Source organism: Macaca thibetana, chromosome 16, assembly GCF_024542745.1.
Source record: "Macaca thibetana thibetana isolate TM-01 chromosome 16, ASM2454274v1, whole genome shotgun sequence".
Taxonomy (NCBI): Eukaryota; Metazoa; Chordata; class Mammalia; order Primates; family Cercopithecidae; genus Macaca; species Macaca thibetana.
In genome coordinates, this window is record NC_065593.1 from 993,826 (window position 1) to 1,136,730 (window position 142,905).

At 48.0% G+C, this 142,905-nt stretch overlaps 1 protein-coding gene, 1 long non-coding RNA gene and 2 pseudogenes across 6 annotated transcripts; 1 reads left to right on the plus strand and 3 right to left on the minus strand.

Annotated features, from left to right (window-relative positions):
- Positions 1–29,545: 29,545 nt before the first annotated feature.
- USP22 (ubiquitin specific peptidase 22) lies at positions 29,546–73,297 on the plus strand. Of its 3 annotated transcripts, none has more exons than XM_050763908.1 (13): positions 29,546–29,941; positions 44,127–44,259; positions 50,962–51,080; positions 52,902–53,043; positions 54,426–54,595; positions 56,660–56,807; positions 59,599–59,704; positions 61,191–61,349; positions 65,021–65,147; positions 66,034–66,125; positions 68,334–68,396; positions 68,946–69,095; positions 69,925–73,297. In XM_050763908.1, the coding sequence occupies exons 1-13, from the start codon at positions 29,771–29,773 to the stop codon at positions 69,965–69,967; spliced, it is 1,623 nt and encodes a 540-aa protein (XP_050619865.1). In that variant the 5' UTR covers positions 29,546–29,770; the 3' UTR covers positions 69,968–73,297. The 3 variants fall into 3 exon arrangements, with proteins under 3 accessions (XP_050619865.1, XP_050619863.1, XP_050619864.1); XM_050763906.1 differs by having other exon boundaries at positions 50,962–51,075; positions 52,942–53,043; XM_050763907.1 differs by lacking the exon at positions 29,546–29,941 and adding an exon at positions 35,269–35,430 and having other exon boundaries at positions 50,962–51,075; positions 52,942–53,043.
- Positions 70,711–82,151, minus strand: LOC126939482 (TBC1 domain family member 3L-like; annotated as a pseudogene). The gene is made up of 8 exons (XR_007720401.1): positions 82,138–82,151; positions 81,024–81,072; positions 79,907–79,997; positions 79,085–79,187; positions 78,655–78,719; positions 78,090–78,190; positions 77,573–77,720; positions 70,711–73,806 (listed from the first exon to the last, which is right to left on the minus strand). The product of XR_007720401.1 is annotated as a TBC1 domain family member 3L-like (transcript).
- Positions 82,152–82,337: 186 nt separating this feature from the next.
- Positions 82,338–101,211, minus strand: LOC126939483 (tumor necrosis factor receptor superfamily member 13B-like; annotated as a pseudogene).
- A 3,267-nt stretch (positions 101,212–104,478) lies between these two features.
- Positions 104,479–121,043, minus strand: LOC126939071 (uncharacterized). Of its 2 annotated transcripts, none has more exons than XR_007720293.1 (6): positions 120,661–121,043; positions 119,306–119,388; positions 116,550–117,028; positions 108,488–108,647; positions 108,010–108,200; positions 104,479–106,524 (listed from the first exon to the last, which is right to left on the minus strand). It is a non-coding gene; the product is annotated as an uncharacterized LOC126939071 (long non-coding RNA). The 2 variants fall into 2 exon arrangements; XR_007720292.1 differs by having other exon boundaries at positions 116,550–116,883; positions 120,661–121,040.
- Positions 121,044–142,905: the final 21,862 nt, after the last annotated feature.

Below are 142,905 nucleotides of genomic sequence, written 5' to 3' on the forward strand. Positions count from 1 at the left end.
GGAGAACTGCTTGAACCCGGGAGGTGGAGGCTGCAGTGAGCTGAGATCACGCCACTGCACTCCACCTTGGGCAACACAGCGAGACTCTGTCTCAAAAAAAAAAAAAAAAAAAAAAAAAAAACCGCTGGGCGCGGTGGCTCACGCCTGTAATCCCAACACTTTGGGAGGCTGAGGCGAGAGGATCACTTGTGGTCGGGAGTTCGAGACCAGCTTGGCCAGCATGGTGAAACTCTGTCTCTACTAAAAATACAAAAATTAGCCGGCCATGGTCGCACATGCCTGTAATCCCAGCTACTCGGGAAGCTGAGGCAGGAGAATCGCTTGAACCTGGGAGGCAGAGGTTGTGGTGAGCGGAGATCACACCATTGCACTCCAGCCTGGGCAACAGAGTGATTCTCCGTCTCAAAAAAACCCAAAAAACAAAAAAACAAGATAACCGTAGGCCAGGCGCGGTGGCTCATACCTGTAATCCCAGTACTCTGGGAGGACGAGGTGGATAGATCACCTGAGGCTGGCAGTTCGAGACCAGTCTAACCAACATGGAGAAACCCCATCTCTACTAAAAATACAAAATTAGCCTGGCGTGGAGGCACAAGCCTGTAATCCCAGCTACTCGGGAGGCTGAGGCAGGAGAATCGCTTGAACCCGGGAGGCACAGGTTGCAGTGAGCCGAGAGCGTGCCGCACAGGTTGCAGTGAGCCGAGATCGTGCCACTGCACTCCAGCCTGGGCAACGAGAGCAAAACATCATCTCAAAAAGAAAAAAAAAATTGGTAACTGTAATTCAGCAGGAAGTATAGGCACATTGTTTGGCGCACACCGTACCTTATCTTTGGCAGAGTATGTTAGCTCTTTTTCTAGAGGGCAAGAGCTATATCTAGTTTGTTGCCATGGTGCTACATACTTTTCATACAGGCATTTATTGATTTATTGAATGCAATACAGAAATGCTGAGGATGTGTTGATGTTGTCACACCACCTCCTGCATGAAGCCTTCCCTAACCCTGCCCCCTTTCCCAGACTGAAAGTAATTTCCACATTCTCAGAATGTGGAATATTCTTATAGTTCCAAACACACGGAGCCTTGAGGCACAATTACTCACATATTTGTCTTAATTTTCTAAACCACCCTGAATCTTGCTACAAAGAACAGAAATTCTATGTATATTCAATGTGACTTTGTGGCATAGATTAAGCATTAATAACCTTTTGCTGAAGAAAGGTTATGGTTACATGGAACTTTAAAGCACATTTTAATCTGTTTATGAAGACTTAATTTCCCCTTGTAATTTAGGTACTGATCTTTGAAGTTATAGGGTTTTTTATCTTTTTTTTTTTTTTTTTTTTTTTTGAGACGGAGTCTCGCTCTGTCACCCAGGCTGGAGTGCAGTGGCCAGATTTCAGCTCACTGCAAGCTCCGCCTCCCGGGTTCACGCCATTCTCCTGCCTCAGCCTCCGGAGTAGCTGGGACTACAGGCGCCCGCCACCTCGCCCGGCTAGTTTTTTGTATTTTTTTAGTAGAGACGGGGTTTCACCGGGTTAGCCAGGATGGTCTCGATCTCCTGACCTTGTGATCCGCCCGTCTCGGCCTCCCAAAGTGCTGGGATTACAGGCTTGAGCCACCGCGCCCGGCCAGGGTTTTTTATCTATAAAGTGACGCTGGGCCTGGCGCAGTGGCTCAGGCTTGTAATCCCAGCACTTCGGGAGGCCAAGGGGGGCGGCTCACCTGAGGAGTTTGAGACCACCCTGGCCAACATGGTGAAACCCTGTCTCTACTGAAAATACAAAAAATTAGACCGGGCGCAGTGGCTTACGCCTGTAATCCTAACACTTTAGGAGGCCGAGGAGGGCGGATCACGAGTTCGAGACCAGCCTGACCAACATGGTGAAACCCCGTCTCTACTAAAAATGCAAAAATTAGCCGGGAGTGGTGGCTTGTGCCTGTGATCCCAGCTACTCGGGAGGCTGAGGCAGGAAAATCGCTTGAACTCAGGAGGTGGAGGTTGCAGTGAGCCGAGATCCCGAGATCACGCCGCTGCACTCCAGCCTGGGCAACACAGCAAGACTCTGCCTCAAAAAAAAAAAAAAAAAAAAAGTGACTCTGGAAAACAATAGTCATTTTGAGATTGGGCAGTGCTCAAAGCTATTATCAATGTCGTTGACATAGGGGTCTCAAAAAACGTCAACCAGTGTGTTACTGAAGACGGACAGGTGGTGGCAGGGCTCTTAGCCGAGGGACAGAAAAATGCTTGCTGCCTAGAATTCACTTACATTGTTTCCTCTCTCCAGGTTTCTGGCTCTGTGTGGAATAGGTACTGTCCTCCTGGTAGTTGTTAGGGAATCAGACATTGCATTTTGATCGTGATAAGTTATTTGCTTTTCTCGTTTGTTCACCTTAAATTGAAATTGGAGAGGTGCAAATTCTGCCCCATCCTGGGAGGCAGCTCCTCCTTCTTAGCCAGCTCTGCAGCAGGTTCTGGTGTCCGCGACTTTCAAATTGCCTCGGGGGTCTTTCGGGAAGCACGTCTCAGGGGACAAGCGCGTGGTTATGGTTTGGGTACAGGAAGCGTTTTCCCCGAGGACTTGCTGCCGCCCGCTTCGGGACTGCGCATAAGCTCCCGGAGCTGTCTGCCAGTCCCTCGCACGCTCCGGAAATTGAAGGATTGTTAATCAAGAGGTCTCCACCAATGGATGGCCACAGGTCGTGGCTGGGCCAATCAGGCTCTGTCTCTAGGGCTTTGGCGCGAAAAGACACAAGGTCCAAAAAGAAAAAGAGGAAAAAAAAGAAAAAGGAAACGGGAGTGTGAGATTGATAGACTCTAGCAGCCCTCCTATGAGCCTGTCTATTAATTTCTCTTCTCTAAATGTCTGCCTTTTTTCTTCGTGTACAATTCCTTTTTGCCATCGTAGCAGGAATAAATATCGATCTCTATCAACGTTGGTGTAAAAGGACCCTGCCTTTTAGCAGATCATTCCGCCCCCAATAAAAGACTACACTTCCCAGCGACCCTTGCAGACCCGAAAACCTGCGGCACTCTAAAGCGGAGCCGCGACAACTTCCGACGCTCTAGGGGGTTGGGCCAGCCGCTTGGTGCCACAGTGTCGGCTGTGCCTGAAATCTTGTTGAGTTCAGCCTCCTTCAACTCCGCGTTTTATGAAATACTGATACAGAGGGGTCATTGTGGTTAAAAAGTTACCCGCGATCTGGGGGCGTTTGGCCAGGGCTTGGTTGCCGAAGCAGCAGCTAAACTGGATAGTCGCTAAATGAAGGCGTGGCGCATCTGAGACCCAGCGATTCTTCTCCTAGGTGTATTGCGGACGGAATGTGCCAGGACGTGCGTAACACTTGTCAAAACACAGAAATGACCCAAGTCGTTTATCAACAGATGAATTGTGGTATAATTATACAATGGATTGTTAACAAAACAATGAAAAAGATCATTACAACTACATGGAATAGCATGGATGACTATCACAGACATGGTGTTGGGTGAAAGAAGCCAGATACAAGGCGTACCCCTTCATGAAGTCCAGAAACAGGTGATGGAGGTGCTAGAGGCCAAAAGAGTGGTTACCTGGGGCTAGGCGTAGTGACAGGGAGAAGGGCATGAGAAGCCTCGGGGTGTGGAAACTGGTCTATGAGTGATGATTATATGGGTGTGCACATGTGTAAAACTCCTAAGTTTGTACTCTTAAGATTGATGTTGTGTTGTTTTTTGAGATGGAGTTTCGTTCCGTCGCCCAGGCTGGAGTGCAGTGGTGCGATCTCGGCTCACTGCAACCTCTGCCTCCTGGGTTCAAGCGATTCTCCTGCCTCAGCCTCCTGAGTAGCTGGGACTACAGGCGTGAGCCACCACGCTTGGCCAGTGCACCTTACTTTTGTATATTACAATCATATGTATAGTATATCTAAAAAAAAAAAAAAAAGGATGTAACATTCCATGCTTGAGTTTATATTTCCCAAAGTATCCAAAATCAGGCCAGAAGGTTTTAGTGAAATTCTCTACTTTTGTTTAAATCAAATTTCATATTCTAGGAAATCAGTCAATTTCTCCTTCAGGCTGAAGTGTACACTCCTTTGATTAGTAATACGCAGTTAAGGGAGCAGGTTCTGGGGCCCGACTTTCTGGGCAGAAATCACATTTCTGCCTCTTACTAGCAGTGTGAGCCTGAAGAAACTATTTAACCAGTTTAACTCATTGGTAAAATGAAATAATCGCAGCCTGGCCAACATGGCAAAATCCCATCTCTAGGGAAAAAAACAAAAATTAGCTGGGAGTGGTGGTGCACGCCTGTAATCCCAGCTACTTGGGAGGCTGAGATCAGAGAATCGCTTGAACCCAGGAGAGGTTGCAGTGAGCCAAGATCATGCCACTGCACTCCAGTCTGGGCGACAGAGCAAGACTGTCTCAAAAAAAAAAAAAATCATATTACCTATGTCCCAGGGTTGTTGAGTGGTTAACGTGTGTTTATGAAAAGCGCTTAGAATACTAAGAACAAAAGAATGCATGCTATTGTTATTGGTGCTCAGTATTATGATTGGTCCACAAGGCTCTTCCTGATCTATTTCTTATCAGTCTTTCAGCATCATGTCTCACCATTCTCCCTCTGGTTTGTCCCCATCCGAGTGTACCTAACCATGCTGCTTAACTTATTTTCTTTTTCTTTTTTTTTTTTTTTTTTTTTTTTTGAGACGGAGTCTTGCTCTGTCGCCGGGCTGGAGTGCAGTGGCCGGACCTCAGCTCACTGCAAGCTCTGCCTCCCGGGTTCCCGCCATTCTCCTGCCTCAGCCTCCCGAGTAGCTGGGACCACAGGCGCCCGCCACCTCGCCCGGCTAGTTTTTTGTATTTTTAGTAGAGACGGGGTTTCACCGTATTAGCCAGGATGGTCTCGATCTCCTGACCTCGTGATCCGCCCGTCTCGGCCTCCCAAAGTGCTGGGATTACAGGCTTGAGCCACCGCGCCCGGCCTGCTTAACTTATTTTCATGTGCCGCTCCCTCTGCCCAAAACACCCTTCCCCCAGGCCGCAGCATCCACCATATAGTTTGAGCACACACTTAGGGCATCAGCAAAGCAGAGGCAAGCCCCTAAAAAAAAAGAGAGTGAGGAAAAATAATATATCTCTACAGTATTGGATGGTTGACACCCTGTCCCCTCCACCACTAGCAGAAAAAGCATGGAAGGAGTTATGGGGAAGTTGATACTTTATTGGGCTGCATTGCCCCTATTTTATGGTCTGGAGTTGTTTGTATGTGAAATACATTTGGATGGTGGGAGGAGTGTAATCTCTTCAGTACTTAGGCCCTTATAGGTCTTTGTGGCAGATGGTGTTTTCCAGAATGGCCACAATGATATTTCCCATCCCACATCCTCTTCCTGCAAGGTGACTTTGACACTCCTGGTGAGAGGTAGAACCTCTCCGCTTCAATCTGGGAGGGCTTGTGACTATGGTGAAAGTGAGGCCGTGTCACTTCCAAGTCTGGGTGAGATAGCTTCTTCCTTGTTCCCAGGAAGTGTAGCCCCAGACTTGCTGTTGGAACCCAGCTTCTGTGCTATCAGGAAGTCTGGGCTACATGAAGAGGCAACATGGATTGTTCTGGTCAACAGCCCCAGCTGAGAGCCCAGCCAACAACTAGTGTCAACCGGTAGATACCAGTGAAGCCTTTAAGATGAATCAAGTACCAGCCCCTATCTCCCTGCAACTGTATCAGGGATCCTGAGAGAACCATACCAGCCAATTTCCAAAACCATGAAAAAGTAAAGTAAAATGTCGTTGTGCTAAGCCACTACATTTTGGAGTGATTAACAGTTATAATGGGGTCCTGTCCTTCCCCACCCAACTCATCCTTTTTTTTTTTTTTTTTTTTTTGAGATGGAGTCTCGCCCTGTTGCCCAGGCAGGAGTGCAGTGGTGCGATCTGGGCTCACTGCAAACTCCGCCTCCTGGGTTCATGCCATTCTTCTGCCTCAGCCTCCCAGTGGCTGGGATTACAGGCGCTCGCCACCATGCCCGGCTAATTTTTTGTATTTTTAGTAGAGACAGGGTTTCACGGTGTTAGCCAGGATGGTCTCGATCTCCTGACCTCGTGATCCGCCCGCCTCGGCCTCCCAAAGTGCTGGGATTACAGGCGTGAGCCACCGCGCCCGGCCATCCTATTTTTCTTTTTCCTTTTTTTGAGACAGATCCTTGCTCTGTCACCCAGGCTGGAGTGCAGTGGTACAGTCATGGTTCACTACAACCTCTGCCTCCCGGGTTCAAGTGATTCTCACGCTCAGCCTCTGGAGTAGCTGGGACTACAGGCATGCGCCACCACACCCAGCTAATTTTTATATTTTTAGTAGATTCAGGGTTTAACCATGTTGGCCAGGCTGGTCTCAAACTCCTGGCCTCAAGTGATTCTCCTGCCTCAACCTCCCAAAGTGCTGGGATTATAGGCATAAGCCACCACACCCTTCCCTTCCCTCCCCTTCCCTCCCCTTCCCTTCCTTTCGTTTTTTGAGACAGTTGCCCAGGCTAGAATGCAGTGGCACAGTCATGGTTCACTGCAACCACTGCCTCCTGGGCTCAAGTCATCCTCCCGCTTCGGCCTCCCAAATAGCTGGGACCATAGCCACACGCCACCACGCCTGGCCGATTTTTGTATTTTTAATTTTATTTTTGTAGAGATAGAGTTTCGCTGTGTTGCCCACGTTGGTCTTGAACTCCTGAGCTCAAGCAGTCTGCCTGCCTCAGCCTCTGAAAGAGCTGATATTATAGGCATCAGCCACTGTGCCCAGGTCCCTACTTGATTTTCTTTCTTTTTGAGACAGAGTCTCTCTTATCCAGGCTGCCCCACTTGATGTTCAAGACTGCTCCAGTGTCCCACCTGTAGGTGGCCTTCCCTGACCTTTAGGACTGAGTGAGGCGCTTCCTCCAGGCTCTCACAGTCCTTTGCATCCCTCTGTCATGGCTCCAACATGCCGTATTATCACTGCCTGTTTGCTTGTCTGATGCCCTCATTTAAAAGTTTAAACTCCCGTGAGCAGTGACTGCACTTTTAAAATAAATCTTCTGTATTCTCAGTAGCTAGGACAGAGCTAGAAAAAAAAAAAAAAAAAAAAAAAAAAAAGTAAGGGGTCGTAAAGTATACGGAGGGAACAACTTCAGCAAAACGGGTGCTTACAAGTCAAGTACTGGCTGAGCAAGTCAGAGCAGGGCTTAGGGGAACAGGCTGCCTGGTTCCCCATCCCAGTTGCACTCCAGCCTGGGCAACACAGTGAGACTTGAACATTCTCTCTGACCTATTCTATCCCTATCCTTAGACAAGTTACTGAACTTCTCTGTGTCTCGGTTTCTGAAATAATGGGAATGAGAATGGTACTCCCAAAGAGAAAAGTCTAATGTACAAATTTCATAACAAAGGAGTCTAGCTCTCAGAACAGCCAACTAACAACTGACAGATAAAAAGAGAAGGTGGTGGCCGGGCGCGCCAGCACTTTGGGAGACTGAGGTGGGGCAGATCACAAGGTCGGGAGATCGAGACCATCCTGGCTAACATGGTGCAACCCCGTCTCTACTAAAAATATAAAAACAAAATTAGCTGGGCGTGTTAGTGGGCGCCTGTAGTCCCAGCTACTTGAGAGGCTGAGGCAGGAGAATGGCGGGAATCTGGAAGGCGGAGCTTGCAGTGCACCGAGATCACACCACTGCACTCCAGCCTGGGCAACAGAGCGAGACTCTGTCTCAAATAAATAAATAAATAAATAAGGTGGTGCTTATTGTTCAATTTATTGTATAGATGTCATCAATTCTCATTGGAGGATGCTTGTCTTCTTTTGATAAAAACCAGAAATTTCTGTCTTTGGTTAATTAAAAACAATATATGGTTTATATTTTATTTTATTTTTTTTTTTTTTTTGAGGCAGAGTCTCGCTCTGTCACCCAGGCTGGAGTGCAGTGGCCGGATCTCAGCTCACTGCAAGCTCCGCCTCCCGGGTTCAGGCCATTCTCCTGCCTCAGCCTCCCGAGTAGCTGGGACTACAGGCGCCCGCCACCTCGCCCGGCTAGTTTTTTTGTATTTTTTAGTAGAGACGGGGTTTCACTGTGTCAGCCAGGATGGTCTCGATCTCCTGACCTCGTGATCCACCCGTCTCGGCCTCCCAAAGTGCTGGGATTACAGGCTTGAGCCACCGCGCCCGGCCAAAACTAACCATTTTAAAGTGTACAATTCAGCGACATTAAGTGCATCCTTAATGTTATGCATCCAGACACTTTCATCACCCCAAAAGGAAATCTCGTTCCCGTTAAGACTGCCCCTTTGCTCCTCCCCCTGGTCCCTGACAACTACTAATCTACCTCCTATTCTGGACATGTTATATACGTGGAATTGTACAACGTGTGGCCTTCTGTCTTGCTTCTTTCACTCGGCCTCACGTTTTCGAGGTTCATCCATGTCGTAGCAGGCATCAGTACTTCATTCCTTTTTATGGTAGAATGATATTCTGTTTTATGGATATACCACATTTTGCTGATCCATTCATCTGCTGATGGATGCTTGGGTTGTTTTAAGGACTTTGTTTTGATGCTGAGTGAGGTAGGTGACATTGCAGGGTTCTGAGCAGGGAGGGGACAGGACCCGGCTAAAGTGAAGAAGAGACAGGGAAGGAAATCTGTTAGGGTTTAGAGCAGTCATCTAGGTAACAGATACAGGTGGCTTGGCCCAGCACGGCAGCAACGAGGGTGCTGGATGTATTTCAAGGTACAGTGGGATTCGCTGCTGGCAACCCAGACGCCTGCAGGGAGAGCCTCCCGCATGCACTGCGAGCCCCTCCACCCTGTGCCCGGCTCTGCTCACTGTCCTGCCAGCTCCTTAATCTGCTGGGGTGCCATCTAGGTGCAGAGGTGAGTGCAAACAAGGGAGAATGGAAAACAGAGCCCTTTATCATGCGAACAGGAATAATATGTGACCTGCAAGGCACATCTGGAGGATAGAAATGAAAGCCAAGTGCTCCATCTCCGTTCTGGAGATCAGCTGAGTCATCTGGCCTAAGACTGGTGGCCAGACCTCTCCCGCCTCTCTCTCCTGCACCGCAAAGCTGGCCCCTGAGCTGGGTAGACCCTGGAAATTCGTGACATGGTGTGCGTCTGTTCAGCTGCCATCACCCTTGGGCCTCAGGCATCCTGATGCCAGAGAGCAAGGCACCCAATGTAGGGCTTTACCTTTGTGGTTCCCTAGCAGAAGAGAGTAAGAGCTGCCTCCTCACCCTGGTGGCACATCTGAGGTCACTGGTGCCTTGGAAACACCAAGGAGTGGCGTGCTGTCTGGTTCCCGCTCCTCACTGAGCAAGACTTTCAGTGTCTGAATAGCCAAGTGTCAAGAACACACTGAGAATGCCCGGCAGGAGGGGGCTGGAAATTTCTTTTTTTTTTTTTTGAGACGGAGTCTCGCTCTGTCGCCCAGGCTGGAATGCAGTGGCGCGATCTCGGCTCACTGCAAGCTCCGCCTCCCGGGTTCACGCCATTCTCCTGCCTCAGCCTCCCGAGTAGCTGGGACTACAGGCGCCCACAACCGCGCCCGGCTAATTTTTTGTATTTTTAGTAGAGACGGGGTTTCACCGTGGTCTCGATCTCCTGACCTTGTGATCCGCCCGCCTCGGCCTCCCAAAGTGCTGGGATTACAGGCGTGAGCCACCGCGCCCGGCCCCTAAGGGGGCTGGAAATTTCTGGGGATCTGACTTCTTGACCCCTCCAAAGCTCCCAGTATGGACAACTCTGGTGCTACAGCCCCGGGAAGTGTGAAGTTGGCCAAGTTTGGCCTTGACAGATGCTGTCCCTACTCCTGGGTTAGGAGGCAGCTACTCAGCTCCCCTCCCTGTCTTGCCTAGGGCTTTTGGGGTTACCTTCCATAGGCAGTTTAAGTTTATCATGAGACAATTATGACATTAACAGGAAGTAAGAAAATCAGAGAAACAACCCATCTCTGGCCCACTGTGTGGCAGAGCAGCAGGCACACTGGGAAGAACTGGTGTTGGGGATGTGACATTGTATGAACTTGGGCAGATTGTCTGATTTGCCTGGCCCAGATCTCCTCATCTGTAAAGTGGGGTTAATGACCGCCCCCCGCCCCATGGAATGCCGGATCTCACACGCCTGACGTGATGCCTGGCACACAGTGCTCGCTCAGTCCAGGCTGTTGTGGTGGTGAGGAGGATGCTGGTGTCCATAGGATCCCTTCCAGCCTGTGTCTGTGGACTTCTGCATCGTGTGGTGCATGTAACGATTGGGTCAAATGTATTAAGGGAGGGGACCACCCCTCATACTGTCTTATGCCCAATTTCTGCCGCCAAAGAAAGAAGAAGTAAAAACTAAAAGGCAGAAGTGAAATCCACAAGCAGACAGCCCAGCTCCGTGCCCTGGGCCTGGTAGTTAAAGATTGACTCCTGACCTAATTGGTTATTTGCATTAAAAAGCACTGTGAAAATCCCTGTCCTGTTCTGCTCCTTTCTAATTACTGGTGCATGCATCCCCCAGTCACATACCCCCTGCTCAATTGATCATGCCCCTCTCACACGCACCCCCTTAGAGTTGTGAGCCCTTAAAAGGGACAAGAGTTGCTCACTCCAGGAGCTCGGCTATTGAGACAGGAGTCTTGCTGATGCTCCCAGCCAAATAAACCCCTTCCTTCTTTAACTCAGTGTCTGAGGGGTTTTGTCTGCAGCTCTTCCTGCTATAGTATGATTCATGTTACCATGTGCCAGATTGCCCTAAATTCTGTTTTTTGTTTGTTTTTTGGAGGCAGAGTCCCACTTTGTGGCCTAGGCTGGAGTGCAGTGGTGTGATTTTGGGTCACTGCAACCTCTGCCTCCAGGTTCAAGCTGTTCTCCTGCCTCAGCCTCCCAAGTAGCTGGGACTACAGGGGCATGCCACCACACCTGGCTAATTTATTAATTTTTATTTTTATAGAGATGGATTTTGCCATCTTGCTCAGGCTGGTCTCAAACTCCTGGACTCAAGTGATCCACCGGCCTCAGTCTCCCAAAGTGCTGGGATTATAGGCGTGAGCCACCACACCTGGCCTGCCCTAAATTCTTTACTGTTTGTAACTTATTTAATCTTTATAACAGCCCCATAATGTGCATATTGTCATTGCCTCATGTTACAAATTAGGAAACTGAGGCAGCAACTTGCTCAAAGTCATATGCCTGTAAGCACTGCAGACAGAATTGGAACCTAGGCCGTCTGGTCCCAGACCCAGGCTCTTTTTTTTTTTTTTTTTTTTTTTTTTTTGAGACTAAGTCTTGCTCTATCACCCAGGCTGGGATGCAGTGGTGCAATTTTGAGACTAAGTCTCACTCTGTTGCCCAGGCAGGAGTGCAGTGGTGCAGTCTTGGCTCACTGCAACCTCTGCTTCCTGGGTTTAAACTACTCTCGTGCCTCAGCCTCCTGAATAGCTGGGATTACAGATGTGCACCACCATGCTTGGCTAATTTTTGTATTTTTAGTAGAGATGGGGTTTCGCCATGTTGGCTGGGCTAGTCTCGAACTCCTGACCTTAAGTGATCCGCCCTCCTCAGCCTCCTGAAGGCATTAGCCTGTAATAATTACTACAGGGCCTGAAGCCATATCCAGCCACTTTCTGACTTTAATTGTAACACAGGGTGCTTTACTTTGCCCCCTTACAGGCATGTATTCCTAGCTATTTTAGAAATTATATCTTCCGTGCTTTCTTTTGTACGGAGGAGAATTCTAATAGTCAAACTATTTCAACACGCCCTCATGTGCTAGGGCCTTTCATGGAGTCAGTATGCAAGGTTCTCTCATTAAGTAAAGATGAATTAGGAGCAAAACAACCAAATGACGAAGATGAATGAGACTGAGACAAGGACTGTGGCCAAAGCCACATTCCACTGACTTCAGGACGTGATCTCCTGCATTCTGTGGGGACAACACCCTCGGATGCTTGTATCCACTGTGACCTTGGGGAGGTGATCTGAGTTCCCAGAGGTTCCATTTACCTGTTCATAAGAATGGGATGAAAGCACACACCTCACAGGATTATGGCAAGGGTCACATGAGATCATTTGTGGAAAAGTCCTTTAAAACCTACAAAGAGGCAGGGTGGTGGGTCACACCTGTAATCCATACACTTTGGGAGGCCGAGGCAGGCGGATCACCTGAGGTCAGGAGTTCGAGACCAGCCTGACTAAAATGGGGAAACTCTGTCTCTACTGAAAATACAAAAATTAGCGGGGTGTAGTGGCGCACGCCTGTAGTTCCAACTACTTGGAAGGCTGAGGCAGGAGAATCGCCTGAACCTGGGAGGCAGAGGTTTCAGTGAGCTGAGATCGCGTCATTGCACTCCAGCCTGGGCAACAAGAGGGAAACTCAGTCTTGGAAAAAACAACAACAACAAAAACCTACCAAGAGTCATGCGCATGGATGGTAATGCTATTTTTCTTCTCTACTCTTTTTTTCTTCTTCTTAGTGGAAAATATTACCCAACATGATATATGGCAATCTCTGCTTTGGCAATTTGGAGGAATTAATGCAAAATAAATAATCTATTAAGACATTTGTGGGCTGGGCGCAGTGGCTCACACCTGTAATCTCAGCACTTTGGGAGGCCGAGGTGGGTGGATCACGAGGTCGAGTTCAAGACCATCCTGGCCAACATGGTGAAACCCTGTCTCTACTAAAAATACAAAAATTAGCCAGGTGTGGTGGTGCACACCTGTAATCCCAGCTACTCAGGAGGCTGAGGCAGGAGAATCGCTTGAACCCAGGAGGCAGAGCTTGCAGTGAGCGGAAATTACACCACTGCACTCCAGCCTGGGTGACAGAGCGAGACTCCATTGCAAAAAAAAAAAAAAAAAAAAAATTTGTGTCATCAGCACCACTGTTAAGAAAACTTATCCAAAGTTTGAAAATAAGGTAAACTGATTTTTAATGTCCTGCTAGACATTACAGTGTTGAGGGATATGCCTCTGCCTAGCCTACCATTTACTCCTGATTAGAACCCAGACATTTACAACTCTCTTTTTTTTTTTTTTTTTTTTTTGAGACGGAGTCTAGCTGTGTCGCCCAGGCTGGAGTGCAGTCGCTGGATCTCAGCTCACTGCAAGCTCCGCCTCCCAGGTTTATGCCATTCTCCTGCCTCAGCCTCCTGAGTAGCTGGGACTACAGGTGCCCGCCACCTCGCCTGGCTAGTTTTTTGTATTTTTAGTAGTGACGGGGTTTCACCCGTGTTAGCCAGGATGGTCTCGATCTCCTGACCTCGTGATCTGCCCATCTCGGCCTCCCAAAGTGCTGGGATTACAGGCTTGAGCCACCGCGCCCGGCCCCATACAACTCTCTAAATTTAAAGATTAATGAGCAGACAACCAATAAAGTGTGGTGATTTTCCTTTGTCACCAGCAGAAGAGCCTACTCCAGACCTTTTGGTTGCATTTCCCCGGAGAGTATGATTCTCAGAGTGTGGTGCTTCGCCAGCAGCAGCGCCTGGGAATGTGGATTCTCAGGCCCCGCTCTGGACCTACAAAATCACAAACTCGGGGTGCAGCCAGGCACCCCAAGCTTCTTCTGTTGTGTGCCCTAGTTTGAGAAGGATCGCGGTAGAGCATTAACATTTTCCAGCTGATGAGCAAATATTATCTCAGTATTCCCTCTCCCACCACTGACTATAAAATTCCCTTTTCCCCATATCATCTTTTGTCTTGTCTATGTCTTCCTGCTGGTTCCACCAATGAGTTAAACACAATTTTCACGTGTGCTCACTACTCTGAGAATTATGTTTTTAACATTTTGAAAATTAGACTCTGACACCAACACTAAGGGAAATGCACTGAGTTTCTGTTTCTGGTTGTGCTTCCTGGTGGGTGCCGACGGGGCCTCTGTCACACTCCTGTGGCTTCCCCGCACCTTGTGAGCAGCCACCCTGTGTTTGGGGAACGTTCCACATGAAGGGTCTCACGTCTTCAGGATGGGAAGGCCAGAAATTCACTTTCACAGACTCCATTTCCTCAAGGGTGCATCACATGCTCAGGATCCACCACACGGGCGTGCCTGGGAGGGACTGCAGGAGACAGTGCAAACCTGCTTCCCAGGCCTGTTTTCCGGTGGAGGTAACTGGAGGGGTTCTCGCTCTCTGGCCTCTTAGAATTCTGGTGGTCTCTTTTTCTTTTCATTTATTTATTTTAGAGATGAGGTCTTGTTGTGTTGCCCAGGCTGGTCTCAAACTCCTGACCTCAAATGATCCTCCTGCCTCGGCCTCCCAAAGTGTTGTTGATGGCAGCGGGGGCCATCCGGCGTGGCCACTGCCATCATGCCAGCTGTAGCAGGGAGGTGCAGGCAGTGGTGGCAGGAGGCAGGAGTGGCTGCAGGAGCAGCAGTGGCAGTGGAGGGTCCTCTGTGCCCCATCTCAGAGGCAGCCCACAGCATCATCCCCACCCTTACATAGCCAGGCAGGACCCTCTCCCAGGCCCGGAGCCTCTGCTGTGGCTTCAACCTCACTCTCCACCACATCCCAGGAGCCCATGAGCACCGAGGTGAAGGCACAGCTGGGGCTTCCAGGGCCAGCCCACAGAGCATCAGGTTCATTTGTGCAGGGTTGGCCAGGGCCACCGTGCCACCTGCACCTCACCTGCCACCGCTGCAGGGAAAACACAGAGAGGAGGTGGGCAGTCCCTGGAGCCCCCCTCCGGCAGCCCTTCAGAGCCTGTCACCCTGGGAGCCGCCATGATAGGGCCAGGTTGAGTTGCCTGCCAGTGGGGGAGCAGTGTGGTCAAGCATGGAGGGATGGGCAGAAAGGGGCTCCTAGGCAGAGTTGGACCGGGGGCAGTGCCATGATCCATGGAGCTGGCAGGAGCCAGAAGCAGGCAGGAGCCCCACCCTCCCAAGCACGGCTGCGGCAGCCCAAGTCACAGCTGGGGACCCTGGCCTCCCTGTACTCTTGGGGGCTGGAAGCAGGCAGGAGCCCTGCCCTTCTGGGGGCAGCTGCAGCTGCCCAAGCTGTGGCTGTGGACCCAGGCATCTCTGCACTCTTGTGGGCCATGATGGCCCCCGTTCCCCCCATAGGCTTGGAGTGTCTCCTCCCACTGTCTGGCCTCTCCCTGCTCCTGGCACCCACTACAATCTTGGAGCAAGGTTGGGGCTGAGCCTGGGCACTGTCGCAGACCAGCCAGGTGTGCGCACACTCAGTCCCCTGCCGCCTCAGCCCCTTCTGGACTTGGGCACTGATGAGCATGGGAAGGAGGCTGAGAGTGGGCTGAGGGCAGGCTGAGGGCAGCTTGGTGCTGGCCAGCAGGCACCCTCTAGCATGAACATCCTAGGCTTCATGAACAGCAGCAGGAGGCATATAGGCCCCAAGGCAGAAGGTGACGTGTCCCCAGTGAAGCCCCAACTTCAAGCCAGGGACTGGGCTGCCGGTGCTGTGGACTGGAGTGGGAACTTGTGGTGCTTTTTCTGGGCCCACCCATGGCTGCCCATGGAACAATTGGCATGCACTTCCTCCCTTCTGAGGCCCATAAAAACCCTGGACTCAGCCAGAGCAGAAGAGACATTGGAACTGCCAGCTGCAAAGAGGAGCTACCCACTCTAGGGTCTCCTCTCTGCTGAGAGCAGGGAGACGACAGGACGACCTTCTCTGCAGAGGAGCTACCCTCTCTGCTGACAGCTGAATACTCACTGGGACGACCTGCCTGGCAGAGAGGAGCTACCCTCTCCATTAAGGGCTGAACACTCGTTGGGACACCCTGGCTACGGAGAGGAGCTACTCACTGTGGCTCTCCTCTGAGCTGTTCCATTGCTCAAGAAAGCTCCTCTTCGTCTTGCTCAAACCCTTCACTTGTCTGAGTACTTCATTCTTCCTGGACACGGGACAAGAACTCAGGACCTGATAAATTGCAGGGTTAAGAGAGCTGTAACACAAACAGGGCTGAAACACACCCCTTGCTTGCCACGTTATGGTGACAAGGAGAAAAAAAGAGAGAAGGAGAGAAGAGCTGTGGCCCTTTGGGGAGCCCAGACCTAGGAGCTCCCTGAGCCAGGGTTGTGACACCCCCTTTAGGGCTCTGTGGTTCCTGGTGTCTCCAAGCTTCCAGGCATCACTATGTTCCTTAGTGTCAGCTGTGGAAGTTGCTTATGGTATTCCTGGTCTAGCCACAGCCTCGCAGGGAGCTGATGCCTGTGCAGGTGCCTGGAACTGCCTGCCCAGCTGCAGCTGGTGTGCCTGGCTGTGCACAGTGGCCAGGCCCCATGCTTGCTCACACACCCCTTGCCGCTCCTCACCTGGCTCACCCTTGGCAAGCATGAGACCTAAGCCAGTAACGCCAGCTGAGCACAGCCTGCCAGGTTGAGTGGGCAGAATGAGCCCAACAGGCCAGAGCAAAACTTGGACAAAGGTGCCACTGGCCACAGAGGTTTCTGGCTGGTGAAGTGACACTCCAAGGATCCTGTACTATTGGGATTACAGGCATGAGTCACTGCACCCAGCAGTGGTGTCCTTTTCTTCCTTTTCTGCTTAAATAAAAGCATATTTCTTTTTTTTTTTTTTTGAGATGAAGTTTCACTCTTGTTACCCAGGCTACAGTACAGTGGCACAATCTGGGCTCACTGAAACCTCCATCTCCTGGGTTCAAGTGATTCTCCCGCCTCAGCCTCCTGAGTAGCTGGGATAATAGGGGCCCACCACCACGCCCAGTTAATTTTTATTTTTATTTTATTTTATTTATTTATTTATTTATTTATTTTGAGACGGAGTCTTGCTCTGTTGCCGGGCTGGAGTGCAGTGGCCGGACCTCAGCTCAGTGCAAGCTCCGCCTCCCGGGTTCACGCCATTCTCCTGCCTCAGCCTCCCGAGTAGCTGGGACCACAGGCGCCCGCCACCTCGCCCGGCTAGTTTTTTGTATTTTTAGTAGAGACGGGGTTTCACCGTATTAGCCAGGATGGTCTCGATCTCCTGACCTCGTGATCCGCCCGTCTCGGCCTCCCAAAGTGCTGGGATTACAGGCTTGAGCCACCGTGCCCGGCCAGTTAATTTTTATTTTTTAAACGGAGTCTTGTTCTGTGGTCCAGGCTGGAGTGCAGTGGCATGATCTTGGCTCACTGCAACCTCCACCTCCCTGGTTCAAGTGATTTGCCTGGCTCAGCCTCCCAAGTAGCTGGGACTACAGGTGTGCGCCACCATGCTTAGCTAATTTTTGTATTTTTAGTAGAGACAGGGTTTCATCACATTGGCCAAGATGGTCTTGATCTCTTGACCTTGTGATCTGCCCGCTTTGGCCTCTGAAAGTGCTGGGATTACAGGCGTGAGCCACTCTGCCCAGCTTAATTTTTGCATTTTTAGTAGAGATGGGGTTTCACCACGTTGGCCAGGTTGGTCTCGAACTCCCAACCTTAGGTGATCCACCCGCCTCAGCCTCCCAAAGTGCTGGGATTACAGGCATGAGCCACCATGCTGGGCCGAAGAGCATATTTCTTACTATTTATTACTGCAAACTTTGTTACAAATCAAAAAGAGTCTATTTGATATGGCATTTTCCCGCATATCATTACAAAATTCAAGATAATTTATGTGGAAAGAGACAGTCAAACAATAAGGATTATATCATGTCTAAGCAATGTGTGCTTTAGTAGAAATGAGGTCTGGGGGCCACCTCTCTGCTGTGTTTGAATGGCATGTGGCTTAGGGTTTGCCTCTCGGTACTCTGGACCACCAGGTTCTTGGCAACTGCAGGGAACATGCATCTCCTCACTTTTTTCTCCCTCCCTGGCGGCCTGGAGAGCCCCATCCTGACAGCATGACTCACAGCTCCTTCAGCTTCTGTCTGCAGCTCCCCTTGTGGGAGAAAGAGAGCCAGAGGTATACAATTTTAAAACAAGAGCTTGTTGCTGCATTGCAAGAAGGAAGAAAGAGAATGCCACAGGGTGGTCTGGGACTCTGATCCCCCAAGTTCTTTAACACATCAAAATGACAAACTGTCTTTTACATCTGAATATACCCAAGATATCTACCAGAAATCACTTTGGGATTTGCAGGGAGGAGAGGGCCCTGTGCACCCAAAGTAAAGAAATTTCAGGCCAGGCACAATGGCTCATGCCTGTAATCCCAGCACTTTGGGAAGCCAAGGCAGGACGATCACTTGAGTTCCGGCGTTTGAATAGCATGGGCAACACAGCAAGATCTCGTCTCTCGAAAAAAAAAAAAAAAAGCCAGGTGTGGTGGCTGTGGTTTGTGGTTCAAGCTACTCAAGTGGCTGAGGCAAGAGGATCACTTGAGCCCGGGAGGTCAAGGCTGCAGTGAGCCATGATTGCACCACTGCACTCCAGCTTTGTTGAAAGAGTGAGATCCTGTCTTAAAAATAAATAGATAATAAAGAAATTACACAAGGCTTATGAAATGCATTGTATATAAGGCAATGTGTATAGTGGAATGTATTGTACTAAAGTTAAGTTTCCAGTATATGATAATTGTACCATGGTTTTGCAGAAAAAACTAGTTCTTCTAGTTTGTCTGCAAGTAACTCAAACTGTGTCTGTAAGTAACTCAAACACAAAATTTAAATTAAAAATATGTGTGGAGAGATAAGGCAAAGTGGTAACAAAACTGGATTAAAAACGTATCGCTAATTAGAGAATCTAGATGAAGTGTCTTTGGGTGCTCACTGCATAATTCTTATGACTTTTCTTTAGGTTAGAAAATAGTCAAAAGTAAGGTAGAATTGGGGAGTTTGGGTCGAAGCTTATATGTGTAGGGTCTCCCAGTTTCTCCCACTTTCTTTCTGAGAAACAGAGAGCACCTTGGCCACTCTGTGATCTGGCTGGCTGCATGCTTCCCCTGTGGGCTGGAACCTGGGCTGGGGCCCTGAACATTCCCAGGCACTGATAAACTTGCTTACGTTGTTGTCCAAAACACTTCAAGGTCAAACATCTTGCTAAACATGTAGCAACTGACACCTTCCCCCCACCCCTCTGCATGGGCTCCTCTTCGGGGGGCACCCTCTCCATGGGCTCCTCTCGGGCGGGCACCTGTTTCCCTGAAGGCCACCTGAGGACTGTGGGAGCCCTATGTATGTAAACGCCCCAATGCATGCTTTGCACTGGTCATCCTGGCATTCAGGGTTTCTTCCTTTGGAATCCCATTCAGGAATGGTCTGGGGCAGTCCCTTGAGGGGACATCCTTGCCGCAACCCTAGCTGTGGGTTTGGCTGAGAGGATGCAATTTCTGACAAGACTGACATCCTTTCAGTTTTTGGTCATCCTTTCAGTTGGGTGGCTGGCGCTTATCTGAGGCTTCAGTGTAATATTCATTCTAACATTCCATAGAAAAGTTTTTTAAAGGCTGCACATCTGAAAACAGATCTAAATGCGCATTTTGATAATAAGGGAGCTCTCCTGCATCAGTTCAAAAGTTCAAAGGGGAGGGTGTTACTGAAGGTCTGTACAGGAGTCACAAGTTATTCACGGGAATAACATTAGGGAACATTTTTGAGGTGTTTTTTTGTTTGTTTGTTTTTCTGGAGACAGTGTCTCATTCTGTCACCCAGGCTGGAGTGCAGTGGCGCGATCTCGGCTCACTACAGCCTCCGCCTCCTGGGTTCAAGCAATTCTCCAGCCTCAGTCTCCCGAGTAGCTGGGATTACAAGCACATGCCTCCATGCCTGGCTAATTTTTTGTATTTTTAGTAGAGGCAGGGTTTCACCGTGTTGCCCAGGCTGGTCTCTAACTAATGAGCTTAGGCAATCCGCCTGCCTTGGTCTCCCAAAGTGCTAGAATTACAGGCGTGAGCCACCGCGCCTGGCCACATTTTTGAGTTTTAAACTTTTAGAATACATGATGTAAAGTTCTGTGATGACAGAGGGGCAGTTTTCCTCTTTGTTCTCTACTCTGTGGATGTAAAAATCCATTCCTGTATATTTGTTAGGCTATAAATGTACCGTTTCCAGGATGGTAATACAACCTAACAGGAACAAACCTGTAGCCCCAAAAAAATGGATTTCTTAGCCTCCTTGCAGCAAAAGAGATCACTTACCGGAGGAACCTGGTGTCCTCCTCAAACAAAGATAGAGGCAGGGGCAGGTTCTTACAGGATCTGGAGGAGGGTGGAGGTTAGGTCCAATATAAACAAAGCAGTGTTGTGGATAGGTGCGAAGCGAACAGGATTACGTGTGTAAAGCTGTAAAGGAGTTAACATTAGAAGCCGACCCAGGGTTCTGTTCCCTTAGAAACTACAAAGTTAAAATAAATGTAGGATGCTGTGCTTTAAAATCTCCTTTCCTTTTTTTTTTTTTTTTTTGAGACAGAGTCTCTGTTGCCCAGGATGGAGTGCAGTGGCAGTGGCGCGATCTCAGCTCACTGCAAGCTCCACCTCCCGGGTTCGCGCCATTCTCCTGCCTCAGACTCCTGAGTAGCTGGGACTACAGGCACCCGCCACCACGCCCAGCTAATTTTTTGTGTTTTTAGTAGAGACGGGGTTTCACTGTGTTAGCCAGTATGGTCTTGATCTCCTGACCTTGTGATCCGCCCACCTCAGCCTCCCAAAGTTAAAAAGCTCCTTTCTAAAAAAAGAAAAGAAAAGAGAAAAATTCTGTTTCTGAAGCTCTGCATTTGGGCTGGAAATTGAGGCTGCTTCTTTGTGTCAAAGAATGTTCCCGTCTCACTAACACGGTTTCAAACAGCAAAGTTTCTGGCAGTCCGTGACTTTACAGAACAAGGTTCTCTACAATCCATAGTCGACAGTTTCCATAGGTTGACAATCACAGAGGAGGACTGTGGCTAAGAGACACTCCTGCAGGTGGTCACGGTAAGACGGGGAAGGAGGACTCCCAGGTGGACAGGACAGGATAAAGATGATTCTGAAGCTGTAAGTGGCACTGTGCCCAGGGCATTTTAGGATCCAGTTCTAGCTGTGGTCCTAGGGTCATCCTCACACCTCCCTTCACAGTGTGGCCCTCACTCTTTCAGTCTGGATGCCACCGGGTACCCTGTTTACCCTTCAAAGCTCTCAAGCTTAAGTTGTGTCTGTGTCGGTAGACAAGCCAGGCTCTCCCGTGGCGGTGGCAGTCTTGGTGAGGTTGTGCGGGGTGTCCGTGCGTGGGTGATTCTCATAATGAGCTGCACGAACTCACATACGGTGAGGTTGCACTGCATGGTGAAGGGGGTCCAGGGAGTTTCACAGCCGGCCTATGCGGTGGAAAGCAGTCAGTGTCCTCTGGATTTCCAACTGGAAAGGATGTGTTGCTATGGGACCCAGGGTTGGCCTGGCAGGCCCTTAGTAACGTGAAAAGAAATTGGACTAGAAGAGAGATTTTTGTTTCGTTTTGAGCTAGCGTCTCGCTCTGTCGCCCAGGCTGGAGTACAGTGGTGAGATCTCGGTTCACTGCAGTCTCTGCCTCCTGAGTTCAATGGATTCTCCCACCTCAGCCTCCCTAGTAGTTGGGACTACAGGCGCCTGCCACCACACCCAGCTACTTTTTTGTAGAGACAGGGTTTCACCAGGTTGGCCAGGTTGGTCTCGAACTCTTGACCTCAAGTGATCTACCCTCCTCGGCTTCCCAAAGTGCTGGGATTACGTGCATGAGCCACCACATCCAGCCAGAAGAGAGGTTTTGAAGGAACACCCAGAACCTGCATGGAAAGCCCCACAGCCTCCCTGCAAAGGACTGCCTGGGATCCAAAGCCAAAATCGGTGACTTTGCTTTACATCTTCATCTGACAACTGGAAGGACCCAGGCTGTTTGCAGCCTGTGTGGCTGTGGTTGATCCCAACTATGAACTGAGCTCTGCCTGGGTTCTAGTTTGAGAACCAGAGGGTCTAAGCTGACCACTAGCTATGGTTATTATGTCAGTGATCCCATAACTTGAAGCGGGCAGGGGTCACATGGCCTGGGTCTCTGGATTAGTCATGCGTATGACCTATCCCTTCTGTCCACCCACAGAATTCTGTAGCTCCCACCCAAGCTGACACACTCTTAAGACATGCAAATGTTTGGGGCCAGGCACAGTGACTCTCACGCCTGTAATCCCAGCACTTTGGGAGGACAAGGCGGGCGGATCACCTGAGGTTGGGAGTTTGAGACCAGCCTGACCAACATGGAGAAACCCTGTCTCTACTAAAAATACAAAATTAGCCGGGTGTGGTGACACATGCCTATAGTCCCAGCTACTCGGGAGGCTGAGGCATGAGAATCGCTTGAACCTGGGAGGCGGAGGTTGCTGTGAACCGAGATCACGCCACTGCACTCCAACCTGGGCAACAAGAGCGAAACTCCATCTCAAAAAAAAAAAAAAAGATATGCACATCTGACATGTCCAATACACTAGTTGCTAGCCATACGTGGCTACTGAGCACTTCAAATCTGACTAGCATGACTGAGGAACTGAATGTTTAATTTTATTTAATTTTAATTAATTGAAATTGAAATTGAGAAACTGATTCTTGATTCGGTTTTGGAAAACCTGTATGTTTGGAATGCCTTGGCTACTTGGCTCTACTGACTCTCCTACGGAGACCCTAATTCCATGTAATCAGGTTGCTTGAAGTTGTCCTTCAGCTCCGTTCATTTTTGTTTGCTTTTTTATATCTACCATGTTTCTACTGAACATGTTCAATCTCTCCTCTAGCTTTTTGAACAGACGGAATGTATTTGCAGTAGCCATTTTAGTGCCCTTGCCTGCTAAATCTGGTCTCTTTCTGTGGCCTGAATTTTCTCTTCTTTATAGGTTGCGGATTTCTGCTTCTTTTTTTTTTTTTTTTTTTTTTTTTGAGACGGAGTCTCGTCGCCCGGGCTGGAGTGCAGTGGCCGGATCTCAGCTCACTGCAAGCTCCGCCTCCCGGGTTTACGCCATTCTCCTGCCTCAGCCTCCCGAATAGCTGGGACTACAGGCGCCCGCCACCTCGCCCGGCTAGTTTTTTTTTTTGTATTTTTTTTAGTAGAGACGGGGTTTCACCGTGTTAGCCAGGATGGTCTCGATCTCCTGACCTCGTGATCCGCCCGCCTCGGCCTCCAAAGTGCTGGGATTACAGGCTTGAGCCACCGCGCCCGGCGGATTTCTGCTTCTTTGCGTGCTTGGTAAGTTTTGATTGGATGCTAGACACTGACATTTTTACCTTGTTTGATGCTTCTCCTTCCCACCGCCTTCTTTCTCTTTAAAAAAATATTTCGGTTCTGTATTCCTTAATCGTTTCAGAGGCTTTGTTCTGGATCACAGGTAAGTTACTGGAAGCAGTTTGTTCCTTTTAAGCTTTTATGCTTTATAAGAAATGACCAGCCTTATTCTAGGGCTACTTTGCCCCCACTACTAAGGCAATCCCCTCCTGAGCTCCCTTCCCGATGACCTATGTATTACCAGGTGTCTCCACTCTGGCTGTTGGGAATGTGAACTGTTTCCAGCCCTGTGAGCTCCAGGAATTGTTCCATCTGCTTTTTTTCTGGCAGTTATTTCCCCTGCCTCGTGTAATTTCAGTAAAAACTTAACTTGTAGCCTCCACGACAGGTCAACCTACAACGGCCCGTAAGCAAAAAGCCTTGAGGGGATCAGTGGCAGATTTCTGAAATGCTGCCTCTGTCCAGCTCTCTTTGGTCATCTGTCCCGTGAATCCCAGCCACTGTTACCTCCCTACATTCTCAACTGATGGAACGTGTTGGTCTCTGTCTGGGAAAGTGGCCAGTCTTCCCAGTTTAACCAGGACTGAGGAGTTCCCAGGACCAGGACTCTTGGCGTCAAAGCTGGGGAATCTCAGGTGTCCTGCACTGGGCTGCCTGGCCTCATACTGTAGCCTGTAAGCTCTGTCCAGGCAGCAGCTGGAGAGCTGCAGGGCTGGAATCACCGTTCTGCACTTCCTGTTTTCCAGTGTTTGGAAACCAATGTTTCTTATAGTTTGTCTGGGTTTTCATTGTTGTTGTTTAAAGCAGGAAGTAAAATCTGTCCTGGCACTCCATTGCAGCTGGAAGTGCAAGACATTTAGTCTAGTACATCTAGTGGAATTACTGATAACGTTTGTAGTTACATCTGCTATTTCATTACTCGATTTTTGTTTGTTCTCTGTGATTTCGTTCCTCTTTTTCTTCCTTTCCTGCCTTATTTTGGGTTATTTGAATATTGTTATAATTCTATTTTCTGGTCGGGCATGGTGGCTCACGCCTGTAACCCCAGCACTTTGGGAGGCCAAAGTGGGTGGATCATCTCAGTTCAGGAGTTTGAGACCAGCCTGAGCAACATGGAGAGATCCTGTCTCCACGAAAAATACAAAAAAATTAGCTGGGGTGGTGGCACGTGGCTGTAGTCCCACCTACTCAGGAGGCTGAGGTGGGAGGATCACTTGAGCCTGGGAGACAGAGGTTATAGTGAGCCAAGATCCTGCCACTGCACTCCAGCCTAGGTAACAGAGTGAAATCCTGTCTCAAAAAAAAAAAAAAAAAAAAAAAAAAAAAAATTTTCAGTTACACCTAAACGTGGCTGTTGTAGGGATTATAACATCAACCTTTGTCTTTTCATAATCTATTTAAATTTAATATTGTAGCTCTTCACATAAAATATGAAAATCTTAGAACTTTATAAGTCCATTTACTTCCTGTCCCTTGTGTAATAGCTATCATATGCATTGTATCTATGCATATATTATAAATCCTTGGAAACAATGTTATGATTTTTGCTTTAAATAATCATACGTATTCTGATGCTCTTCATTTTATGCCTTGAATATCTAAGTCTCCATCTGGTACTTTTCCCCTTTGGCCCATAGAACTTCCTTCTCTTTTTTTTTTTTTTTCTCTGAGACGGAGTCTCGCTCTGTCATCCAGGCTGGAATGCAGTGGCGTGATCTCGGCTCATTGCAACCTCCATCTCCCAGGTTCAAGTGATTCTTCCATCTCAGCCTCTTGAGCAGTTGGGATGACAGGTACAAGACACCATGCCCAGCTAATTTTTGTATTTTTTGTTGGGTAGGGTTTTTGCTATGTTGCTTAGGCTGGTCTCAAACTCCGGAGTTCAAGTGATCTGCCCACTTCGGCCTCCCAAAATGCTGGGATTACAGGTATGAGCCACTGCACGCAGCCCTCATTTCCTGTAGTACAGATTTGCTGGAGAAAAATTCTCTTAAATTTATTTTATGTGAAATTTATTTATCTTTATCACTGATGGATATTTTCATTACATATAGAAATAGGTGTTGACAATTTTTGTCTTTCAACACTTTCAAAATACTGTTCCACTGCCATGTGGCACCTACTATTCTCTTATTTTCTTTCATTTCAATAGATTTTTGGGGAACAGGTGGTGTTTGGTTACATGAATAAGTTGAACAAGTTTCTTTTTTTTTTTTTTTTTTTTTTTTTTTTTTTTTTGAGACAGAGTCTTGCTCTGTCGCCCAGGCTGGAGTGCAGTGGCCAGATCTCAGCTCACTGCAAGCTCCGCCTCCCGGGTTTACGCCATTCTCTGCCTTAGTGGGTGCTAGTTTTTTGTATTTTTTAGTAGAGACGGGGTTTCACTGTGTTAGCCAGGATGGTCTCGATCTCCTGACCTCGTGATCCGCCCGTCTCGGCCTCCCAAAGTTTTACAGGCTTGAGCCACCGCGCCCGGCTGAACAAGTTCTTTAGTGGTGATTTCTGAGATTTTGGTGCAACTCTTCCTCTTTTTTTTTTTTTTTTTGAGATGCAGTCTCGCTCTGTCACCCAGGCTGGATGGAATGCAGTGGCGTGATCTCGGCTCACTGCAACCTCCGCCTCGTGGGTTCAAGCTATCTCCTGCCTTAGCCTCCCAAGTAGCTGGGATTACAGGCACATGCCACCATGCCTGGCTAATTTTTTTTTGTATTTTTTAGTAGAGACAGGGTTTCACCATGTTGACCAGGCTGGTCTTGAATTCCTGACCTCAGGCAATCCACCCGCCTCAGGCTCCTAAAGTGCTGGGATTGCAGGCTTGAATGACTGTGCCCAGCCCTCTTATTTTCTTGATAAGAAAAAAGCCATTGTTCCCTTTAAATAATCTCTTATTTTCCTGTGGCTTCTGTCAAAATTTGCTCTTTACTATTTGTCTTCAGCAGTTAAACTATAATGGGCTTATATGCATTTTCTTCTCATTGATCCTACTTGGAATTCAATGGCATTTTTGAATCTGTAAATTTGCATCTTTCAGCAAACTTGGGAAAATGTCTGCCAGTATCCCTTCAGATATTTTTTTCTCTCTCATTCTTCCACCTTTCCCTCCAGGACTTGAATTACACATATGCTTGGCCTTTGATATTGCCCTACAGTTTCTGAGACTGTGTTCTTTTTTTCTTACCAACTATTTTTTTTGCTTTGTTCTTATGTCATTTCCATTCTGCCTTTAAGCACATTTGGTGACTTTTTTATTGCAGATATTGATATTTCAGTTCCAGGATTTCTATTTGGTTCTTTCGTATAGTTTTCAGTTTTCATTTCACTGCTATATTCTTTTTTTTTTTTTTTTTTTTTTTTTTTTGAGACAGGGTCTGGCTCTGTTGCCCAGGCTGGAATGCAGTGGTGTAATCACGGCTCACTGCAGCCTCCAACTCCTGGGCTCCAGTGATCCTCCCACCTCAGCTACCCAAGTAGCCGGGATTACAGGTGTGTGCCACCACATGCAGCTCAATTTTTTTTTTTTTTTTTTTGTAGAGACAGAGTTTCATGATGTTATCCAGGTTGGAATTTGTTTTTTGTAGAGACAGAGTCTCACTCTGTTGCCTAGGCTGGTCTTGAACTCCTGGCCTCAAGCTATCCTGCTGTCTCAGCCTCCCCAAGTGCTGGGATTACAGGTGTGAACTACTGCACCTGGCCTTCATTGCTATTTTCCATCTTTTCATTCATTTCAGACATACTTTCCTTTACCTCATTGTGCACAGTTACCATAGCTGCTTTGAATTCCTCATATACTAATTTCAATATCTGACAAACCTTATGGTTGGTCATTTTTGCTGTTTTATTTCTTAGAAAAGGGCACATTTTCCTGTTTCTTCATATGTCAAATAATTTTGGGCTGGGCGCAGTGGCTCATGCCTGTAACCAGCACTTTGGGAGGCTGAGGTGGGTGGATCACCTGAGGTTGGGAGTTCGATACCAGCCTGACCAACATGGAGAAACCCCGTCTCTACTAAAAAATACAAAATTGGCCAGATGTGGTGGAGCATGCCTGTAGTCCCAGCTACTCGGGAGGCTGGGGCAGGAGAATTGCTTGAACCTCGGAGGTGGAGGTTGCAGTGAGCCAAGATCGCGCCACTGCGCTCCAGACTAGGCAACAGGAGCGAAACACCATCTCAAAATAATAATAATAATAATTTTGGATCATATCCTGGACATTACTACTGTTATGTTGTTGAAAATATGAATTTTGTTATATACCTCCAAAGACAGTTAATATTTTTGTTTTAGCAGGCAATTACTAGTATTTTAGTGGTTTTTTGACTAGTAGCTTACATCTCTGCTCACTTCTTTTTGTTCTGGTTTGGCTGCTTGGAATTTACCCCATAGGAGTGGTTTGGTGGTCAAGCGGACCCCTGGATGTAGTTTATGCATAGATTCTGGGGCTTCCTGTCTCTGAATCTATTCTCACTTTTCAATGAGACTACTACAGGGCTTCACCAGGTAATTTTGAGTACCTGCACGTAGCCAATACAGTTCTGGGAACCTACGGCTGTAGTAGTAAATAAAACATAAAAATATCATTACCCTCTTGGAGGCCGGGCGCCGTGGCTCACGCCTGTAATCTCAGCACTTTGGGAAGCTGAGGCAGGCGGACCACTTGCGGTCAGAAGTTCAAGACCAGCCTGGAAAAATCCCATCTCTAGTGAAAGTTCCAGACCAACATGGTGAAAGCCCCTCTCTACTAAAAATGCAAAAATTAGCCGGGTGTGGTGGCAGGCACCTGTAATGCCAGCTACTGGGGAAGCTGAGGCAGGAGAATCGCTTGAATCTGGGAGGCAGAGGTTTCAGTGAGCTGAGATTGCACCACTGTACTCCAGCCCTGGGCAACAGAGCGAGACTCTGTCTCAAAAAAAAAGAAAAAAATCATTACCTTCTTGGAATTTTTCATGCTATTAAGGGAAGAAACAATAAAAAAAAAAAGTAAATATTCATTACGCCAGATAGTGATAAATTCTTTGGAGAAAAACAAAGCAGGGTAAGGGAATGGAGAATTTTGAGGGGCTTGCAATTTTCATTAGGGTGGCAGTGGAAGTCCTCACGGAAAAGGAGGTGTGTGATAAAGCTGGAAGGAGGTGAGCGATCAGCCATGGAATATAAGGATGCGGGGGGGGGGGGGATTAGGGGGTGGGGAAAACGTTTTAGGCAGAGGGTACTACAAGCACAAAGGCCATGAGGCGAAAACCTGTGCTAGGCAATTTATCTTGGCCACAAAAACTTTATTCCAGTCGTCAGCCCATTAAACCCTGTAGCTTTAAGTATTGTGAGATCACAATCTTTATTTTTTAACTTGTGATGGCTCTGGACGGCAATTGCTGTTTCTTGCAATCTGTGGATGAATGAGCAAAGCAGTTAGCAGTGGGAGGAGTACCAGGGAGCAGCACCACGCCTCACACCTCATCCAAGTTCCCCCAGATGCTTGGCGCCCTGGCTCTCCCAGAACATTGTTTGCATTCGTCTTTAAAGGTCTTTTCAGTTTGCCTTGGGTCAGTTATTTGTATACCGATTAGACCTGTGCAGCCCATGGCGGTAGCAGCTAGTAGGAATTGGATGTGCTGTTGTGTAAATACCAGATTTCGAAGATTGCAAAAACTGTAAAATATTCCACTAACGATTTCTGCAATACTGCGTACATGTTGAAATATTTTGACCCTATTGGGTTAAGATATTTTACTATATTTAACTTTCTTTTCATTAGAAAAACGTAGCCACCAGCAAATGAGAAGTGTCAGGCGTGTGGCGTGCATCTTCTTTCAACTGGATGGCGCCGGGTTGGCCCTCGCTATCCGTGGGCTCCCGACAGGAGGTGCCGCAGCTTGAGGCAGGGAGCGGCGCGGAGCAGGCAGTTGGCAGTTCCAGCCCCGAGCCACGGCACTGCAGGGCCCGACCCAGGTTACGGCAACCGGGGTCCCTGCAGACAGCGCCCGAACAGGGGATGCTGTTGGGTGGGAAAGTGCAGGCCCTGGATGGAGGCCCGACCTGCAGGGCTCCAGCTCGTCGCCCCGCCTCTTTGCGGCAGAGCTCAGGCCGGCGCAAACCGGTTCAGTGCTAGGACGGACGCCTCGCGCCGCCCAACCGCAGCACGCCCCCGCCTCCCTAGTCCGATGGAAGAGACAGGGAACGTCTAGTCGCCAGACGGACTGTACTGAGAGCCTATGAAAATGGCCGAAGATGCTAGGGGGGGGTGGCCGGCGACCAATAGAGGAAGGGAAGGGGCGGGCTCTCATTAGCTTCCCCTCGCCCCACCACGCTTCCTTGGGCTCCGGTCTACCCACAGCCTACGGGCGCGCGAGAAGGGGGAAGGGCCTGGCGCGGGCCAGAGACTGCGCAGTGCGGTGCCGGCCGGGGGGTGACGTAATCTCCGTCCGCGGCCGCGGCGCCCCGCCCCGCGACGCCCTCCGCGAACCGGGAGAGCGCAGCGCGGGCGGCCAGCAGCAGCCGCAGCTCGGGGGCGGTGCCTGCCCCGCAGCCTCCCCTCAGCGATCGCGCAGCCCCATCTTTGTCTGGCCTCCGCGCTTTGTTCTCGGCGCCCGTGCCTTGGCCGGCCAGGCCCGCCGCCGAGCAGCCCCTACGCCGCGCTGGCGTCGTCCTCGCCCCCCTCGCCGCCGCCCCCCGCGCGCGGCCGGGCCTTGCCCCCCATGGTGTCCCGGCCAGAGCCCGAGGGCGAGGCCATGGACGCCGAGCTAGCTGTAGCGCCGCCGGGCTGCTCGCACTTGGGCAGCTTCAAAGTGGACAACTGGAAGCAGAACCTGCGGGCCATCTACCAGTGCTTCGTGTGGAGCGGCACGGCTGAGGCCCGCAAGCGCAAGGTGCGCCCGGCAGCCCACCCCGGGGCGGGCTCGCGGCCTCCTGCCTCTCCTGAGGCCGGCCGGGGGAGGGGCCCTTTTCCTTCCCCCTTCCCTTTCCCCCTTGCCTTTCCCTGTCCTTCCTCCTCTTCCCCTCTCTTTCTGCTCTCTCTCCTCTTTACCCCTTCCCCCTCCTTTTCGTCCCCCCCTTCCCCCTTTCAACTCCCTCCCTTCCCCCACCTCCTCATCCTCCTCCCATCCTTCGCCTCTGTCCCCTTCCTCCGTCCTTCCTTACCCTCCCCCTCCTTTCTTTTCCCTCCCCCTCCTCTCTCCCCTCCCCCTCCTCTCTCTCCGCCTTCCCCCTCCCTTATCCTTCTTGGCCCGGGAGGGGCGAGTGCTTCCGGGCGGGGGGCGGTGTTCTCCTGCCCTGCTGCCTGGGGAGCCTGGGACTTCAGTGGGCGGTCCCGGTCGTTCGTGCGAGAGGTCCCTGCGGGGAACTCTCCTGGTTCCAGAGGGTTCGGGGCTGGATGGGGGTGCAGAGAAAGAAATATTTCAAAAAAAATGAGTAAAGGGTGGGGGATGCCGTCGGGGTCTGGGCGTTGGTCTGCAGCGATCACCCGCCGCCGGGAGCTACCTTGGACGGGAGCTGGGGCAGGGGGCGGGTTGGGGGACGCTGGACGGCAGCTTTGCGGCTGCCTTGGGGCCCGCGGGGAACTGGAGGTGGAGAGCGGCGGGTGCTGGGGCTGGAGCGAGCCTGTGGGTGCGGAGCCGCCGCCCGGGTTTGCGTTGCGGCCGAGACGTGGACTTGGAAGCGCGCTGTGTGTTGTGGGAAGCCTTAGCCAGGAACGAGTCCCCTTCGGGAGCCCGGTCTTGGCGTCCAGCAGTTAGGCCTGCTAAGGATTTGGAAATCAGAACGTAACATGATTCTTCTATGTGAGTGAACTTTATTTTTACAGTTTCACGCGCTTTTGTAGATTACAGTCCGAGATTGGGAGTTGTGAGGGCAGTTTCTACCTTGAGTGGCATTTTTTTTTATGGGAATACCAACAGGCCTGCTGAGATTGTAGGGTATATTAAGCAGCAACTCAAAAAAAAAATTTTGTTTTTTTGAGACGAAGTCTCGCTCTTGTTCCCCAGGCTGGAGTGCAGTGGCGCGATCTCAGCTCACTGCAACCTCCGCCTCCGGGGTTGAAGCGATTCTCCTGCCTCAGCCTCCAGAGTAGCTGGGATTACAGGCTCCTGCCACCATGCCCGGCTAATTTTTGTATTTTTACTAGAGACGGGGTTTCACCATGTTGGCCAGGCTGGTCTCGAACTCCTGACCTCAGGTGATCCACCCGCCTCGGCCTCCCAAAGTATTGGGATTACAGGCGTAAACCACCGCGCCCGGACTCAAAATTTTTTTTATCTGTAAAGATATCGGGAAGCACTATGTCTAGATGAACTAAAATCAGAGATAAAACGTTTCTGTTAGGATCGGAGTTAGAGTCTTGCTAGTAGAATTGTGTGTCTTGAAGAAAAGATGGCCTGGCGTGGCGCGGTGGCCTCACACCTGTAATCCCAGCACTTGGGGAGGCTGAGGCAGGCAGATCACGAGGTCAGGAGTTCGAGACCAGCCTGGCCAACATGGTGAAACCTTGTCTCTACTAGAAATACAAAAATTAGCTGGGTGTGGTGACGGGCGCCTGTAATCCCAGCTACTCGAGAGGGTGAGGCAGGAGAATCACTTGAACGCGGGAGGCGGAGGTTACAGTGAGTGGTGATCGGGCCACTGCACTCCAGCTTGGGTGACAGAACAAGACCCTGTCTGGAAAAAAAAAAAAGATGACCTGGTTGAAGCCGGCCTTCTGGTGTCTGGATTGGGACGTGACGTGCCCAGGATTCGTTTGTACTTTGGATAAAGTGGGGAATGCCCCACTCTTCCTCTCCCTCCTCCTCTTCTTTTTCCCTTCCATCCCTCTCTCTCCCTTTCTTCCCCCCCTCTGGTATTTTTAACAAAGCTGAAGGAGTCAAGTTTAAACCATTATTAACTAACTTTGCCTAATTTCCTAAAGGAAAGAATTACTTTTTTTTTTTTTTTTTTTTTTTGCGTTACTTATGGCTCTGATTAATCTTTTCAAATGTCAGTTGCTTAGTTTCAAAACTGTTGAGCCACATGTATGTTATTTACCAGTTAGAAGTTGAGCTGTAGACGGATAGTGAAAAAAGTTTTCAAAATTCAGGTGGGGGCTGCTGCAGTGCTAGTTGACAGTGTGCCAGCAAGGAGCCCCTTAAGCCCTCCATGCTTTTAACTGACTCGGGACTGACTTACCTGTATCACTTCATGTGCGGTGTACTGCGTTTCTAGCACTCTCTAGTGGCCCAGTTAAGCAAGAGTTGGTTTGAGAAATAGTTTAACAAACCTGGTGGTTAACAGTTGGACAACCTGCATAGGATTCCTATCAGATCTGTAAGCTTAGGACAGTTTTGTTTTTTAAATATTATTTTATTAAAAATCATTTTTTTGTAGAGGCAGAGCCTTGCTCTGTGACCCAGGCTGGAGTGCAGTGGTCTGATCAGTGATCACTGCAGCCTCAGGCTACTGGACTCCAGCCTCTCCTGAGTAGCTGGGACTACAGGCGTGTGTCACCATGCCCGGCTAATGTTTTTTTTACTTTTTGTAGAGACAGTGTCTCACTATATTGCACAGGCTGGTCTTGAACTCCTGGACTCAAGCCATCCTCCTGTCTCCCAAGGTGTTGGGATTACAGGCCAGAGTCACTGAGCCCAGCCATATTTTTGGTTTTAATGATGTGAACTTGACTGTAAAAGTACTTTAAGCTGATGATTGTGCCACTGTACTCCAGCCTAGGCAACAAAACCTATCTCAAAACAAACTTCAACTTGAATTATAATCTTTGTAAACAAACAAAGGTACTTTTTGAGATTGACATCTCAGGTACAGTTTAACTACAGAAATGAATCCCTGAATGAATAGGAATTACGAGTTTTGTTATCTAAGGACGACAGGTGGGTTATGGAATTTGTACCCAAACTTTGATTTTTTTTTTTTTTTTTTTTTTTTTTTGAGACGGAGTCTCGCTCTGTCACCCAGGCTGGAGTGCAGTGGCCGGATCTCAGCTCACTGCAAGCTCCGCCTCCCGGGTTTACGCCATTCTCCTGCCTCAGCCTCCCGAGTAGCTGGGACTACAGGCGCCCGCCAGCTTGCCCGGCTAGTTTTTTTTTTGTATTTTTTAGTAGAGACAGGGTTTCACCGTGTTACCCAGGATGGTCTCGATCTCCTGACCTCGTGATCCGCCCGTCTCGGCCTCCCAAAGTGCTGGGATTACAGGTGTGAGCCACCGCGCCCGGCTTGATTTTTCTTTTAATAGGCAGAACATGACAAACACATGACCAGGCTTGATAAGTTTCTGTCCAAAAGAAGCTTGAATTGGAGTAAAACTCTTTTTTTTTGAGACGGAGTTTTGCTCTTTTTTCCCAGGCTGTAGTGCAATGGTGCGATCTTGGCTCCCCGCAGCCTCTGCCTCCTGGGTTCAAGTGATTATCCTGCCTCAGCCTCCCAAGTAGCTGGGATTACAGGCATACGCCACCACGCCCAGCTAATTTTGTATTTTTAGTAGAGACAGGGTTTCTCCATGTTGGTCAAGCTGGTCTCAAACTCCCGACCTCAGGTGATCTGTCCATCTTGGCCTCCCAAAGTGCTGGGGTTACAGGCATGAGCCACTGCACCTGGCCAGAGTTGCAGTAAAACTCTTGTATTGCTGACTATAAAAATATTTCTGCTGGGTGTGGTGGCTCATGCCTGTAATCCCAGCACTTTGGGAGGCCGAGGCAGGCGGATCACAAGGTCAGGCGATCGAGACCATCCCGGCTAACAAGGTGAAACCCTGTGTCTACTAAAAATATAAAAAATTAGCTGGGCATGGTGGCACGCGCCTGTAATCTTAGCTACTCGCGAGGCTGAGGCAGGAGAATCGCTTGAACCCGGGAGGCAGAGGTTGCAATGAGCTGATACCACGCCACTACACTCCAACCTGGGCGACAGAGCAAGACTCTGTCTCCAAAAAAAAAAAAGATATATATATATTTCCATGGTTTAGGACTGGCACGACCACAGTGGCCTCTCTTTTGTGTTTTTGGTGTGTGTTAAATATAACAAAATTCTTACCATTTCAGGGTTTGTCTGTAAAGATAGGAACTGGCAGAAAATGATTGTGATATAACATTCTACGTTATATTTTGAATATAGACACTTTGGAGAACAGGTAAGTTTTGTTGTTGTTGTTGTTGTTTTTTGAGACGGAGTCTGGCTCTGTCGCCCAGGCTGGAGTGCAGTGGCGCAATCTCGGCTCACTGCAAGCTCCTCCTCCCGGATTTACGCCATTCTCCTGCCTCAGCCTCCTGAGGAGCTGGGACCACAGGTGCCCGTCAATACACCCGGCTAATTTTTTGTATTTTTAGTAGAGACGGGGTTTCACTGTGTTAGCGAGGATGATCTCTTATCTCCTGACCTCGTGATCCGCCTGTCTCGGCCTCCCAAAGTGCTGGGATTACAGGCATGAGCCACCATGCCTGGCCAGAGAACAGGTAATATATTTAAGATCATTTCTCTCTTTGAATCTAAAATTTTATAGCACTGTGTTCTCAAAACACATTTTTTTATTTTTTTATTTTTTATGTATTTACTTTTTTTTGAGACACGGTCTTTCAGGCTAGAGTGCAGTGGTATGATCATGGCTCAATGCAGCCTCGACTTCCTGGGCTCCAGTGATCCTCCTGCCTCAGCCTCCCAAGTAGCTGGGACTACAGGCATGCACCACTGCACCTGGCTAATTTTTGTATTTTTGGTAGTAATGAGTTTTGCCATGTTGCCCAGGCTGGTCTTGAACTTCTGAGCTAAGTGATCCTCTTGCCTTGGCCTCCCAAAGTGCTGGGATTACAGGCATGAGCCATCCCTCCCAGCCATCCAACAATGCCTCAGTTAGTCTTTACTGGCTCAGCCAGGTGCTGGGATGGTGGTGAGCACATTGTAGACAGCTCTCATTACTTGTTTTTAATAGTTTAGCTCATTTTCCTGAGACGTGCTATTGTATTTTATTATTTATTTATTTATTTAAAAAAATAAAGACTGGGTCTCCCTATGTTGCCCAGGCTGGTCTTGAACTCCTGGCCTTAGGAGGTTCACCTTGGCCTCCTACAGTGCTGGGATGATACGTGCTATTTTAAAAGTAGACTTTTAAACTTCGTTTATTTGAGGAGTGTACTTTTTACTTTATAGTGAACTGGCTCTTTCAAATCATCACAACAAAACATTACACCGTTCATACTAAGTGGGGTCTAAGTAAAAGATCTAAAATGTAAACATTTTTCTGTTTAAGGTTTTAATTTTGAGTTCATTATAGATTGACATACTGGTGTAAGACAATAGAGTAATCCTGTGTATCTTTCCCCATTCCCCTAAGGGTGACTTCTTGCAGAAATGGAGTGCGATTACCACCAGGATGTTGACATTGGTACAGTCTATCTTTGATAAAATCCACCGTCTCGTTCAGATTTCCCCGCTTTTACTTCTCCTCATTTGTGTTTGTGTATTTAGTTCATTCACTACACTGCGTACTTTATTTGGAACTCATTGGTTTTCATCTGATGGCCTTATTCTGTCTCAGAATCCCACATTACTTTGAGTCTTCATGTCCCCTTGGGCTCTTCTAGGCAGTGACAGTTTCTCGGGCTGTCTTTTTTGGTGACCTTGAGAGTTTTGAGGAGTCCCGGTCATGTAGTTTGTAGAATGTCCCTCAGTTTTGGTTTTCTGATGTTTTTCTCGTGATTCAGCTGTGGTTATGGGTTTTGGGAAGGAAGATCACAGAGGTGAAGTGCTCTTCTCATTCCCGTATATTAAGGATGATGCTGTCAAGATGTATTGGGTTGCTGGGCCTGACTGAATGTCCAAGGTCATGTTTGCCAGGTTTCTCCACTGCAGAGTGACTGTTTCCCTCCTTTATGTACTGTTTATTTTGGAAGAGAGTTACTCTGCATAGGTACTCTACTGGGATGGGGAGTTCTGTTCCTCCTCCTTGAGGGTGGAGTAGCTATTTAAATTATTTGGAACATTTCTGTGTGGAAGATTTGCTCATCCTCACTCGTGTGTTTACTCACTTGTGTATATCAACATGGACTTGTGGATATTGAATGTATGCTTTGGGTTATCATCCAGTGCTGTGTGGTTTGTTTTGTTGCTCCCATCATCTGGCTGTATCCACTGGGAGCTCTTTCAGCTGGCTCCGGTGTCCCTTTCACATAGCCACATGATCTTTTGTTTGTTGTTTTTGAGCACTTCCTTACTTCCTGGAAGGACACTATGTTCTGGGATCATCTTATGTGTTTTCTGCCCCAGCCTTAGACTCCAGCATTTTCCAAGGATCCCTAGTTCCTTTTTTGGGAGAATGGAATTAGAAACCAAGATCTGGGCACTGGTGTGCTCATTACTACTGGGATATCCTGGCTTCTTGGCCCCCTCAAGGGACAGAGCTGGGAAACAGGTGTGTATATACAAATGCGTGTATATACAGGTCTGTAATTATTTTGATATATATCCATCAGCATCCACATGAAGCTCTACATGAGTTCATGTTGGTATCTCCAGCTCTCATCCATATCTATAGGGATTATTCTAGCCTTCCCCTCCAGCTTATCTGTAACTTTTCTGTCCAGCAGAGAAAATCCCTGGCTCCCACTGTCCACAATCTGTTTACTTACCTCTTCTGCTTTGGTATACCTGAATAGAGGTTTCAGAATTGTTGTCCTGTACTCCCTTGCGAAACGACCCCTTGAAGTACTGTGCTCAGTTACAGTTCCTTTTGCTTTTAGTTGTACACTCTCCCCTCATTTCCACGTTATGTAGGTGCTTCCCTCCCCACCCCTCTTGGCGGAGTTGTGTCCTATGTGTGTAATACAATCTGTTTCTTCTGCCTCAGCCTGCATTCCGTAGGGCCTCATCAATGATTTAAAAAATCATTTACATTAAGGTTTGCTCTTTGTGCTTTCAAGCTCAGTGGATTTTGACAGAGGCATCCACAACTACAGCACTGTACAGAATAGCTGCACTACCCGAAGAAATCCCTGTGCTTCACCTACTGACTCTCCACAACCACTGATCTCTCCTCCGTCTCGGAGGTTTTTTCCTTTCCAGAATGTTATATCATTGGGTTCATACAGTCTGCAACCTTTTCATACTGGCTTCTTTCGTCTAGCAATATCCATTGAGTGGATTGAAAGTTCATTCCTTTTTTTTTTTTTGTGAGATGGAATCTTGCTCTGTCGCCCAGACTGGGGTGCAGTGGCGTGATCTTGGCTCACTGCAAGCTCCGCCTCCTGGGTTCACGCCATTCTCCTGCCTAGTAGAGACAGGGTTTCACTGTGTTAACCAGGATGGTCTCAATTTCCTGACCTCATGATCCACCCATCTCGGCCTCCCAAAGTGCTGGGATTACAGGCGTGAGCCACTGCGCCCCGGCTGAGGTGAACTCAATTTAAAGGAAGGCTAGCCTAAGCTGGTCAGTACCAGGAGGATTTTGCCCCGGCTTGCTTCTGCCCAAGTGTGTGTCCCTCGGCAGCTCCCAGCATCTCTTGGACTTCCTCATTTCCCATTTATGATAATCCAGTACTCACCCCCATCCTTGAGGGATACATTCCAAGATCCCCGATAGATGCCTGAAACCACAGATAATACTGAATCCCTTATGTATTATGTGCAAACTTTTTTCCTTCATAATTTCATGGATAGATTTGTTCTTACTGTAGATCTTAGCAAACTCATCATTTAATACTGTTTTCTTTCCTTATTAAGAATTTTCACCTTTTCATGTAAAAGAAGCCCTTTACAACTTTTCTTGGCATATCCAAATTGCAGCATCAGTACTCTCAAGCTTTGGGGCCATATTAAGCTAAATAAAAGTGGCTTGAACACAAACGACGGCAACAGTTGATGTGATCGGCAAGATAGCTACCAAGTGACTAGCGGGCAGGTGGCTTAGACGGCATGGAGAAGCTGGACAAAGGGATGGTCATGGGACAGAGCGGGATGTCACTCAGTTTCATCCTGCTTCTCAGAACGGCAGGCAGTTTTAAGCTTCCGAATTGTTTATTTCTGGCATTTCCATGTTACTATTTTCAGACTGAGGTTGACTGTGGGTAACTGAAACCACAGCAAGTGAAACTGTAGGTAAGGGAGGACTGCTGCAATATTTTATATTTCATACATAATTTCATTCTGGTTTTGGTACTTGGGATACACTTTTTAGGTAGGCCTGGCAAGTAAGTCTCCTGACCTGTCCAAGGACATCACCAGTAACTGCTGGGTCCCAGCCTTAAATGAGGTCAGTCTGAGGTCTTGCCCTTGCTGAATGAAATTACCCCTTTTATAGATTGAAAGGTCTGTAGTCGCTGTACCCTTAGATTGATTTTGGCTCTGAGATTGAGGGGCCTGAGTCTGTACGCTGAGGTTTCTGAGGTTGGAGAACTTAATTTGAGAAGATTATCTAATTTTGGTGAAGTCTTTAGCTTTTTAGTGCCATATTTTTTTCCGATAAAAGATAGAATATTTAGGCCAGGCGTGCTGGCTCACGCCTGTAATCCCAACACTTTGGGAGCCCGAGGCGGGCAGATCACCTGAGGTCAGTAGTTCAAGACCATCCTGGCCAACATGGTGAAACCCTGTCTCTACTAAAATACAAAAAAATTAGCCGGCCATGGTGGCACGCGCCTGTAGTCCCAGATACTCGGGAGGCTGAGGCAGGGAAATCACTTGAACCCAGGAGGCGGAGCTTGCAGTGAGCTGAGATTGTGTCACGGCACTCCAGCCTGGTGACAGAGCAAGACTCCATCTCAAAAAAAAAATTTTTTTTAATTTTATACTTGTCCCTTCACTTATGTCGGTATTTGAGTCCTTGAAAAAGTCGCTGAGGAGAAAGCACAAGAATTAAACTTACCTTCCTAAGATGCTCAGGTTTTAGACCAGTAGGAAGTCATGGGTAGTGTGTGAAAAGTGTACTACCTCTTAAGGTGGTGTGTCATGTTTGCACACTTTTAAAAACTGGACTCAATTCAATGTACTGTTGAGTCATCCCATAGGGTAAGCCTACATCTGGTTGACTACAAGGCCTCTGAACCTCTTGCTCCTCCCCATCCTTCTTGGTTGGGGTGGGAGGTAGTATGAGTAAGGAGGTAAGAGAATAGGATATTCAGAGGAATATTCTTAATATTGGGACCGAATTAATGAATTTGGTGGGTGTTTCTGCACTGCGTAAGATGAGCAACAATTAAATTGCTGATTCTTCTCCTAATTCCTGTCATATACAAATCCTAGTGATGTTTCGGGATTTACTTACAGTCTACTGAATCTAGTTGAATTAATTTATAGGAGAAAGGGATTTAATTAAGAAATCATTGCAAGAGCTATGGGAGTAGTAGATTCTAGATTGAGTTTCTAGGAAAACCCGCCAGCCTGGGGAATCCTGCCTCTGCAGGAGCCACCACACCAGGAAGTGGTGTACTGGGCTGCTTAAACAGAGCCACCTCTCCGGGGTCCATTTTAGCATGTGGGTGCCCCCACTGGGCTTCTCTCCTTGGCTTACTCACCAGCCCCACTGTCTGCAAATGTGTCCTAAGATATGTTTGGAACATGAGCCGCACGGTTGCCTGGGGGATGAATTTTTTTTTTTTTTTTGAGATGGAGTCTGGGTCAGTCACCCAGGTTGGAGTGCAGTGGCGCGATCTAGTCTCACAGCAAGCTCCGCCTCCCTGGTACACGCCATTCTCCTGCCTCAGCCTCCCAAGTAGCTGGGACCACAGGTACCCAGTACCATGCCTGGCTAATTTTTTTGTGTATTTTTAGTAGATACGGGGTTTCACCGTGTTAGCCAGGATGGTCTCGATCTCCTGACCTCATGATCTACCTGCTTTGGCCTCCCAAAGTGCTGGGATTACAGGCGTGAACCACCACGCCCGGCCGGGGAATGCATTTTCAACTTTTCTTTTTTTTTGAGACAGGATCTGGTTCTGTTGCTCAGGCTGAAGGGCAGTGGTGTGATCTTGGCTCACTGTAGCCTTGACCTCCCGGGCTCAAACCATCCTGAGTAGGTGGGACTACAGGTGTGCGCCACCACGCCCAGCTAATTTTTGCATTTTTTGTAGAGATGAGGTTTCACCATTTGGCCCAGGCCGGTTTTGAACTCCTGGCCTCAAGCTGTCCGCCCACCTCGGCCTCCCAAAACGCTGTATTCCTGGTGTGAGCCAACGCGCCTGACTGTGTTTTATACTTTACAGTGCTGTGAAGGGAGATAGAATGTGAATCCCACGTGAGTGACCCGGGCCTGCTGTAACAAACCACCACAGAAATTTCATCTCAAATTCTGAGACCAGTAGTCCGAAATAAAGTGTTTGCAGGGTAGCCGCTTCAGAGGCTATTCCTGGCCTCCTCCAGACACCGGAAGACGCGTGCTACCTCACTCATGCGTCTGCCTCTATTACATTTAAATCTGATATAGTATTATCAATGGAAGTGCTGTTCCACAGTGTAGATTGGGGAAAAATAATAATACAGTTTTGGCATTGTTTAAATACATTCTGAGAAATGCATTGTTAGGCAATTTTGTCTTTGTGTGAACGTCATAGAGTGACTTAACACAAAGCTAGATGGTACAGCCTGCTGCACACCCAGGCTGTGTTGATGGAGCCTGTTGCTCCTAGGCTGCAAACCTGTACAGCATGTACTGTACTGAACACTGTAGGCAATTGAAACACGATTGTAAGCATTTGTGTATCTATAGCTAAACATAGAGAAGGTTACAGTAAAAATATGATACTATAATCTTCCAGGACCACAATTGTACATGCAACCTGTCATTCACTGAAACATTGCTATGTGGTGCGTGACTATACCAGACATTAAGGTTTTATCGGTATGTCAGAGACAGCTGTTTATTGTATTTAGCGCCAATTGTCTTGTTGGTTGGCTGCTTGAATAATGTGAGAGAAGCTGTCTCTTAGCTATGTTGGCTCCATAAGGCCTGTAAACTGTGTCTTCCCTGGTGATTGGTAAACCCGTGCAGAAGAGCATCCTAGGTTGTGTAGTAGAGATAGAATATAATGGAGTGTGTAGCACAGCAGGAGCTTATTGTGTTTAGCTGTTTTGTTGAGTGTTACATTTCTGAGATTCATCCACGCTGTTGAGTATATCATAGGTTCCTTTTCATTGCTGTCTACTGAATTAACTGTACTGTAGTTTATTCTTTTTACTAGTAATGAACATTTTTGTTTATTTTCAGTGTTGGAGTGTTGCAAGTAATAATGCCACAAAAGTCCTTGTACGTGTCTTTGGTTGTATATAAACCCATGAGTTGAATGGTTAGGCTGTAGGGTACATATGTTCAGTTTAATAGTTTTTGAAAACAAGAAACCTACAACCATTAGCAAGAATGCTAAAATGAATATTGTATACATTTATATGGATTCATTAGTTGTTAGCTTCTTGCTAACTGGTTTTATTTCCGTATCTTTTTCTGAATCACCTGAGGGCTGATTGTAGACATCATGATAGTTTACCTCCTAAGAACTGGGATAGTCTCCTACATAAGCACAATACAGTTATCACACTCAGAGTTTAACTTTTCAAATAGTATTATCTAACATATATTGTCCAACTTTAAATGCCTGAATTGTTCCAATATCCTTTATGCCTTTAAAAATTTGCATATCGGATTCAATCCAAGATCATGGATTGCATTTGTTTTCATATGTCTTTAGATTTGGGTCATCTAGAAATTCCTAGCCTGTTTTTCTTTCATTACATGAATATTTTTGAAAGAGCTCAGGTCAGTCATTTTGCAGAAGTCTTTCAATTTGGACACGCCTCCCTACTTCTCAGGAGCAGATTCCAGATGGATCATGTTGGTCTGAGCACCCCACAGGCGCTGCCACGTTGTCCTCTGCACCTGCGTGCTCCGCGGCAGGGATAAGTTTGGTTAGGGTGGCGTTGGCCAGAGTTCTCTATTGTAGAGGTAATCTTTTCCTGTTTAATTGACTGAAGTAGTCTGGACTGATACTCTGAAAGTGTAGGTATCTATTGCCTTAATACACAAGTACACGTGTACATGCATACGTACGTACATACATACGTACGTACATACATACATACACAAGCGGTCTGAATTCCATCTCTGTGGGTTCAATCACAAATCAAAGATATTTGGGGGAAGAAAGGGATAGGTGCATCAGTAATGAACATGTACAGACTTTTTCTTATCTCATTATTCCTGAAACAATACACTGTAACTGCTAGCATAGCATCTACTTTGTATTAGGTATTGTAAGTAATCTAGAGATGATTGAAAGTTTATGGGAGGATATGCATAGGTTCTTTGCAAGTACATTTTATATCAGGGACTTGAATATCCATGGATTTTGGTACCTGAGGGGATCCTGGAATCAATTCCTAGATACTGAGGGACAGTTGTATATGTAACTTAATGTATTTTTCTATCCAGGTGACATTCACATAATACAATTAACCGTTTCAGAGGAATTGTTCAGCAACATTTTGTGATTCACACTACTGTGCAGTCACTGCCCTACCTCTATCAAAATTGAAAACATTTTAATTTGTTCCTTGTTCTACCTGTTCCCAGCCCCGGCAACGTCCCATCTGAGTTGTGTTGGTGGATTTACCTATCCTGAGTATTTCATATAAACAGACTCATAGGATATGTGATCCTTTGTTTCTGGCTTCCTTCACTTAGCATGATGTTTTCAAGGCTAGTCTGCACTGTAGTGTGTGTCAGTAGTTTACTCCTTTCTGTGGTGGAGTAATTAATATTCCATTGTATATATGCTACAGTTTGTTCATCCACTCATCTGTTGATGAATATATGGGCCATTTCTACTATTTTGACAGTTGTGAATGACACAAATTTTTTTTTTTTTTTTTTTTTTTTTTTTTTGAGACAGAGTCTCGCTCTGTCGCCCAGGCTGGAGTGCAGTGTCCGGATCTCAGCTCACTGCAAGCTCCGCCTCCCGGGTTTATGCCATTCTCCTGCCTCAGCCTCCCAAGTAGCTGGGACTACAGGCACCCACCACCATGCCCGGCTAGTTTATTATTATTTTTTTTTTAGTAGAGATGGGGTTTCACCGTGTTAGCCAGGATGGTCTCGATCTGACCTCGTGATCCGCCCGTCTCGGCCTCCCAAAGTGCTGGGATTACAGGCTTGAGCCACCGCGCCCAGCCAACACAGTATTTTTTACCCAATGGTTCTAGCATCCACTGATGATTCTTGCCTGAATCGGTTATTACTATGATAAATATAAAATGAAGATCTTGTATTTTTGTCTTTCTACGATATTTATTAGATGGAATTCTGTGAAGAAGACTTTGTGTTTGTATAGTATTAATTTCTTTTTAAAAAAATCTGAGGGGTACATAGTAGGTGTATATGTTTTATCAATCTGGACTTAGGGATTCTTTTAAAACTCAGTATAAATAAGTCTTCTTACTCATTTCTGTGCTCGAATCATGCAAATATTGGCAGTGGTGGCTGTCCCTTTTCACACATCCGGTTAGTATTGTGAGTCAGTGGCGCTCCTGGGTGGTTGGGGGTGTAAGGATTGGTTAGCACTGTGCTCATCATTGCCGTGATTAACATTTCAGGTTTCTGAGGTCTGTTTCTTGATAGTGCCCTGCTCCTTTTTCTTTCTTCTGTACTTTGCTTTGATTCATGTCTCCCTCCCTTTTTCTTATTGCTTCTAAATTTGCTGTGGTCCTGGAACCTGGATTCGCAAACCTGAAATGACGTCTGGGTTAAGGGTGACTAGGTGTGAGTTGCTGGCCTGCAGTGGGGATGGGAGCTGGGCTTGGGGTGCCCGTCAGGATCAGGAGGAGGAGGTGTGTGAACATCCCCGTAGCTTACAGGGTTTTGGCAGTTGTGGTTGTGGGCTGAGTTTTCTTATGGGGAGCTAGTTTTCAACTCAATGAAGTCCCGTTTGGGAGAATTGAAAGGATTAAACTGATCCTCTAGAGTGATAAGCCTTGGAGATGGAATTCAATTCCCTTGTCCTTTCCTCCAGTAGCTGTCTTGGGGGAATGCTTTGCTTGACTGTTTCCTCAGAGCACCCCTGTCCTATCACACAGTGCTCACCCTTCCTCTTCTCTGAATTTCAGGCCAAGTCCTGCATCTGCCATGTCTGTGGCGTCCACCTCAACAGGCTGCATTCCTGCCTCTACTGCGTCTTCTTCGGCTGTTTCACAAAGAAGCATATTCACGAGCATGCGAAGTCAAAGCGGCACAACCTGGGTGAGGCGAGCTTCTGGGATGGGTGGATAGTTGTGGCCCCTAAATTGCTACTGTTCAATTTTTAATTTGCAGTTCCACTCTTCCAAAAGTCCACTTTGTCATTTATCTCAAATAACGCGTGCCCCTCACTGGTGACACTTGGCAAGGGAAGTGAAAGGGACAAGCCGAGCTCAGCTGAATTGCGCCCCCAGTTTGTCTTAGCATCACAGGGTTCTGAGTGAATGGCCTGCTGTGTCCAGCTGACTTCCTGTGAAAAGTTACACTGTCCCTGCTAATGAAACATCAGACCCTTTGAAACACATAGTTAGGAATCACCTTAGGCAAACATTTATAAGGAAAGAGCTCCATGCAATGTGAGGTCCCTGAGGCCAGCGAGGGGTTGGATGTGCATTTTATGGCATTCAGCAATGGCCTTCAGCAATGGGTTTCATTGTTTCCAGTCACACAGTTCTTGAAAAGGCTCCCTTAGCACTGTGTGTGGCCTCAAGATTAATTTACCTTTCACAGCCTTACAAAATGAAACTCATTCTATATTCTAGAAGTTACATAAAACTCAGTTTTGCTCTTGACTTTTTTTTTTTTTTTTTTTTTGAGATGGATTCTTGCTCTGTCACCCAGGGTGGAGTGCAGTGGTTTGATCTTGGCTCACTGCAGCCTCTGCCTCCTGGGCTCAAGCAGTTCTCCTACCTCAGCCTCCCAAGTAACAGATTACAGATGCCTGCTACCACGCCTGGCTAATTTTTGTAATTTTAGTAGAGACGGGGTTTCACCCTGTTGGCCAGGTTGGTCTCAAAACTCCTGACCTCACATGATCTTCCTGCCTCGGCCTCCCAAAGTGCAAGGATTACAGGCATGAGTCACCGCACCTGGCTGGCTTTGTTTTCTGACTTTGTGCATTAAATGTTTTTTCTTCTACACGGTAGTGTTTTCCTTGGAATGCTGATGGAGTTGGCAGGATAGCCTTCAGAATAGCATTTTCAATGGGTCCAAGCCAGAGACCTGTTTTAGCTAATAGTTCATGTGAGCTTAGCAATTCCAGGTAAAGATATTTTTAGGCCTTTCCACCTCGAAGTTCTGTAATTTGATGCTCTCTTAGAAGCGTTAGCCTAGAAAGACCTATTGGAAACAACGTGTGAGTCCATTAGGTTACTGCACCCACGTCCCGTACAGCTCTCTACAAGGAGTACTCATGGTAAAGGAGAAGACCCACGGATTTAACTGAGGCTGACACGAAAAGTGTGTCTGAATTTTTTTTTTTTTTTTTTTTGGAGACAGGGTCTTGCTTTGTCTGGAGTCCAGGCTAGAGTGCAGTGGTGCAGTCCTGGCTCCCTGCGGCCTTGACCTCCTGGGCTCAAGAGATCCTTCTACCTCAGCCTCTCATTAGGACCACAGGCACACACCGCCACACCTGGAATCCCAGCACTTTGGGAGGCCGAGTGACTTCCTATGTTTAAAAATTTTTTGTTGGCCGGGTGCGGTGGCTCACGCCTGTAATCCCAGCACTTTGGGAGGCCAAGGCAGGCAGATTATGAGGTCAGGAGATTGAGACCATCCCAGCCAACATGGTGAAACCCCGTCTCTACTAAAAATAACAAAAAAAATTAGGTGGGTGCAGTGGCGGGTGCCTGTAGTCCCAGCTACTTGGGAGGCTGAGGCAGGAGACTTGCTTGAACCCAGGAGGCGGAGGTTGCGGTGAGCTGAGATCGGGCCATTGTACTCCATCCTGGGCGACAGAGCGAGAATATGTCTCAAAAAAAAAAAAAAATTGTAGAGGCAGGGTCTCACTGTGTTGCCTAGGCTAGTCTTGAACTCCTGGGCTCAAGCAATCCTTCGGCTGTGGCCTCCCAAAGTGCTGGGATTACAGGCCTGAGCGACCATGCCTGGCCACAGTGTGTCTGATTTTGTTCCTAGTAATTTTTTTTCTGTTGTGTTTTAAAGAAGTGAGACGAGGGAGGAGCGGTGTGGCTTGCACCTGTAATCCCAGCACTTTGGGAGGCTGAGGTGGGCAAATTACCTGAACCCAGGAGCTCAAGACCAGTCTGGGCAACATGGTAAAATCCTGTCTGTACAAAAAAATTTAAAAATTAGCAGGGCATGGTGGTGTGTGCCTGTGGTCCCAGCTACTCTCTCAGGAGGCTGAGGTGGGAGGATCACTTGAGCCTAGGAGGTCAAGGCTGTGGTGAGCTGTGATCGAGCCACTGCACTCGAACCTGGATGATAGAGCAAGACTCAAAAAAAATAAAAAAGAAGTGAGATGATTTTAAGGCAAAATATACCTCTGGCTTCTATGATGTGTTTATGATCCAGTTGTTTTCTTATGGACATCTGGAAGCTGTCACCTCAGTATCACACTGTGTAATGGCGCCGTCTCAGCTCACTGCAACCTCTGCCTCCCAGGTTCAAACGATTCCCCTGCCTTAGCCACCCGAGTAGCTGGGATTATAGATGCACACCAACATGCCCAGCTAATTTTTGTATTTTTGTAGAGACGGGGTTTCACCATGTTGGCCAGGCTGGTCTTGAACTCCTGACCTCAGGTGATCCATCCGCCTCAGCCTCCCAAAGTGCTGGGTTTACAGGCTTGAGCCACCACGCCTGGCCTAGTTAACCATTTTTAAGTCTACAACTCGGTGACATTTAGCACATTTACAGTGTTGTGTGTCCTCCACCTCTCTAGTTCAAAACTTTTTTGCACCGTAGAGGAATGCGCTATTAACAGATCACCGCCTGTCGCTCTCTCCTGTCCCTTGGTGACTGGAATCTGCTTTCCGTCTCTGTGGGTTTGCCTATCCTGGATATTTCATATGTGTGGAATCATATAACATGTGGCCCTTTGTGTCTGTCTTCTTTCTGCTAGCATGCATTTGTGATTCATCCGAGTTGTGTTATGGATTAGTATTTCATTCCTTCCTATGACTCAGTCACGCTCCATTGTGTATGTAGACCACATTTTTCATCCGTTCATCTGCTGATGGACGTTTGGGTTGTTCCCACCTTCTTGGCTCTTAGGAATAGTGCCACTATGGACATCATGTGTAATTCTAGGGGGACATGTTTTCATTTCTCTTGGATGTACACCTAGAAGTGAGCTGGCAGGGTCATCAAATCACTCTGCTTAACTTATGTGAAGCACCATCTTTTCTTTTGTGGCTGCACCATTTTAATTCCCACCGGTGATGGACAAGCTTTCCAGTTTGTGCACATCCTTGCCAACATTTATTTTTTAATACCCCTCATAGTGAGTGTGAAATGGTATCTCATTGTGGCTTTTGTTTTCATTTTCCTAATGACCAATAATGTTTAATATTTTTTCATGTGCCTTTTGGGCCATTTGTATGTTTGGAGAAATACCAGGTCACATCCATTGCGTTTTTTTAATCGGACTGTTCGGTGGTGGTTGCTCTTCGTATGTACACATGCACATTATACAGTGTGTACGTGTGTTGCGGTGCGTGGGTATATTCTGGATGCTGGACTCTGCGCAGATGTATGATTTGCAAATGTTTTCTCCCTTTCTGTAGGTTCTTTTTAGTTTCTTGATAGTGTCCTTTGAAGCACAGGATCAGATGTTTTTAATGGTGATGAAGTCCAGTTTCTTTTTTCTTTTCTTTCTTTTTTTGAGACACTATCTCACTCTGTCACCCAGGCTGGAATGCAGTGGCACAGCCACAGGTCACTACAGCCTCAGCCTCCCAAGCTGAAGTTGTCCTCCCACCTCAGCCTCCTAAGTGGCTGGGACCACAGGTACGCACCCCCATGCCTGGCTAATTTTTTGTATTTTGTGTAGAGATGGGGTTTCACCATGTTTCCAAGGTGATCTTGAACTCTGGGCTCAAGTGATCCTCCCGCCTCCGCCTCCCAAAGTGCTGGCATTCCAGGTGTGAGCTGCCGCCATCCAGCCAAGTTTATTCTTTTTGTTGCTGGTGGTTTTGGTGTCAGATCTAAGAATTGCTTACCAAATCCGAGGTCGCGAAGACTTGCCCCTGTGTTTTCTTCTACGAGTTTTATACTTTTGGTTCTACTATTTAGGTCTGTGATCCATTCGAGTTAATTTTTGTATACGGTATGAGGTAAGGATTTGTATGTGAATATACAGTTGTCCCAGCAGCATTTGTTAAAGAGATATCCTCTCCCCTCGAATGGTCCTGACGCCTTGTGGATGTCAGTTGGTTTTAGGCAGTGGGAGTGTTGCAGTGTGAAGGCGTCTTAAAGAAGGCCTAAATCTAGAAGGATTTACATAGTAGGCCCTGGAATGGTGATCTGTCTTCCCAGGGTAGAGTTTTTGTTGTCAGCTATATGTGTGGGCTGTTTTTCACGGAATGTCTCGGCCTTACTGTAAATTCTCATCACCCTTATTGTAAACTTGTCTCTGTCAGGATTTCTCTGTGATGTCCATGTGCTGGGGCTGTACTGCTGATGAACAGGAAGTGGCAAAGGGTTGATGGCTGAGCTCTGCGACAGCTCCCACCAGGACTTTAACATCGTTGTTGGCATTTTGTGAATTTTTTGAGTAGGGCAGAAGGTAGCCTTGGGAATCTTAAACTGCTATTTTGAGTTTCAACAGATCTGCTTTGGAAGACTTCAGAGAGCTACCACAGTCTAAGTCATAGTAGCTTAAGACATGAAATAGAATACAACTGATGTTCCAAGACTTCCCTGTTTATCTGGGGATGCACTTAAATTATATACTAACCTAACCATCACACAGCCCTGGGAAGCACTAGTGCAGTTGCTATCAGCATCTTACCGCAGAGGAAACTGAGGCTCAGAGGCGTGGAGTAACTGATGAAGGGTACACAGTTGGCAGGTGGCAGAGTGAGGGCTGGTGCCAGTTACTCTCAGTCCATGCTCTTTCCTCTGTGCCTTGCTGCTTCCCAGGTGTCTGACATTGCGTGGATTTAAGCCCTACTCTTCCCCCCACTTTTTTGTTTTTGGGAGACAGAGTCTGCCACTCTCGCCCAGGCTGGAGTGCAGTGGTGCAGTCTTGGCTCACTTCAGTCAAGCCATCCTTCCACCTAAGCCTCCTGAGTAGCTGGGACCATAGACATGCACCACCACACCCGGCTAATTTTTGTAGAGATGGGGGTTCACCATGTTGCCTAGTCTGGTCTTGAACTCCTGAGCTCAAGTGATCCACTCACCTCAGCTTCCCAAAGCGCTGGGATGACAGGTGTGAGCCACCATGCTGAGTTTCTCTTCCAGTTTCACACCTTTCTCCTTCTCAGCCTCCCGAGTAGATGGGAGTACGGGCACGTGCCACCATGCCCGGCTAATTTTTTGTACTCTTAGTAGAGACAGGGTTTTACTGTGTTAGCCAGGATGGTCTCCATCTCCTGACCTCATGATCCACCCGCCTTGGCCTCCCAAAGTGCTAGGATTACAGGCGTGAGCCACCGCGCCTGGCCAACCCCGGTTGTTTTTAAATTGTTAAATGGAGACAGTACCTTTTTTCAGGCACTCAGAGGACTTTATCTCACTTGCTTTTATAAATAAAATAATTAAGAGCCCAAGCTATTAGTCCTATTTTATTTTATTTTATTTTATTTTATTTTATTTTATTTTTTTTGACTTTTTACAAATTATTCCTTTTAACAAAGAAAGCAAAAGTGGATATTTCCATAAAATAAAGGTTTATGTTGACAATTAAAAACTGGACATGCACACGATTAGAAAGTTCAAATGACACGAAAAGGTATACTTCTCCTCAAAGGAAACGACTATGAACAGTTTCTTGTGACTGTTTTAGAAAATTGAAATTCATACATACATATTGTATCTCTTCTTGTTTGTAAAAAGAATATACTAGTATTACTATAATTTTTTTATTTTTATTTTTTGAGACAGAGTCTCATTCTGTTGCCCAGGCTGGAGTGCAGTGGCAAGATCTTGGCATACTGCAACCTCCCCTTTCCAGCTTTCAGCTATTCTCATGCCTCAGCCTCCCAAGTTGCTGGGGTTACAGGCGTGTGCCACCATGCCTGGCTAATTTTTGTACTTTAGTAGAGATGGGGTTTCACCGTGTTGACCAGGCTGGTCTTGAACTTCTGGCCTCAAATGATCTGCCCACATCAGCTTCCCAAAGTGCTGGGATAACAGGCATGAGCCACAGCTCCCAGCCTATTAGTCCCGTTTTATAGAAGATGCAGTTGAGAAACTGTGGTGGAAGACCCACCTTCAGGTAACTCTGGGTCAAGATGTCAATGAAGGTCATCTGATAAGAAACTATTTTCCCCCTGTCCTTAAGGTAAGAGTAGCAAATGCCGCCAATCACAAAAGTCACAGCAAGTTGCTGTCACATTCTTTATGGTGATGGTGTCAGGAATCTAGATGGAGGGAAGCATAGTCACTCCGTGTCAGGTGGCCAGGACTGAAAATATCCAATGCAGTTGTACCAGTTTTAAATACCACGCAGAGAAGGTGGCAGAGGTCCCGATCCTGGAGTATTGGCTGCTTTGAAAAGTATGTGTGGGTTGCCTCTGTTTTTTAGACACCTCAGCCCTGGGTGTGAGCTGCCAAACACAGTGCATGCCCCTCACCTGCTCAGGATAGGAGACCCCACTGGACTGGCTTCCCCACTTGTGCATAGGAAGGTGCTATGGACAGTCAGTGTCTACAGAACCTCACTGTGTTTAACTCTGCCTTGCAGCCTTACCCTGTGGTTTTTAATTCAATCGGTTTCTCCTCCCTCCTTTCTCTCCTCAGCCATTGATCTGATGTACGGAGGCATCTACTGCTTTCTGTGCCAGGACTACATCTACGACAAAGACATGGAAATAATCGCCAAGGAGGAGCAGCGGAAGGCTTGGAAAATGCAAGGTTTGGTTCCGCCTCAATTTACCTGCTTGATCCTGCAGTTCCCTCATGTCCATCAAGGGCAGACCCAGTAGGAGAAAGAGAAGTAGCTAGGTGGGAAGTGGTGGGCTGGTGGGAACAGGCCCCCTACCTTCCCCTAGGGCCCACAGTGGAGTCAGCTGAAGCTGTGCGCACGGCAGGGGAGGGGGCTAGCGTTGAGGCATGCATAGCTGCCTGTTTGCCTGGGACTGCTTCCAAGGTGTTCCCTTGCAGGTCCCCCAGGGCCCGCAGCTGGGTCAGGGGAACAACTCCAGCAGTACTTAAGCTCTCCCACAGCGCACCTGCAGATGTGGGGCTGAACCAGTGTGGCGAGGTCACACCTCTCGGGGACAGGCGACTCCGTATCTGGACGTCCCTGAGTGGTTTGCCCTCAGCTCTGTTGAATTCTAGCAAGCGATCTCTTTGCAGTAATGTTATGTGTAAACATACCTCCTCCCTCCCAGGAGAGCAGACTATTTTCTGATCAGTTGTCGTAGAATCTGTTTTAAAACTCTGGACTGTTTGGGTGATGTTAAATCCATGTCAGCAGCGTGAACCCACCACATGGAAACAGAGTCTCCCAGCAGCTCCACTGCACAGTCAGATCCTTGCAATCCTGTGAGCTGCCCTCGTGGCTCTTGCACCAGCGTGGGTTTCGCACTTGCTGTTGCCTCTCTGTGGCCACACGCTCTGGTTATTGGCTGCACAGAGAGGGGCAAACATTTGCTTTATCATTTATTTCGTCTTGGCTTCCCTGAGTTTGTTTGTGTTTTTTTTTGGTTTTTAATTCTGACAGATGCTCGTAGTGGTTGACAGTGATAGCGACATAGTGGCAGGTGTGGTTTGCCCCAGTTGACAGGTGAGCATCTGATCTCTCCAGTAGCAAAGCCATCGCTGTTGGCAAAGGAAACATATGAACCTGACACCTGTTTTACGTTCTTGCCTTGATTACTCTGCATTGAACACACCGCAGTGTTTTGAGAAGGGAGGAATAGCAACAAGGGCTCTTTCAGTGAGCAGAGTTACTTGTGTTTAACAAGTCTTTTCTGGAGCAGTCTTTGACTTGTGTTCCCTCTTCTCAGGGAACACTCTCAGAAATGTAATAACACTGTGACTAAGTGTGGGTGTATTGTTTTGTGCAGAGCATTTAAAGCACAGGCCTGAGAAATGTATGTCCAGGATTAAAATGGAATTCTTCTAGAATCATTTTATAATTCCATCTATCCAACATGACGTGTCTCTTAAAGTATTTTGAAGTATTCATAAATGTTGGTTGGCATGGAACAAGGACCTCTGAGTGCATAGGGTATGCGTTGAATGGAATACAATGCCGATTAGCATTTCTACCACTCTCTTTAAATATTTTGTGGCACACACATTTTTAACTGTTGGATCTATTTTAGTTTGGTAACTCTACGCTGTGTTTATGCTATTTCAGTTTGCTGAAAAGTGCATTGCTCTCTCCTTCAATTTCACTTGTTTGCAGGAGAATCCTTCATGTAAGTTCCCGTTGGTGCTGATGCTGCCATCTGTGTGCTGAAGGATGGAAGACATTTGAAAAACAACTGTTTCGGCATTGGCTTTGGGGTAGTTTTGACTGGAGGTGCTGCTTTTCTTCTTGCAGGAAACGTAGCTCACATGCTCATGCCCTCTGTGAGAAGCTCCTTTAAGTGTTGTGTGTAGCCCGTGTCAGCATAGTCGAGTTTGAGAAAGCCGTGGTGCTGTGGATGTCGCCCACTGAAATGTGCACCCTGACAGACAGCACAGCGCCACAGCTTTTATGCGTAAGCACACTTGATGTGAAAATGTAGCTAATAGCACTTGGAACTATCCTTCATCTGCTTGCTTTAGGCGCTGGAGAGAAGTTTTCAACTTGGGAACCAACCAAACGGGAGCTTGAACTGCTGAAGCACAACCCAAAAAGGAGAAAGATCACCTCGAACTGCACCATAGGTGGGTGGAGGGCGTCATCACTCAGCTGGGTTTCTTTCCGGGCTTTAAAAGTAAATACAGAATTGTGAGTTTCGTAAATCCACATGATTCTGTTGAAGCCCTGCATAACTGTCACTCATCGATGTGCTCAGCGACCAGCTCTTGAGCACCTGTTTTCTGCAGGGACCTGCAGTGGGCGTGGGGTGCAGAGTGATGTGTGGCAATGGCCCTGCCCTCACAGCCTTCGGTGTCTGTGTGGGTAAAGGGACTCAAGTTGATTCTGGCCAGGGTGAGGCTGGGCACAGTAATCTTCAGGGAGAGAAATGTGTGTGAGTGTAAGTGTTCGCTGAATTTTCTACAAATTGAGGGAATACCCTTTAGAACTTTTTTTTTTTTTTTTTTTTTTTTTTTGAGACAGAGTCTTGCTCTGTCGCCCAGGCTGGAGCGCAATTCACTGCAGCCTCCGAGCAGTGATCCTGGGCCCAAGTGATCCTTCCATCTCAGCCTCCTAAGTAGCTGGCATTGCAGGTGCACACCACCATGCTTGGTTAATTTTTGTGTTTTGCGTAGAGACGTTTCACCATGTTTCCCAGGCTGGTGTCGAACTCCTGGGCTCCAGTGATCCTCATGCCTTGGCTTCCCACAATGCTGGGATTACAAGTATGAGCCCCTGCACCTGGCCCTAGAACATTTTTTAAAAAAAATTATTATACTTTAAGTTCTAGGGTACATGTGCACAACGTGCAGATTTGTTCCATATGTATACATGTGCCGTGTTTGGTGTGGTGCACCCATTAACTCGTCATTTACATTAGGTATATCTCCTAATGCTATCCCTCTCCCCACCCCACGACAGGCCCCGGTGTGTGATGTTCCCCTTGAGACGGAGTCTCGTGTCGCCCAGGGTGGAAGTGGCCGGATCTCATCCTGCAAGTTTTTAACATTCTCTCCTGCCTCAGCCTTTTAGCCGGGAAAAAGCTAATTTTTTTTGTTTTTTTAGTAGAGACGGGGTTTGTTAGGTCTCGAACTCCACTCTGATCCGCCCGTCTTGGCCTCCCCTGGGATTACAGGCTTGCCGTAGAACATTTTTAAAAAGCTGTTTTGTTTGTTTGTTAGGCTCCACTCTGACCTGGCCTGTTGCCGTAGAAACTATATTTGTGTAATTCTGTCAAAGCATACAATGGCCGAAGTGGGAGGGGGCGATGGTGGTGGACATTCTTCAATACCGTTCGTGTAGAAGTGGCGTAAAAACTAGCAAAATGCGATACCTCATCGTTTTCCGGCTTCTTGAATGAATGAATGAAAGAAAATGAGTACGTAGAGGTAGAGGAAGCCGCTGGGATCCAGCGGCACCTGTGGCTCAGCACATGGGTAACCCTGGCTCTCCGGCGACTTGTGTCCAGGTCTGCGCGGGCTCATCAACCTTGGGAACACGTGCTTCATGAACTGCATCGTGCAGGCGCTGACCCACACGCCACTTCTGCGGGACTTCTTCCTGTCTGACAGGCACCGCTGTGAGATGCAGAGCCCCAGCTCCTGTCTGGTCTGTGAGATGTCCTCACTGTTTCAGGAGGTGAGCACCATTGACTAATGCAGGGGAGCATTTCTGTTACTTTGTTTCCACTTAAAAAAAAAAAAATTCAATAGGGTGGACCCTGATAAAGAGAGATACATTTAGAACCTTTTGTAGTAAGTTACTGTTTAATATACATGTCTATTATGGAAAACACAGTTTTCCAAAAAGGGAAGACCTGACATGATTTGGGGGGACGGGCTGCTGACTCAGAATGAGGAAGAGCTCTTTGAGAGGCGTGTGGCAGAGAGTTCCCTGGCGGGTGACATTTGTCTCTAAAGGCGGGTGATTCTCCCCATTCCTCTTCCTCCATGGTCTACCTTCCTGGCTCAGAAAGGCATGCATGTGCCACCCTCCTGCGCCCTGGTATGTGGGTCTCCTCCGCTGCCAGGCCTCTCTAAGCATGCCCAGTCAGAGCCTCTGTCCTCATGAGCTACGTGCTACACGTTGGCAGTTCTTGTGGGCTGCATGTGTAGCATTCCTGTCCACGTCTGTCCCTGGCGTCAGAGCATGGCAGCGCTCAGGGCAAGGCGTATCACGGCTGCCGCCTCAGCCCCCACCGGCTCCGTGACTCAGACATGCTTCTCAGAGCTGAAGCAGCTCAGTTACCTCAACTAATAACCAGGCTGGTGCCTGTTCTTCAGGTGCCTTGCACAGCAGCCAGCCAACAGCCCTGGCCTGTTTCTGTTGGTAACCTCTGAGAGGCGCAGCCATGCCGGCTCACTCGTGTATGTCTGGTCATTGGTCACTTTTGTGGAGTTGCAGAGTTGAGCTCTGCAACACAGCTGCAGAGTTGAGCGTTTGGACAGAGGCTATTCAACCTGGAAAGCTGAAATTATTTACTGCCTGGGCCTTTCAAAAACAGATTGCCAGCCTCTGGTTGTGCCTAAGCCATTTCCTCAAAGTACCTGCAATGTGCCATAACTGCTGGGGGCACGGCCCAAATAGGAGAGAGGAGGGGGCAGCTGGGAAGTTGGTGGGTGGTTGTGTCACTGACTTTAGTGATAAGCTCCTTGTGTTAGATTGTTTTTAGACTCAGGTTTGTTAAGGTGTAAATTACAGTCACATCCACCTTTTAGTGTATAGATAGATGGGTTTTGATGAATGCATAGTTTTGTAACTGCTGCTACTCAAGATGAAGAGCCGTCACCTCCCCAAACTCCCTCATGCCCCTCTGAAGTCAACCCCTCGTCCCCAGACCCCGGCAGCCGCCGATCTGTCTTCGGTCCCTTGAGTGTCCTTTACCAGCACATCATACGGATGGATGCATGCAGGAAGTAGCCTTTCAGAATCTGGCTGTCCCTACTTAACATAATACTGGGTGGATTCACCCGTGTCTTGCGCGCATCCATGACGTGTGCTTTCGATGGCTGAGTTGGGTTCCATTATGTAGATGGGCTATGGTTGTCTGTTTCCCAATTCAGACACATTTGGGTGGTCTATGGTTTTGGGGTTTTTTGATGAGGAATAAAACTGTCATGAATTCTGTATTTGCACAGGCAAGACCCTTCTGTGGGTCTGACCTGGTGAGGAAGCCGTGGGATAGAAGGTGTGCTGCTGGGTCTGGGTCCTGAATGGAGCTGGTGGAGAGGATTGATTGGCTGGCAAGCCCTGAGCTCATTCCTATTAGCCTCAGAGCCAGAGAGTCCTGTGGCTGATGCTGGTGAATTCTGCATCATCACAGTGATGTGCTTCCCTTTGTGGCGGTGCTGGTGTCCATGGGCCGGAGTGGTTTGGCTGGTGCTTTGAGGAAACTAGTATTGGGCAAATCGAGTCACTTTTATTTGCATGTGATCTCATAGTAGCAAGTCATAATTCATCTTTTAGGCTTATATGTGGAAAACTAGATGGTGGAAAGGTAAAAATTCATATGAGGACTCAAAAAGTCCAATGAGCCCAGATAAAAATAGACTTTGCAAAAAGTAGAAAAGTAAAATTGAACCATTTGTGTCAAATGAACCACAGCCAATGGTAGGCATCTGATAAAGGTTTTGATTGTGTGTACTCTGTGTTCAGAGTCTACATTTATTCCTGACAAGGTTTCCTTTCCCCACCCTCTGGCAGTTTTACTCCGGACACCGGTCCCCTCACATCCCTTATAAGTTGCTGCACCTGGTGTGGACCCACGCGAGGCACCTGGCAGGCTACGAGCAGCAGGATGCCCACGAGTTCCTCATCGCGGCCCTGGATGTGCTCCACCGACACTGCAAAGGTGGGCGCTGGGCTCTGTGCCCTCCACCAGCGCAGGATGTTTTCCTCGAAGGGGAAGGAAGCAAAGCGAGCGTGTGCGCTCGTGCAGAAAGGGGCACAGGTGACACGTTCCATTGTTTTGTAGCCTTTGTTGTCATTTGTTTCTGAGGTCACCATAACTAATGACCTCAGAGAGGCTCCTCCTGGTTTGTTTTTAAGAGGCGAGGAAGTAGTTCCAGCAGTATGGCAGGTCCTCAGTGACCCATCACAGTGAACAGCAAGTTCTTGGAGCCCTCTTGGGCCTGTGCTTTGAGGCCCCTGCCTGCCTTGGCATTTCTGGGATCCTGTGGGTTATCAGGCCTGAGGCTTCTGGACATCCCCCAAACACATTCAGCCAGCCGTCTCCTTCCCCTTGGGGACTCTCCAGAAGGACTAGTGGTTGCTCTGAAATAGCCGGAGAGCTGGGACACAGGACGAGCAAAGCTTCTCTTGGGGTCTCATTGGGCCTGGGCCATCTCCCACAACATCGTCCCACAGCCTGGCCCCAGGGTGGGGCCCTCACGAGGTTCTCAGAGGTGTGTGCTGTTGATAGTTGGCGGGGGCAGCTCTTAGGGCTGGAGGTGGGAGGCTAGGACTGAATGACTTCAGCCAAGATCGGCTCCTCAGCACTCCTCACGGTGGAGATCCCAGTGTGAGAGACCTGCAGCTGAAGTCTGTCTCTACAGGCAGAGAGACTGAGGGGTGATTCTCACACAGTGGGCTGGTCACTTGCAGGTCTTCCTAAAGCCCGTGCTGGCGTTTCTGATTCAGCAGGTCTCCGGGGGGCGAGGGCTGCTTCACTCCTACTTGGTTGCCAGCCGATGCTGATGCTGCTGGTTCAGATGCCACACTCTGAGAAGCCATGCCCTCAGCTAACAGGGCACCTGGTTGCTTGTGAGTTACCTGTGGCTTCTGGGCTGGCACAGCTAGTTGTAGGCGATATCCTACTGGTTAATTTTAACTTGGAGTCTTTTAGAGAACAGAGTCCTGTTCTGACAGTTCACCGAGTTGAACAGCCTGGTGGGCTGGCCTTCCCATCGCTTCTCACCAGTCTCAGGGCTGTGCAGCCGGGGCTAGGCGCTGACGCACACCCTATGGGTTCTGAGATCACAGCCCAGAAACAACCCACAGTTGAGCTAAAATGGCTGGTTTTGGTCAAATGTGACTGGATTCTGTTTTCTTCTGGTGCTTTTTTTTTTTCCTTCTGAAAAACTGCGTGATCCTTTTAATTCTTACCCTAGAAATCAAATGAAAGTTACTTAGTGTTTAGTAGCTTAGGTAGAGTTTTATTTCCTAGTATGATTTATGAGAGGAAAGAGCACTGTGGAAGTCGACTACGCTGTTATCTCAAGCACCTAGTCAGAATAACGAAGAGCCTTCTGCAAGCAGCAGAAAGATGTTCTAAAAATCACTTGTTCAAAAATGCATCGCTGTTAAAATAGTCATATGACCAAAAATGTGACCAAACCACTGACGTGCTTCTGACAGAATTCCCTTGGAAATGTCTGATGTCGGGTTCTTCTGTTTAGAAACGTGGTTGCCAGAGCCATTTAGCAAGGTGGCCTGGCCATGTGCCCTTGGTTACGTGCAGTTGTTTATCCTTTTGGCCTCCACGGCATCTTTCTGTTTATCGACTTTTGTTTTGTTTTCTTTTGTTTTTGAGTCAGAGTCTCACTGTCTCGCCGTCTCGCCAGGCTGGAGTGCAGTGGTGCGATCTCAGCTCACTGCAACCTCTGCCTCCTGGGTTCAAGTGATTCTCCTGCCTCAGCTTCCTGAGTAGCTGGGACTACAGGCGTGTGCCACCACACCCAGCTAGTTTTTTGTATTTTTAGTAAAGATGGGGTTTCACTGTGTTAGCCAGGATGGTCTTGATCTCCTGACCTCGTGATCCGCCCGCCTCGGCCTCCCAAAGTGCTGGAATTACAGGCGTGAGCCATCGCGCCCGGCCATTCTGTTCATCATTCTTTGCGTCTTCCTGTATGGATATTCTTGTCCCCTAACATTTTGTCCCATGAATTTGAGATCCCTCTCAGAAGACTAAATGGCCACTCTCTATTCCTCTGTCATGATTCAGTGTCTTTGAACTGTGACATATATACAGGTGGCCTCGTGCCCTGTCCCCACTGTCTAGTGAAGTTATTTAGAATATGTATTCCACGTATGAATTAAGTTCTGCTACTTAAGTTTCTTCTTTGCAGATCCGCACACATGAATATGAATGAAGCGTGTATTGAATAGAGAGGATGGGAGTGGCACTTCCAGATGCAACTGACTGGAAGACACCCTGTCCCCCGGGGGCTCCAACTGATGAGGACAGCCTGAGAGTGTCCTGCGGTGTCACTTTCTGAACTCGGGGCACCATGCTACCTAGTCAGGGAGCGGGGTTGTATGGGGCTTCCCCAGGTGTACCTGGCCCACTGTATGTTCAGCTGTCTCACCGGAACAATATTGATTCAGTCATTCTTTGTATGAAAATGGGAATCAATTACCCTGCTCAGTCATTGGGCTTTAGGTGGGTTTTCTTGGCGAGATTGAAGCTGTGGGGCTCTTAGGGAATGAGAAAAAGGAACATTGAAAATCCAAGTGCTGTAATTTCTCATCACATTAAAATAACAAGGAGACCCTCTGCTAAAATGAGGCATGTCCTCATGTGGCCTTTTAAAGCACCGGCCCTGGCTTCCCCAGGCCTCTGCAGGGTGAACTGCTCTTTCCATAGAGACTCCCCATCTTTGGGGCGCGCAGATGCTAATCCCAGAGCCGTGGTCTGTCCCCAGGTGATGACAACGGGAAGAAGGCCAACAACCCCAACCACTGCAACTGCATCATAGACCAGATCTTCACGGGCGGGCTGCAGTCAGACGTCACCTGCCAAGTTTGCCAGTAAGTGAGAGGCTGCATGCTCGGCAGTGTCAAACCCTCTGGGGCCGTACTGACATCCTCCCAGTCTCCAGAGCTGTGTGTGCTCTGAGAGGTCTTTAAGGAGGCTGCAAGAAAAATGATTAACAGCTGCCCTGAGAGTGAAGGCTGTGGGGTGGGGGTGCTTCCTCTTGGCGGAGGTGTCCCCTTGGGATGCGAGCCCTTTGTGTTGAGGTCTTGGCTGTTGTCCACAGCCAGCAGTGTGTTCTTGGAAGCTTCCCCCATTTCTTATCTTACAGCCCTTGACCCAGGGACCAAGTAAAATAGCCCTCTTCAAGAAGGCGTGGCTCATGCATGATGGATTGTTTGCATATGTGTTTCAGAGTGTGTTGGTTTTCATTATTTTATGGTTTCTGGTTCCATTTTCTCTGCTGTAGTGGCCCTGATTCTTCTCGGGTGTGGTCTCTGCTTAGAGCCCCAAGCGTTGAGTGCAGGGAGAATCCACTGCTTTGTTAGGTCAGAGGGACCCTCTCATCCAACCTCAGTGCATGCTGCTGGTATTTTTTTTTTTTTTTTTTTTTTTAAGGCATGGGGTCTTTTTTATTTTGCCCAGGCTGGCCTTGAACCCATGGGCTCAAGCGATCCTCCCTCCTTAGCCTCCCAAGTAACTGGGACTACAGGCGTGGGCCTCTGTGCCTGGCTCTGTTCTTTACTCTAGTTGAAGTTTTAAAAACCCTGGACGTGATGCGCCGAAATTTTTCAGAACCCGGAATGGATCGTCACTTCTAAACTGTTTAAGACCAGCAAATATCGGGAAAGGCCAGTGCTGCCTGTGTCACGGGGCTGTTTTCTGTAAGGAGCGTAGACCGTTAGGGGCCTTGGCTCTGAGCATTAGAAACCGAGTTTGCTCTGAGCAATTTGGACCTTCTCGCTGTCCCTTAACTGCTGAATTCCATTAGCAGGAGATTGTCTCAAGATTTAAATCCTGTGTAAATATCAAGAGTAAATTTCCCAGTCTGTGAGTTTTCATTTTTTGTATTGTTAAATAAATTTCTAGCAAGGAACTGGCCTTGTGAAATGCAGCATTGAATAGCCACACTCCATGAAGAAGTGTGCGTAGGTCTCCAGTGTCACCTAGGGTCACAGGCCCCAAGTTCTAGATGCAGCTGAGATAGACCTGCGGATTCAATTCAGAGCCTCTGACGGGACCCATGAGTTTATCCTCCTCCTAAGTCCCTCGGTGACTGTGATGGTCTCCAGACTGGGAAGCCCTTGTTTGAGGAGCGCCCCTCGCCTTCCGAGTTCACACATGCCCCTCCCCAGGGCCACCTTGGGAACTAGGACACGTTGGGTGTGAGCACGGCTGCTCTCGCTCCTGCCCCATCCCACCTGAGTGTCACTGCAACAAAGGGCACAGCGAGGAAGGGATGTGGGAATGGCCTCCCCCGCAGGCTGCCTCAAGCTGGGCTGGTGTCAGTCCTCACAGCCATTGTTTTCCCTCTGCTTCCAGTGGAGTCTCCACCACCATCGACCCCTTCTGGGACATCAGCTTGGATCTCCCCGGCTCTTCCACCCCGTTCTGGCCCCTGAGCCCAGGGAGCGAGGGCAACGTGGTAAACGGGGAAAGCCACGTGTCGGGAACCACCACGCTCACGGACTGCCTGCGACGGTGAGAGGCCTGCACCCACACGGCCAGGGCGAGTCTTCTGGCGGGAAGGCTGTGCTCCATCAGGACCAAAGCAGGCTCTTTCACATGCCCAGGACAGAGCCTGGGCAAAGATGCGGCATTGCCTGGGTTCGCTGCAGTCTCTGGTGCTAGTTCGTCCTTTGTTTTGACCAGATGACTCGATATTTCTTTCCCCCAGCTTTGCACAGCACCAGGTGTCGGTGTCAGCATCTGCTATTCCAACCTCCGCATGTAAATGAACCCAGAGCCAAACTGGATGCTCCCTTAGCCCTTGTTCTAATCACCTACCCCGGAGTGTGAGCTGAGACGCGCCTGGCCCTCTCCCCATGGTCCACAGCCTTCTCTGCACATGATTGAAACTTAGTTGTGATGTTCTGTACTCTTAGGGCTGTTTTTGAAATTGTGCATGTACTGCTTCATTTGGGATAAGTAGTAATATTTACAAAGTGATTTTTTTGTTTGTTTTTGGAGACAGAGTCGTGCTCTGTTGCCCAGGCTGGAATGCAGTGGTGTGATTTCTGCTCACTGCAGCCTCTGCCTTCCAGGTTAAGGTGATTCTCCTGAGTAACTGGGACTACAGGTGTGCACCACCATGCCTGGCTGATTTTTGTATTTTTAGTAGAGCGGGGGTTTTACCATGTTGGCCAGGCTAGTCTCGAACTCGTGATCTCAGGTGATCCACCCGTCTTGGCCTCCCAGAGTGCTCACAGGCGTGAGCCACCACAACTGTGAGTGATTTTTTTTTAAAAAAATGTATTTAAGTAGCTGTAGCATACAATTGTAAAGACAGCGGAAAACCTTCTAAACTTTATTGTTTTATAGTCTTGTATTTGCATCAATTAAACATAATGCAGAAGAGTCCTTGTTGAATGGAAGTATCCCTTAGAAGAGGTATGAGCCTTTGGTTTCTGTCTGGCTGCATAGTCAGCAGGACCAAAGTTTCATGTTTATTTTATTTTTTGAGATAGGGTCTTGCTCTGTCATGCAGGCTGGAGTGCAGTGGTGTCATCATAGCTCACTGCAACCTCGATCTCCTGGGCTCAGCCTTGGTCTCCTGCCTCGGCCTCCTGAGTAGTTGGGACTACAGATGCGTGCCACCATGCCTAGCTGATTTTGTGATTGATTTATTTATTTATTTATTGATTGATTGATTGATTTTTGAGACGGAGTCTTGCTCTCTGTAGAGTGCAATGGTGTGATTTCGGCTCACTGCAAGCTCCACCTCCCAGGTTCAAGCAATTCTCCTGCCTCAGCCTCCCAAGTAGCTGGGACTACAGGTGCCCGCTACCATGTCTGGCTAACTTTTGTATTTTTAGTAGAGACGGGGTTTCGCCACATTGGCCAGGGGGTCCCAAACTCCTGACCTTAGGTGATCCACCTGCCTTGGCCTCCCGAAGTGCTCGAATTAGAGGTGTGAGCCACACCGCGCCAGGCCTTTTTTCTTTTTTTGTAGAGACAGAGTCTTGCCACATTACTCAGGCTGGTCTTGAACTCCTAGAGCTCAAGCGATCCCCCCACCTTAGCCTCCCAAAATGCTGGTATTACAGACATGAGCCACTGTGCCCTCCTGAAAGTTTGCATGTTTCGAATTTTGAAAGCATCAACTTTGTTACCTTGTTAAGGCCACATAATAGAGTATCATATTTTTTAATTTGGAAAACTACCTCAGATAAACAATGAAAACCAAAACCTTTTTATTTATTTATTTTTTTCTTTTTGAGATGGAGTCTTGCTCTGTCGCCAGGCTGGAGTGCAGTGGCGCAACCTCGGCTCACTGCAACCTCTACCTACCAGGTTCAAGCGATTCTCCTGCCTCAGCCTCCCAAGTAGCTGGGATTACAGCGCCCACCAGCATGCCCAGTTAATTTTTGTATTTTTAGTAGAGACGGGGTTTCACCATGTTGGCCAGGATGGTCTTGATCTCTTGACCTCGTGATCCGCCCGCCTTGGGGTCCCAAAGTGCTGGGATTACAGGTGTGAGCCACCACGCCCAGCCAACCAAAACCTTTTTAAAGAAAGTCTTTGCAGCTAAATTAAATTTAATCATAAATTCCAGTAAAATGAAAGCTTTGCCAAAACAGCAGGCCATGAGGGAGAAACCACACTTCCCAAACTACAATGTGTAGAAAGCCTGTGTTGTTAGGAGAGACGTGACGTGGTGCTGGCTCCCGGGAAGGCGGAGGAGAGGTAGAGTGCGCCCTTCCCCACTGTGTATTGAAAGCAAAGGCTCCTTTCCAAGTCCTTTGGAGAGCAGATCACAAAGCTAGCAACGCAACAGGTGCAGCTTTGCCCAGAGGCCCCCTCGTCTTGCCCTAGGTAAGATGGCAGAATTTCCAGAGCATAAACAAGGGCTTTCCAAATACCTGGTTGTGAATAGATTGAATTTTTTACTGGTGTTTCAGCTTCAAAATTTGGCGTGCGCTTTGTTGAATCATCTGTTGCATGTGTTTTGTCAGGGGCAGCTGACACCTGTGCCAGACACGCTTCTGATGCAGCCCTCCTACCTCCTGCCTCTGCACCGTCAGGAAATTACCTTTCCCAGACTTCTCGCCTCTCTTTTTTTTTTTTTTTGAGATGGACTCTTGCTCTTGTTGCCCAGGCTGGAGTGCATGGAGTAATGTGATCTTGGCTTCACTGCAACTTCCGCCTCCCGGGTTCAAGTGATTCTCCTGCCTCAACCTCCCGAGTAACTGGGATTACAGGCATGCACCACCTTGCCTGACTAATTCTGTATTTTTTGTAGAGGCGGGGTTTCTCCATGTCGGTCAGGCTGGTCTTGAACTCCCAACCTCAGGTGATCCGCCCGCCTTGGCCTCCCAAAGTGCTGGGATTACAGGCGTGAGCCGCCGCACCTGGCCAGCCTCTACATTAAACTGCTTGTGTTGAGATCACATACAGTTGTAAGAAGCCATTAGGTACCCTTTACTTTGGTCCCCCAATGGTGACCTCCTCAGCCCTGTGGTGCGATGCCCCGGCCAGGATTCAGACATTCATACAGAAAGTACCCAGCATCTCCATTGCCTCCCTGCCCACCACCCGCTCCGTAACCCCAGTCACCCCGTACTTCTCCATTTCCATACACCTGATAATTCCAGAATGTCATGTCACCGAATCATGTAACAGGGAACCCTTTGAGATTGGCTTTTCTTGTGCATCCTAATTCTCTGGGGATGCATCCAGGGTGCAGCTTGGGATCAGTAGTCCTTTCCTTTTTTGCTGCTGACTCATATTCCATGGTACAGTGTTCCACAGTTTCTTTAATTATTCACCCATGGGAAGACGCGAGGTGTTTCCAGTTTTGTGACTCTTACGAGTAACACTCTGGTACACGTTTGTGGACAGTTTTTGTGTGAACGTTAGTTTTCATTTTTCTGGCTTAAATTCAACTGCTGGGCCATGTGGTAGTTAGAAAATTATTACCATTCCCCCAGGCCTATCCTGGAAATAAAATATTTAAGATAAATGTTCTTTAAAGAGACAGGCAGCGAAGGTGGACAACATTTTCTCTTTTTTTCATTGTTTCATTTTTAGTTGTATGTGTATGTTTTTGGTAGGGAAATGAACCCATTGAAAGAGATAAAATACCTCTTTCCTCCCATTTTTCTGTCTCTTACATCTCCCTTACTGCTTCTGTCTTCTTTAAACGCCTGTAGATTCACCAGACCAGAGCACTTGGGCAGCAGCGCCAAGATCAAATGCAGCGGTTGCCATAGCTACCAGGAGTCCACGAAGCAGCTCACTATGAAGAAACTGCCCATCGTAGCCTGTTTTCATCTCAAAGTAAGTTTTCCAGAAAGCCAACTCTAATGGCAGACTTAGTTTTTAGTCCACAGTACGGCCCTCAGCCTTTTGGTTTGCTGTGCCGTTGCATTTTTCATAACTGCAGCAAGCAGGAAGAACACCGAGGAAGGGTGGATGTGAGTGAATTGTCCTCCTGTCTGTGAATTGTCCTTTTGTCTGTGCTGCGGTAAACAAAATCAGTGGCTTCACAGTGAAAGTAGGATGAGAGTTACTTTTCTTGGGAAGCGGAGTGGTTGTGACTTTTTTTTACTTCTGCCATTCCTCCAGCTACCCCTCCTTTGGTTTTCTGTTTTCTTTTAAGACAAAGGCCCTCAGCATTCAGATCTGGTCCAGGAGTCGTCAAGCTCTTTCTCTGAAGGCCCGGATAGTAAAGATGTCAGGCTCCACAGGCTGCGTGCGATCCTATGATTCTCTGTTGCATGTTCTTTGTTTCATTTTACCACCCTTTAAACATGGAAAGCACCCATTCCTAGCTTGCTGGCTGGAATGGGTGACTCCTGATCTAGGCAAAGGAATGTCTTCTGTCTGGTGAAAGGAACAATTTGCTTGTTTTTGCTGCCACGAGCCATGGATCTTTGTTTTGTTTTCTGTGCTTTGCTGGGTTTGCTGTGAGATTACTTCTTGTACCCTTGGTGTTACCACTGAACAGTCCCATCATTTGAAGACTTGACTTGAACCCTGTACATGAGGACTTGGTGGATTACCATTATGTTTTTGAGTCTGTAATTCTAGCTGTAGCTACAAGGCAATTCAATAAAATACAAAGAGATACACAGACACCTGTCATTGGAAGAAGCCCCTGAAGCTTCCAGTGACATTTCTGGTCTTCTTTCCTCTTCCCTCTGCCCCTTTCCTATTTCTGCAGCGATTTGAACACTCAGCCAAGCTGCGGCGGAAGATCACCACGTATGTGTCCTTCCCCCTGGAGCTGGATATGACCCCTTTCATGGCCTCCAGGTAGGTGGGGGTGTAGGCCCGTTCTGTGTCCGGAGGGGCTGTGATCTTATCAGGACAGGAATGCAGCTCGGATCTCCTATGGTAAGATGACTGTTGGCCGGTGCGGTGGCTCCCGCCTGTAATCCCAGCACTTCAGGAGGCCGAGGAGGGCAGATCACAAGGTCAAGAGATTGAGACCATCATGGCCAACATGGTGAAACCCCGTCTCCACTGAAAATAGAAAAACTAGCTGGATGTGGTGGCAGGCGCCTGTAGTCCCAGCTACTTGGGAGGCCAAGGCAGGAGAAACGCTTAAACCTGGGAGGTGGAGGTTGCAGTGAGCCAAGATCGCGCCACTGTACTCCAGCCTGGTGACAGAATGAGACTCCATCTCAAAAAAAAAAAAAGATGACTGTTGATATTAATATAAACCCCACCTTCCCAAAATTTATTTATCCTGATCTTAAGATATGGCACATGTTAATGAGTGGTTTTTCATCAGATACTCTGTTTTTGTTTTGAATGTTTCTCTTAACAATTCTCAATCCACTTTCAAACCGGCAAAGTCCTCGAGGTAGGATCACAGCGAGAAGGCAGCACTTCAATTCATGGAACAGATGTTGAAGTACAGGCAGACATAGCCGGTGTTGCAGTTGTAGCTTGCATTTTCCTTTCCACATCTGCCTACTATGGGGCACTTGGCATTGAGCTGCTTACCAATGCATGAGACAAATAGGAGTTTCCTGTGGCTCTGTGACAAATGACCAAAAACTTGGTGGCTTAAAATTAAATTTCCTCACAGTTCTAGAGGTCAGAAATCTGAAATCAAGGTGTTGTCAGGGCCCCATGGTCCTACAGGGGTCTGGGGGATTCCATTCCTCAGCGCCTCCAGCTGCCAGTGGTTCCACGTGTTCCTTCTGTGGCTGCGCCACTCCCCTCATTTCTGGGTCACGTGGCCAGCTCCCCTGAGTCTGTGTCCAGTTCCCTCTGCTTCTCTGTCATGACAGTGGTCACTGGCTTTAGGGCCCAGGCAGATCATCCAGGAGGATCTTATCTCAACATCTTTACTTCGAGTCTCTGCAAAGACTGGTTTTACAAATGAGGTCCCAGTCGGCCGGGCGCGGTGGCTCACGCCTGTAATCCCAGCACTTTGGGAGGCCGAGGTGGGCGGATCACAAGGTCAGGAGATCGAGACCACGGTGAAACCCCGTCTCTACTAAAAATACAAAAAATTAGCCGGGCGCGGTTGTGGGCGCCTGTAGTCCCAGCTACTCGGGAGGCTGAGGCAGGAGAATGGCGTGAACCCGGGAGGCAGAGCTTGCAGTGAGCCGAGATCGCACACTGCACTCCAGCCTGGGCGACAGAGCAAGACTCCGTCAAAAAAAAAAAAAAAAAAAAAAAAAAAAAAACAAATGAGGTCCCAGTCTCAGGTTCTGAGGGTCGAGACGTGGGTATTGTTATTTGCAGGGTGTTATTTTTTGGCGGCCACAGTCCCGGCCCCAGCACCGTGGAAAGCATGTTGCCTTTTGGTAGTTACTGGCCTGTCCCACCGCTGTGGCACACAGCTGACCTCCTGAATAAAACAAGACCACCAGAGTCAGAGCTCCATGCCATCAGCCTGACCACGATGGTCACGTACTGAGGGAGGTGACGGTACTGTTCTAAGGTCAGGGTCTCAAAGATCTTAGTGTTTCCTGCCAAACACAGCCGTGGGAAAATGCAGTAAACAATGCTCATGGCTTCCTGTTCCCAGCACCGCCTCTCCCCTGTCTCACTAGGAGAGGTGCTGGTCATGAAACAGTGAGCAGCAATCTTTGTCCCTTTTGAGGAGGCACCTGCCTAGGTTGTGAAATGGATTCAGCTTACCCTTTCACGCTAACCCTTTACATGTGGGAGGAAGGGCGCCTTCACCATCTACTTTGTCACAAACCAAACTCAGATTCCTCCAGATCCAGCTCCCATCACCAGCCCTATTCAGGACCCATCTTGGAAGAACCAGGGGCCACACCAGGTGGCCCCAGGACCCAGGTGTGCTCTGAGGCAGAGGCCTCCACAGCTCGAGTGTCAGTGTCCTCACGAAACCTGGGGAGATTTCTACCTGAAGCATAAAGCGCAGCCCGGTGCAGTGTCTGCATGGCTAAGCCTGGATAAGTGTCAGTTTCAGGAGAGGCTTGTATCTCTGGGCCTGATGATTTTAACGATGCTGAATACTGCTGTTGTCTGTTACAGCAAAGAGAGCAGGATGAATGGACAGTACCAGCAGCCCACGGACAGTCTCAACAATGACAACAAGTAAGTGGTGCTCAGTGGTGTGGGTGTCCGAGGCCTCGGGCCAAGAGCTGGGGTGGGTTCCTGTCTGCCCTGTAGGGCACCCCGCAGGTCCCCCACCACTGACCTGCTTCCCGCTTGGCTGCCCGCAGCTCCACTAGGAAAGGCCGCTCCACGCGGCGCCACAAATGCTGCCTCCTGTTGGAGGAGCCCAGTCCCACTCCTGGCCTCTGGCAGGAGGGAGGTTCCATCTGGAAAGCTCGATGTCCATTCTTCTTGCCTTGGGGTGGTAGAAAGAATGAAAGGCTGGGGTGTTCCAGGATCCCCCCACTGTCATCACTCCCACGAGATGCTGTTCCAGGAAGCGCCTGGACCCAGGCTAGAGCCAGGGAGTGTGACCAGGCTCCCTTAGTTCCTGCAGCCTCCTGTGCATCAGCCGGAGGCCCTGGGGGTTGACAGCCAGGCCCACAGGCCTCCCACTCCTTCCCTGGGCTGCCTGGTTTCTGATGGTGATGGCCTCGAGTGGCGGCGTTGAGCCACCTGCGCCCTCCCTCTCCTTTCCTCCCGTACTAGGTATTCCCTGTTTGCTGTTGTTAACCATCAAGGGACCTTGGAGAGTGGCCATTACACCAGCTTTATCCGGCAGCACAAAGACCAGTGGTTCAAGTGTGACGATGCCATCATCACCAAGGCCAGCATCAAGGACGTGCTGGACAGTGAAGGGTGCGTCCTGTCGGGTGGGAGGAAGGCCCTGTAGTGGCCACGGTGCTCTCCCCTCTGGTATAGCTGAGACCAGCCCACGTCTGAGCCTAGGACCACTCAAAGGTGTTGACCTTCATTTACCAAAGTAATGAGGCCTGTTCTGGATAGGATGCCAGCCTTGATGGTGGCAGAAGAGGTGCCTGTGCAAAGGCCCTCTCTGGAGGCATTTCCTTAGCACAGAGAACATCAAAGCAGTTGTTTTTTAACCGCGTGAACTGAACACATCAGTTCTTCTTTTTTTTTTTTTTGAGACGGAGTTTCGCTCTTGTGGCCCAGGCTGGACTGCAATGGTGCGATCTTGGCTCACTGCAACCTCTGCCTCCTGGGTTCAAGTCAGTCTCCTGCCTCAGCCTCCCAAGTAGCTGGGATTATAGGCACCTGCCACCACGCCCGCCTAATTTTGTATTTTAGTAGAGATGGAGTTTCTCCATGTTGACCAAACTGATTTCAAACCCCTGACCTCAGGCAATCCTCCTGCCTCGGCCTCCCAAAGCATGGGGATTACAGGCGTGAGCCACCGGGCTTGGCCCACATCAGTTCTTTATCAGCTCCTCTCTTCTCTCCAGTTTCGTTCCTTCATGGCATAGAAACCTGTTGACCCTCCAGGGGTCGGGGGACCCCAGCTGCCATGAGCTCCCTGAGGGCTTTGCACTTCACATTCTGAGCAACATGGAAGCCCTCTTGAGAGGTTTTATTTGGAAGAATCTGGGATTAAGGACAGCCTTCAGGGCGATGAGGTGGATCTGGACTGGACCCACTTGAAAACTCCTCCCTGTCTTTGCCTCCACAGGTACTTGCTGTTCTATCACAAACAGTTCCTGGAATATGAGTAGCCTTATCTGTAGCTGGTCAGAAAAACAAAGGCAACGCAAGCCTCACAAAGTGATCCTCCCTGCCTCTCCCGCCTCCCGCCGCCTCCCCGGCCTGGTGACACCACCTCCCATGCAGATGTGGCCCGTCTGCACCTGGGACCCATGGGGTCGGGATGGACCACACGGACGGGGAGGCTCCCGGAGCTGCATTGAAGATGGATGAGATGAGGGGTGTGCCCTGGGTGGGAGGAGCAGCGTACACCCGTCACCAGAACATCTCCTGTATCCTCATGATATGGGGGTGCAACCGGGGCCTCACAGCACGGAGTGGCCGCCGCCTGGCATTCCCCAGCACTCGGTGTGGAAAGGCCCCTGCCTGCCGTAAGATTATGGGTCCATTGAAGCAGTAAGCTGAAGACACAGCAGCGTAGTATGTGGGACAGAGGGCCTTGCAGATGCCTTTCTGTTCATGTTTTAGTGTTAAAATACGGAGAGTATGGAATTCTTCACCTCCGTTTTCTCAGCGGCTGTGAAGCAGCCTCCAGAGCTTCGGAAGTAAGGATACTACGTCGCGTTTTCAAGCGTGTCTGTTCCGCAGGTAACTTAGCATCAAGCTGCACGTGGAAGCATCTCGCAGTTTTCTAAAGACAGGCATTTTCTTATCCCTCTCCCTCTCCTTTTTCCACAAAGGTGAATTTCATAAATGTAATACTAGTAACGTGAATGAATTACTGAGTTTATACTGAAATTTAGATAACTTCTCCTTTAGTCTTGAGTGCGAGTCTTGCTTTTTAATCGGTGCCGTTTATGTTGCTGCCCGCCCTGTGTGCCTGGCTCCTCTGGGTGCCTTGGTGTCTGCTGGGGGCTGGCAGTAAGCGCAGTGGAGGAGAGTCGTGCTGCAGCTCATCCTGTGTCTCTGGTATCTCAGGCTGGAGTAAATGCAGCCTCTGCCGGTGTCTGATAGGTTCCCTCCCGCATATTTTCTTTGTCTGCCTTCTGTCCCATTGCCTGGCTACCACTGCCTGGCAGCCAAGTGTGTTGGTCGCAAATCTGGAGTGGCCTCTGGTGGAGCCTGCATCTTGTCTCGTCTGCCTCTGCTTCACGTTTGGTGTACTTTCGGGCATGGTGGCGGTAAAATGACATCGTGATTGAGCTTGTCAGCAGAACTGAAAGAGAAAGTAGAAGGATATGCATTGTTCCTTGTAAGATATTTTGCATGTATCTGTGTATTCAGAGATGGTTTGTCCATTTGTCCACTGAGAAATTATAAACTAGGGGCAAGAGGGAGGCAAAGTACTTAAACATAGTTTATGAAGCAACTGTGTCTCAGGCTGGCTTGTCCCAGGAGCCCCAGCTGCATTTGAACTGAGGCTTCAGTCCTGCAGGAACAGGATCATCTGTCTCGGGGGTGGGCGGATGTTTTTATAGACAGCCAGGGAGTCAACACTGTCGGCTCTGTGGGCTATGTGGTCTCTGCCATAAATAGTGCAGAAGTGTGGCTATGTCCAGTACAACTTTTAGACACAGAAATCTGAATTGCATATAATGTTCCGTGTCAAGAAAGTTAGATTTTTTTTTTTTTTAAACTATATAAAAACATGAAACGTATTCTTAGCTCACAGGCCATGGAGAAGCTGGTGGGGATCAGACCCAGCTCCTTAGCTGGCTGGGCTGGGGAGGGGGCGGTGACAGTGGCAGCTGAGTAGCTACTCACTGCTCAATGTAGAAAATACGAGAACACAGGACTTGGCGATCATAGCCCGCAGAACCGTCATGGGCAGCAGAAGCCTTAGGGATGCAGTTTCTTGCCCACGTGCTCAGTTCATTTTCTGTTGTCTTTCTGCATTTAATTCACGTGGAAGCATGCTTTATAAAATGAATTATCAGAGAAACAGATGGGCTGAGATTTTCAGAAATGGCCCCTTGTGACCAAGTTTTGCTGTTTCGATGACAGTGCTTTGAAGATCTCTTTTGAGGATGAGCAGTCTTTTTTTTTTTTTTTTTTTTTTTTTTTTTTTGAGATGGAGTTTTGCTCTTCTTGCCCAGGCTGGAGTGCAGTGGCGCAGTCTCGGCTCACTGCAACCTCCACCTCCTGGGTTCAAGCAATTCTCGTGCCTCGGCCTCCCACGTAGCTGGGACTACAGGCATACACCGCCACGTCGGGCTAATTTTTGTATTTTTACTAGAGATGGGGTTTCACCATGTTGGCCAGGCTGGTCTCGAACTCCTGACCTCAGGCAATCCACCCACCTCAGCCTCCCAAAGTGCTGGGATTACAAGCATGAGCCACTGCGCCTGGCCTGTGAGCAGTCTTTTAGTCAGGAACAAATCTAATAGGAGAGTTGACTGAAGTTGGCCCACAGGATTCTGAGCTGGGCAGTGCCTCCCTGAAGGCTTGCTACCTTGGGACGCCCTGGTTTACTGCGGTGTCTTGCGGAAATGCAGAAGGCAGTGTGTGGGCCTTGGGCCTTTCTGGCAGCTGCCCGGGTTTGGCCAGGCCCTGCCTCCCCTCCCCACTGCCAACCCCTGGTCCCCTTCCTCTTTCCACTTGCATTCGGGGGTGTCTGCTGTTCTGAGAACATTAGAACTGGGAAGAGAGGTGGAGTCACATGCATTCTTGGTGGGCATTATTCTAAACTTTTGTATCCAAGTTCATCCCCCTTCTTCCACGGTGGCATTGCCGTTCTAAACAGTTCCCCCATGCGTGCTGCTGAAGAGCTGCTCACCGGAGGCAGGCAGCGGCCCCGGCACTGCCCCTTGCATTAGGTCTTGTGTTTGATGTGCTCTTGTGAATTTACTTTGTCGGAACAAAATATTTACATGTTGGGTTCAGGAGTCTCTCCTTTTAGCTCCCCATCTGGCTATGAAATTCAGGAAACCTGTTCTCCCGTTGCCTAGTAATCGCCCCATGTAGGTGTAAATTGTGACAAAGTGCATCTGACCACTAAGGGGCCCCCTCGGTGACCCCAACACATTCACAGCAGTGTTAAAAATGGCCTGTGTTTCGGAGATGCTGGCTGGCCTTTCAGTGCTTCCCAGGAAGCCACATGGCCTTTCCCTCTTCAGATGCCTGAAGGGAGTGCTTTGAGACAGGGGATGTGCTGGGAATGTGGGCGGCCTCCCTCCGGCCCCGGGGCCCTCTGTGGACCTGGGCTCCCTGGTGAGCACTGCAACCTCCCTGGGCGTTCCCTCCGGCGCCAGCGCCACTGCAACATATAGACCCGAGTGCTATTGTATTTTGGCTTGGTGTGTATGCTTTTCATTGTGTAAAATTGCTGTTCTTTTGCCAATTTAAGTGATTGTTTTGTTTACTGTAAGTTTGAAAATAAAAATTAAGAAAAAAATTCCAATTGACTGTGCTGTGGTTGGAGACTTTATTTACCAAGATGTTTACTCTTTCCTTTCCCCTCCCATTTTGAGGAGCTCTGTGACTCCTCCTCTTCCCCTAATGCTTTGTAGTCTCTTTTCTGTCATAATAAAGCTACATTTTCTCTGAAAACTGGCCGGTTTTCCTTTTATTGACACAAGCAGCCGAGGAGAGGGTGGCAGGAGGGAGAAGAGCAGCCAGGGCAGACCGGCCCGCATGGGGGCGTCGCTGGTCTGAGTCAGTGGCCAGAGCTACAGCCTGGCTTTGTGCCTAAAGACTTGTCTGGGTGTCAGGAAGGCCATGCACTCAACGTTTCGTCCCTTTCTGTGAGTGGCCTGTTGCTGCTTGAGCCTCGTCCCTCCTTTTTTGGGTGACATCCTGGATTCAGGACAGCCATGGACCTTCAGACCTGAAGCCCTTGACATGCTGAATCCTTGCCAGGCTTGGATTACAAGACCCAGGCTGTGGTTATGTGCATTTTGTAGCAAGCTCCCTGCATGGAGAGTAGCAAATGCATAGAAATACTGTCATCAGTGGAGAGAAGATGTGAACAGCTATTCAAGTGCATGGTTCTGTGACAGGTCACGAGGCCATGGTGGACCTCGATGACATCCTCTCCCAGCCGCCCCCACATACTTCCCCTGCCCTCAGCGGGTCAGGAGTCTCCTGCTCAAGCCTCATCTTCAATTCTGAAGCCTCTGAGTTCTGAATAGTTCTGCCCCCTCCTTTTTCAGATGCTTCTGTGGCCAACCTTTATGGCAAGTTATTTGACTTCCTTTACATGGAAACACCAAGAGCACCAGAGAACACTCCGGGTTTCAGACTTAGTTCTGTCTCCTCATATTAAATAGAACCATTGTTATGTCGCCTGGGGGGAAGCTTCACTCTGCCTGGGTCCTCAGACCTTCCAACCAGCAAAGCTCCATTTCTCCGGAACAGGCGTAGGAAAACTTCGAGACATTTGGGTACAATACTCAACATCGTCCACTTTCACACCTTCACTCTCACAACTACACCTGGTTGTGGGCAAGTCAGCACCATATACTGGTTTCCAGTGGAAAGCATAACATTCATCTCGTAAGACAACCTCACCACTTAAGCATAACCCGCGATCGTAAGCCCAGTTGCTTCCAGGTGGCGGCTGACATAGTGAGAAGTTAGTTCCCTGGTCAGGGGCCGCGGCTGCATATCCCTCACTGTGAATAGGGTACCCTGGTCGCAAGCAATGCCCTGTGGGCTGCTGTGATGGCAACAGGCAGGGCCGGCGAGTCCGTGTCCAGGTAGGGGCTCCCTGCAGTGAAGGCCGATCTCAGCCCTCTCCACAGTGTGGGCAGCCTGCCCATAGGTGGCCAACCGGTCCTCCTGGGAAACAGTCATCGACACCAAGTCTTACAGGGATCGACACCAAGTCTCTCATCAGCAGATGGGGCACTCGGCAGTGGTGTCGGCCTGGTCAACCTGGTCAGGGCACGAGCAGGATGCTGAGCCTCTTCCCTCCCATGTCTGTCTGATGGCCACTTTGTCCGTGGGTCCATCCAGCAATCGTGGTGGCTGGGGAAAGGAGCTGACCATCCACCTGGCGTGCCGTTTTCCCCACCTCAGGATCAAGAGCATCCTCTGCAGCAATTCTCTTTGGTGGGAACATGGGAATGTAGATGAAACTATCTTCACAGTGTGAGCTGCTGAGGCAATGACTGCAGGGCACCCCTTCCCTCTGGGAAGCCCGGCTGGAAGGCGCTTGGCAGTGGTCCCTGCTGTGGCTGCGGCAGGGGCTAGGCTGCAGGACAAGGCTTCCAGGAGGGGGGTGATGTGGCAGGCAGGGCCTCAAAGCCTCCAGGTGCCATGTTGGCATAGCAAGCTGGGGCACTCGGGGCACCGGTGGGCCAGTCTCCGGGTTGCAGACTGCCTGCACTGCAGCAATGAGGCCGGGAAGAGGCTGCAGTGTTCACAACTGTTGACCCCCTTGAGCCAGCCCCCCACATCCTCATCACTGCACGGGCTCAGCGTCTCTGGCCTGGCTTGCCCAGGTTCTCCGATGTGAATGCTTACAGCATCAGGGCTCACAGTGCCCTGGTCCCCTACGTGGTCACCTGGGGGCCCGCGGTGCCCCTGTCCTCCTAGGACTGGAGTTGAAGCCAGGCCCCTTGGCCTGGGACTCAGGACCTGGGGGATGGGCTCTGACCCACAGGCCTGGGCCTCTGGAGTCCTAGGGGTCCCCGTGTGGCCCCCTGGCCTGAGGCTGGCTGGCTGGGGCTGCAGGACCCCCATGCTCAGCCTTCCCTCCAGAGGCCTTGATGGGACCAAGTTCCCCACTAAATGGGATTTCCCAAGGCCCAAAGGCCAAACAATAAAATAGCAATAAAAACCAAGGTCCAGCAGCCATCTGGGGCTGTAAGGCAGCTGGGCAGGTACCGTCTGGGCTCCTTCCATTCCAAGTTCTTCTTCTACCGAGGGGGGTTTGCAGGCAGGCGCCACCTTGCTGCTGGGGGGTCTCTCGACCTGCGTCCTCTCTGTCATAAGCCCAGGCAGGGCCTGGTGTCAGGGTCCCAGGGGGTTTGCTGGACCAGGCCTGGCCTGTGGTTCCAGAGCTGCCCAGGTAAGATGTTGGGAGTGACAGGGGCACAGTAGCCCTGTTCAAAATTGTAGCTGGGGAACCATGGGCTCCCAACGTCCAGGTCTGTCGGGCGCTGTGGCAGAGTTCCAGCACAGGCATTTTCATATACAAGGCCTGACCTCACTGGGTGACAGGCTGGCCTCATCTTGAGCCTCTGGGCCCCTCACAGAGTGGCTTGCTGCCCTGGGTTCTGGTGAAGCCGCCTTGTGCTGCTGGGCCTCGGCCTCAGCCTTGAGGATAGCCCAGTCAGGCCAAGCTGGGGGAGGACAAGGCTTTTGTCCTGCAGGGACTGATGGCATGAGTCCCTGGAGCTGAGCTGGTGGGGTGGGGAGAGCCAGTCTGTCCCCCTCACATAGGGGCCCAATGCCAGGGGACGCCCTTGAGGACGCTCACTTGAGTTCTGCTGGAAAAAACGGACATGGTTGGCATCTTCACTGAGCCCATGGGGCCTCTCCAGGGCTGGGCCCCACAGGCCTGGGCCTCTGGAGTCCTCCAGGTCCCCGTGTGACCCCCTGGCCGGACACTGAGGACGCCCCTGCAGGCTGCTGATCCCAGGGTGAGGGCTGTGTGCAGCCTGGGGTGGGGGAGCTTTCAGGGAACCTCAAGTCGCTCCTGAAATGGTCCCCAGGGTACCGGCTGGCTCGGGGCTTCCTGCCTCATGCCCTCATCTCAGGGCTGTTCAGCAGCCCCGAGTCAGAACTCAGGTGAAAGGGACCTTCACTATCACCCACCCCCTTGCCACCTCGCATGGGGTCTGTCTCCACAGTGGGTGGGAAGTGAGTGGGCACGGGTTTCCCTCTCTCCTCCAGGCCGTCCACCCCATGCCAGGGCTGGGTCGATCCCACGCCCGGCTGAACTCTTGGTTGGGGCTCTGGGTCAGGGCTTCCCCCCCGTGCCCTCTGCCCAAATCCTCTCTGGGTCAGGGACACTGATTCTCTTGTCCACCTGGTTTGTTGTCTTGACACCCTTGGAGGGGCACTCAAGAATGAGGGGTTCCTGCTGCTTGGAGGTGGGGGCAGGGGCTCCCACACCTGGATCTGACTGTCCCAGTGCCCTTCAGGGCCCTTTGAGAGGGCGATGGGGACAATGTGGAAAGTGGGGGAAGGAAGTCGGGGGTCCTGCCCACAGCTATTGCCAATCTGTACCTCATGGCCAGGACACGTGCGCTCAGTGCCTGCCCTGAGGGCTGGCAGACCCATTTTATTTCCTTAGAGTAGAGGAAGAAGGCCGGTGCGGTGGCTCACGCCTGTAATCCCAGCACTTTGGGAGGCCGAGGCGGGCGGATCACAAAGTCAAGAGATCGAGACCAGCCTGGCCAACATGGTGAAACCCCGTCTCTACTAAAAATACAAAAATTAGCTGGGTGTGGTGGCGTGTGCCTGAAGTCTCAGCTACTCGGGAGGCTGAGGCAGGAGAATGGCGTGAACCTGGGAGGCGGAGGTTCCAGTGAGCCGAGATCGACTCACTGCACTCCAGCCTGGCGACAGAGCGAGACTCTGTCTCAGAAAAACAAACAAATAAAAAGAGTAGAGGAGGAAGAGATGCAGGAGGAAGACCAGGTAGGAGGGCTGGTGGGGCCAGGGCACTCCCCACCACTGACTGTCCCAGAGGGTGACTCGGGAGGGGACCTGGTGCTGGGGTTCACCTGGGGGTGACAGGTCCCAGTGTTTCCTTGAGTTCCTTCATGGAGGTTTGAAGGTTCCTGAGGACCGCGTTGTCCTCCAGGGCCCAGCTCTGAGACAGTCGCTCCTGAAACTCCCAGACGGTGCTCTAGCAAAGCTTCATGAGGCACTCTAGGGACAGGGTGGGCATCAGGCTGGGAGGGTTCCCTGCAGGGGATCGGTGTCTGCTCCCTGTTTCCACCAGGCCCACCTCCCACTGGGTGATGCCAGGTCCTTTTTGGCCACCCCAGGGTCTGGCTGTGCACAGGAGGCCACCGCTGGGCAAGGCTGGGCAGGGAAGTGCCCACCACACTCCTGACTTTCATCTGGGTCATGTACAGGGTGGGCTCAGTGTCATCATGCCTTGCCCAGCCCACCAGGCCAGACCCCTCCTTGAGACAGAGCAGAGAGTCACAGGAACAGTGTAAGGACACGTCCCTCAGGCCAGCCGGGGTCTGTGCCTCGTGCTCCCCAAGGCACCCTCGGGCACACGGGACTTACCCCTGTGTATTTTGAATGACGCATGCGCCATGGCCATCAGTACCCGCTCGCCCTCCAAGACGAGCACATCCCACAGTTACAGGGTGAGCCCGAAGGATTTTGTGAGGACAGCAAGTGTGGGAGGACCTGTCTTTCTGGGCTGGGATCGGAGGCCTGAGCAGAGCCCCCTGGGGTTTCAGTCCCCTGGAGTGCTGGGGACTCCTCTCCATGGGATGAGACCCCCCTATAAAGCTGGGTCAGACCAGGTCCTGCAGCTCCTCATGGGGGACACACCTCAGCAGTGATGTGGCTTCCGGAAGGAGGGGCTTCCTGAGGACTTTGGGCTTCCTTGGGTCCTCCCAAGTCGGGTCCTGACCCAGTCTGCCCATAAGGCTGGGCCTAAGCCCTGGCCTCTGCCATGGGATGCCCCCTCTCAAGCAGGGCCTGGTGTGTGTGTCATGCAGGGACCTGCCTGTGCCTCCTACGTGCTGGGGGTGAGCCGAGTCCTCCTGGTGGAGCTGGACCCCTGGGCTGTGGCAGCTGGGCACTGTGTTCATGGGCTGGGGTCTCCCTATGCCTCCTTGCCCCATCAGTGCAACACCGGAGGAGCCACTGCAGCATGAAACCATCAACGCACAGCCCTTCCTTGTCCTAAAGGGAGGGCACAGGTGCTCAGGGCCCCTTGAGTTGCCCTGCAATCCTCCCTTCCAGGCCCCTGCAATCCTCCCTTCCAGGCCCCTCTGCAGACCCTTCCTCAGGGGGCAAAGCCCAAGGGTCTCCCAACACATCCATGCACGACGCCTGGTGGACACACTTCCCTTAGCCCTGCTTAGCCAGAGCTCAGCCCTGCTCCCAGCGCCTCTGGATCCTCTGGGGCAGGAAAAGGACACCCAACTTCGAATTCATGGAGAATCCCCATCCCAGGTCGGGCCGTGGCTGGGACTCGGCCTCTTGCCAGCCCCATGAGGGGCTCGAGTCTCCCCTGGCCCATGGGACCCAGGGTGTCGTTCACTCACCAGGCGTCTCATGATCTTCGGGAAGGACTTTGCAGCACCTGCTCCTGGTGCGATAGGCGCCTCCGGAGCCAGGCAATATTTGGGCTGTAGAATACTGAGAGGCCCCCGACCCATCACCCCATCAGAGCCCACGCCCAAGATGTGGAGGCGTCAGCTGGAATTGCTGGGTAGTGGCAGGGGACCCCGGGCCCCAAGGCCTCCCTCTCTACCATCCAGTGATCCCACCACACAGCCTCAGCCCTGAGGAGGAGGGCCCTGGCTGGAAGCGCTGCCCAGTGGCTTCCTGGGTCGAGGTGCCAGGAGGACAGGCCTCCTCTGACACCATGAGGCAGGGCTGAGGCAGGTGGGTGCCAGCATGGAGAAGGGGGTGGGTGTTGGGGTGCTGGATGTGGGGTCAGGCTAGGGGACATGGGATGGGCAGACATTGCTATCTGGGCTTCGTCGGCCCATTCATGTGCAGGGAGGGTGGCTGGGAGCGCAGCCAGCTGGGAGGCAGGAGGACCCTCAGGGAGGTGAGTGGCGCCTGCACAAAGTCGGGGCTGGCTTTGGGCGACAGAGGGCGGCCAGGGGGAGGTATGGGTCCCTCTGCTGTTGGGGATGAAAAGCGTCTGACTTGAGGTGAGAGGGTCCCCGTCCAGGCCCAGGCTGCTGTGGGACCTCAGCAGGGACATCCTGGAGACTCCAAACAAGCTGGGATGCAAGGAAGACACCTTGCCTGGAAGTTGGGAATCACCGGCCAGGGTGGCCGTCCCCTGGCCTTGCTGTGAGAGGCCCGGGGGCAGCTGTCCACCTACCCTGCAGGGAATGCCTCGATTGTCCAGCAGCTGTCCAACACCCAGAAAGCATCTTCCTCCAGCAGATACAGGAGGAGGGTGGCGGTGACGCGGCTCGGGTCCCTGTGGTAGCCCACTTCCTGCAAGAGCCAGAGTCACCATGGAAGGATGTCACCTGGGAGGGCTGAGGCCACCTGGGAGGACTCACGTCACCAGAGATGGCAGAGGTCCTCAGGGACACCTGCCACAGGTCCCCGGGGATTTGGGGTGCAGAGGCTGCACCTCTCCCCCTGGCACTCAGAATGAGGACTGAACAGGTCACACATGACTCAGTTGACAAGGAGCCTGGAGGGATTCCTGCAGCGAGCACCCGAGCTCACATGGCCCGAAAGGGCACAGACAAGGATTGCTCATGCCCCCTATCCTGGGCCAGGCTGGGGAGGCCACTGTGGTAAGCCTGGAGTAGCACCTGTGGACTGCACCCACCATGAGGGCAGGTGGCAGGGTGCTGACCACCACACAAAGGGTCCTGTGATGGCCCAGGGGCTGCCTGCTGGGCACAGGAGAGCAGCTGGGTGCACAACAAATGTGGGCAGCCCATGGAGTCGGCTTAGTGGCTCTTCCTGCCTGGAATGGTCTGGAAAGCGGGGGCTGAGCAGGAGCAACCACCTGGGTGACCCCCTCCCTGTCTGCTGGGCTCCTACGGGGTTCGGGCAAAGGGGAAATTGGATCCCTTCCAGCTTTCTGGTGAAGAAGAGGCTTCCTCAGGATGCAAACTCATTTCATGACAAGAGCCTGGCCCATCAGGCACCTCAGCCACTTGTCAAACCTGTCTCCTGTGAGGACCATCTGCATGCGACCCTGCCAAGCTCCTGGGCCTCGGGGCAACACCAGGAGGGGAAGGTCATTTCTTCATCTGAGACGTGGTGGTCGGGTGCAGGTGACACCAGGATTCTGGGCCTCAACCCCTTTCCATCTCAGTTTGACCCCTTGCGCCGCCCCCTTGCTTGGGTGTCCACGCCAGCAAGTGAGCTTGAGTCCTCCTTACTACATCCTGGTGGGTCACGAACACTGAATTTTCAAGAAGTGCTGACACCCCCGGGAGACACCCATGCCTGTGAATATGGGCACATGGCCCAGGAATATCGCTGCCCAGGAATATTCACAGGGTTATATGCAGAATAGGCCACGAGGATGTCACATAATTCCTGCTGCCTAGAAAAGAGGGAAAAGGGGGTTTTGTTTTGTGTGGATGCTGTCAGTTTCATTTTGTCTACAAACCCTGACAACGAACACAATTCTGGATTCAGATGATCTGTGAGCTCCTCAGGACACCTGAGTTTTTAGGAGTTTTTTCAGTAAAACCCACATTCCTTGCAATGCAAATATCACAGGGGTGCAGTCGGATCAGTGATCATTTTCACTCTGGTTGATTTTTTTCTTCCCCTTTTTCTCACTTTGCACACATTGAAGTCCAGTCTTCGGGACATGCAGTTCCACGGTTCTTAACTAATGTGCAGAGCCTCCTGTCCACCACTGCAGCCCCTCCTGGAGCGGCTCCTTCATCCTCATCCCCAGCGTGTCCCCTTTGCAGTCTCCCGGCTCTGTCAGTGCCTGGCCATCCTGACCTGTTCTCTTGTCTCTATGGTTTGCCCTTTTCCAGAATGGCCAATGAATTGGAATCCTGTGGTGGTAGCCTGTTGGGTCTGGCTTCGTTCCCTCAGCAACACACATCTAAGATCCACCCATGTTCCTGCGGGCATCAGGGGTTCGCTCCTTTTCCTCACTGAGTTGTCTCTGTCTGAAGAGTGGAACCCCCTTCCTACCCAGTTCCCATGTTGAAGATCATCTGGGCAGCCTCTGGGTATGAGCGACAATCAGTCAAGCAGTAAAATGTGGCATGTGGGTTTTATTTGCAAGTCAATTTTCAAATCAATGTGGTCAATATCTGTGACACTTTGGGGACATGTGGTACGAGGCCACTGAGCTTTGTGAGCCACGGCCCATCTGACTTACAAAGTGGCTGTGCCCTGTCGCATTCCCACCAGCCATGGATGAGTTTCCGGGGCCCCGCATCCTCCCTGGTATTTTGGGCTGTCAGTGCTGCCCAGGAAGGCTCCTGAGCCCTGCCATCTTGCCACCTTCCCGTGGGTCCCTACCCTGGGTTGTGGCTCTCATTTCTGTACAGCACCAAGACTGCCACACCCCCTCAAGGGGACACCTCCTCCTGGGCTTAGCCCTGAAGGCCCCGCATCCTGAGAACCCTGGGCCCAGGCAAACCTGAAGGCCGGCATCCCACACCCACCCTTCCCGGGTGCCACTCTCCTGGATATCTGCCTGCCAGGATGTCTTAAACTGATTTTATCAAGCTGCAGCGAATAACAGGGATGAGCCCCGGGCCTGAACAACAGGGATGAGCCCCGGGCCTCTCCACTTAGAAGCAGGGGCAATGACAGGACGGAGGGATGGCCTGAGGCTTGTCACCCAAGCATCGAGAAGGGCGAGGACCCCAGTTTCACGCACTCACGCTGGGACGACTTGGCCGGATTTTGACAGGACCTTGAGCGGGGCTGGCAGGAGCAGGGACCCCTCCTCTTCTTGAGGAAGCAGGCCACTGTCACCAGGAAGCAGCAGAGGACGGCACACAGGCAGAGCCCCAGCGTGCTGTAGACCAGGGCCAGCTGATCCGCACTCAGCTTCAGCCCCAGGAGAGCTGCAAGACAGCGTGAGACCCCACTCCGCAGTGCCTTCTCCTCTTCCCCTCCTTAGGCTCAAGCAATCCACATCCTCCCATCTCCCTGCTGCGGGCCCGTCTGGCTCCTGGAGAGGCTGGGCTCCTTTCCTGACCCTGAGGCTGGCTGGGATGCCCTCTGGGTCCTGGAGGAGGTTGATCCCTCCCCCGATCCTGGCAGCAACTTCCCAAGGCCTCGAAACTGGAAACGGGAGCTGGAAATATGAGCTGGGCCTTCTTGTCTCCACTTGCTAGGGCTGTAATTGGGAGAGCGCTGGAGATGGGCGGATGGGTGACTGGACAGATAAACAGACAGCGCTCCAGGGAGCATGTCCCTGGGCATACCGAACTGGGCCCTTCCTCCAAGGAGAAACCTTTCTGGGTGAGCGTTTATAGTCGTCCCTTGGTATCCATGGGGGATTGGTTCCAGGATCCCCCACAGATACCAAAATCCACGGATGTCCGAGTGTCTGATACAAGATGGCCTCGCATTTGCATATAACCGATGCACATCCTTGTGTACAATTAGAGTCATCTCTAGATTACTTATAATACCAAATACAATATAGATGCCATGTAGATGGGTGTTATACCGTATTGTTTAGGGAATAACGACAAGATAAAATGGCTGCAGAGGTTCAGTATAGATGCAACTATTCACTTTCTTTACTGAGTATTTTACAGCCGCTGTTGGTTGAATCCACAGGTTTAGGGCACATGACACAGAGGGCCCACTGTGGTTTGAGAGTAGGACAGGCGACATCACACTGAGACCCAGGACTGCAGGTGCCACCAGGTGGGCCTTGGGCATCAGGGCACCTGGCCGCCCTGTGACTCAGGACTTGTGCCTCCAGGTTTGGATGCCAGAGACAGGCCTAGCCCAGGCAAAAGCCCTCCCCTTGGAAGTTCTCCTTATCCCAAAAGCTCTTCCCTGTCCCTGGAGCTGGGCATCCTCTAGGCACTGGGTGAAAGGACAGATGAGCCAGATTTAAGACGACATGTCGAGAAGAGCGAGTCCCACTTTGTGCCGGGCACTTCCCCTATAGCACCCCCCTCATCCTCCCGCTCTGATGGTGGACAACTACCCCTATTGAAAAAATTGAGTCTGGACGTGGTGGCTCATACCTGTAATCCCAGCACTTTGGGAGGCTGAAGTGGGCGGATCACGAGGTCAAGAGATCGAGACCATTCTGGCCAACATGGTGAAACCCTGTCGCTACTAAAAATACAAAAATTAGTTGGGCATGGTGGCATGCATCTGTAGTCCCAGCTACTCAGGAGGCTGAGGCAGGAGAATCTCTTGAACCCAGGAGGCAGAGGTTGCAGTGAGCCGAGATCGCGCCACTGCACTCCAGCCTGGCGTCAGAGTGAGTCTCCGTCTGGAAAAAAAAAAAAAAAAATTGAGACAGAATTTGTATAGCATCAGATTTGCCATTTTAAAATGTACAACACATCACAAGGTTGTGCAGCCATGGCCACTAATCTGAGACCATCTTTATCCCAAACAGAAACCCTGTCTCATCAGCAGTCACTCCCCATCCCCTCTCCTCAGCCCCTGGCAACCGCTCATCTCCTTTCTGTCTCTATGGATTTGCCTATTCTGGACATTTCATATTAATGAAATCGTACAACACGTGGTCTTTTGTGCCTGGCTCCTTGCACTTGGCTTTGTGTTTTCAGGGTTCACCACGTCTTGCCATGCTATATATTAGACCTTCGTTCCTCTTTAGGCGGAACGGACAGACACATCTGTTACGCATTCATCAGGGAAAGGGCATTTGGGTTGATTCCACTTTCTGGCTATCATGAATATGCTGCTGTGAACATTCACATCCACATGTTTGTGTGGACAAATGTTTTCCATTTTCTCGGGTATATACCTAGGAGAAGAATGGCTGGGTCGCATGATAACTCTGTTTCATTTTTTGAGGACCTGCTGGACTGTGTTGCACAGCATCCGTCGTTCACACTCCATTTTACAGATGACAAAACTGAGTCTTTAAGATATTGTTCCCAGTCACAGAGCTGCACCTGGGGGTCGGTCTGACCAACTCCCAGGTGGGTGCTCCAAGCTTGAGGGCCACACAGCGGCCCCAGGGCTGGTGCTGCCCCTCTTCCTCACACACGCTCTTAGATTCAGGAATCTCTAGTGACAGAGCTGCTAGGACTCTTAGGGGTCATCAGTGTCACTCTGACATTTACAGGGGGGAGATGGGAACTTGGGATGAGTTAGTGTCACTCCACCAGCCGGTGGCTTCCTTCATGTCCGGTGCCCAGAGCTCAGAGAGGCCTAAAGGAGGAAAGTAAAGCCCCCAGGACCAGCAAACTTGGTGCCACACACCCAAGGCTTACTTGCTCCTACTCACCTCTGGAATCAAACACAAACTATGCCCTGGAAGCATGAGCAGGGGAGACGCTGCCAGCCCTCAGAGCACAGACAGAACACCGGGCTACAAGATGTTACTAAGTGAAAATGAACTAGATTGATTCAATCAGGAAGACTAAACATGTGCACACATTTCAAATGTTTCAATGTGAGATTCTGAAACCCAGACCACACTCTGAGGTTGGGGTAGTGAGTGTTGAGAGACCATGCCCAGAGCACGGTCACCCAACATCACTCCCTTGTGGACTATCTGGGACTCATTCCAGGAGAGTGCTGTGGGGGTGAGGCTGTGCCACTCTGGGCCTCCACCTCAAGAAGGCCTGACACCCTTGGTTTTTGTTCCCTTAGGAGCTTTGAGCACCACTCAGGTCGTCCAGGTGGAGAGGCCCCATGAAGAGGGACAGGTCCTGAGATCACCTGGAGGAGAAGCGAGGCCTGACCATCGCAGCATCAGAGCCAAGCCTCCAATGGCTCCATCCCCAGGACCATCTGCTCGAGAGACCCCAAGCAAGAGCAGCAGAAGATACACCCAGCTGAGCCCCGCCACCCCACAGAGCCATGCAAGGCCACATGATGGTCATTTTTAGGGCACTGAGTTTGAATGACCAGAACAGAGACTCGCTGCTCTTGAGGACATGAAGAAGGTGCCCCAGCTTCTCATTCCTCTCTGCCCAGGCCAATGATCCGAGGCTTTCTGTGGAAAATGAAACATAGCTCTTGCCTGGCCCCTAGGATACACATGTGATTCAAAATCCCTAGCCTAAGAAAATCAATGCAAATTAGAACTAAGAAAAATATCACTTTCTACCTGTCACGCCAGGAGTGGGAGCACAGGCACCTTGCATATTGGTGGTGGGGTGGACTCTCAAGGGCCATTTGGAACCACCCCCCACCATTTACAACATGCCTCCCTGGCTCCCCTTGCTGCATCAGCTTCACTTCTAGGGCTGCATCTCCCCCAGCACACAAATCGTATTCCTCCAACATTGTTCAGGTTGCAAAAGACTGGATCCAGCCTAGCCTTCCATCTACAGGGGATGAAGGGTTAAATGCAGCATGGCACGCTCCCGAGAGGGAATACCACACAGTCACTCCAGCCAATGAGGCAGGGCCATGTGTCCTAAGAGGGAACATCCCCAAGAAATGTGGGGTGAGAATAGCCAGGCAGGCACTCTGATGCCACCCCAGTGGAAGGCAGACAAGGAGCTGTAAATAAGCCTTGCTTGAGATTATGTGAGAAAGGACAGGCGGGAATCCACAGCATGGAGAGGCCCTGCCCTGCGGCTCACTGTCTACTGTTCCCCAGGACCAAAGGGGCCTAGTCGCAAGCTTTTGCCAAAAAATGCAAATTAAAAAAAATTGCTCATTCTCTAGACTTGTCTGAAAATCAAGTCCAGGGGGAAGCGTCCCAGAGACGCAGCTTGCAGGTCTTACCACCAGGAGGCAGCACCCACAGTTTCCGCGGCCTTGGGACCAGGCGGGCTGGCACAAAGTTTATTTCTACGCTTTTTCTTTTGTTTTTCAAACTGTTTTCAAAGCCATTTCTCACCCAAAAATACTTTCCCCAGCCTGCTGCGGCTCCCAGCGCAGGCTCGGTTCAGCCCGCTAGGCAGCACTGGGACTTGTCATTTAGGGGTGGGCCTGGCGGGGGACAGGGAGGGGGCAGGAGGGCAGGGGGCTATGGTTCTGGATGTTTGATTCAGCCGCCTTCGCCTTCAGTGTCTGCATCTGCAGAGTGGGGCCCGATACCCCTCTCTCTCCACAGACGGGCTTGGCTTTAGCAAAGGTCCCTGCAAACATGCAGGAGGCAGGGGACCTGGGTAGAAAGTTCCAGCCCGTGGCCATGCACTCACACCTTGGGGGCCCAGCCAGCAAGGGGAGCCTGGTGGCAAGGTGGGCAGGGGTGGGCAGGGGCTGCTGGACCTCTTGCCCGGCCAAGGTTTCTGCCACCCTCCTCGGGGGTCCTGGGCTGCAGTTCCCCGTGATAGTCCCCATTTCCTGATCCCTCTGCTCTGCAAGCATCTCTCCTTCCCTCCCTGTGCTCTTGGCGCCCTGAACATTCCAGGTGTGTCCCTGACACATAGTGGGCTGCCAGTGCTTAAGAGGGGCTTTTCTACGTGAGGTACAGCCTCCCTGTGAGGTCATCACAACCTCCAAATGTGCACACCTTCAGGCCTTCCCTGCAGAGGACTCTACATCCTCCGGGTGTCTGTGGATGTGCATGCACGCGCGTGTGTGTGTACACGTGCGTGTGCGTGCATATCCGCATGTGCGTGCATGCATGCGCAGGTGTATAAGTTCAGGAAAAGGCAGGAGGGCAGGCTGGGTGTAAGTCTCCCGTCTGGTGTGTGGCCTTGGACTGAAGTGGTTTCCAGAGTGTCACCTCCTTCTTTCCTTTGGGCCTGGGGTCCCTGGGTCTTTCTGGGGCCACCTCTCTTTAAGGTGAACCTCCATCTTGCTGGGGGTAGGGACACATAGACTTCAGCCCCTGTTCCCAGCACCCAGATCACGCCCATCGAAACAAAGCCTCCCTGGTCCCCACATCTGACTCCAGCTTCTTGTGCAGCATCTCCTTAGGGGCGTTCCTTCGCCCCTGCGACACTGGCCCACCCTGTCCCCTGTGGTTCTGTCCTGCCTTTGCAGGTCCCTGGACCTTGGCTTCAACCCCGGGAAGCAAAACCGGAGCATCCTGCTGCCCCCTTGTGAGGGCACATGGTACAGTCAGGACAAAAGCAAAAGCACCCTTCCAACCCAAGATACACAAATGCAATGCAAACCAGGAGGCCTGCAGCCAGGGCCACCCCATCTAGTTCTAGCACCTAAAATAAATGACATCTTGAGCAATTCCTGGAGCAAAAGCAATGTGACTCCAACCCCCGACTTCCACCCCTGCAGAGCTGAGCTAAGGTCTCAGTGGAGCATTGACTTGAAGCTGCCATCCAGGCAGACTCCTGGGGCCCCTGCTCCTACCGGCCACGGCGCTGCCTCTGCTCTCAAGGCTACCATGATTCCATGTCACGTTGGGGCTCCCTGGCACGTCCTTCCTCCCCATGATCGTGGGGCTCTCACTCACCCCATGTCTGGCCTGACCATAGTGTGCACTGGCTTCCAACCCCCTGGCATCAATTCAACCACTTCTGATTTCTTCCAGATGGGGCCGGGCCCCCCAGACACCAAGGAGGTCCTCAAGGGTGGTTCTGTGCTGCTCTCGTCCACCCACACCCCACCCCTGCCACATTTGTATCTGATTAGGTTCTCATGAGCCAGAGTGAAGGGACGGACGAATGATGCATCTAAGCAGGAAAAAAACAGGGCAGAGGAAGGGTCCAGTTTGCCAACCTTTGTCAGCCTCCCAGGCAGTGAAACAGGGCTCCTAGCCCACAGCCCCATCATGCCCCTGGCTGGAGCCACCAAGGGCAACCTCAACTTGGGGGCACCTGAAAATGACCCTTTATAGCATCCCCTGACCTCCTTGTGGCAGAGCTGGGGACACATGTAGGCGTCTTATGATGTCCCTTCTATGTGCGGTTAAGTACGACCTTCTAGAACTTTCTTTGTGGACACAGCCCTGCTGGAGCTGCTCTGACCTCCCCACCTGCTCTTTCTCCATGTCTCTGTGGGACCCTCTTCCTCTTCTGACCCCTCAAATGCAGATTACCCCACCTAGGACCTTCTTTTCTGTCCCTTTCTCTCCTTATACCTCCCAGTCCCTACACAACCTTTTCCATTTTTGTGACTTCAACTGCCACCTTCTAGGCCAACACAATCTAAGCTCTCCAGGTAAAAGGCTCCCCAGAACTCTGAACCCACATGACTGACCCCAAGGCTGGCATCACCCTCACATGGAGGGGGGTGGTTCCTAGCTCAGAGCTCCTGGTCTGTATGGAGTCCCTGGCAGGCGACCCTGTCCCTCACTCTATGTAGTGAGCTGAACGGTGCCCCCCGGCCCAAGGATATGCCCCCTGCAAATGTGACTTTATTTGGATAAAAGATTCTTTGCAGACATATAAATACAAGGATCTGGAAATGAGAACATCCTGGATTAGGGTGGGCCCCAGATCCAGTGACAAGTGTCCTATACGAGAAGAGAAGGCAGAAGACATAGGCACGGGAGAGAAGCCATGTGAAGAGAGAGGCAGAGATGGGCGTGAAGGGGCCACCAGCTCAGGAGGCCTGGGGAAGCCACCAGAAGCTGGAGGAGGCAGGGAAGGATCTGCCCCTGGGCTTTCAGTGGGGCGCTGCTGACGTGGGATCTGCCTGGAGTGGGGCGCTGCTGACGTGGGATCTGCCTGGAGTGGGGTCCTGCTGACGTGGGATCTGACTGGAGTGGGGTCCTGCTGACGTGGGATCTGACTGGAGTGGGGTCCTGCTGACGTGGGATCTGACTGGAGTGGGGTCCTGCTGACGTGGGATCTGCCTGGAGTGGGGTCCTGCTGACGTGGAATCTGACTGGAGTGGGGTCCTCTGACATAGGATCTGCCTGGAGTGGGGTCCTGCTGACGTGGAATCTGCCTGGAGTGGGGTCCTGCTGACGTGGGATCTGCCTGGAGTGGGGCGCTGCTGACGTGGAATCTGACTGGAGTGGGGTCCTGCTGACGTAGTATCTGCCTGGAGTGGGGTCCTGCTGACGTGGGATCTGCCTGGAGTGGGGCGCTGCTGACGTGGGATCTGCCTGGAGTGGGGTCCTGCTGACGTGGGATCTGACTGGAGTGGGGTCCTGCTGACGTGGGATCTGACTGGAGTGGGGTCCTGCTGACGTGGGATCTGCCTGGAGTGGGGTCCTGCTGACGTGGGATCTGACTGGAGTGGGGTCCTGCTGACGTGGGATCTGACTGGAGTGGGGTCCTGCTGACGTGGGATCTGCCTGGAGTGGGGCGCTGCTGACGTGGGATCTGCCTGGAGTGGGGCGCTGCTGACGTGGGATCTGCCTGGAGTGGGGTCCTGCTGACGTGGGATCTGCCTGGAGTGGGGTCCTGCTGACGTGGGATCTGCCTGGAGTGGGGTCCTGCTGACGTGGGATCTGCCTGGAGTGGGGTCCTGCTGACGTGGGATCTGCCTGGAGTGGGGTCCTGCTGACGTGGGATCTGACTGGAGTGGGGTCCTGCTGACGTGGGATCTGCCTGGAGTGGGGTCCTGCTGACGTGGGATCTGCCTGGAGTGGGGTCCTGCTGACGTGGGATCTGCCTGGAGTGGGGTCCTGCTGACGTGGGATCTGCCTGGAGTGGGGTCCTGCTGACGTGGAATCTGACTGGAGTGGGGTCCTGCTGACGTAGGATCTGACTGGAGTGAGCCCTGCTGACGTGGGATCTGACTGGAGTGGGGTCCTGCTGACATGGAATCTGACGTCTGGCCTTCAGTCTGGAGAGAATCGGTCAGTGTTATTTTAAGCACCCGGCACGTGAACACTATCATAGCCCCAGGAAGCGAATTCAGCCTGTCCCAGGGGGGCATCCATCCAACCAGGGGAGTGGACCCTTGAGTCCCGGGCGTGGTTCTGTACTTCACAAACCCCAAGTCACTGAGGCTCCACAAGGGCCCTGCGAGATGAGAGCCATTATGATCACTACAGGGCCTCTCCCTCCAGTTCTAATCTCATGCCAGTGCACTGTTCCTCCATCCCCCTTCCAGGTCCTTGTCATCTCTGGTTCCCATTATTGCCAGAAACAGCCTTTCACAGGGCCCCTGCTGCCATCACCACCACACAGGAGCAACAGCGTGCTCTCCCAACAGCTCTGCTCTGACCTCTCTTCCAGTGGCCGCCCCTGCCCCCAGCAGGATATCGTCCTCCCAGCCTGGCACGTGGAGCTGTCACCCGGTCCCTCCTGGTGCCATCTCCAGCTGCCCCTGAATGCTTACTCTTCCCAACTCAGTCCTCTGCAGCCCCCACATGGAGGAACAAGGTTGTGCCCTTGGTGCTCCTCCTCCCCCTCTACTGGGCAAATGAGTAGCCCTACTCTCTGGGGCAGGCTCCGTCCCCTCAGGGAGACGCAGATGCTCCCTGCACCTGCCCGTAAGCCTGGACGGGGAGCTCCTCGTGTCAGCCTGGAGTCGTCGCAACAGAACCCCAGGTCAGTCAACTCTCCTAATCAACATCTCAAGCGGGGGCCGGGTGCGGTGGCTCAAGCCTGTAATCCCAGCACTATGGGAGGCCGAGACGGGCGAATCACGAGGTCAGGAGATCGAGACCATCCTGGCTAACCCGGTGAAACCCCGTCTCTACTAAAAAACATAAAAAACTAGCCGGGCGCAGTGGTGGGCGCCTGTAGTCCCAGCTACTCCGGAGGCTGAGGTGGGAGAATGGCGTAAACCCGGGAGGCGGAGCTTGCAGTGAGCTGAGATCCGGACACTGCACTCCAGCTTGGGCAACAGAGCGAGACTCCGTCTCAAAAAAAAAAAAAAAAAAAAAAAAAAAAAAAAACCTCAAGCCATTTTCAGTCCAGCTTGGGAGCCTGCCCTGCTCTCCCCACGAAGCCCCATGTGTGAGCAGCAGGTGGATTTTATTAAATGTTCATAATACTTGTGAATCCCTCGTAAATATTTGGAAATAACTGAAAAAACATATTGATTCTACCCATCCATGAACATGGGATGTGTCTCCCTTTGTTGGTGTCATCTGTGATTTCTTTCGGCGGTGTTTGTAGTTTTCCTCATAGAGGTCTTTCACAGCCCTCTTGCTGTGTGTGTGCAAGGTCTTTCTGTGCCCTCTTGGTGAGCGTGTGGAAGTGTCTCCACCTTCAAAGCAGATCTGGGGTGGGGTACCCCCCGCTTCTGGATGTAGAGTGACCCCCACACTCCCGCAGGCTGGGAGTCCCAGAGGAAGGGATTTAGCTCAGCCTCCAGCACAGAGCCACTCACAGCCTTCCCCGCCCCTAGCAGCACCTGTGAATGCTGTTGCCTCTGCCTGGAACCCCCTGCCCCCACCATGTAGTTTCAACATGGTTGCTTTTATTTATTTATTTATTTATTTGAGACAGAGTTTCGTTCGTTAGCCAGGCTGGAATACAATGGCCGGATCTCGGCTCACTGCAACCTCCGCCTCCTCCTGGGTTCAAATGATTCTCTTGCCTCAGCCTCCTGAGTAGCTGGGATTACAAGTACCTACCACCACGCCTGGCTAATTTTGGTATTTTTAGTAGAGATGGGGTTTCGCCATGTTGGCTAGGCTGGTCTCGAACTCCTGACCTCAGGTGATCCACCTGGCTCGACCTCCCAAAGTGCTGGGATTACAGGTGTGAGCCACCACGCCCGGCCCATGGTTGCTTTTTGAATGAGCAGTTCCAGCGCACAGAGCTCATGATCCCCTCAAAATGTATTCTCCCAAATCATCCTCACAGCAGCTCCATGAGGTGAACAACCTCAGGCTCACAGAACCGACAGGCAGTAGCTTGCTCCAGGCCACACATCTAGTAAGGGACATAACTCAGGGTCTGGCTCCACACTCCACACCCCTGCCACAGCCTTCCCTGTCCTCCTTGGTGAAGCCTTCCCCTTCCCATCTCACCTGTAGCTGGGTTACATGGCCTCCGTGCACTGAGAGGAATGTGTCACCTGCATGGCTTGTCCACGGCCTGGCCTTCCACAAGATGGTGAACTCCACCGGTCTGGGACAGGACCTGCCTTGCTCTTCCCTCCTCACACACAACTAGCCCACCACAGTTCCAGGTCTCACTAAGGAGTGGCAGCTCTCAGTGGGATGTGAGAGAAACCTGGAGTCGGGGTGAGGTGGGGCCTGGCAGGGCTGGAGAGAAAGGACAGCAGAATTCAGGGAGCCCATGAAGCGGGCAGAGGAGAGGGTCAGCCCTTCCACCGTGCGCAGCTACACAACTTGGTTACATGGTGTTCTCTGCTCCCTCTCCTCAAATAGGTCTACCTCTGGATCCCTCCCCTGGCCATGTGGCTCTGTACTTCCTGTTTGCAATCCACAGCAAGCTCCCCTCCTGCCCCACCAGCCCATGCAGGCATCAGAGATCAGAACAGAACCGACCTTAGCCCTGGGCTCCTGGAGAAACACGGGGCAGGGCAGTGCACAGTGACAGTCACACAGCCACCAAAAGCCGCGCCATGGCACCAGTGTGGCAGCTGATGCGGGGTGAGGCGTGGTAATGCCGACCCCACTGGCACCAACACGTCCTCACAGCCCCCTCGTTCACAGCCTGGGGCTCTTGTTACCTGGAGCCAAGATGAAGATCTGAGGTTCTGCCCAGTGCCCTCGGGGAACGGGGCGTAGCTGATGGTCACGCACAGGAAGTGGCTAACCTTGTCCCAGGGGCGATAGCTCACACCCAAGGAACAACAGCTCTGTGGACGCCACTGGGTCATTCTGTGGTTGCAGAGGGGACAGACTCTCGAATCCATAGACTGTGCGCAAATCTCAACTCAGCTGTGCATTCTCTGCGTGACTGTCAGCGAGTCACTCCAAATTTGAGACTCATGTCTCTCGATCTGTGAGGTGGGTAGGGATGACCCAAAGTGGAATCCATTGCACTGGAGGTGGGCAGGTGGCCAGACACCAGGGCGGCAGCCATGGCCACTTGCATCTGTGGCTGGGCTCTTCAGACCCTCTGTATCCACGCTCCCTCCAGGTGAATCTGCGCTTCCCCTCAGGAGAGGCTGTGCTAGAGTAAAATCCAGGTAGTGAGCATAATACCTGATTGGTAGTTTTTCAGCCCTTGGCCCCTCCCTGCCTCCACCCCAGTAGGCCCCAGTGTCTGTTATTCCTGTCTTTTTTTTTTTTTTTTTTTTGAGACTGAGTCTCGCTCTGTCCCCCAAGCTGGAGTGCAGTGGCGCGATCTCAGCTCACTGCAAGCTCCGCCTCCCGGGTTCACGCCATTCTCCTGCCTCAGCCTCCCGGGCAGCTGGGACTACAGGCGCCCACCACCGCGCCCGGCTAGTTTTTTTGTATTTTTTTAGTAGAGACGGGGTTTCACCGGGTTAGCCAGGATGGTCTCGATCTCCTGACCTCATGATCCACCCGTCTCGGCCTCCCAAAGTGCTGGGATTACAGGCTTGAGCCACCGCGCCCGGCCTGTTGTTCCTGTCTTTATGTCCATCTGTACACAAGGCTTACGGTTCCGTTTGTAAGTGAGAACATGTGGTATTTGGTTTTCTGTTCCTGCATTAATTCACTTGGGATAATGGCCTCCAGCTGCATCCATGTTGCTGCAAGGAACATGATTTTTTTTCTTTTCATGGCTATGTAGTATTCCATGGTGTATATGTACCACATTTTCTTTATCCAATCCACTATTGATGGGCCCCTCGGTTGATTCCATGTCTTTGCTATTGTGAATAGTGCTGTGACGAACACACGTGTTATGTGTCCTTTTGGTAGAAGGTTTTATTTTCCTTTGGGTCATACCCAGTAATGGGATTGCTGTGCTAAACGGTAACTGTTTTAAGTTCTTTGAGGAATCTCCAAACTGCTTGCTACAGTGGTTAAACTAATTTACATTCCACCAACAGTGTATAAAGCGTTCCCTTTTCTCTGTAGCCTCACCAGCATCTCTTGTTTTTTGACTAACAATAGCCATTCTTAACGGTGTGAGATGGTCCCTCATTGTGCTTTTGATTTACATTTCTCTGATGATAAATGATGCTGAGATTTTTTCATGTTTGTTGGCTGCTTCTGTGTCTTTTGACAAGTTGTCTGTTCATGTCTTTCGCCCACTTTTAATGGGGTTGTTGCTTTTTGAATTGTTTGACTTCCTTATAGATCACGGATATTAGACCTTTGTTAGACGCAGTTTGCAAACATTTTCTTCCATCCTGTAGGTTGTCTGTTTACACTGTTGATTGTGTGTGTGTGTGTGGATGGGGGGGGGGGAGGGGGCGCAGGGCGGGTACAGAAGCTCTTTAGTTTAATTAGGTCTCATCTGGCAATTTTTGTTTTTGTTGCAGTTGCTTTCATAAATTCTTTCCCAGGGCAGATGTCCAGAACAGCATTTTCCAGGATTTCTCGAGGATTTTTATAGTTTAGGGTCTTACACTTAAACCTTTCATCCATCTTGCATCTATGTTCCTCAGGGATATTGGCCTGTAGTTTTCTTTTCCTGTTGTGTCTTTGCCAGGTTTTCGTATCAGGGTGAAGCTGGCCTTGCAGAATGAGTTAAGCAGGAGTCCCGCCTTGCTATTTTGGAATTAGTTTCAGTAGAACTGGTACCAGCTCTTCTCTGTGCATCTGGTAGAATCTGGTTGTGAATCCATCAGATTCCATTTAGGAATTCCTAAGAACGAGGCTTCCTAAGAAAGAGAAGGGAAAAGTTTTACTAAAAAAGTTTATGTGGGCCGGGCGCAGTGGCTCAAGCCTGTAATCCCAGCACTTTGGGAGGCCGAGACGGGCGGATCACTAGGTCAGGAGATCGAGACCATCCTGGCTAACACGGTGAAACCCTGTCTCAATACAAAAAACTAGCCAGGCGAGGTGGCGGGCGCCTGTAGTCCCAGCTACTCGGGAGGCTGAGGCAGGAGAATGGCGTGAACTCAGGAGGCGGAGCTTGCAGTGAGCTGAGATCCGGCCACTGCACTCCAGCCTGGGCGACAGAGCCAGACTCTGACTCAAAAAAAAAAAAAAAAAAAAAAAATGTTTATGTGGTTCATTAGGCATTGCCAGAGGGGAAAAAAATTGTAAAAAGAAAAGGCCAGGCGCGGTGACTCACATTTGTAATCCTAGCACTTTGGGAGGCAGAGGCAGGCGGATCACTCGAGGTCAGGAGTTCCAAACCAGCCTGGACAACAAGCCGAAACCCCGTCTCTACCAAAAATACAAAAATTAGCCAGATGTGGTGGTGCATGCCTGTAATCCCAGCTACTCAGAAGGCTGAGGCAGAATAATTACTTGAGCCCGGGAGGCAGAGGTTGCAGTGAGCTGAGATCACACCACTGCACTCCAGCCTGGTTGACAGAGTGAGACTCTGTCTTGAAAAAAAATAAAATAAATAAATAAATAATGTCCAGGCACGGTGGCTCACGCCTGTAATCCAGCACTTTGGGAGGCTGAGATGGGCGGATCACAAGGTCAGAAGATCGAGACCTTCATGGCTAACATGGTGAAACTCTGTCTCTAATAAAAATACAAAAAATTAGCCAGGCGTGGTGGCGGGCGCCTGTAGTCCCAGCTACTCAGGAGGCTGAGGCAGGAGAATGGCACGAACTTGGGAGGCAGAGGTTGCAGAGAGCCGAGACTGCGCCACTGCACTCCAGCCTGGGTGACAGAGCAAGACTCCATCTCAAAATAAATAAATAAATAAATAAATAAGAATTAAAAACAAAGAAAACAAAGGCCTTATGGCTAGAGATGGCCACTTTGAACATAGTAAGAAAGTTCCTGTTGAGTTGGGCATCTGCTAAATGCCAGGCCTCAGAAATGATCTAATTAATCCTCCCAGCAAACATCTCTTGGTGCACCTGCCCTGCTCTGCGGCATTAGAAAGGATGGGAGGGGGATGCCGTGTGGATCCATAAACACGAGAGATGGCATTTGCCCTGCTCTCGGCCTGTCCTGGAGACACAGCAGGCCTGCCCTTCTCCGGGGGCTGACTACTTCCTTTCCTTTGCAGTGACTTTCCTGTGATAACATCATTTCCCTGAGGCCAGGCCCCAGGGCCAAGGTCCCAAGGGCGGGGCCTGTGTGCCTGATGATGCGGGTTGCCCAGCACCCTGCTGTCCCTGCTTAGCCTGGCATCTCCTGCTCTCGTCTGCTGTCCTGCCAGTTAGCTGCTGCTATGTAACAAGCCATCCCCAAATGCAGGGACGTGTGCTTCCTCCCGAGTCAAGGGTTTGGCTGGGCTCAGCTGTGCCGGACTGGCTTTGCTCCATGTGCCTCTCATCCTCCTCCTGGGACCCAGGGACTGGCCACGAGTGTCCATCTCATGATGATGCTGGAGTGCAGCAGACTGGAGCACGCAGGCCTCTGGCCACCTAGGCTGGGAACTTGCTTTTCATTAGTGCTGCTGCATTTCATTCAAGTCACAGTGCCAGTGGATTCCAGGGAGGGGAACCAGACGCCACCTCTTGGTGAAAGGAGCACGCGGGTAGGTTTGTTACACGGGTATATCAGCATCAAGCAATATACCCGTGTAACAAACCTACACGTGTACCTCCAGATCTAAAATAACAGTTGAAATTATCAATAAAATAATAATAGAAATAAATGGAGCCTGCGGCACTGGTGGAGGGCAGGTGGTGGCTCTGCTCAGGTGCTCACACGGGTGGGTCTGCTGCTTACTTGTGCCTGTGCTTTGAGAACTGGCGCAGCCTCGGCAGCCTCCAGTACAAGTCTCTTCCTCACAGGGCAGGTCCTTTCTCCTGCTTTCTTCTTGTCCACAGACTTCTGGAAATGTTGCCTACATTTTTATTTTTTTATAATCCTAGGATGATCTCCCTGGCTTCTGGCCATTTGCCTGGACTCTGGGCTTCGTGCATTGTGGGCTCTCCTGTTCTAGGCCTGGCATCAGGCCTCCCACCCTTTCTGAACCTGTGTGAAACCATGCAGGTTCGCCTCACGTGGCTTACCAGGACTTGCTTCTGAGCCTCTGTGCTCCGATCCTTGGTACCTTCCCGAGTCGTCTGAATTGTTTTCAACTTCCCCACTCCGCTGTCTCCTGAGCTCTGGTGGGAGGTTCACTGGGCTCCTGAGCTTGTTCTCACAGAAGTATGCACATTGCTTAGGGTGCTGTCCACAGATGGAGGCACAGCTGATGCAGTCCCTCAGGAGATGGTCATAGAACCTGCCTTGCTCCTTGCGGCAGTTGAGTGACCCTGGGAGACAGAAGTGCGTAATACTGCTGGGTAACAGACTAGCAGGAGTTGCAGGTTTGACCACAAAGGACATCAAAGTTAAAAAAAAAACGACGGTAAAATTCCAGCAAGCAATTCCAGAGTAAGGCAAGTACTTTTACAATATACACATTGAAGACTGTGCATTGTCCTCTAAGTGACCCCGGGAGACAGAAGTGCATGATACTACCAGGTAACACAGACTGACGGGAGCTCTGGGTTTGGCCATATCAAAGTAAAAAAGAAATTATGGTTAAATTCCCAAAAAGCAATCCCTTAAGCCAAGTACTTTTACAATATACACATTGAAGACTATGCATTGTCCTCTAAGTACTATTTTAGTTGCATTGCATTTTGATGTATTTTTCCTATGTCTAGTTCAAAATGTACTTATTTTTCATTATTATTTCTTCTTTGACCTATGGGTTATTTACAAGTGCATTTCTTAGTTTCCAAACATATGAAGATTTTTCAGCTATCATTTAAAATTGAGATCTAGATTACATTGTTACATAAGACCTTTACTTGCATTTTTCAAGCCTCATCAAGGAGAAATATATTTCAAATCAGCATAAGGAATGAAGGGGAAAAGCCAGAATTCTCTTTGGCAAGTTGGGGCAAGGGGCTGGAAGGAAGGTGGAAAGGTCCACATGAATAGTGTTTCTTCTCTCTTAATGCTAAATGAGAACTACAGCAGCTTACACAAGTATCAGCGCCAAGGCACAGAAGCCAAGGAAGCTAAAGCCCAATCACACTTGCCTTAAGAGAGCACAGCGGACCCAACTTTGAACAGAAATCTATTTAGGACAATCAATTACCTTATCCAATGCCTCAGAATATTTCTACATGAAAGTTTTTATGTAAAACAGGCAAGTTTCCTTTGTCTTTAGAATAAGGTATTTATGTGAAAATATGGCTCACAGAGATATTTTAAGGACATATTTCAGAGGCAGTGCAGGAGAGTGGATAAGAACCCAAATTTCAGAGCCTTCCTCGGCTGTACCATTTGTAGCCAGTGTGGTCACAGCCTCTCCGTGCCTCCGTTTCCTCATTTCCAATATAGGGAAAATAACAGTACTGACTTCTTAGGGTTGTTGGCAGAGCTGAAGTGCCCAGCACAATGCCTGACACATACTAAATAAATGCTCACTTAATGGAAGGCTTGAGTAGAATATTCATTTGAGCCTCTTCACAAAGTAAATACACACCTGTCCTTGTGTATTTGACAGAGTAAAGGAAGGACCTAAAAGATGATGGAGTTGGAATCTGGAGGAAAACTCAGATGGCCCACATGGGGCCGTCCCCTGCTCTGGCCCTGCCATATCCCCAGAGCTCCAGTGAACTGCACAGGAACTGATACCTCCACTCCTGGCACAGAGTCAGCCCAGCAGTGCTGTCCTTGGGGCTTTCTGTGACCTCCTCCCCTCCTCAGTGGTCCCAGCATGGCTGTTGCAGGTGGTGCCTGAGCGCCCCAGACCACTGACCCTCCCTGCCTGACCTCACACCCCACCCCGCCCCCACCCAGGACTCAGTCTTCCCCGCTGCATTTCCCACCTCTGCTCATGCTGCCCTCTCTTCCAGGCAGTCTTCCCCCTCATCTGATTTCTGCATTCTGTGGCCTCTTAACAATCTGCCTCTGATGGTGCGTCCTTCAGGGACACCTCCCTACCCCCCCACCCCCAGCTGAAGGTGGTCTCTCCTGACTGTGGCCTTTTTTTGTTTTGTTTTTGAGATGGAGTTTCACTCTTGTTGCCCAGGCTGGAGTGCAATGGCATGATCTCAGCTCACCGCAACCTCCGTCTCCTGGGTTCAAGAGATTCTCCTGCCTCAGCCTCCCCAGTAGCTGGGATTATAGGCACCCGCCACCACGCCCGGCTAATTTTGTATTCTATTTTTTTTTAGTAGAGACAGTTTCTCCTTGTTGGTCAGGATGGTCTCGAACTTCCGACCTCAGGTGATCTGCCCGCTTTGGCCTCCTGAAGTGCTGGGATTACAGGCATGAGCCACCGCACCCAGCCCCGACTGTGGCTTTCTACCTTGACACATAGTCATTTCTCCCATAAGAAGACACTGTCCTTGAAGGGCCAAGCCAGATTCCTATTTCCTTGGGGCTGGAGCACTCCATCTATGTTTATAGGATGAACCAATACGAACGTTCTAATTTATTAATGGGTAATGGTTCAGGGCATGATTTAGGAGTCAGAGTCCTGGGTTCAAACCCTGACATCTCTGCTTTTAAGCTGTGTGATCCTGGGTAAGTCACTCAGCCTCTCTGAGTTCCCCTCAACAAGTATTCATGAAGGACTGAACTATGTGTCAGGCACTGTGCTAGGCTCAAGTCAGACATGGTTCCTGCCCCCAGGGAGCTCCCAGTCTAGTGGTTGAGTCAGACGTGAAAGAACAAAACAGCAAACCGTGGCAAGTTCTACCAAGAAAAGAACAGGTTATGAAAAAGAACAGCAAGCAATGGATAATTTTCAAGACAATCAGGGAAAATTGGATCTGGCCTGAATATTAGATGATGTTAATAAATGATTGCTGGCAGTAGCAGGATATTTGGGTTGTTTTTACAGATCTTTATGGTCCAGTATCTGCAGGTAAAATGATATGCGGTCTTGGGCTTTGCTTTAAAATACACAAGCCAAAACAACTGGTTGGGAAAGTATGAGGCAAATTTAAATGATCTGTGAATCATTTAATGGGTGCCGAGGGCATCACTGTGCTGTCCTCTCTATGGATACGTGTGGTAAGTTCTGTAATTAAAAGTTTCAACAGAAAGTAACACTAGCAGTACAAAGGAGGGCCCAGTACTACTGTGTGATCAGAGGAGACCCCGGATGTTTGGGCTGAGACCTGAAAGTTGGGTACGAGGGAGCCGAGGGAAGATGATAGAGGGAATGCATGCCAGGCAGCAGGAAGAGCACATGCAAAGGACCGGAGGCAGGAAAGAACATGGCATGTTTGACACTGAAAGGAGGCAGTGTGGCCAGAGCGGGAAGGTGGAGGGGTAAGAGGTGCCACACTGTACATCTCCTGCCACCCTCTCCTCAGCCACCTGTGGGGCGAGAGGGTGCTCTGGGGGCAGGCGTCTGGGGGGGTGATCACACTGTCCCCTGGGCTCAGGTCCCAGAACTCACTGCAGGAGGCTGCACAGGTGCGCTGGCTCTGATGGTTGCAGATGGCTTTGCAGGACATGCAGTTGCCCAGTAAGGGGATCCCAGTACTGCTCTTCAGGGCAGGATCCCATAGCCAGCCCTGTTCACAGGCCCTGTGGAGCTGACAGACCAGGAGCGTGAGGGCAGCTGGCAGGTGGTTGCAGCCCAGCCTCTTGCTGTCCACATTCCCGTAGACATAAGCGCTGTCTCAGGAGCAGAGAGGGCAGACAAAGCTGGCTTCCAACTCCCACTGTGCTAGCTGGAGGCCTAGGGCAGCCACGTCCCATCTCCAGCCTCAGTTTCCCCATCTGCACATGGTTGTTTTCAGGCCCCCTGCTCTCTCACATCAGCAGGGCCCTGCTCCTTGCCCTCCTTAACGTGCCATGCGTCTCCCTGCCACAGGATCTTTGCACATGCTGTTCCCTTGCATGACGTGCCCTTCTCCCCAGCCCCTGCCCCTTAGCTGCTTATTCCTCCTCAGCCTGAGACCTCTGTCTAAACCCGATCTCCCAGGGAAGCCTTTCTGACTCCCCCTAGAGTAGGACGCGGTCCTTCTTCCGCACACTCACACTGCCCTTTACTTGCTGCTGTGGTCACTTTCCTCTTCTATGCATGTGGTTATTTGATGCTGGCTCCTGTACTAACTGTGAGCACCATCTGGCAAGGACTGTGCCTAATTTTTTTTGTTCATTGCTGAGTCCTCAGAACCTAGATAGTGCTTAGGATATAGTAGGCGCTCATAACATGAATGGTTTTTTAAAAGCAGACCAAGTCAGTGCCTAGCACACAGCAAGAACCAAGAAATGTCAATTTCCTTCTTTACTGAAGTATGAAACCACCACAATGATGTGTGTAAAGTGCACAAAAAGCAGAAGAATACAGCTTGGTGACATGTGATGTATGTATGCACCTGTGTCATTACAGCCCACATTGAGATGAAGAACATTTCCTGCACCCCTGAAGACTCCCTGGGGTCCCCTCCCACCCAATGCCCACTCCTAGAGGTGGCTCCTGTTCTGTTGTTACCCCCATAGGTTAATATTGCCCCTTCTGGAACTTCCACGTCTGGTTTTGTCCCTCCACGTGGTGCCTGAGACTCATCCATGTGGGCGCTCTCCACCTGTCTGGTTTTGTGTTACCGTGAGTCTTCCACTGTGTGCAAGCATCACCTTCTCTATCCTTTTCTCATTTCATGACATTTGCTTCCCCCAACAACTTTGTAAACATGTTTAAAAGCATTTTGCAAGACATGTGTTTGTCCTTTAATGAAAGCAAGCCGAGGGAAGACCAGAGGTGGCTGGGCACCATGGCTCATGCCTGTAATCTTAGCACTTTGGGAGGTTGAGGTGGGAGAACTCCTTGAGGCCAGGAGTTCAAGACCAGCCTGGGCAACATAGTGAGATCCTGCCTCTACAGAAAGATTTTAGAAATTGGCCAGGTGCTATAGTCCCAGCTATTCAGGAGACTGAGGTAGGAGGATCGCTTGAGCCTGAGTGCTCAAGGCTGAGGTGAGCTACGACCACATCACTGCACTCCAGCCTGGATAACAGAGCGACACCCAGTCTTTAAAAAAGAAAAAGAAAAAAGACCAGGTGCCTCTCATTTAACACAGCCGCGTAAACACAGGGGTTTATCTTCCTTCCCTCCTGAAACCATCCTAAATGACAGTCAAGTGCATTTGCTTCAGAGATAAAGGGCATGGCAGAGGTTTCTACAGCAGGGAGATGGAAGGACTGGAGTGCCTCATTGCTCTGAAGATCTCTCATTGTTGATGCCCACAGGGGAAGGAAATTGTTTTGAGTCACAAAACTCAAGGAAGTCTTCAGAATTGGAGGCACCAAGTATCTCTGACAGCAGGGCCTGGGCAGAAGGCGTGAAGCTCTGAAAGAGCATTGGTTGGAAACTTAAAAAAAAGAGGGCGTGACCCCAGCACATCCCCATTCCAAGGCAGGAGCCAGTCCGTCACCCACCCGGGCATAAGAGTGGGGTCTCCTTGGACACAGCTGAGGGTAGAAACGTGGTCCTTCCTGGCAACAGGGGGACTGTGAGAATCTTCCTCTTGGATGGTCAGTCTCCCCTCTCCTCACTCACCCCAGCCCCTACCTCAGGAGTGCGGCAACCATGTTTTTAAAGACACCTCCCTCCCTACCCTGTAACTGGCAGGACATCAGAAGTCTCTGGAAAACAGACCCAAAGGAAAAGACCCAGAGGCACTGACAGCTGGAGATTCCGGAAAATGTCCAAGTCCCTGCCTGATCCTGCTGGAGCAAAGCTTCTCCATCAATGAGCCCATCTGCTTACCCAGAACTTCCAGGCAGCTGTTGGTGCCTCAGTCTGACTTTTGAATCAATGGCCAAGGGTCCCCTGATATGGGAGCACCGCCTCTAGCAGGAAAGCAAACTCAGACCACACAGAAGACAAACACCCGGAACCAACGAAGACATGCAGGAAACAGAGGCGCATTTTAAAACAGCAGCAGCAACAGTTGAGATCCCCAGACATGTAAGAGAGGATTGTGTATCTGTGAAACAAAACAGTGAACGGTTTGTAAAGAACATTCGTAGAACAAATGAGAATTATTAGAAATTATTTTATAGTCAGAATAAAAACATCAGTAGAAAGGTTGAAAGACGTAATCGAATAAATTGTCCAGAAAATAGGAGACAAAAGATATAAAATTATGGAATCATTTCAGGAGCTCCAAAGGTTGGCTAATGATTTGAAGGACACTGGCTTCCAGATTGAAAGAGTCAATCAAGCATCAGTGCAATACGGTCTCACAAAGTAGGATACATCATCATGCAATTTAGAAGCACGTAACCCCAGCACTTTGGGAGGCTGAGGCGGGAGGCTCACAAAGTCATGAGATTGAGACCATCCTGGCCAACATGGTGAAACCCCGTCTCTACTAAAAATACAAAAAATCAGCTGGGCATAGTGGCAGGTGCCTGTAATCCCAGCTACTCAGGAGGCTGAGGCAAGAGAATCGCTCGAACCCGGGAGGCAGAGGTTGCAGTGAGCTGAGATCGCACCTCTGCACTCCAGCCCGGGTGACAGAGTGAGACTCCGTCCCAAAAAAAGAAGAAAAAAAGAAAAAGTGTTCAGTCTCCCCAGCCAAAAGAAAAACGCAAATCAAACCACGGTGAGACACTACTACACATTACCCACATGACCTCCAGTAAAAAGACTAACACACTACCAGGTATTGATGAGAATGCAGAGAAATCGACCTCTCATAAATTGCTGAAAAGACACGAACTATACAGATACCTCAGTCATCTGTTTGGCACTATCCTGGAATGTATGCATACCCCATAGCCCAGGAATTCCATTCCTAAGTATGTAACCAACAGGAACGAGTACATACGTGTTTCAAGAGACAGCCACAAGAATATAACAGCGCTATTCACCTTAGCCCCAAACTGTACATGACTCAACTGTCCATTAATGATGGAATGGATAAATAAAGTTATAATCATACAATGGCTTACTAAACGGTGAAGAAAATGAACAGATTACAGTACATGCAACAACATGGATACATCTCACTAAATAATGTGTAAAAACAGCTAGATGTCAATATTACGTAGTTTTAAAATTCCATTTGTAATAAAACTCAGATGTAAGGACAAGTAACATAGTATTTAGGGCTGCATAGTTTTGTAAAGATCTGTTACGGAGAAGAATTGCGAGGACAATGGTTATCTTAGGGAGTAGTGAGGGTTGCGATGGGAACACCTGGGAGAGGTCTGGGGGAGCTGGCGCTGCTTCTTTTCTGGGTGGGAGTGGTGACTGCATGACTTTTCACGTTCTAATCGTTCAAGAAACCACCATTTGGCCGGGCGCGGTGGCTCAAGCCTGTAATCCCAGCACTTTGGGAGGCCGAGACGGGCGGATCACGAGGTCAGGAGATCGAGACCATCCTGGCTAACATGGTGAAACCCCGTCTCTACTAAAAAAAAATACAAAAAACTAGCCGGGCGCGGTGGCGGGTGCCTGTAGTCCCAACTACTCGGGAGGCTGAGGCAGGAGAATGGCGTGAACCCGGGAGGCGGAGCTTGCAGTGAGCTGAGATCCGGCCACTGCACTCCAGCCTGGGCGGCAGAGCGAGACTCCGTCTCAAAAAAAAAAAAAAAAAAAAGATAAATTGCCTCTAAACATATGAAGAAGTGCTCATATGATGAACATTTACTGATGAACAAAGCAAAACAAGTTACATTGTTCATTTACTTAATCTTTAAGATTATTTATAGAGTGTGAAAGTTCTGGGAAAATAGTACCTTGCATGCTGTGAGTGGGAGGGCAAACTGAAGGGCAATGTGTCTACCAAGTTTTTCAATGCGCTGGGACAGGTCACATCCACTTCCTTTTCTAGGACTCCATTTTCCTTTTCTAGAACTCAATGTGTGGAAGATCTCAGGACAGGCTCACTCGACTCCATCCTCGCCTCTTTGTAGGGTGACTCTTATTGAATCATAAGAGACCAGGATGTATTTGTCTAAAGGGCGTATTTGCCAAGGTCTTTAAAGCTTGGCTCATCAAGTGGCCTAGTTTCTGTCCAAGAGACCTCCTCTTAGAGGATCTGGAATGTGCAAGGGAGCCTAAGGCCGTCCTTCTGCAGCGTCTCCTGGCAAGCAGGGCTGGAGAGGGATTTGCTATTCTGCGGCAGGGAAGCAGAGGTTCCGGGGCCTGCTTCGTCATCATCTGGGCAATGGGAGGCAGGCACAGAGCCTGCTTTGCTGGTGCGGACCGCACCTGTGGCCGTATGATCCCGAGGCTGATCCTGTATCTTGGCAGCAGTGGTGGTCCTGAGCAAGCACCTACAGAAAGACCTCCTGATTCTGGCAGAACCAGAAGGTCTTTTAATGGGTCAGCGCTGAGATGCTCTGGGACCCCTTCCTGGAGGCTCACTGGAGCCTACTGCCTTCTCCAGCCCTTCCAGTACAAAATGCCCTGGATTAAATTCCTTTCTGCTTAATGACAGTAATCTCTGATATCTGCAAATGAATCCTGACATACCCTTACATAGAAAGAGCCCCTTTAATGGTCAAAAATTTGTACAAGGATCTTCCCTGTATTGTTTTTGTAATAAGTTAAATCCAAAACAACCTAAATGTCTATCAGTAGGATAGTGGCTAAATAAATCACCACGTATTACGTAACCTTCTTTAAACAATGAATCGTTTCTCCAAATATTGAAATCTGAAGATGTCTTGGATGTATTTTTTCATTCATTCAACAAATATTTATTGAGCTTCTACTGTGATGTGACCATGTGCCAGCCACTGTTATACAGACAAGAGCTACAACAGCAAGCACAACAAACAAAAATCTCTGCCCTCACAGAGCTTACGTTCCAACGACAAAGTGAAATGGATGTCAGAATAAACGCACAGTGTAATCAAATTTACAAAACACACACACTCTCTCTCCACACTCACTAATATGTGTAAAGAAAAACATCTAGAGGAATACACAGTAAACCACAAGCAGTGGTTATTTCTGAGGCTCATCTATCTGACTGCAGAGACAGCAGCTGCTCGTGAGGTCCTCACTGGTTGGTATCCCACTCTGGGGGATTCTAACAGTCTTATGGACAGAAATATTCAGTCCAGCTCCACCTGCCAAGAAAAGAGATGGGAACATTTATATGTTGATCTAGTTCAAAATAGCAAATAATACTTCTTGATTTGTTGTTACGTTTTTGGTAACTTAAGAAGTATCCCATGATGTTTAGTGTAACATTTACTCTATTATCCTTCTCTCCTCTGGACTAAAGCTGAATTGCGGAAATGAGAGGGCAGGAGGAGTCAGCTGAGTGGAGGTCGGTCTCAGATGTAGGATAACTGAGTAAAATGAAAATATTTACATAATGACGTGCCTAGGGGAGGAAGGAACAGGAAAGTTCCCGCACAAACTTACTGTTAATTCATTTCCCATCTTCACAGACTCACTCACTGGGCTTTCGGCTTGCATGTCTTCCTTTCTTTCTTTTTGAGATGGAGTCTCACTCTTGTTGCCCAGGCTGGAGTGCAATGGCACAATCTCGGCTCATTGCAACCTCCACCTCTGGGGTTCCAGCCATTCTCCTGTCTCAGCCTCTTGAGTAGCTGGGATTATAATTGTGTACCACCATGCCCACCTAATTTTTTTTTGTATTTTTAATAGAGACAGGGTTTTACCATGTTGACCAGGCTGGTCTTGACCTCCTGACCTCAGATGATTCACCCGCCTCGGCCTCCCAAAGTGCTGGGATTTATAGGCATAAGCCGCCGCACCCAGCCCTTCCATGTCTTTCAATATGCATAGTCTAATCATCTAATTTAGCTGCAAATTATTTTAGCAGAGACAACCAGGTGCATCCTAAGATTAACTTTTACAACAGTCTTCCAATACAATGGCATGCTTGCTGCAGTCCAGGGAAGAAAGATATTGTTACTGTAGAGAGATGCACATTCTGTTTCTTCTATTTGCTATGTTTATGTGTACAGTATATGTATGAAGTATAGCTATGCATCGTTCTCATATAGGAAGATAAGCATGACTAAAGGGGAATTGTGAGACCATCAGACAATTCCAGGAAAAGCTGGGAACACACCTAGATCAGGAGTGACAGATTAGCACAGGTGCTCACGTACAAGACCGGATAGAAAAACGTCTAGCAGGTTGCAAGATGGGGATGGCCGGGGTACCTACGAGAGGGCCAGGTGCACAGATGTGATGCCTCATTTCCTAGGAGATGAAGTCTCCAGCTGACCCTTGTAATTCTCATGAGATGACAAAAAGGCAAATAGCAGTGACCTGAATTTAATGGCTATGAGAGGCAGAAAAGAAAGGTAGCAAGGCAGGAACTGGAGGGAAGGAAGAGGTAGAGAGGAAGAGGCTGCATTTGTGTTATTCACGCGCCAGGCTCTCCATCAGTGTCTCCCCGGAGCCTCAGCCAGGCTCCTGCAGGCAGTGGCTGCACCGGGTAGGACCCGGAAAGCGCCCTTGTGATTTTAACAGCCAGCATGGAGCCAGGGTGGAGTAGAGACAGTAGACATATCAAATGTTGGGCCAAAGTTTGAATTTGGAGCTTTGCTTATAGAAAAACTGTGATCAAATACCTGGGCGTCCCAAGTCAAATGACTTGATAAGTGACTTCACGGTGGTTTCGGACTCCGAGGGCGTTGGAGATGTTCAGTTAACACAGACACCAGGTCACTGGCCAGAAACATTTACCTTGGAGGACTCCGGCTCTTCACCCACAGGTCTGCATGGCAATGAGCAAATCAGATTGAGAAGGTGTAGGACATCCCTATGGAAAAAAAAAAGACAGAAGAAAACACAGCTGATCTGACATGGAGAAGATAAAGCTGGAAGGAAAATTCAAAATTCAACATCCTGTTTTCTCTATCAGCTTTGGCTCTTTAGGAAATAATGTAGATATTGCTCTCAATTTTAAAAAAGTTGTTTTCCTCCAAAATGGTCAGAAATAATATTTTTATCTGTAGAGTGACTTGATAGTAGCTCTAAATAAAATGTACAGCTATGCTGTAAATTGTGGAAAATGCAAATGTTATTGATCATAACTATCTCACTTACTGTCAATGGTGGTTGCAGGGCTTGTCAGCAAGTGCTCCAACCCCCATGTAGCACACGGAGGCTGGAAAGACGAAATCTCAGAGCTCTCCTGCAGCTGGGATTTTGGGTGTGATTTAAGTTCCACCAATCAGAAAGATCTGGGCAAGACCTGGAGTGGGACCTGAGTCAGGGACAGAGAGGCAGGGCACGGGGCATTCACTATGTGGACAGAGACCTGGCAGAGACAAGATCCTTCTGGTGCTGATAATTGCGGTGGCAGGTTTCCCAGTCCCGTCCTGGTGGAGGGAGCAGGTTCCCTGGTGGTCCAGTCGTGTGTGGAGACTTTGGGAGCTGCTCCTGGAAGCTCAGCCTTCCCAACAATTCTGCAAACCATTTAACACCTTTCTGCCTAAGCCAACGAGAGTGTGATCCATTATACATGACAGAATCCTGATTCAGACACTCTTGCCTTCTAAACATAAGAATGGTAAACAGTACTCTAAAATCACACTGCAATTCTGCACGAGGTGAAGCTCCTGCTCTCCCCCAAATACCCTGGTGTGATCTTTGTGAGGTTTCTAAGTTTAAGCACAGACTCATAGAAAGTCTTAAACGATAGATTATCAGCCCAATCCTCAATCCTCTCATGCATGGCTTCCTCATCTAGGGGACTTTGGCATGTCATGTGATCTCCCTGTGAGTCAACACAAGAACTCCCAATCTTCTCATTGCTAAATCACTGCTCTCTTCATTGTATCATATTGCCACAGCTGTTTTGCAACATGACTAATTTATGAGAATAGTTCAAACAGAATGTTTCTGGAAGCGTATTTTAATAAGGTCAGTGGAAGTTTAAAACATTTACTGATGGTTTTGAAGTTAATCTAGCCGCTCATAAGCTTCTGTGATTAACTTTATGTGTACTTAATTCTCTAAGCTTTCTTCTGTTGCTTTGTAAACATGAATAGAATTCATTTAACAGAAACAGAATTTGAAACATTTAAACCACACTGCCTTAACACTGTTGACTTCACAGCCCTTTCTGAGTGAAAAAAAAAAAAAAAATCAGTAAACTGAAAACTCCATTGGAAAAAATTACCAGGAACTTTGGAAATTGTAGGCGGCTGGGTTTTAAACAATGTTTTAAAAGGTTTACTGAGAGGAACTGGTTTTCATATTTTCCCCTTTATGTTACATAATAAAATTCATCTACTTAAACGACAAGGTAAGACATAGAAAAGTCAGACCGGGGTTCATACTTTACGGAATAAAATCAGGTGGTGAAGGCAGAAAGACAATGAAATCAGGTTAGGAGCAGAAATACGTTTCCTCTGTCTGTGCCAGCCACTCTCAGGAAGGTAATGGACAAACAAAATGGGCTACCTCCTTACCAGTCCATTTCAATGACTCAGTACCCAAGACCTCCCAGGAGGATTATTTTAAACAATGCATGTTCATTTCCTTCTTTGATAATTTAATAAGAACAAAACAGAGAAGCCTACATTCTGCTGAGGCATTCCCTTCAGTCATCCACGTTTCTCTGGAATTCAAAATATCAAATAATAAATAGACTAATTTAGACTCTTCATAAGAAAAAAGCAAGGACACAAGAAATCCATTTCCAGTACCCCTGCCTTCTTGCATCCCAAGATGACATTTCAAACACAGTCTCCTTGGCGAGAACAGTAAGAGTCAGTATGATAAAACCCTGTCTTATTTAAGCAGATTAGAGAAATGCCCACTATATACCCACCGTCTTATATAACAGCGATGTGTGTTGTGTGTGTGTGTGCGCGCGTGTGCGTGTGTGTGCGTGCGTGTGTGTGTGCGTGTGTGTGTGAGGGAGTCACAAAACAAAGCCTGAATTGAATAACCAAAGAAAACACTTTTAATAAAGCTACTGGGTTCATTAGTATGTACTTTAATTATAAATAAGCTTGAAATTCCTTGCAGAAGCCTATCTATAGAATTGTTTAGAAACCACTAATAACAGCCCTAGCAATAAATGAAGTATTACATTTCCTCTGTTCCAATGAAGAAAACTCTGTAGTTGGCCGGGCGCGGTGGCTCAAGCCTGTAATCCCAGCACTTTGGGAGACCGAGACGGGCAGATCACGAGGTCAGGAGATCGAGACCATCCTGGCTAACACGGTGAAACCCCGTCTCTACTAAAAATACAAGAAAAGTAGCCGGGCGAGGTGGCGGGCGCCTGTAGTCCCAGCTACTCGGGAGGCTGAGGCAGGAGAATGGCGTGAACCCGGCGGGGCGGAGCTTGCAGTGAGCCGAGATCACGCCACTGCACTCCAGCCTGGGCGACAGAGCAAGACTCCGTCTCAAAAAAAAAAAAAAAAAAAAAAAAAAAAAGAAAACTCTGTAGTCTATAAAGAGTATTAATAGAGAAACAAATCTTTAAAACAAATTTCTAAACAATTAAAAAAAATATTTTGCAAAATCTTTAAGGATATAGCCAGATATATCTTAGCAAATTCATTAAGTGCCGGAAAAACTGCAAGATACCACTACAGGATAAACATTTGTTCAAGGCTAGCTACTGCCCGTAAGGCTGAGGTTAAGTTCTAAACTCAACCTGTAAAGCAACAATCACACATGTGGTCAAATTAGCCTTGAAAATCCCTCCAGTCACTCAGAAATATGTGCTTTTGTAAACATGACTGTTTATAAACACACCATCTCTCTGTAAGTCTCACACATTCACTTTCCCTCCAGCATTTCAGAGTTGGCTGCTGCTTCTTTTTTTTTTTTTTTTTTTTTTTTTGAGACGGAGTCTCGCTCCGTCGCCCAGGCTGGAGTGCAGTGGTGCAAACTCGTCTCACTGCAAGCTCCGCCTCCCGGGTTCACGCCATTCTCTTGCCTCAGCTTCCCGAGTAGCTGGGACTACACGTGCCCGCTACCACACCCGGCTAAATTTTTTGTATTTTTATTAGAGATGGGGTTTCACCGTGTTAGCCAGGATGGTCTCGATCTCCTGACCTTGTGATCCACCCACCTCGGCCTCCCAAAGTGCTGGGATTACAGGCATGAGCCACCGTGCCCGGCCTGGCTCCTTCTTTAGCTATTTCACAGATGAAATAGCTCCTTTGTGTTTAGGGGCCACATTTAAAACAACAAAAATGAAGCATGTGTTCTACCCACCCCCACCATATAAAGTTATAATAGTAATAGATAATTTCACTGAAACAAATAAACATGTGTCTATGACTCCACCGTACATGCCAGGCATGGTACCACATGTCTAAAGTTATCCAATTTAATTTTCCACAAAACTCCCACATATTAGCCTTTATTTTAGATGAAAATTTGACGAGAGTCATGTGGTTCATAAACGGTGAATCTGGGATGCAAATGCAGCTGTATTTGGCCATGCTTTCTCAAATTTTCTGTAGTGCACGAGTGTTCTGTGAGAAGTATTCACGGTTCTAAAAACAATACTGACAGTATTTCTTCTTAAAATTTATTTTAGCCGGGCGCGGTGGCTCAAGCCTGTAATCCCAGCACTTTGAGAGGCCGAGATGGGCGGATCACGAGGTCAGGAGATCGAGACCATCCTGGCTAACACGGTGAAACCCCGTCTCTACTAAGAAATACAAAAAATAGCCGGGCGAGGTGGCAGCGCCTGTAGTCCCAGCTACTTGGGAGGCTGAGGCCGGAGAATGGCGTGAACCCGGGAGGCGGAGCTTGCAGTGAGCTGAGATCCGGCCACTGCACTCCAGCCTGGGCTACAGAGCGAGACTCCGTCTCAAAAAAAAAAAAAAAAAAAAAAAAAAATTTATTTTAAGCATATTGAAGAAAAAACACTCCCGATATTCCAGTGTTATTTTTATATAGTAACCTGCTCTTATGAGGTGGCAACCCATACCTGAGAATGACAGTTGGAGGCCAGACCACCCGAGGCTGTGTCACACACAGCAGGTGATGTGCACCCCACAGGCAGGCAGTGTCTCCAGGGAGCAGAGCAAGGTGCATGGCCCTCCTCACTGAACGCCAGTCTGCCTTCTGTGTCTGCTCATTTAAGCACAAACACATAGATGTCTGTATATGTCTGTAATTGTCTTCCTTTAAAACTTTTATTTAACATCTCTAATTTGTGGCTTTCCTTGTTATGTTAGAAAATAAGAGTCTTCAAATGTCGGTGATTGTCTGCAGCGTTTATTGGTAAGTACAGGCTGGTGCTGCAAAAGTAATGGCAAAAATTCTGCACCAACCTATCCTTCCTCAAGTCACCACTTTATGTTGTTGTTTATTCTGACCCAGGCACAGGTGAGCTCCTGGTCTATGATGATTTTTAAAGTATTCAAAGGTTAACTGTGTTTGGGAAGTGTTGCATGGCACCACTGCTACCTTCACAACAGGCAGATTAACATTTGTGAAGGGGAGGGCCGTGCCAACCACATGCTCATGCCTGCTGGGCTCTTTCCGGAACACCTGGATGAAGCCCAGCCCAGGCCTTTTGGCTTTTGATCTCCCAAGGCTCCTCTGTGCCCGTCTAGTTTTTGGACTATTCACCCAGCCACCTGAAGTGTTTTTTGTTTTGTTTTGTTTTTTACTTTTATGTCCTGCCTCTGTGCCTTTGCTCATTCCATGCCCTTGCCTGGAATGTAATTTTCTCTAAATACTTCTTGTTTTGCACAAATCTTAAGAGAAATCCGTCACTCTATCATGAGACAGAAATGATGAAGTATTCTGTCTCAGGTGTCAAAACATTATCTTCTGAATTTCACTTTCAAATGTCTAGATAAGCATATGTAACAATAAAATCACACAGGATAAGCCAGCAGTTTGACCACCAGCATCTTAATCCACAAATCCCAACAAAAATAATCAAAGACACAGTAAAAATCTTGTAGTCGGGTATCATCTACAGGCTTAGACTTGGAAGAATTTCTACTGAGAGAGTGAGAGACCATGGAAAGAAAATACAGGACTTTCCCCCAATTCCCTTCCAGAGAAAATGGAGATACGGGAATCCCTCCACTAACGTCCCCCACCCTAGAGGCCTAGGGCTGGGGAGGAGCACGGGAAGATCCAGGGCATTCTGGCAAAGGATCGGGAACAAGAAGATTCGACATCACAGGAGGCCAAGGGCTCCAGGCACAAAGGACAGCAGTGACAAGGGGGAGGGCAGGAAGAGCCACAGTGTGCATCTAAAAGGGAGGAGGAGGGGCACGCAAACATAGACTCAGTGAGAGCCGGTTCTGCGTTCGAGGCTCACCAAGCAGAGAAGACACTGGGCACAGGTGAATTTCCCTACTAAGCACTCGCCCTTCTCCAGTCTACCTGAGCTTCTGTTCCTCCCAATATGTAATATAAATGCACCTTCAAGAGCCTTCCATCGCATTTAAGTCATGAGAAGATCTGAAGCATTGTCAGGCAAAAGCAGTGGGTCTCAGCAGAATCCACACACTGACCCTGGGCAAACGTTGGATCTGCTTTAGCAAGAGAAGGTGACAGACAAAAATCATGCCCTGCAAATAGCTCGTAATACAAAGGGAAGGGGATGCAAATAGCTCATAATACAAAGGGAAGGGGAAACTGCACTCAAGAGAGGACAGGCATTTCTAAATTCATGACTGGAAACAAGAGCTTGACACTGACAGCATCTACCTTAAAATTCAATAAAAGCAGCAAGCAGGGCCCAGTGGCTCATGCTGTAATCCCAGCACTTTGGGAGGCTGAGGCAGGCGGATCACCTAAGATCAGGAGTTCAAGACCAGCCTGGCCAACATGGTGAAACCCTATCTCTACAAAAAATTAGCCAGGCATGGTGGTGCACTCCTGTAGTCCCAGCTATTTGGGAGGCTGAGGCAGGAGAATTGCTTGAACCCGGGGGGCGGAGGCTGCCTGAGCCAAGGTCACGCCGCTGCACTGCAACCTGGGCGACAGAGTGAGAGTCTGTCTCAAAAAAAGGAAATAAATAGATACATAAATAGATAAAATAAAAAAACATAAAGGGAGGATGACAATTTAAAATAAAGAAGATAAATTAAAAATAATATAAGCGATCTAATAACCTGTGAAACATATTTCAAAGCAGAACTCAAAAGAAAAAGAAATAAGGGCATATCTAGGGCAGGTCTCTGAATGTAGATGAAATAAACCAAGTCAAGGTAGGATTTCAATTCAGTGGGCAAAGAATGGTTGTGGTAATAAATAGTGCTGGCACGATCGGCTGTCTGCCTGAGACAGAAAGACCCACACCTCACATCAGATTAAATAAAGAGAGGCGGATCAAACATCTCCATGTATGTACATAAAATAGATGAACACATTTAATAGCATATTTGCATAAGACTGGGGAGGGTAAATCTTTAAAAAACCAGAAACCAGGAAGACACTGGCAGTTTACATAACAATATAAAATTGTGTGGCCGGGCGCGGTGGCTCACGCCTGTAATCCCAGCACTTTGGGAGGCCGAGACGGGCGGATCACGAGGTCAGGAGATCGAGACCATCCTGGCTAGCACGGTGAAACCCCATCTCTACTAAAAAATACAAAAAACTAGCCGGGCGAGGTGGCGGGCGCCTGTAGTCCCAGCTACTCGGGAGGCTGAGGCAGGAGAATGGCATAAACCTGGGAGGCGGAGCTTGCAGTGAGCTGAGATCCGGCCACTGCACTCCAGCCTGGGCGACAGAGCGAGACTCCGTCTCAAAAAAAAAAAAAAACAAAACAAAACCAATATAAAATTGTCTATGACAAAGATGCTGAGGCCAAAAGGCCCATAATACACTGAGGAGAGAAACACAGCCTTGGCTGGGCACGGTGGCTCACAATTGTAATCCTAGTGATTTGGGAGACGAGGCGAGAGGATCACTTGAGCTCAGGAGCTGAAGACCAGACTGGGCCACAGAGTGACGCCCCGTCTCTACACAAATTAGAAGAATTAGCCACACGTGATTGTGCATGCCTGTAGTCCCAATTACTTGGGAGGCTGAGCTGGGAGGACTGCTTGAGGCTGAGAGGTTGAGGCTGCAGCAAACCGTGATCGCAACATTGCACTCCAGCCTGGACTACATACAAGAACCTGGCCAGTGTCTCAGAATACATGTAAGAAACACGGCATCTCATACAAGATTTACCCTCCCCAGTCTTATGCAAATATGCTATTAAATGTGTTCATCTATTTTATGTACATACATGGAGATGTTTGATCCGCCTCTCTTTATTTAATCTGATGTGAGGTGTGGGTCTCTCTCCCAGGCAGACAGCCGATCGTGTCAACACTATTTATTACCATTCTTTGCCCACTGAATTGAAATCCTACCTTGACATGGTTTATTTCATCTACATTCGGAGACCTGCCCTAGATATGCCCCTATTTCTTTTTGAGTTCTGCTTTAAAATATGTTTCATAGGTTATTAGATCGCTGGGTGACAGGGTGAGACCCTGTTTCAGAAAAAAAACAAAAACCTTCCTCCAAATAACAAAATAACTCACATCCCTAATAAAATGCTGACTTATAAAATGATGAGAAAAAATCAAAAGAACCCACATCCCTTAATAAAATACTGACTTGTAAACTGATAAGAGAAAAACAATCAGCTCAGTGAAAAAATAGGCAAAAGTGCTAAACTACCAATTCTGGAAGAGAAAATTCCAGTGTTAAGGCTGGTACTGGAGTTTCTGACTCTCCCACCAGGGAAAGGTCAGCCGACTAGTCCAGAGAACGGCAGAGCTTAAGGAATCTTGAAAACTACCTACTCTTCCCATTTATTTTAACAGAGGCAGGAGGCAGGGCTGGGAGTGAGATACTGCTGGTTGACTACGAAGATAAGACCGCTACCACCTTCCTTCCCCACGTACCTTAACATCAGTTATTCTGACTCTGAAATAAAATATGTGTGAAAGTGTCACAGGACTGAAGATCATTGATGAGTCAGACACATTCCACCTGTGTAGTTACGGAGTTCCTGTAGTAAATGCTGACTTGCATTCCGGCTTGGGCACTTCACCTCCTGCCCATCGGCCTGGCTGCAATCAACCCCGTGAGTGCCCATGGACGCAAACAGAGCTTAAGAACCAGGCAATCCCGTGTTAGGATCCAGGTGCTTTTGGGGTGATCTTACCTTCTTCTCAGTCGTCCTTGACCTCGTCAGAGAATGCTCTGCAAGTTCTTTGACTGTGGCTGAACCAGGAATGACTTTTGAGTTCTCATTAGATGACTGTCAAAGTCAAATTGGGTTTCAATCAAGAACTCACTCGGCCAAGATGGAAACACTGAATGGCTTCTGGAGCTCGGAGGGTGTGAGTTGGTTTCAAGTCTTGCTCTTGGGGTAGGTTCTGGAAGTGGCTGAGCCATCAGCGAGTAACTCCCCAGTAGTCAACTCTTCAGAGGCGGCAGCTTGCCAGAGAAGTGCAAAATCAGACAAGAAACCAGCATTGCCGGCACTGTCTGACTTCCTGCCAAATGCAACGACAGGCAAAAATGTTCTGAAGCCTGATTTCAGTACCATGACATGTTCTCACTGGTGTTAGTTCTAAAATTTTGAAATGTTTTGTGGTGAGGGATTAAACTGCTAGATTGAGAAGATAGGTTTGTGAATCACTGTAATATCAAAAAAGAAACATTCTGTGTTAAAAAGAAAAAGTGACATTAAGATTGAAGATGCAGGATGCAGCATAGGGAGTCCTAAACTGCCAGGACGCATGCAGAGATTTCCTAGAATATCAGGGTTCACGTTGCATAGTCTGGCCTGTGTCTCAGAATATATGTAAGAAACACTGCATCTCATGCAAGAATCTATTCGGGGCCACCATAGAAACTCAGGACTTGTCTTTTACCATTTATCATTAAAATAATGTCCATGTGGGCTGGGTGTGGTGGCTCATGCCTGTAATCTCAGCACTTTGGGAGGCCGAGGCAGGCAGATCACGAGGTCAAGAGATAGAGACCATCCTGGCTAACACCGTGAAACTACGTCTCTACTAAAAAATACAAAAAACTAGCCAGGCGTGGTGGCAGGTGCCTGTAGTCCCAGTTACTCGGGAGGCTGAGGCAGGAGAATGGCGTGAACCCGGGAGGTGGAGCTTGCAGTGAGCCGAGATCGTGTCATTGCACTCCAGCCTGGGCAACAAGAGTGAAACCCCGTATTAAAAAAAAAAGGAAAAAATCGCCATTCTGACTGGCATGAAGTGGCATGTCATTGTGATTTTGATTTGCATTTCTCTGTCGAGCTTTCTTTCATATGTTTGTTGGCCACATGGATGTCTTATTTTAAGAAGTGTCTGTTCATGAACTTTGTCCACTTTTTAATGTTTTTTTTTTTTCTTGTAAATTTGCTTAAGTTCCTCATGGATTATGGATATTAGACCTTTGTCAAACAGATTGCAAAAGTTTTCTTCCATTCTGTAGGTTGTCTGTTCGCTCTGATGACAGTTTCTTTTGCTGTGCAGAAGCTCTTTAATTAGATCCCATTTGTCAATTTTTGCTTTTGTTGCAATTTCTTTTGGTGATTTCACCATACAATCTTTGCCCATGTCTATGTTCTGAACGGTATTGCCTAGATTTTCTTCTAGGGTTTTTATAGCTTTGAATTTTACATTTAAGCCTTCACTCCATCTTAATTTTTGTATAAGGTGTAAGAAGGGGCCCAGTTTCAATTTTCTACATACGGCTAGCCAGTTCTCCCAGTACCACTTACTGTACAGGGAATCCTTTCCCCTTTGCTTGTTTTTCTCAGGTTTATCTAAGATCAGATAGTTGTAGATGTGCAGACTTCTCAGTTCTCTATTCTGATCCATTGGTCTATGTGCCTGTTTATGTATGAGTATCATGCTTTGGTTACTGTAGGCTTGTAGTATAGTTTGTCCTCTACAATCCTGTGCTTAATATGCCCTGGTAGCTTGTTTTTAGCTTTGTTTTTGCAGTGTATCCATACTGATACACATCCTGCTAGGTAGTTACTTTAGTTGCTGCATAGTATTCCACTGTCTGCAAAAGAAACTATCACCAGAGCTAACAGACAACGTACAGAACGGGAGGAAATATGTGCAAACTATGCATCCAATACAGGTGAAATATCCAGAAATCCACAAGGAACTTAAATAAATTCATTACCAAAAACAAAACCGTGCCATTAAAAAGTGGCCAAAGGATGTGAAAAGACACTTTTCAAAAGAGGACGTACACCTGGCCAACAGGCATATGAAAAAATGCTGAACATCACTAAACATTAGAGAAATGCAAATAAATCAAAACCACCAGGAGATACCATTTCACACCAGTCAGAAAGGCTATTACTAAAAAGTCAAAAAATAATAAGATGCTTGCGAGGTTGTAGAGAAAAGCAAACACTTGCACACTGCTGGTGGAATATAGATGAGTTTAGCCACTGTGGAAAGCAGGTTGGCGACTTCTGAAAGAACTTAAAACTACCACTGGACCCAGGAATTACATTATTGGGTATATACAAAAGGAATACGAAACATTCTACCATAAAGACATATGCATTCATATGTTCATCACGGCACTATTCACGGTGGGAAAGACATGGAATTGACCGAAAGGTCCATCAAAGGTAGATTGAAAAAAAGAAAATGTGATATATATACACCATGGAACATTATGTATGCAGCCACGTAAAAGAAAGAGATCATGTCCTTTGAAGAAACTTGGATGGAGCTGTAAGGCCATTATTCTTAGCAAACTAACACAGAAACAGAAAACCAAATACCACATAGTCTCACTTCCAAGTGGGAGCTAAACCTCAAGTACACATGGACGCAATCAAGGCAACAACAGTCACCAGGGCCTACTTGAGGGTGGAGAGTTGGAGGAGGGTGAAGATCAAAAAGTTACCTAGCGGGTACCATGCTTATTTACCTGGGTGATGAAATTATCTGCACACCAAATCCCCATGCCATGCAATTTATCGATGTCACGAACTTGCACATGTACCCTTGAACCTAAAAGAAAAGTTAAACAAATAAAAGAAAAAAGAAAACGCTGTAATAAATATCATTGTCTTTTCTTTAGTCCATTAATTAACGTTACTAAATAGCTGTGTATTTACCAGGTAACCTAGGCTTGATGCCTAATAGATTTCTTTCTAGATTGGGGTGGAGGGTGTCTTTGCATGAGAAAATATTTTCCAGTTACATTTCATGTGCAAAACCTGACTGTAAGCTCTAAGGGGACAGGGACCTTGTCTGCTTTATTCACCACTGCATTCCCCTTGTCTACACAGCGTCAGACATACGGGAGGCACTTAATGAATATTTGATGAATGAATGAATGAACACTGGGAAGGCAGCACTGCAGGGTCATTCATTGGGAAGTTGTGATAAAGAATAAGGAAGGGAGGGGAGACCTGGAGACAGAGCAAGGCGGCCAAATAGAATCCTCCAGTGATTCTATTCCTCCCTGAAGTAACACCAAATGGAACAACTACCCACATAAAAAAGCATTTTCATAAGAACCAAAAATCGGGTGAACGTTCACAGCGCCTGGTTTTGACATCGTATCAAGGAAAGAGGCACTGGAGAAAGGGGGAAAGACAGTCTCAAATCTCCTACACCACCTCTCCCTCATCCCCTGGTTAGCAGCCACGTGGTGCAGAGACAGAACCTGTGGCATCCAGGGCAGGGAGAGCTCAGTGATTGTGGGACTTTACCTTGAAACTCAGTGCTGCTCTGTCACAGTGGAGAGCAACACAAGGCAGAATTCGGCCAGCACCCACGGAGGCAGCATTTAGACCAGCCCTAGCCAGAGGGGACCCCCCCCTCCCGGTGATCAAAACCCGAGTTCCGGTAACCCCACCATCACCACTGCAGGCTAGAGTGCTTTGGGGTCCTAGAGAAATGTGAAAGCCCGTCCAGGTCACAAGGACTGCCACTGCCGGGCGAGGGCTGGTGCTGCACTGGGCTCAGAGCCAGTGAACTTGGGATGCAGGTGACCCAGTGCAACACCAGGTGTAGCCAAGCGAGTGTTAGCATCACACCTCCTCCTGGAGCTGAAGGCAGCCCAGCTCACAGCTCCAGGAGAGGGAAGAGTAAGAAGCACTTTGCCTTGCAACTTGGATACCAGCTCAGCCACAGGAAAACAAAGCACCAAGTAGATTCCTGAAGCGGCCATTCCAGGGCCTAGCTCTCAGATGACATTTCAAGACACACCCTGGACCAGCAGGGAGCCCACTTCCCCGAAGGGAGGAAGGACCCAGTCCTGGAAGGGTTCATTACCGGCTGATGAAAGAGCCCTTGCTTGGGTCTTGAATGAACATCTGTGGTAGCCATGAGTCCTAGCCACCGGCCTCTAGCAAGATTCAGTATCGCGCTGGCTTCACGTCTGACCCAGGACGGTCCCGGTGGTGGGAGCTACAGGGGTGCTTGCGTCCTCCCTCCTCCAACTCCAGGCAGCTCAGCATGAAGAGAGAGACAAGAGGAGTCAACACAAACCACCAATATCAGGGATCAACACACACACTCTTTACAGAGCCTGTAGACCTTCATAAGAACTAAAAAGATCTGAGGAAATACGTAGGTCTAAAAATACAACAGAGAACACAATGCACCACATTTTACAAAGCAACGTACCCAAACTAACCCAAACATAGCATGAAATAGAAAAACTCCTATGTCTATTAAACAAATTGAACAAATTCTTGGAAAAAACCCAACAAACAAAAATGTTTCACAAGTAAAACTCCCAGCTCATTTATGGACTACTCCATACATTTAAGGAGCAAAAACACCAACATTTCCCAGACTGCTGGGAAATAAGAGTATTTTTAAAGTTTTGTGTGGAGCCAGTATTAGCTTGAGGACACAACTGGACCAGGACACATTATGGAACAAAAAAGAAGAAAATTATGTCACCTCTTTCATTTTTAAATTTTTTATTATTATACTTTAAGTTTTAGGGTGCATGTGCACAATGTGCAGGTTTGTTCCATATGTATACATGTGCCATGTTGGTGTGCTGCACCCATTAACTCGTCATTTATATTAGGTATATCTCCTAATGCTATTCCTCCCCCCTACCACCTCCCCCCTCTCCCATCCCCACAATAGGCCCTGGTGTGTGATGTTCCCCTTCCTGTGTCCAAGTGTTCTCATTGTTCAATTCCCACCTATGAGTGAGAACATGCGCTGTTTGGTTTTCTGTCCTTGTGATAGTTTGCTCAGAATGGTTTCCAGCCTCATCCATGTCCCTGCAAAAGGACATGAACTCATCCTTTTTTGTGGCTGCATAGTATTCCATGGTGTTTATGTGCCACATTTTCTTTATCCAGTCTATCATTGATGGACATTTGGGTTGGTTCCAAGTCTTTGCCATTGTGAATAGTGCCACAATAAACATACATGTGTCACCTCTTTCATAAACAGTATCTCCTCTTTCATAAACAGAGCTACAAATATTCTAAGCAAAATATTATATGAATGAAGCCTTCTACGAAAACACAGATTAATACCAAGTGGAATATACCCCAAAATGCAAGGGTCCTAAACATTCAAAATAAATCATGTAAGTCATCTCATTAGCAGAAAAATACAGGCAAAAATAGTAAAATCATTTACGTTGTTTTTTTTTTTTTTTTTTTGAGACGGAGTCTCACTCTGTTGCCCAGGCTGGACTGCAGTGGCCGGATCACAGCTCACTGCAAGCTCCGCCTCCCGGGTTCACGCCATTCTCCTGCCTCAGCCTCCCGAGTAGCTGGGACTACAGGCGCCCGCCACCTCGCCCGGCTAGTTTTTTGTATTTTTTAGTAGAGACAGGGTTTCACCGTGTTAGCCAGGATGGTCTCGATCTCCTGACCTCGTGATCCGCCCGTCTCGGCCTCCCAAAGTGCTGGGATTACAGGCTTGAGCCACCGCGCCCGGCCTAGGTTAAGTTTTAAAAAAAACATTTAATAACGTTTAAAACTGAACCATAAAAACAACTTTGAGTAAAATATAAAAGAAGGCAACTTCCTTAATTTGATGGTTTGTCTAATATGAGCCTGTAACAAACAACGTAATCAATAGAGAATTACAGGAAGCTTTTCCCCCAGTGCAGGATCAGACGAGATGCCTGCTATCACTCTCTATTCAGCATTGTACTGGAGAAACAATACAGCAAGAACAAACAAATAAAAGGTATTAGGATTAATTTTTAACGCCCCCAAAAATTGTCAATATGTGTGTGTGACACTATTACATGCTTAGACAATCCATAACCCCAAAACTGTTACAGTAACATACTGGATACATGATTGTTATCAACCAGATTACTGTATACTAGTACAAAATCAACAGAAAGTAACTAAATAATGATCGAACTAGAGAACAAGTATCTATGACAAAAATGAGGCAATAAAGGATTAATTTACAGATTTAACATAAATCCTTCAAATCAATATAGAAACCAAAAAAGCACCCTACAGAAACTTGCACAACACGAGCAAGGCATATGAAGTAAGGCACAGAAGCCAATCAACATTTGCTAAACTCTACCTCACACGAAACCCGACACAGCAAGGTCCAGGTGAGAAGATCCTTGGAGAAACACTGCAGGGCAGGATCCCCGGAGGCAGGACCACTGCGGAGGTGATGGAGCCCCTGCAGTGGGAAGGGTGTCAGGCCCAAGAGGGCCGGGTGGCTCCAGACCTCCTGCTCCAGCTTCCCCTCACTCCCCGCACCAGGCACAGCCCCACGTGAGCGCCCCAATGCAGGGAGGATTCTGAGTGCCCGTGTCTTCTCCGCCACTGTGTGTGCCCTCCGGTGGCAGCTCCTCGCCCACCATATCATTCCAGCCTTCCCTTTTATGAGTCACGTCTCTCTCCCCAGTCACAATGCCAGAATCCACCCAGGAGGGTAGAGATGGGAAATCAAACCGTGGCACCACGAGTGGAGACCCTGGAGGCAGACATGGGTGCAGGCACTGAGAGTGGAAACACGCGAGGCCTGGCCGACCAGTGACAAGCACAGAGGATGGGGACATTCAAGGGCAGACACGGGCTGCAGGCACAGGAGAGAAGACCTGGACTAGAGTCATAAGGGATCCAGATACAAAGGGAGCTCACTGGCTACAGAGGCATGGCAGAGAGGCACAGCAGGGACAGACATGGGTACGGGTGCAGGACAGAGGAGTAGGTGAAGGCCGGCGTGGGCAGGAAGCACAGAGATAAAAACACCCGAAGGTAGATGTGGCTGTAGGCTGAAGGATGGAGTCACAAGAATCCTGCAGTGGGCTGCACGGACAAGGGCTGGAGACACAGGAAGACAGGGCTGGGAAGCAGGCGCACTCAATGACAGGCCTCTGCTGCAGTAACAACAGACGGAGACACCCAACGAAAGAGACTGGCAGCAGGTACAAACACTGGGGATAGGAGTTTTGGGCATAGTCTCCTGGGAGAAATGATTCAGAAAAAGAACAGAAACGGGCTGAAGGCACAGGGGAAGGAGACACACGAGTGCAGACATGACTGAAAAGCATGGATGAAAACAGTGACTGTGGACATGGATTAGAGGGACAGAGAACGCAGCAAACACAGGCTGGCATGGGCAGAAGGTCAGGGGACAGACAGACAAACATCGGAACGGGCTGCAAGCACAGGGATTGAGGCACTGGAGGACTGCTACTGCCTGAAGGCTGAGGAGATGGTAACACTCGATCGAGGCAAGCAATGTGCTGCAAGCACACAGGATGGAGACTCACACGGCTGGCACAGGCTGCAGGCGCAAGAAATGGAGACTTTTGATAGCTGGCATGAACTGCAGGCAGAGGACAGACCAGGACAGGGGACAGACACACAAGGGCAGACGTGGGCTTCAGTCATTAAGGGATGGTGATACTGGAGAGAGGATACAGGCTTCAGGCACAAGGATGGAGGCACACAAAGCCTGATATGGCTGCAGGCATACAGGGCGGAGACACTAAGGGAAGATGTGGGCTGCCAGATAAATCCCCGCTTAGAGAGAAATGGGACACACATTAAGGGAATGTGTTAGAATAGAAAAAAGATTGAAAATCAATCACATAAACCTCTCAAGAATTAAAAAGGATTAGAATGAAAGAATACAGAATGAAAGTAATAATAAAGAGCAGACATCAATGAAATAGGGAAAAAAATGCAATGGAAACAAATCAAGGATAAAAGTTGGTTTATATAGCCAGGCATGGTGGTGGGTGCCTGTAGTCCCAGTTACTCGGAACTGGGAGGCTGAGGCAGGAGAATGGCATGAACCCGGGAGGCGGAGCTTGTAGTGAGCCGAGATCGCACCACTACACTCCAGCCTGGGTGACAGAGGAAGGCTCCATCTCAAAAAACAAAAAAAAAGTTGGTTAATAAATATTAATATACTAAATAAACCCCTAGCAAAACTGATTAAGGCAAAGAGAAAAGACACAAAGACCAATATCAGGAATGAAAACAGAGGCCTGCTCTACAGAGCAGTGTATCAAGATACTACGAAATTTTGAGTAATACTTAGGACTACAAGCTTGACAACAGAGATGAAATTACACCACACTGCAGCACATATGCACCATGGAATACTATGCAGCCATAAAAAAAGATGAGTTCATGTCCTTTGTAGGGACATGGATGAAGCTGGAAACCATCATTCTGAGCAAACTATTGCAAGGACAGAAAACCAAACACCGCATGTTCTCTCATAGGTGGGAATTGAACAATGAGATCACTTGGACACAGGAAGGGGAACATCACATACCCGGGCCTGTCATGGGGTGGGGGGAGGGGGGAGGGATAGCATTAGGAGATATACCTAACGTAAATGACGAGTTAATGGGTGCAGCACACCAACATGGCACATGTATACATATGTAACAAACCTGCACGTTGTGCACATGTACCCTAGAACTTAAAGTATAATAATAATAAAAAATAATAATAAAAAAGAAATTACATCACATTGAAAAATAAGCTTACAAAACTGGACATAGAAATAACATAAAACAAGAAAACCACCAAATATACTAAAGGATTTGAATTGTTAAAAAGAAAAAAAAAAAAACCAGCTAACAAATAATGTTCCATAAGTCAAATTCCATGCCCAGACTAAAGAAATATTCCAAATATTTAAGGAAGTAAACACCTAAATTTCTCAGACCCTTCCAAAGACAAGAAATACAGGGACTATGTTTCAATTTTGTTTTGTGAAACCAGCATCACGTTGGTACCACAATCTGAACAGGACATTAGACAAAAAGAAAATTACAGACCCACTCTTTCATTAACAGAAACACAAATATTCTTTTTTTGAGATGCAGTCTCGCTCTGTCTCCCAGGCTGGAGTGCAGTGGCACAATCTCAGCGCACTGCAACCTCTGCCTCCCAGGTTCATGCAAGTCTCCTATTCACCCTCCAGAGTACCTGGGATTACAGGCACCCGCCACCACATCCAGCTGATTTTTGTATTTTTAGTAGAAACAGGGTTTTGCCATGTTGGTCAGGCTGGTCTCGAACTTCTGACCTCAGGTGATCTGCCCGCCTTGGCCTTCCAAAGTGCTGGGATTACAGGCGTGAGCCACTGCGTCCGGCCAGAGATACAAATATTCTAAGAAAAATCATATCATATGAATTAAACCACATGTGAAAACATAACACGTGGATACCAAGTGGGATATACTAAAAAAATGCAGGATTGGTTAACATTAAAAATAGATCATGTAAAATATTCTATTTGCAGAAAAATAGAAGAAAAACATTATTACTTACAATATATGTAAAAAAAGTATTTATTCAAATTCAACAATTAGTCATAACTCTTAGCAAATGTAAAGTAAGGCAGCTTCCTTAATCTGATTAAGCTTGTCTAAAATGAAATTACAGTACAGGACCACCGAAGCTTTTCCCCTGTAAACAGAACCAAGTAAGACTTCCTGGACACATCCCCCCTATTTCACACAGTGCTGAGGTGTAATTGGGACAATATAACAAAAATAAAGGTATAAGAACCGACATTTAAGCAATACAGCTGTTATTGTTTGTGGCTGACACTATTATGTACATGAAAAATACACCACAATCCAAAAATGATGGCTATGAATATGTCAATTAAGCCAGGCTGCAGGATGCAAGATGAATACATAAAATCAATTAGATTCCTATGTACCAGCAAGAAAGAAATGCAAAATAAAATTAAGGAACGATGACCAGACTAGGAAACAACTATTTACACTAGAAATGAGCCCATAAAGAATTAATTTATAAAATACCTTTTAAAATTATTCAAATCAATGTAAGAACACAAATGACCCAACAGAAAAACCAGCATTGAAAATGAAGAAAAAGATGCAAGGGCCAATATTCACGAAATTTGGCTTCGCTAGCTTATTTCCAGTGCCAGATGACAGGAGGCCCGCAGGGACCCAGAAAGCAGGACCCCAGGGTGGTGACAGTGCCAGCAGCAGGAGGGCTGGACTCTGCCTTGGCCCAAGAGGGGCCACAGCTCCCGGCGGCCGCGGGGCGAAGCCTGGGCAGCCTGGCGCTCCGGGCCCCTGCACACGCTTCCCTCCCTCTACCGCGTTCCTTTCTCTCTGTGCCTCGGGCCCCATGGGATGTGCTCACCTCCAGACTCTCCAGGCTCGAGAGGTAGGGAGAATGGACAGGGGCTTGGGACGGTCCTCCAGGAACACATGAAGGAAGCTCCTCCTGCACCTGGGACACCTTTCTCTGGGGCTAGTCTCAAGGCAGGTGCGCACCGCACGCGCTCCCGGTCGTCGCTTCCGGCCCATGACGACCACTGCGCAAGGAAACTTTTGGACAACTCTTATTGGATGATAATCTCCATCTCTGATTGCATAATCTTAACCAATCAGAGTTGGAGACTATTATCCAATCCGTGTTGTAGTACAGAGTCCGCTCTCATCCTATCAGAACGAGGCTTCCAGGATACCGTACTCGACTAAGCTATTATAAAACGGAGGCAAATGTCCCTGCCTGCAGTGCGGGTGCGGCTCACGTGCGTGTTGTCTGCATTGGGGTCAGCCAAGGAGCGTGTGTAGAGCGCCTGCTTTGTAGACCAGCCGTAGAGAAGGATGTCCCAGGTGCAGGCCAAGTTTCATTCTTGTGTTCCCGGAGGATTTTTCCCGTGGCAAGCGCTTCTCCATCTTTCAACATCTCAGGCCTGGTGAGTCCGAATGTGACCGCTTCCCGTGGGGGCCCAGGGCGCACCTGCGTCAGGAAGCGGGACCCGCACTGGACAGAGACCACGAGCATCTTATCCTGACCTGGCTCACCGAGCACTGTGTGCCCTGTGTCTAAGACAAGGACGCTTACTGTGTCTGTGGTTGGCTGTGGAGGCTGCCCTGGGGCTCCCAGGTCCTGCCTCTGACCCTCAGCCTTGGGAGCTCAGGATCCCCTCGCACCTCGGGGTCCGTGCTCAACCACATGATGCCCCCTGCAGCCTGCTTTCAGAGGTCATTCCCCGCCCCAGCACACACTCTGCAATATCTTAAATGATATATATGTGTATATATGTCATTTATATATATGTGTGTGTATATATATACACATATACACATATATATGTATACATATATATATATATTTTTGTTTTCTATTTTTATTTTTATTTTTTGAGACGGAATCTTGCTTTTGTTACCCAGGCTGGAGTGCAATGGCACGATCTCGGCTCACTGCAACCTCTGCCTCCTGGGTTCACGCTATTCTCCTGCCACAGCCTCCCGAGTAGCTGGGACTACAGGCGCCCACCACCACGCCCAGCTAATTTTTTCTTTTTGTATTTTTAGTAGAGACGGAGTTTAACCGTGTTAGCCAGGATGGTCTCGATCTCCTGACCTCGTGATCCGCCCGTCTCAGCCTCCCAAAGTGCTGGGATTACAGGCGTGAGCCACCGCGCCCGGCCCTTAACAACATTTTTATTCAGATAATATATTCAAGACTCTAAGTGTCCATATCTTAAAGGCAAATATGTTCATGGATTTCTCCAAATTAAGCCTGCCTGGTTAGCAGGCAGAACATTATCTGCACCACAAAAGTCTCCCTAGTACTCCTCTCCAGGAGGAGAGGAACCTGCCGTTCCTTTCCTGAAGATAACCATATCCCAAATTCTAACAGTATTGACTTGTTTTGCCAGTTTTTAAATATAGCAATATGTACTATTTGGTGACTGGATGCTTTGATTTAGCAGTATGTTTGTAAGATTCTTCCACATTTTTCTGGAAGTGTCATTACGTGACTATGCCACAATTCATTTATAAATTTTAATGTGGATGGGTATTTATGCAGTTTTCAGTTAGGACCCTCACCATGACTGCTTCTATTGACATTCTAGCACATGTCTTTTGGTAAAAATTGATACTGCTTTCTGTTGGGTACATGGCTTGGAGTGGATGTACTGATTCTGAATACTTTTCCAATCTTAATAGATACCACCAAACAGAATCCTTAAGAATTTTTGCCAACTTAAACTCTCATCAATAGTTTATAAAAAAAAAAATTAGGTTTTTTTGGGTCTGTTTTCATTATAATCACTAGAGCGTATATTTACTGACACCAAGTTTAAGTTAATTTTCCTTGTAAGTTGAGCCACTTTTTGTGTGTCACTGTTCGTGTGTGTGTATATATATATATAAAATTTTGTAAAATATACATTCAAGCCTTTGGTTAATTTTTTTTTGGATCTCTTGACTTACCCTTTTCAATTTATAGTAGTTCGTTCTACATACTGTGTTCTTTGGAACATTCTTTTTGTGTATTCTAAATATGAGTCTTAAATGGTGTATACACATAGTGAACATCTTTTACTTTCTGTTGCGTCCCGCTGCTCTCCTGAATGAAATGCTCAATTGTAACATAATGCAGTTTTCTTTTTTCCCCTTGTGGATCAAGCTTTTTGTGCTCTGTTTTAAAACTGTGTGCCGCCTCTAAAGAGTGTGATGTGATCTCCTGTGTTTTTCTCTATAACATTTATTGTTTTTCTGTTCACATTTAGATCTATGCAAGTGGGATAAATTTTTAATTGCGGTGTAAGGTAAGGGCGATGACACTGTTTTTCCGAATTGTTAGGCAATGATTTCAGCAAAATTTTTTTAAAATTAAGCTTTTTCTGTGAACGACAGTGCCACATATGTCATAAATTAGGTTACCTCTATTTTTGAATCATTTTCTAGACTTCATTTTATCCTGTTGATGGTTTTTTACTCTGTGCTTATTGCCTGACTTACTGTAAATTAATAACACGTTCCATATCTGATAGTTTAGGTCTTCCAGGTCTATTCTTTGCATTTCTTTTTCTTAATTGTTGATACATAGAAATGTAATTGAGTTTTGCATGTATATGTATTTTTATACAAATCATTTTGTATACTGTATCCAGAGACCTTTCTAAATGGATTATATGTGAGCTTTTACTTACCATGGTGGTTGAAGTCTTATCAAATGTTCTATTAATTTTTTTTATTTAAATTTACATTTCAGTGCTGCTTAGCTCCTATCTTGTGAGTGGGCATGTTGGAGGCCTCGGGGTATCTAAGAACCTTGTAAACAATGGTGATTAGCAGGGGTGGGATGGAATTTTGGCTCTCATGTTATCCACGGGAATCAAGAGGAAGTGTTGAAGGTGGCCTAAGACTCTGTTGATAGTAGCTCTATAGAGTCTGTACATCTATTTATCCAGGACAACGCAGGCGCAGTATCGCAGAGGTTAACGGGATGAAAGCTGCCTCGCAGACATCTAGCAAACCCAGTGCTTGCTGAGCCCTGACCAAGTCCTTGATTTTGTCTGCTCCACTTCCCTAAATGCTTGCCTCTGATGAAGTATTAGAAATCAGCATCAGCGTATTCCAAGCTGGTGTTGGCCCATTTCCTTTACCAATTAACAAACACACAGAAACTCACATGAGTCGAAGCCAACGTCTCTCATTTACTACTTCTGTTTATTTCTTGGTCTGGTCACAAATCCATTAACATAAAAATATGTGATTTATTTATTCATTTGTTTATTATATTTCACACCTCCTCATAAAATAAATCACATTTCAAAAAGGAAATATGGCCAGGTGCGGTGACTCATGCCTGTAATCCCAGCACTTTGGGAGGCCAAGGAAGGTGGATCAGTTGAGGTCAGGCATTCGAGACCAGTCTGGCCAACATGGTGAAACTCCGTGTCTACTAAAAAAAAAAAAAGAAAAACATATTAGCTGGGCATGGTGGCACACGCCTGTAAACCCAGCTACTTGGGGGGCTGAGTCAGGAGAATTGCTTGAATCCGGGAGACAGAGGTTGCAATGAGCCGAGATCACTCCACTTTACTCCAGTCTGGGTGACAGAGTGAGACCCTGCCTCAAAAAAAAGGAAATGTGTTTCACATTTCATAGCAAAAAGTGATTTTGAATTGTGTAAAAAATATTGTTAATTGACATATGACTTAAATGAAAATAATTATTTTTCACTCCTTGGAAAAATCTATACGTTCCTGAGGATTTAATGATGAATAGATTATAAATCCCTCGTTAATGTCAATTATGCATTTACTTTTAAGAAAGGGTTCCATATTCTGTCTCTCCCAGGTTCAAAACCTGAAGGGGTATGGTGAGCTTGTGGAGTAGAAGACCAAGTAATTTTTATCAGGGCCCTAAATCAGAGGAGATTTGAGACTGTCTTTTCTGTATACAGACTGTGGAGAATACAGATCTTTTAGAGAAACCCGTATCTAGCAAGGGCTGGAACCATAGAAGTCCAAAAGCCAGGCCAATGGAGGGTCTTGAAGCCTGGTGGAGACACAGCCAAGAATTCTTGAGCCACCTAGAGAGCACGTCAATGCTGGGAAGGGTGGTAAATTCTCAGTGTCCTACATCTAGACAAGGGAACTGCATAGAGGACATATGCTATGGTTTGAATGTGTCTCCCAGAGGTCATGTGTTAAATACTTAATTCCTAATGGAACAGCGTTGAGAGATGGAGCCAAGTAAGATGTGATTAGGTCATGCAGGCTCTGCCCTCATGAATGGATGAATGTTGCTATAGCAGGAATAGGTTAGTTATCTTGAGAGTGAGTTTGTTATAAAACTGAGTTCTTCCCCCTCGCTTTCTGGCACTGTCCTGCCCTTTTGCCTTCTGCCATGGAATGACACAGCAGGAGGGTTCTCACAAGATGCCAGCACCTTGATGGTGGACTCCCCAGCCTCCAGAACGGTAAGAAATAAAACTTTGGATCGGGCGCAGTGGCTCAAGCCTGTAATCCCAGCACTTTGGGAGGCCAAGGTGGGCGGATCACAAGGTCAGGAGATCAAGACCATCCTGGCTACGACAGTGAAATCCCGTCTCTACTAAAAATACAAAAAAATTAGCCGGGCGTGGTGACGGGGGCCTGTAGTCCCAGCTACTTAGGAGGCTAAGGCAGGAGAATGGCGTGAACCCGGGAGGCTGAGCTTGCAGTGAGCCGAGATTGCACCACTGCACTCCAGCCTCGGCGACAGAGCGAGACTCTGTCTCAAAATAAATAAATAAATAAATAAATAAATAAATAAATAAATAAAACTTTGCTCTTTGTAAATTACACAGTCTCAAGTATTCTATTAGAGCAACATAAAATGAAAGAACTCAACATAAATACTGATTGGAAGCTGTGGCAGAGCAGCTAACAGCAGAATTGGATTCTAGCACAAGCACTTAGGGTTCACAGCGAGCACCAGGACAGAGGGCCATTAGAAACCTTCCAAATTAAAAGCTGGGCGATTTGAAAATTCTTCTTGTACTTGAACTTCAATTTCTGTGAAGGACAGAAAAAGAAAGTCAGAGAGAGTAAAAGCCATGCAGTTTACTATTTGCCCAAGGAGACTAAATCGAGAACCATATATAAATAAGTAACCTCAAATTAGCAAGGTCATTGGGGACTGATAGCTGTGCTAATTTATAGAGAATAACTGAAATAACTGAAAAATTCAATAGAAAAATTTTAGAGCAGTTTGAGGTTTACAGAGAGAAATTGCACAGAAAGTACAGTTTCCATATGCCTTCCCACCTCCCAACACACTTTCTGCTCTTATTAGCATCTGGCATTAGTGTGGTATATTTGCTACCATTAATGAACCAATATGGACTTTTAACTGAAGTCCTGTCTCTACAAATAAAGTCCAGAGTTTACAACATTCTGTTTGGGGCCGATAGGTTTTGATAAAAGTGTAATGTCACATATCCACTATTATAGTACCATACACAATAGTTTCACTGCCCTGAAAGTGTGCTGTACTCCATTTATTTAATTCCTCACCCATTTCCCTGAACCCCCTAAAAGCCTCTGATACTTTTATTGTCTCTATAGTTTTGGCTTTTCCAGAATGTCATATAGTTGGAATCATACAGTAGGTAGCTTTTTCAGACTGGCCTCTTTCACTTAGCAGTATGCAGTTAAGTTTAGAGCATTACAAAACTCTTTTAAATATAAAGATTCTATAATATTAGCTTTTTAGAGTAATTGAGTGATGTCATTATCAGAGGAAAGTAGAGGCTGAGAATAGGGTAGATCATTAAATTTACATGTGTAATGTGTTTATTATATATATTAAGTATATACATGTTATATATTTGTATATTATATATGTATATAGTTCTAATGTATACCTTTAGAAAAAACTGGTTATTTTTAGGTCAGATAGAAGAACTGTTACTGAACATATTAATTACAGAGCTAAACACACTGAAGCCAGAAGATTACATGACTCCTCCAAATTCACACAGTAAGTAAATGCAGGGATGGAAATGGCAGGAGACCGAGATTCTTGTCACTTACCCAATGACCTTTCCAAGAATTCTTGTATTTGAACTGTCCTCATCACCATCTGTGCTATTTCAGCAGGTTCTGGTTGGAGAAAACGCTACAGAGGCCACAACCCTCATCCTTATACTCAATTCATTAGGCCTTGCTAGTTTCACACACACTTAAAGATTAAAAATACGTCTGTTTGTTTAAGTCAAAGTCATCAGAAATGACAATCTGGGTTGGGTGTGATTCAGTTCTGGTTGCTGATGGAGTCTTTCGGGCAGTATGAGTGGTGGGAGACAAGACCTGAAATACCAAAGGCATGACTGGTACCCTGCGGTCATGACTGGCAGGAGGCAGCCATGTGATCCACATTCCAATTTAAAGTATGTTTCCTTCCCTCCTGCAGACTGTTCTAATTGCGAATGCTTCCTACGCTCTACCCATCGCCCTTTATTTTACTACAGTATCCCCCTTTCTCTGCAATTGTGTTTGCTATTGTTTCAGTTACCCATGGTACACTACAATAGGATACTTTGAGATAGATCACATTCAAATAACTTTCATTAGGTTGTATTGTTATAATTGTCCTATTTTATTATGAGTTACTGTTTTTAATCTCTTACTGTGCCTAAAGTATAAACTCACTTTATGATAGGTATGGATGTACAGGAAAAATCATAGGATACATAGGATTTGTTACTATCTGTGGTTTCAGGCATTCTCTGGGGGTCTTGGGATGTATCCTCCATGGATATGGGGAAACTACTGTATATAAAAAGTCAGTGAAATGACAAATAAGAAAAGCAGACATCATTTTACATATGCTGAAGAAGGCTAGTCACAGGCTCAATCCATCCTTCATTGCTCACGTCCTTCACTCACAGGGTTTGAGTCTACAGGTGATGCCAATGTTTTTATTATTTTAGGTCTTCCTTCACTGTGTAGCCAAATGTTGGCACTTTCTATGCCTCCTTTTTTGTCTGTCCACTTCTAAAGCCAATCACCAATTCCAGGTTTCTGCAAGTCTGGCCATCCTTTCTCTCCAATGCGTGTGATCTGTTTCCTCTTGGCCACGTACTGCCTCTTCCATCTGGAATACTTCACTCCCCTCCATTTCATTTATTCAACTTCGTTGTATTTATTGTATGCCTAATCTGAATGCATGTCTGTTGCTTTTGCTGAAATTATGGAGAAGAGACAAATTAGTAAAAATGTTTTATTCCAAATGTATTTGGTGGAAGAGATACAATAAGAAATGTACCAAAAAAGCAATAAAAAGAGACAAAGAGAAAAAGTAAAATAAGTTGTATAATTTATTAGAAGGCGATAAGTGCTTTGGAGGGAAACAAATCACAGAGGAGACAGAAGCTCCTGCTGGGTTGGGGAAACCTGGTACAATTTTAAGTAGGATATTGAAGGAAGACTTCACTGCGAAGTTAACATTTGAGAGAAGATGTAAATGATATGAGGAGTGAGTTGTGGAAATATCTGCAAGAGCCTGTTACAGTGAACGAGGACAGGGCACAAAACTCCTATAGTTGAAAAGCGCTGAGAAGGAAACTTCAAGGAGGCCAGCGTAACTTCAGTGGAGAAAGAAAAGTGGAAAAGCAGCAGGAGAAATAGTTGGAAAGGTACTGAGGACTGAATCATAATGGACTTTGCAGGCCAGTTTAAGGATTACAGTGTTTAGCTGAAGTATGATTAAGAGCTATTGGAAGGTTGTGAGCAGAGGAGTAATATGATTTGACGTGTATCTTTAAAGGAACATTCTGGCTGGTGGACTGAGTGCAAGCATTAATGGGAGGCAAAAGCAAACACAGTAAGGTCATTTGGAGGTAACTACTATAATCCAGTCAAAGATTGTGCTAGCTCCAACTAGGTAAGTATCAGGGATGGGAGATAAGTTTAGATTCAAATTAATAATCAAAATTATAATTAAAACCAAATTAATAGTGCAGGTATACATGCACAGTTGAAATATAGAAAGCAAAATAGAATTGAACCTGATCCAATTAGTGTATTTATTTGAAATAACTTAGCTTCACTTATGAGGACCATATTAAATGTCTCCAGTACAAGAATACGGGGAAAAAGCTAGGCCAATAACTACATCAGATGAGAACATGTCAATTTAATTGGCAATTCGGGTTAACTATGTAACGTGAAGATGGTCGTTACGTGCTTTCACCGAATCGTCGGGTTGTTTGAACAAGGTAACACGTCTCTTTGTCAAGTCTATGTATTGCTGCTTAGAGGCATTGAGGTTTCTGGGATAAGTTATGGAGTCTAAGTGAAAGTGAAGTTTATTGCATAAGCAATTGCAAGGTGGAAAAAAAGTTTCTAAAAGTTAAGGTGAAAGGAAAATGGTGCCGGCCGGGCGCGGTGGCTCAAGCCTGTAATCCCAGCACTTTGGGAGGCCGAGACGGCGGATCATGAGGTCAGGAGATCGAGACCATCCTGGCTAACACGGTGAAACCCCGTCTCTACTAAAAAATACAAAAAACTAGCCGGGCGAAGTGGCGGGCGCCTGTAGTCCCAGCTACTCGGGAGGCTGAGGCAGGAGAATGGCGTGAACCCGGGAGGCGGAGCTTGCAGTGAGCTGAGATCCGGCCACTGCACTCCAGCCTGGGTGACAGAGCGAGACTCCGTCTCAAAAAAAAAAAAAAAAAAAAGAAAGGAAAATGGTGCCGTTGTGGATCAATGAGGTGGCAGCTCACAGCCCTTCCTTCTCACATCCATCTGCATTCTGGTCACCACAGTTCCTTTCATGTTTATTAAATTGTGTGTATGTGTAGTTTTCATCCTGACAACAAATAACACGCTCGTACTACAAAGATGAGTCGTGGAGGTAATATTCAACAAAAAATGAAGGTATAATTTTAAGAAAAGGAAGGCAAATATTAGTGCAACACAATCATGTCTGGCAAAAATAAACGCTTGATATAAAGTGACCTTTAAGGGCATATGTCAGGGTTCTCTGGAGAACTGAGTGATGCAGATGATATAGATTGGGTATAGGTATAGATGCACACAATCATGCGAGCCAGTCCCTGAAAAGTCCAAAAGACGGCAGGGTAGGCCGGCAGGCCGAAGACCCTGGAAAGAGTTGCTGTTTGTGTCCAAAGCAGTCTGCTGGCCCAATCCCTTCCTGCTTGGGAGAAGTCAGTCTTCATTCTGTCCAAACTTTCAGCTGATTGGATGAGGCATGCCCACAGAATGAAGGCCATCTGCTTTACACTGAGTCTTCCAATTTAAATGTTAATTTCATCCAAAAAACACATTCACAGAAAAATCTAGAATAATGTTTGACCAAGTATCTGGGCGCGGGACCCACCCAAGTGAATACATTAAAATTAACTCCCATAGGCATAAGACTTGTGAAATCTTCATGTGCAGCTAGGAAAGAAAATCCTGTGCTTTACATACGGCATGTTCTTTGTGGCAAAGGGAAAGAGGAACCATTCTTTGTGGGTGGGAAAGTCATGCATTTCATCTACTAATCTGCTCTAACTACATTAACATTATTTCTTTTTATTAAATGTCTCGGGGAAAAAAAGATCTTTTGTATTTATACTCAAGCTTCAAATACAATATCATTATCCAGAAAATACTAAATGTATGTAAAGCTTATATAAAATTTAAAGAATAATTGTGACACTAAAGTAATCCGGAGGGACGTACAAAGGTATTTTCGAAGCCTAAGAAACAAGAATCAGAAAATAGAATACATGAAGAATTAAAAGAAAAATGAGAAAAGGAGCTGAGAAGATTTTTTTTTTTTTTTTTTTTTTTTTGAGACGGAGTCTCGCTCTGTCACCCAGGCTGGAGTGCAGTGGCCGGATCTCAGCTCACTGCAAGCTCCGCCTCCCGGGTTCACGCCATTCTCCTGCCTCAGCCTCCCCAGTAGCTGGGACTACAGGCGCCCGCCACCTCGCCCGGCTAGTTTTTTGTATTTTTTAGTAGAGACGGGGTTTCACCGTGTCAGCCAGGATGGTCTCGATCTCCTGACCTCGTGATCCGCCCGCCTCGGCCTCCCAAAGTGCTGGGATTACAGGCTTGAGCCACCGCGCCCGGCCGAAGAATTTTAAAAATAGGACATTTATAGCAATGAGTTATCTTAATGATGCATGACAGAAATTATCAACTAATTATAAAGATGTCACAGACAGTAAAATATAAATGAAAAAGAAGCAATTACATGTATACCAGTAAATAACAGAGGAAGCTTGCCAGATAGGAATGCCAAATGCATAGGCAATGAAATAAAAATGTGGTCTTGTAGAAGTGAATATAATCTAGAAATTAAAAAGGTAAAAAGTAAAATGCTAAATATTACAGAAGAAGGTGAAACATTTGAGAAAGATAATAAATAAGCATTTACCTAATTAAAAGACAAATGAATAGTCTATCATGTTTTGGTCAAGTTTTCATAATTTATTTTGAATGAAATATTATGAGCTTCTCCTAGAAGGGACCAGAGTTATGTTTTGACCTTTTGCATAGTGTGGATGACATCAGGAATGTAGCAGAGTATTGGGAAAAAAAACATGTTTACTTGAGTTGAAAAAATGAACCACAAATATTTCAGGGAAGTGGCATGGAAAGTGAATGAATGGTCTACATAAAGCCAGAGTCATTTCAATGAAGAAACAAAACTGTCTTGCTACCAACTGGGTTAGATATAGAAATCACAAGTAGAGAAGTTTAACATGGCAATATTAAAGCCTACTTTGAACATTGTGGACTGATTGGCACATAGTGAGTTATTGAAAAAATTTTATTTATAGCCATTCACAAAGGAGTCAAAGCAAAATGTATCATTTATATATCTTCAGTGGCCTTCACTATAAAACATTGAAATAAAAACAGTAACAATAAATTACCTTATTTGATGAGATATTTATATGAAATATTTATAACAGGATAATAGTAGAAAAATGGAATTGATATTCTTGTAAAACTCAAACACTGAAGAAGATAATCTGGTGAATAAAATAAATAATAACCATGGCTAATAGTAGCCATGGCCACTATATTTTTAAAAAGAAAATAACAAATGTTGTGTAGAACGTGGAGAAATTGAAACCCCTGTACACTGTTGGAAGAGATTTAAAGTGGTGCAGATTCTATGCAAAACAGTATGTCAGTTCCTCAACACTTAAAAGCAGAATTACTGTATCATCCAGCAATTCCACTTCTGGACACATACCGAGTAAACCTGAAAATAGGGTCTAAAAGAGATAGTTCTACACTCATGTTCAGAGCAGCATTGTTCACAATAGCCAGACAGTAGAAGCAACCTAAGTGTCCATCAATGAATGACTGCATAAGCAAAATGTGATGCACGTTTTGGCACACGGTAAAATATTATTCATCCCCCAAATGGAAGGAATTCTGATGTATGCTACAGCATGGATGAACCCTGACTACATTATGCTAAGTGAAATAAGCCATTTACAAATGGCAAACACTGTATAATTTTATTTATATGTAATATCTCAAGTGTGCAAACTCCTAGAAACAGGAAGTGGAATGATAATAGAGGGTTCCTAGCGGGTGGAGCAGGGGGAATTGGGAGTTGTTTAATGGGTGCACAGTTTCATTTTTGCAAGAAATGAAAAGTTGTGGAGATTGGATTTATAACAACATGAATATACTAAAATACTGAACTGTATACTTAAAAATGGCTAAGAGGGTAAAGATGGTATGTTCATTTGTGGTAAAATTAAATCAATTTAACAATAAAATAGAAACGAATCAATAAATCTGTCTACATATTAATTCATTGTGGAGCTTCTGAAATATAAATTTTTTGTTATTCTTATGAGACCCAAAACCAGGTAAAATGGCTCATATATACATATAATTATAAGTGTTGTATATACATATCACTAAGTTTTGTATAATTGTAAGTTTTGCACTACCGTCACAACAGTCAATGTGTGAGTCAGGCTTAGAGTCTGTGTGTGATTCTGGATCTTCTACGCCACATATCAGTGCTTTTGTCGTGGACCTTTTCTTTCGTGGTTTCATCACTGTGGTTGTTGGTTCTGCGTTTGGATTTTTTTTGAAAAAGTGAAAATAACTTTTTATTAAGGTAATGTTTATTCATGGTTAATATATTTGATAATGTCAAAGAACTGGAAAACTTCTCTTTTTAAAACTCAGAAAAAAATCCATTTCCATGTACAAGTATTTCCTATTCACTCCGTGACAGCAACTTAGTGAAACTTTAATCAGAGGACGATGGTTTTGCCTAGCACACATCTTCTGAAAACTATTTAAACTAAACATAAATGTTTTGATTGGCAACGCTTTGTAATTTGGATCGTATCTCTGATATAGCAGAAATTTTTAATACCTTCCCCAAACTCATTGCCCGTTTACTTGAAAATTTGCTTTTTTTTCTGTTTAAGCCTCTGTACTCTTCCTATGGTGATGTAAATCATAACTCCATGCTGGATCACAGAGTGTGGGGGCGCTCAGTCCTATACATGCCGTCATAATCAATCCCTGTGCTTAGAGATGGGAACATGAACTCATCCGGACCAGGAGGTGCATGAAGATTATGGGAAAGAAGATTCTGCTGATGTTTTGGTTTTTCTTCCTTGCATCTTTGAAACAATTTATTGTTCACTTTTGCACACAGCGTTTTGAGGATAGGACAGGACAGGTGCAGCCTGGGGCCTGCTCCCTGCTGCAGCATTTCCAGCCCCCAGAGTGGGCGGAGGGAAGGACATGGGCACGTCTTTCCATTGTTGATGTTTTGAGAGAGCTTCAGGAACTGATGTTTTTTCCTTTTCATGGTGTGTAGACTAGAAAGCAAATACCTAATGCCTTTTGGGAAGCACTTTGATAACTTTGCAAGGGAAATGATCTGAAAACAAGAAAACGTGTGACTTAATAGAAACAAACCAGGTATTAATGATTTTATTAACACACTGAAATACGCTAGTCCTGATACCTATACTTTGACTTTTGTTAGTAAGTCATATCCCTCTATTGGTTGGCAAATTTAAGCTGGATTTTCTTTTACTTACGACTTAAATTAGTGCAATTATTATATTGATAAATCCTGACCTATGTGATGTGTGTAGAACATCTTCAAAATTAAGGAAGCCCATTCTTATGACGGGACAAGGTCAAAGTGACCCAACCTAGATCTTCCTTAACTCTAGTGTGCAGAGTACATCAGAAATGTGTTAGCAAAGTATTCTTCAATATCTAATGCAAAATACCTTAGTACAAATACATTTTTATACAGATGTTATTCAAGCTTTACTTATATTTCTATAAAGATTACTTTTCAAACCATAAAGTTATATAATTATTGACACTGAATAAAATATTTTAAATTCTTAACAGTTCTGAATATGTATTATTTTTATGTCAACTGTGAACAATAATAGCACTAGCATAAAAGTATCAAAATTTAAGGATGAGTTTATTACTAAAATATTAAGCAAAAGTCCTATATTTTATGAGAACTGATATTTTCTCTTTCACAAATAATGTGGTTACATAATTTATTATTCTTCTAACAGCTCAAAAAGCAAACTGATAATCACATTTTCAGGGACTTAAGTCATTTTCATTTGTGTGATTCAAAGGCCTAGGAATATAGTTATCAGATTCAATTTCCAGATATAAATAAAGATATACATAAAGATAAAAAGACACACAAGACTTGAGACTATAAGGAAAAATCAAGAGAAATAATTCACGACAGAAATATTCTCAAAAAGTTCATATTTTAGATCTTGAGGCTTACATGATTAAGCAAATAGGATTTTGTTCTAAGAAATAAAAGCCACATGGACACAGGGAGGGGAACATCACACACCGGGCTTGTCAGGGTGGTAGAAGGCAAGGAGAGGGAGAGCTTTAGGACATATGCCTAATGCACGCAGGGCTTAAAACCTAGATGACGAGTTGACAGGTGCAGCAAACCACTATGGCACATGTATACCTATGTAACAAACCTGCACGTTCAGCACAGGCATCCCAGGACTTAAATTTAAAAAAAGAAAAAACAAATAAAAGCCAAGATAGTAAAATTTGATCAGGAAATTGGTTACTTAAAAAATAGAAGAAAATAACATAAAAACTTGAAAATGAATAGAGTATAATTTTTACAATTGAAAACTTTAAAACTGAAATTGTTCCTTTTTCAATTATTGAATGGGAGTGATTTCAGATCTTATTTCAATGAAGGAAAAAATTAACAGACCTGAAGAAAGGTCATAAGAAAATATACAGAAAGCAGCCTAAAAATGAAAACACAGAAGAGAAGATAGAAACTTTGGGAACACATTGAGATAGCCTAACATGCATTTAATTGGTGTCACTGGGGGAGTTGAGAAAGTGACACAAAAGTAACAATTGAAGAAAAATAGTCCAGAAATGCTTGATTTTTCAGAATCTATAAAATGTCAACCCAAAGATTTGATAAGACCAATGCATCTCAAGCAGGATAAATAAAATATCCACTTTGAAAAATCATAATCTTACTAGAGAAAACCGAGATGCTGGGCAGCAGCAGCCTGGCCTAGGAAACCAAAGCCGTGGCCCTTCCTTTGCAAGTTGGGGAGGGAGAGTCCTGATGTCCTCCCTGGGCCTCTGGGGAGGGTGCAGCCCTGATGACCACTGAGTCACCTTCATGGTCATTCTCTTTTCTTGAATGATAACAAAATTCAAGAACATGTTTGCAGCCTAACAGCTTTACTGTCCTGTCCTGTAGAATCCAGTAAGTTTGACAGTCTGCCTTTATGCCATCCCACTTTTTAATTCCTCTTTAGTTCAAACTAGCTCTATCTCTGTGGATATAATCCATCTCCATTCTTGGCTTTTCCTGAGATGGTTGATTAATCCATGAGTCACACCCATCGTCTCCCCATCAAATGGCTGTTCTGCCTCACCTTTTGTTTTCTGTTCAGAACATGTTTTCTTTTCTTTTTTTTTCCTTTCTTTTCTTTTTGTTTCCTTCCTTCCTCCCTCCCTTCCTCCCTCCCTCTCTCTCTCTCTCTCTCTCTCTCTTTTTCTTTCTTTCTTTCTCTTCTTTCTTTTTTGAGATGGAGTTTCACTCTTGTCGTCCAGGCTGGAGTGCAATGGCTCAGTCTCTGCTCACTGCAACCTCTGCCTCCCAGGTTCAAGCGATTATCCTACCTCAGTCTCCCGAGTAGCTGGGATTATAGGCATGCGCCACCACGCCCGGCTAATTTTGTATTTTTAGTAGAGAGATGGGGTTTCTCCATGTTGGTCCGGCTGGTCTTGAACTCCCAACCTCAGGTGATCCACCTGCCTTGGCTTCCCAAAGTGCTGAGATGACAGGCATGAGCCTCTGTGCCTGGCCGAACATGTGTCTTACGTTTTGCAATATAGACAGGCTGAGGATTTTCCAGATACTTAAGCTGTGATTCTGTTTTTTTGAGACAGAGTCTTGCTTCCTTACCCAGGCTGGAGTGTAGTGGTGCCATCTTGGCTCACTGCAGCCTCCTCCTCCCAGGTTCAAGTGATTCTCCTGCCTCAGCCTCCCGAGTAGCTGGGACTACAGGTGCATGACACCACACCTAGCTATTTTTTGTATTTTTACAAAACTAGTAGAGATAGGGTTTCACTAAGCTGGTTTCGAACTCCTGACCTCAAGTGATCTGTCCTCCTTGGCCTCCCAAAGTGCTGGCATTACAGGAGTGAAGCACCACACCTGGCCTGTGATTCCTTTTTGTTTAAGTATTATTTTAATTTATCTCTTTT

Bases quoted from the DNA above. Each gene is read 5' to 3' on its own strand.
- USP22 (XM_050763908.1), top strand. From the start codon at position 29,771: ATGGTGTCCCGGCCAGAGCCCGAGGGCGAGGCCATGGACGCCGAGCTA. The intron at 44,260-50,961 runs GTGAGGCGAGCT...TTCTCTCCTCAG, and splicing joins GTCAAAGCGGCACAACCTGG to CCATTGATCTGATGTACGGA. The intron at 61,350-65,020 runs GTGAGAGGCCTG...AAACGCCTGTAG, and splicing joins CTCACGGACTGCCTGCGACG to ATTCACCAGACCAGAGCACT.